Source organism: Trachurus trachurus, assembly GCF_905171665.1.
Source record: "Trachurus trachurus genome assembly, chromosome: 7".
Taxonomy (NCBI): domain Eukaryota; kingdom Metazoa; phylum Chordata; class Actinopteri; order Carangiformes; family Carangidae; genus Trachurus; species Trachurus trachurus.
In genome coordinates, this window is record NC_139901.1 from 2,874,205 (window position 1) to 3,018,383 (window position 144,179).

Below are 144,179 nucleotides of genomic sequence, written 5' to 3' on the forward strand. Positions count from 1 at the left end.
GGCTGTGATTTGTGTTTTTTTTTTCTCTCTCTCTCTTCTTTTTCTTTTTTCTGTATATTTTTGTTTACTATGGTGATGTTTGTGTTGAAGTCTGTTGTATGATGTTGGCATAAAATATTGAATAAAAACTTAAATGACAAGAAAAACTATCCTGATCCAGACAGGATATCCAGATATAGCAGGGTCAATATAACACTGGACTGCTGTGTGTGTGTGCAGGTGAGGGAGCTGCAGACGGAGCTAATAATGGAGCAGAAGATGAGTGAGGAGTACCAGAAAGGAGTCCGTCGCTATGAGAGGAAAGTCAAAGAGCTGACATACCAGGTCTGATCGCCTCTCATTCCCCTGCTGCTGTTCCTGTCCACATCAGCCAGATGTTGTGTTGATTCTCTGAGGTCTTTATGCATTCTCCTTGTGTTCCTGCAGTCAGAGGAGGACAGGAAGACTCTGCTGAGGCTGCAGGAGCTGGTTGATAAGCTCCAGACTAAAGTCAAGAGCTACAAGAGACAGGCTGAGAATGCTGTAAGGGCTTATCATTATGTTATCACATAACAATTAAACAAAACAGACCTTTAAAAGTGGGGTTGTATGATCTACAAATAGCCCCTAAGTACTTTAATTGCAGTAGAAGACTCTCTGCACTCCTCCCGTTAGCAACGCCAGCCCATAGCCCTGCCCAGAGATTTACAACATACAGTGTTGTGAATGGACCCAAAGAAACGGCCTATTTTCACGGCCTAAAAGAGGTTTTACCTGAAAAAAAATACACAGTTCCATTGTTCGCTATAATAAAACTGTGTTTTTCCTGCACTTTGAGGGGCTGGAAAAAATTATATTATAGCGAATAATGGAACTGTATTTTTTTTTCAGGTAAAACCTCTTTTAGGCCACAAAAATAGGCCGTTTCTTTGGGTCTGTTCACAACACTGTATGTTGTAAATCTCTGTGCAGGGTTATGGGCTGGCGTTGCTAACGGGAGGAGTGCAGAGAGTCTTCTACTGCAATTGAAGTACTTAGGGGCTATTTGTAGATCATACAACCCCACTTTAAAAAAAATGCTACTATCCCTTTAGATAGACGCAAGACCTGGTTTTTACGTGTCATTCTTCTGTTTGTCCACCAGGAGGAGCAGGTGAGCTGCAGCACAGTGCGTTTCAGGAAAGTTCAACACGAACTGGATGACGCAGAGGAGAGAGCAGACATCGCCGAGACAACGGTCAACAAGCTGCGCATCCGGACACGTGAGCAGATCACCAAGGTCGCAGTGGTGAGTCTCACTCTCATTCATTTTAATTTGATAGCTCACAGTAAATTATTTGGTCTAAAAGCCTTTCTGTTTGTGTTTTTCTGCAGATTGCTGAATGAAGCTCTCCTGCCTCTCCAGAGACTTCTAATGTTTGATTGCCGTGTGTTTTTGGCTGACGTGTTTGTGCTGTAAAGCCCATAGGATCATGGGAGGTGGACACCTGAATCGCTGTCTACAACAATAGCTGAGTGACATTGTTCGTAGGATGAAACTGTCTCATGCACGCTGGTACGGCAAGCCCTGAGGAACAAACATTTGTCAGTCAGTCACACAGCCCTGTCATGCTTTAGTTTGGTGAAACATGACAGGTGAGTAGACTAAGTAGGAGAAGGCATCAATGACAGTCTCAGAGTGGAAACATACCTGGTCACAGTTCCTGCTTCTTCACCTCCCTGATTCTTCATCTATTGTTCCTCGGTTTGAAAACCCTTCTGGTTGTTGGTGAGAAATGTGCATGTTTTGTTGAGGAAAAAAAAAAGCTACAGACAAGTAATGTATGATTTTAGGATCTACTGCAGTGACATTAACACAGTTACTGACAGTGGCTGTGTTCACTTTTGTTGAATAAAGTTAGGTGAAGTATTAAAATAAGGGGTTAGTTAGGGGAAGTATTTGCTATTGCTACTTAGCTAAAGTAGTTAGCATTAAAGGAGACTATTATGCCCCTTCCACAAATTAAAATAGTTCCCAGGTGTCTTAAAGACATGTCTGTGAAATGATTTGGTTAAAATCCCCCAAGGATCAAACATCACAGCAGCTCTTTATATCTGCTCAAAACAGCCCTGTTCAGAACGGCTGGTTTCAGTGCCTGTCCCTTTAAATGCAAATGAACCACTGCTGACCCCACCACGCCCCCTCTACTGGTACTGGTAGGCTACTCATAGGAGGCAAATTAAAAAAGATAATGATATCATTGAATGACAACTGAGGGAACAGCTCGTAGAACAACATGGATTTCAATCTAGGGAGCCTGAAAATGACAGAACCCACTTCAATATGTGTTAAAGAGCCTTAAAAATGTGATGTTTCCATAAAATGTCCTGTCTAACAGTTGTTTACTCTCCAGTCCAGAGGAAATATTTGAGTGCAGCATTAAACATCATTCCTTCAGCTACTCCCAAAAGAAATACTACTTTAAGTCCTTTGTTGCTTCGGTAACACTTTACAATAAGGGTCCCTGAATTAACGTTAGTTAGTATATTATTAAGCATTAAAGCAGATATCAGTGGAATGTTTTTGTTAATATAAGTCCTAAATAGTCCTATTTTCCGTCAGCAATCACTTACATGAAGTATTTCAGCCTAAACACGAGTCTCTCCGTCACTCTGCTCTGCTGTAACCCGAGGAGAAAATTTTCCTTGTGGGATACAAGTGTTATCCAATGAGGAGAGAGAACGGCATGAAGGGCTGTGTGTGCAGCCAAGGGATGCGCGTGAATGTGGTGACGTAGCACGAGGACCAATTGATGCCTGACAAGGGCGGGGGCTGCTAACTCATGGTGCGTTCAAAGAAACTCGTACTTTGTGTTTTTCCTTCCTGTGAAGTCATACCAGTTCGATCTGGTACGAGTTCACGGGTCGGAAGTTACGAGTGGCCGTTATAGGGAACTTTCACAGACAACAGGATGGTAAAAACACGAGCTATGGGTTACCTGGAACGCTACCAAGTCGTAGTTGTGACTTGAAGCTGTAATTTACGGTTTCAAAAGCCTGCCTTGAACGCAGCATTAGCCGAAACGGCCGTGAAGCTGATATCTGCTTTAATATATAAACTAATGTGTTAATTAATGCTGAGTAATGCATACATAATAACTAATTACATTATTCAACTTTTAAATTTATTAACTAACTTTGAGTAGTAAACGTTAATTAACTGCTTATTAATAGGCTACATTAATTAATGTGTTTCCTAATATATAATAATGATTGTTAATATATCTGTAAACAGTTAATTAATGCTTAATATTGTACTAACTAACGTTAATTAAGGGGCCCTTATTGTAAAGTGTTAACTCTATCACTTCTTTTCTGCTAAATGTGCTTTATTGCCCTCTGTGTGGCACTACTTCCTCATCCTCTCATGTTTAACAGAGAGCACGCTAGTGAAACTATTTGGCCTCTTGAGGTACAATGTTGTTTATGAAGATGGGATGAGCCAGGCCTAGGTAGTTAGCATGTTAAGTTCAGTAAGTATCACCGTGAAGCACCTTTAAACCTTAAAGGAGCATTATCGCAAATACAGCAGTAATAGCAAAAAAAACAAACTTCTTCATTTCTTTTTGTTATGAGACAAGCCGGCCCGGCCGCTCCTGAACAGCATGCTATGTAGGATGTTTACTTCAGATACGCTGCACCACCTGCCCCATCTAGTGGCCGAACAAAGAATTGTAATTTGCAATAATGCTCCTTTAAGTGATGTTTTTTTTTTTTTTTACATTAGCATTTGTGGTGTTAGCATGTCCTGTAAATGGCAGTTTTTAGATTCCAGCTATGTATTGACTGTGTCTGTGCCCACAGAAGATGAAGAAGAAGAAATTAAAGTATAGGCCTACAGAAATGGAAACCAGATTTAGCAGCAGACACAGTCAGAGAGCAACCAGCAAACACAGGGGAGCATTTAGCAGCTTAAGAGCCAAATATGATCCTATGACCTGGTGGAGACCACACAGGACTACAAGACAGGGGACAATGAACTGAGATTCATCTGGTGACACAAACACCAACAACACATGAGAACCTGATTGTCATGTTGTATTTTGTCTGTGTCTGCTGGATGTGCTAGACATGGGAAGCTGGTTACGCCATAATGAATTAGCTATAAACTCATGATATATGGCAGCTGTGTCAACCTTATGTTAACAGTGACAAATAATGATTTCAAACCTTCGTTCTGGCTTTGTATTGAATCTGAATGTCAGTGTGTGGGTTTTGCTTTAGAGACATTTTGATTGAAATGAAATGAAAAAAAAAAAACTTCTTCTTTTGACTTCTTTATCTTCATTGTCCATATCACAAAAAACATGATCTGAAATCTAAACCTCATAACTGAACGTTAAAACCAGGTCTTAACCTCCAATCAACCTTTTGAAGGTCTGTCACAAGCATTAATCTGTGGGACTGAAAACCTGGGCTAACACAACGTAGCTACTGAAAACTGCAGTTTCTCTACTGACCATTAGAGTCTGGCTTTATCAGTGATTCAGTTTCCATAGACTCTCATGATAAAATGTCCAGCTTTATAGCCGAAATAAACATGTTTTCAGCCTGATACAAAAACCAGCAGCTCCCTGTAGCTAAGTCCCTCATTTCTGGCAACTGTGTGGGGCATGAATCCTGAATAATTGAGTCTTCAAATTATGTATATTAAAGGGATACTTCACCCAAAATTGATAATTCACCACTTTTCCACTCAGCATCAAGCCAAGGAAGGGTTTGGAGAACTTTCAGAGTTATCAAAACGCTTTTGGAATTCCAGAGGGGGTCCAGCTACCAACAGATTTTCATATAATGGCGGCGGATAGAGCTCACTTTTGAATCATCCAAAACACACGTGTGAGATTTGCTGCGAAATGTTCTTCCGTGTTTACATCACACATCCAATGGTTTACAACGATGAACGCCAAAAGCGTTTTGATGACTCCGAAAGTTCTCCAAACCCTTCCTTGGCATGACAATGAGTAGAAAATTGGTGAATTATCGATTTTGGGTGAAGTATCCCTTTAAGGGTGTGGCCTCACGCACCAAAGACTTGGCTCCTCACACCCCCCTCCTCTTTGGGGATTTTTGAATTAACTGTGATTTAGGTAGAATCAATCACTGCCAACATAGTGATGGCAGAACAAAAGTTTTTGAAAAAGTGACCCCCACCCTTAAAGGTACATTGTGTAACTTCTCCTGTTATCTATTCTCGAAAATCGATTATTTCTTTCAAAAGTCTGTTTCTCATTAATCAGTAATCCCCCCCATCAACAAAGTGAAGTGTTCCTTTCAGCTCTGAATGAGTCGTTCATATCATTCATATCTCCATGGAGCGGGTAAGCTCGGTGCTGGCTGCCATGTGGTGTCGCCATGTTTTTACGTTCAGTGGCAGCGTGACGGTAGGAAACCACGGAAACTCAGCGGAGACACCGGAGCTGTCGGCTCAGGTCGAGGTGGCGTCTGTGAAAAGTCACCGCGGTAACGCAGTGAGGAGGAATGGAGCGTTACACTGATGCTGCATTCACCTGCAGTCGGGCAGACGGCCGTCGCTAACAAACCAGATGTCATTTTAGTCACAGAAGTCCAGAGAAAGCCGGTAAAACCTGGGTCAGGTCAACAATACCACATCGCCATGACAACATATTGTCACGTGTATTGTTTTGCCTCGTGCTGACGGACCACTTGTTTACATAGAGGCTTGTTTATGCCGTTACCTGCAGCGGCTGTCGTCCGTCTGCCATCTAACTGGTTTCACGTGAATGCAGCATGAAAAATATGACTGAGTTGCTTGCGATCTACAACCGCACCACGAGATGGGAGTAATTCTTACACAATGTACCTTTAACCTAGCTCTCTAGGCCTACACCTCTCAGCATCTCAGCCACTGTAAGCAACACCTGACATGTCTGTGAATAAACAAACCCATCCGATTAGCAGGAATCTTTAATATGATCATAATCCATAAAACTACTGATGGTCTAATTGAAAATAATTATTAAATATGACAAAAATTACATTTTTTTTAGTTCAGTCTCTAGTCTTTCAGATTCTATGGTTTCCCACACAAGCGTATTTATACATTCATACGAAGAGGGTAGATTTGGCATTCAACACTTTATTCACAAACTAAAACCAATCACTGTATCCACAGGTCAGTGGGTGACTGTACAGGTGTGTTAGATCAGTATCACTGGCTGCACATGGCCGCTTTACATCATGTGTCATCAAGTCTTGCCATGAACCCTCCATCGGTCCATTCATCCCTCCATCCTCCAATCAAAGTGCTCAGCAGTTTGTCCTTCAGTGTGTGTGTGTGTGTGTGTGTGTGAAGGGGTGGAGGGAGTGCTGGTGCAGGTGTGTGTGTGTGTGTGTGTGTGTGTGTGTGTGTGTGTGTATGCGTGTGTGAGTCGGTCCAGTCTCAGGTGGTCCGATTCGTCCGATTCTAATGCGCATCTTTAGAGAACACACCTAAACATTTACAAATACATTCAAACACAACCAGAAGGTTTTTTCCTAGATAGTTGTTAGACAGCAAATAGCACCGCAGAGCAAATACATTTGGGGTTAAAAAAAAAAAAAAGACTGGTCGGCTGCATTCACACAGGAAGAAACAATTCACCCTCAAACACTTTTACAGCTAGAAAAGAAAAAACATATTTCTGGTGGAAGTTTTATGGTGGTGTGTGTGTGTGTGCATCGGCTCTGTGGAACAACAACAAGCTCTTGTGGGATTTTACATCAGAAAATGTGAAGTAAAACAAAAATAAATGTGGTTGTGAACCTCAAAAATCAAACAAGAAAACATCCAAACAGACCAGGGATAGAACAACAGCCCAGAGTGAAGAACATCATTATAAAAACCAACACACACACACACAACAGAATTAGCTGTTTGTCGAACGCCTGAGATCACCCACTAACCAGGACTCTGACACTGCAGACCTCCTGAGACCTGCTGTCGTTCCAGACTCTTCCAAACCTGAACCGCAGACACACACGTCAGCAGGGCCGTTGCTAGGAATTCTGGGCCCCCTTAAAGAATACTAAAGTGGGCCCTTCCGCCTAACTTATCCAGTTTTTTTTCTTAGACTACGTATGTATTATCATTTTTTATTTAGCCTACCTTGTTTTGATGCTAATGCAGCATTACACTGTAAAAACTCAAGTATCTTAGCAAGAATATTTCTCTTATTTCTAGTCAAAATGTAATTTCTAGTCAAAACAAATATCATTATACTTAAAATAAGACACATCATATTAAAAGTAGCTTGTTTTTAGACACTTTTTACTCCTTTCAAGCATATTTTCACTTGGAATATGTAGAAAAAATCTGATAGTGGAACAAGTTTTTCTTCCTTATTCCAAGCACAAAAAACATGCTTTCACTGGCAGATTTTTCTACTTATTTCAAGTGAAAATTAGTTTGAAACAAGTGAAAATGATCTAAAAACAAGTTAATTTTTAGGTGATGAGTCTTATTTTAAGTGGAAAGAGATTAGTTTTGACTAGAAATGAGACATTTGGACAAGAAATAAGACAAATATTCTTGGAAGGATGTTGAGTTTTTACAGTGTACTATGAGTATTAGTCAGGGTCTTACGCAGAATAAATCAGTCATACAAAGATTAGACTACTGGGGTTTTTTATGGGCCCCACTAGGCGCTGGGCCCCTAGAAATATCATCACCTTTCTCCCCTATATAACGGCCCTGCACGTCAGACAAGAAAACACTCACACCCTGTGGGGGAGTTTCTGAAGGCGATGACAAACAACGCCTTATGTTGTTTTTGTATGGGGAACGCACACTGTAGCGTATCTGGCTGCGTGCACATGTGACGGGGTCCAGTAGGTGTTGGGGGGCGGGGTGGCATGTTTGTGCGCTCAGTGTTGTTCTGTCGCTCCCTCAGATTATTAAAGTCTGCCATCAAACACACATCAAGCTCCCAAACTGCTGCATGAGTTCCCTCAGCTTCTCTCACATTCTCTTTAGTCTTTGTCTGATCCAGACTGCTGGGCTCTAGGTTGAAGTAAGTGGATTTACACAGTGTTGTGTTATTTTAACCACCATGATGTACGCTTTTTCATGTTTCGCTGTAAAAAACAACAACAAAAAAACTCATTGGAGTAGACTACACGTCCACACACTATTATCCAGTGAATGGAGAAATGGGAAAGATGTGTTTGACAACTCCAGATGTTTTGGGCACAGTCAGTTTTATCCATTACATTAGGGGTTAACTTTGCTTGGTGTATGCCTTTTCAAGTTGTAATCATGATTTGAATCTTGACATGAACTCTCTGTGGTGCAGATGGTTAGAGTTGGATATGACACAAAGAATATATATATGGGCCTCATGGACAGGTTAATATAAATAACTGAAATGAGTGGGTGATATCATAGAAAACAGGTTTCACTAGATAACGCAAGAGGAAAGAATATAGTTGTAACTGCCTTTTTTGTTAAGCTTTTTAAAATGTCACATTTACGCTGTGTATTTGTATACTGTCAGACTCAAGATATCAAAAAAAAAAAAAATCACAAATAAAAGATTTGAGAGAATCAGTAATCTGAGAAAAGTCCAAAAACTGCAACACAGAGTGAGTGATTTGATCAGACATCTAAAACACCAACGGACGACAGGCAGAGATCATCAAAGGTGTCATTCTTCCACCCAGTTTTTACTTCCTGTGTGAATCCAGTTGTTTTACTACAGTTATATTTTACATTTTTATAATTATTTTATTTTGAACTCTGGACATTTGTGACCAGTGGTTGATCATTTTGGGGGGGAAGGAGAGAGGGAGGGAGAAGAATGGACACCAAAATAAAAAAATCAGTTGACAACATAGTTGGAGAAAACCTCACTGAAAAGGGAAGCATGTGATTAGATGGTTAACATGAGAAAAATAAAAATGAAAATAAAAACATGATGACGGAGTAAAACTGGTTTTCCAGGGTGGCAGCTTCGCCTTTAAAAAAATCTCTAGTTTTTAATTCACAAAAGAGCTGTGGCAAGTTCTGGATGAGATGACATCATCCTGTAGTCCTCTCTTCATTGGTTGATGACACTTGAACAAGACATCCATCTTCCAGTCTTGTATCTTTTGTTCTTTTCCTTGTTCGTTCTTTTTTTTTTCTTCTATTTTTTAAAACGTTATGTCGGTCGTTCTATTCAGGGCCACTGCGTTGCATTGTGGGTACTGGAGTCAGTCACCATGTTAGTACAACTGTTGCTCTGTCGTCAGTAAAGCGGACCAACGCTCAAGTTAGTGGAAGAAAAACACCAAAAAAAAGAAAAGAAAAGGTAAAAATGACACCCCGCTGACATCAGCAGTGATGTCACAGTGTTCGACGTGGAGTTTGTTTTCTGTTTCTCTCTCAGTCTGAGTTGAACAATAACAAAAACAGGGTGGACAGGTCCTTTAACGTCTCAATAGACTGTTAGATAGACTAAATATGAACACGTAAAACAAATATGGCCGCTGGGAGGTCACCTGCAGAGGAGGAGGAGGAAGAGGTGAGCTTCTTTCTTTCTTTCTTTCTTTCTTTCTTTCTTTCTTTCTTTCTTTCTACCTCTCTGTCTCCTCTCTTCCCCCTCCTCCTCCTCCTCCTCCCCCTGGCTCCTCCCCCCCCCAGCGCCGCGCTCCTCAGAGGAGAAAGGAGTGGGGGGGGGGGGGGGAAGAGGAGGGAGGAGCAGCTGATGAAGAGGTGTGTTGGGTGTTTGGTCCCAGCGTCTCCCTGAGCAACAGGGTGGGAGGTCCTAGCGATGTCACAGAAATGGCGGAAGCTGATTGGCTGACCGGCGAGATGGGGGGCAAGGTCGCCAAGCGATGATGCAAGCGTGGTTGACGACCACGCCCTGCTCCTCCGGTGCTGCTGTGGGCGGGGTCAGGAACCTGCTCCGACCAATCAGGACGCTTAGCCCTTCCAGCCGTCCCAGATCGGACCTCTGGACACACACATTGTACAGGGACTAGGGTCAACTTCTGCACATCTTACAGTACGTTTGTGTGTGTGTATGTGTGTGCTCCAATAGTTGGTGTTGTTTAATAGACAGACATAGAGGACTAAGGCACATGCAGGACAGATGAGTCAAACACACACAGATCCTGGTAGAGACACACACTGACATTTATAAATCTATGATGAGGTTACTAAAGACACAGTGTAGACGTTTTGTCTGTAATTACTAGGGCTGGGACGATATGCTTTTCTCCCGATTTGATTCTTCTACAATTTTTTGGATGGCGATTTGATTTAAATTGCGATTCTACGATATTGCCGATTCTCTCGATTTTTAGTCTGCATTTTTAACATTTATCTGCACACAAATACTGTAGGAGCCTATAAATGAACATACTCCATTATAAAGTGAACTTAAACCCTTTTCAAAACCTGTACTCTCTGTATGTAAAAAAGGCTAACAAATGCACATTGCACAATATTTTAAAAAAATCAAAAAAAATAAATAATAATAATCAAATAAAAAAAATAAAAAAACGATTTTTGAAAAATAAATCGATATAAAAATCGTCAAAAAAGATATCGCGATATATATGTGAATCGATTTTTTCTCCCACCCCTTGTAATTACTGTGATTGGATTTTACATACAGGACCATAAACTATCTGTCATGAGATAAAACAGTGGTTCGAATTCTTACTTCATCAATTTAGTTATTTTGACGTCTATATTTCACTTCAGAGGGTCAGAAAACCCACTTCCTAACACCTTGTTGCACATCAGTTTTCTTTAAAATTATACAATGCAATCCAGAGGTCTGTCTGTCTTATTATTATTGTTAATTATTTTCCTATTTGATTGATTTATTGTTCTATTTCCATTTCTTTACTGTTTTTTCATCATTTTTGGCTTCTTTCCTCCTGTAAACCCAACCCCACTCAATATTGTGTAACCGAGTGTAATAACGGTATTGATCCAACAGTCTTGTACCTCAGTGTGTTAGTCACCATGACATGATGCACAGATCTAATTTAATTAGCCGTGTTTTAAGCAGCTCAGGTTACAGGTGTAATAAAAAAGGGGGGAGATGTAACATCTGTAACTGTTACTCTGATCTCTAATGAATGTAATTAGATCCTACTGCAATAAGCTGCTTATAAAACAGACTGTGTTTTGTTTTTCTGATCAAATCTATACTGTTAGTGTTACACTTACAGTAATCTTCACTTGGTTTGTAATCACCACTACAGTGATGGGAATAACAGTGTTATAAAATAACAGCATTACTAACGGCACTACTTTTTCAGTAACGAGCAATCAAAAAAAGTGACTGTTTCTCCCGTTAGAACTACATTACACATATAATTACTGACAATAAAATGTGTAGTTACTTGAGTCAAGAAGTCTCATCACAAAATAATACTCCTGTTAAAGGATAATTACCGTTTTTTACATTCTGGACCTTATTTCCAGCATAAAATACGATCATTTACTCACCCAGATAACTTTGGTGTCATTACAAGTTGTTCAGACGAAATTAGCTCCAGCCGAGAGCCATGTACATATATCATAATGCGAGTACACGGGGCAGTGGAATGCAGCCTCTAAATAACACATTATCTGCCGCAAAACTCGTTCATTTCACCAATATTTTGTTATGATACGCTAGTGCTATTGCCCTCTGAGTCCGGGGTTAGCTGTTATCAACATCCGGGGTCTGTAGGTTGACCTACTGACCTCTGACCTGGATGATGTCATCTCCGACCGCTGTGCGGCGTGGCTTGTTGCTACCGCTAATGCTACGGTTTGTTTCTGCGTGTTTCTGACTTGTCAGAACAAAATGAGCAGCTGGATGAAGGTCAGCTTCCACAGGCTTCCTCTCAGCAGCCTGGACTCACTAAAGCTCCGGCTAGTTGAGATAAAAATGGACCTGAATGCTGAAGCAGAATGATTATTATCAGAATGAGCCGGGCAGCGCTCAGAGATGACATCATCCAGGTCAGAGGTCAGTAGGTCAACCGCTAACAGCTAACCCAGGACTCAGAGGGGAATAGCACTAGCGTATCACAACAAAATATTAAGGAAATGAACAAGTTTCACGGCAGATGATGTGTTATTTAGAGGCTGCATTCTGCTGCCCCGTGTTCTCGCATTATATGGATATACGCGGCTCTCGGCTGGATCTAATTTCGTCAGAACGACTTGTAATGACACCAAAGTTATCTGGGTGAGTAAATGATCGTATTTTATGCTAGAAATAAGGTCCAGATTGTAAAAAACGGTAATTATCCTTTAATACACATTTTTTTCAGTCCATCAACTAGTTGGAAAAAAGCCGTTTAACTAACTAACCAAGTAATTCGACCTATTTGAGCATTTTATAAAAATAAAAAAAGTAACATAATAGTTACTTTCCTGGTAATAAGTTACTTTTATAATGTAGTAATTCAGTTACTAACTCAGTTATTTTTGGGAGAAAGTAACCAGTATCTATATCTATAACAGGGACAGTAAACGTTTCCTCAATAAACTTCATTGAGGACACAGGGTTTTATTTTCGGGGTGAACTTTAATGAGCCTGTAGAGAATATGATTCATGTGTTCCTCCATAGTTTGGATTCTGTTTGATGTTAGAGGAGACTCTCTCTCTTCATCAAGCTGTCATTTAATGAAGACATTTACAGACAGACAAAACTATACATGGCTGACGTGACGTATGAAGTGAAAATGATGGATGACTGTGGCGTGGGAGTGGGACTCATCAGACCCGGGTGCAGCGCCGAGGCAGCGAGCAGCGGCATGCAAAGAGCAGGACAGGAGGAAGACTCACAGGGTTCGAGACGACGAAGGTTTCTTGACTCTCGGCCACTTCCTCCTCTCAAACACCCTGATGCAACAAACACACACACACCATGTTACACACACGCACGCACGCACGCTCTCTCTTTCTCTGCTCCTCCACCAGCAGCCCTAAGCTCCGGCAGGAAGACATGCAGCTTTCAAAGCGGGAAAACATCATGTGCATGAGAGCTTGTGTGTGTTTGTGTGTGTGTGTGTGTGTGTGTGTACCTGTAGTCATCAAAGCTGCCGTGTTCCCGCCCTCCTGCTGTGAAGAGACAGTCCGATTGGTTAGCGAGCAAAGGCCACTTGTGATTGGCTGACTGAATCCTGAAGCACACACCTGAAGCAGCACTGCTAAGGCCAGAGTGTGTGTTTCAAAGGGTTGAGTATGGGAGTGTGAGGATGCGGACTATGAGCTCCAATTAATGTGTGTGTGTGTGTTCGTGTGTGTGTGTACAGCTATACATGTGAGGACCAGTTTGAGTTTTAAACCATCAGAGTGAGGACATATTGGGAAAGTGAGGACATTTTGGCCGGTCCTCACTTTCTAAGATCGAGGGTTAAAGGGACATTGTGTAACTTCTCCTGTTATCTATTCACGAAAATCGATTATTTGGTTCAAAAGTATGTTTTTCATTAATCAGTAATCTAAACTGAAGTGTTCCGCTAAGCTCTGAATTTGCCGTTCATATCATGCAGAATCATGTGAATGCAGCATGAAAAATACGATTGCATTGCTTGCGATATACAACCGCAACGCTAGATGGGAGTAATTCCTACACCTTTAAGAATTTATTTATTTATCTATTTTTTGTCAGTGTTCTGTTTATTATAATACAGTGATTATATGCTTTCTTTTTTTTTTTTTAATTGTTTTTCCTTTTACAAAGCATTTTATAAAGTAACACAACATGAACATGGGGTGTTTTCTGTCACAATATTACAGCAAAGTATTTAACCAATCAAGTACATCTTGATATAGAAAAATAACTTTGTTGTAAAAGGCAGTTTCAGGGAAATGTACATTTTCCATTGCTTCCACATGTCATTGAATTTAGATTGCTGGAGCCTCATTGAATCGTAAATAATATCATACCATTCATCTATAGCTGGGACGTCTGGCTTGAGCCATTTCTTTGTAATTGCTTTTCTAGCAGCTAGAATCAGTATTCCAAATAAATATATTTTCACATTTACATTAGCTGAGTGTACAAGCCCCAAAAAGAAGTTTGTGGGTTAAGACTTTATAATAACAAGGTTATTATAATTAGGTTTAAGTTAGGTTAAGAGTAATGGTTAAGGTGCAGCATTTGTTTTGGATGGCTAGGGTTAGGGTAAGGGGCTAGGGCAGTGTTTTTCAACCTTGGGGTCGGGACCCCATGTGGGGTTGCCTGGAATTCAAATGGGGTCGCCTGAAATGTCTAATAATTGATTAAAAAAATTACTGATAAAAATATTTCTTTAACTAATTATTATTCTTTTAAAAATTATGATTAAAAATACCACACACAATCAACTGTATTCTATACTTTCAAACAAAATAGCAATGGCAAAGGCAATTTTCCACCATAGTGGGCAATAAAGATTTATTGTATTCTATTGTAAATATCTGAGCTGGCGTTCTTGATTGACGGTGGGGTCCCGAGAAATTTGTGATGTCAAAATGGGGTCACAAGCCAAAAAAGGTTGGGAACCACTGGGCTAGGGAATACATTATGTCAATGAGTGTCCTCACAAAGATAGCCATACAAACATGTGTGTGTGTGCGTGTGTGTGTGTGCATCATACCCGGCTCCACTGAGCGTGTGCGAGGATTACACTGCTTGTGTCCTCTGCAGCCTCTGAGCTCCATCAGCTGAACATGGAGCTGATTGAGAACGGTCCGATCTAAAGAGCTGACAGCATTTATCAACTGAAGAGAGAGAGGGAGGGGGAGAGTAAATAAAACAGGTGAAAATATTGTTCTCATTTTTTGATCTCTTCTCTGGACTCATGTTTATTGTGTGTGTGTGTATAGAGGTGTGTGTGTGTGTTGTGTACCTGGTATGGGTCTGTGCCGAGATCAAAGTACTCCAGGAAGCCGGTGGCAAACTCACAGAAGAGGAAGTTGTGAGTCTCGTTGATGGTCCTCAGACACCAGTATGTGTTGTTGTTAGCACTGGTGCATGCACAGAACGTACCCACTGCAACACACACACACACACATATATAAAGGATCATGTAACAGTTTATCAATATTATTAGTACAAATGCTTGTCTCATTGGTCAGATCTGTGTGTGTATCGTACATGACCAGTAGGGGGCAGTGTGCCAGTGCTGGTTGTCGTGTGTGAAGCAGGTGAGTCCGGGCATCGAACAGGTGTCGTTGTTCTTGATCCTCTTGATCATCTTCCTCATCTTCTTCCTCCTCTTCTGCTCCTTCAGAAGCCACGCCTTATCCCGAACCCCGCCCTTCCTGAGCTCACACACAAACACACACCAAGGACTTGATGCACAAGATTTTTTTTAAGACTTTTAAATTACATAGTGGAATGCAGAAACGTGTCGTACTGATATTATTAAAGGGATAGTTCACCCAAAATTCAAATTGCACTCAGGGCTGGGAGAAGTTTCAGAGTCCTCCGTGGCTTCTCTGAGTTACAGGGGGTTTCGAAATTGTGCGAAATTGTTCCGAAAAAAATTAAATAAGTCTATATTTCAAGCTTGTTTGTAGCGGAAGCTCCTCTTCCTGGTCCGTCCAATTTGGACGAAGCATTTCGGGGCTTCAATACAAGACGGACATTACATACGAGCAGCATGGAGGTATCTGGATGTTTTTTGGTGTGTCTTTTTGTTATGAAGAAAAGTGGTATCCATTTGCAACCATTATATGGACATGCACTGCTACGCCGAGACCCCCTGTAACTCAGAGAAGCCACGGAGGACTCTGAAACTTCTCCCAGCCCTTAGTCCACATGAGGGTGAGTAGATAATGAGTGAAATTTGAATTTTGGGTGAACTATCTTTTAACTAAGTTCTTGTTTTGTTCTTCTCTTTATTGTTTGTGTCATATTTCTTATGTGATTTTAAATAGATTTTTATATGGATATTTTTTAGTTTTTATAAACCTTCTCTCACCCTAATCTCAGTCTCACCTGAACGGGTGACCTCCTCCTCTGAACCTCAGCTTGTTCTTCAGCTTGGACTTGTACCTGAAAAACATCCAAACATCACTAAGGATCTAAAACCCCCCCAGCTCTCCAGCTCTAACACTGTGATGTGTTCATATCTGTGTCGCTTACAGGTACTTGTTACAGTCGCACTGCAGGGGGCGGGCCTTCTTCAGGTGACCTCTGACCTCTCTCAGGTTCTTTATTTTAGTCTGCAGAGTCTCAATCTAAAAGAGGAGAGAGAAGGAAGGGTCAGTCAGCAGGGAAACAGTCAGAGACCAGGGGTGTGTTCAAAATCACATACTTGCCTACTACTCATACCAACTCTGACGTCATTTTTAGTATGAAAATGCGTAGTATGCGGGTTTGAGTATGCCAGAAGTTCCCGGATGGCATACTAGGTTCGCCAGAATATTGACAATGCATGACGAGCTTACTTCTCACACTCAATTTACCCAAGATGCAACGTAACGTGACATCACCGACAGGACAAAAGAAAAAAAAAAGATGGATGAGCCGACTATGGATACGCATTTAGGGGCTTCAATAAAAGACTGACATTACATACGAGCAGCATGGAGGTATTTGGATGTTTTTTGGTGTGTCTTTTTGTTACAAAGACAGTTGGTATCCATTTGAAACCGTTATATGGACATGCACTGCTACGCCGAGACCCCCCGTAACTCAGAGAAGCCATGGAGGACTCTGAAACTTCTCCCAGCCCTTAGTCCACATGAGGGGGAGTAGATAATGAGTGAAATTTCAATTTTGGGTGAACTATCCCTTTAACATTTGCTGTGCTTTTCTCTTAAACACCACAAATAAAGTGATATATTTACAGAGTTTAGAGCTAAAATGAAATCAGCTTCAGCCTGCTGATTTCGGCTTGGGTCGGAGCTAGGGCTGTCAGAACGAACTTCGCTATTCGAATACAATTCGAATGTTAGTCAAAATGAGAACATTCGAGGTGGAAACTGACGTTCAAACGTTTGCCTTCCGTAACAAGGCAAATTAACGTAGTGCAGCGTGACGTTCGGAGTAGTACACATGTTGATAAAACAAAATGCAGTTGTTATTGTGCACAAGGTAAAGCTGCAGCTTCAAATATACGAGCAGAGTTTTTTTAAATTGCCCGTTCATTCGGCCGCCACAGTGCGCGTATGTGTCCCCACACTTCACGCACACCTCTTTTTTTTTTAATCGATAGATCCGTGGACCACTTGTGTGCTGATCACGGATCAGCTGTGATCTGTTGCACCACTACTCTGGGCCCTAACCCCGCCGCCCCTGCCTGTGAAGCCGGGTTTCCACCGAATCAATGATCCTTTTTTAATTTTTCTTTCTCAATACCGCAACATATGGTTCACGTCAAGATAACTTTTTTAAAGTTTTTTTTTTGGCTCTTTTTTTGCCTTTATTTGATAGTACATAGTGAGATAGACAGGAAAGGGGGAGGCAGAGAGAGGGGGAATGACATGCAGGAAAGGTCTGTCCGACGCGGGATTCGAAGCGGGGACGCCTGCGTTGAGGACTGCAGCCTCTACATGGGGCGGCCGCTTTAACCACTGCGCCACACACCGCCCCACGTCAAGATAACTTATGTATTTTTGCATTCAAACTTCCACAGTCCACAGTTCTCTTTGTTTAACACTTCAAGAAACTATTGGTTAAGTAACCATGGACAGCTCCTGTGCAGGATCGTTCTGCTGTGTCGTTGTCGCCACCGTCATCGCTGCCCCCCCCACCCCTCTATAATGAGGTAAAAAAAAAAACACATTAAAAATTTGAATATTATTCGAATATTTAACATAAGATGGGTTAGAAATTCGAACCTGATTTGGGGGGAAGATTGACAGCCCTAGTAGGAGCGCAATGCATTGTGGGTTATCACGTAGTATGCTACAGTGTAAATGCTCTGCATACTGTCTAATCTTTGAGTGTGTAGTATGGAAGTATATAGTATGTATTTGTATGCGATTTCGAACACACCCCAGGTCAGTCAGTCATTCAGTCAGTCAGTCAGTCAGTGTTACCTCGTGGTCTATGTGCAGCTTGTGGTCCTTCCAGGCCTGCAGAGACTGATACACTCCTGTGTCACACTTGACCGTGGCGTTGGGCAGAATGGAACACCTGCAGGTAAACAACAGTACAGACTTAAGGCCGGTGATGTCACGCTGCTGCTGCACGACCACAGACGCTGACGGAGAATAACTCAGCCTTTTTACTGAACGTGTGAAATCAATAAAACTGGATGTCTCCAAGGTTTATGTGTAATTACACAGCTGGTCTCATCAGCAAAGCTTCACTTACATCTGCTGATGATTCATCAGCTTTTACGCTGCATTTAGTTTACACCGCAGAGTGTAATTAGATAAGAGGAGCTACATAACTGTACAAATGAGGGTGGTGAAGATTCTTCATACATTTTCATCCATCTTAACGTGATAATAATAATTAAACAATGATAAAAAACAAACAAATAGAAACACAAGGAATGTTATAATTAGGTATTCTATATGTATTCAATTCAATTGCATCAATAGAGAAATTATGGAAAACAATGCAGAGAGAAAGCAGCAGAGTCTGTGGGATTTTCTTCTGTATTTCTCTCGCCTGGTCTCTTTGTGTATTAATGTTTGTAAAACCTCTGTGATGCACAATCAAGTAATTGACATCCTTTGTTTCAGGACAACCTGGGCTTTCAGAATATTCATGCTGTAGTGGTGTCATATGAATGTAGAAAAAGCTATATGATCAGAAATAAGGAAAATAAAATAACGGAAATAAATTTCACACATATTTGTTGGAAACACAGACAATTATTATAAACTTCTTTTTAGACACAAATTAACTGTTCTTTGAGGTCTTGGGGATTAGGGGGAAAAGAACAAGGGCTTTGACTATGATACAAAATATATTATTTATATTATTTACAAAAATGCCCCACTCTCCTGGCATGAAAACGTGTGTGTGTCTGCAATGAGGCGTGAACCACATCACAGGCATTTCCATTGGGTGCACAGGCTTTTTGTCTTGTTTCCTGCAGTGAACAAACTTTCTCCTTCCATATGAGATCCATGTCTTGGTCTCAGCTTGTGTAAAGTGCGTTAATGGTAATTTACTTATTATTTATTGCATTTACGGCAAGAGACAAGAGAGCAACCATCTTGATGTAAATTAACTCTCTTTGGCACACGGGTCTCCTATAGGACTTTGGTCCACCCTTGATGGGGCAGGAGTCTCCTATTGGACACAGATGTTTGAGGCAGGACTACTCTGCTTCTGGGTGAGCTACAGACACACCAGTGGACTCTTTGTAAAGGCTGAAGTGTCCCGCTTTAATTAAAAAAGGAATCACGTTGCTATCCATCGGTGTTCTGGAGATAGACGCGGAAGAGTAAAACAATACCTGCCATCGTATACAACAGCAGCGACCTCAGAGAGTTACAGTCCAACAGGACTCTGAGACCGGTGTTCAGGATTTTATCTGTGGAAAACTAAACAGATTGTATTGGTTCGTTTTGGTTAATCAGGAAGGAAACAGACGCTGCTGAATTCCTTTGATTTAAAATCAACCTGCACAGGAGCTGATAAGCACAATGCAGTGCAGACAATAGAATTAGACACAAATAGAACAAACCGGTGTGTGACTTTGAGGGAGTTGGGTGAGGTCGCGACACTAGGAGCACCTCCCATCCCGCTGAACTCGTCCTCATCAACCACCAGGCTCTGGTTACCGGGGTAACTGTTCGTCAAGGACGTGGAGCGGGTGAAACGGTTTCTTGAGTAACTCTTCAGGGCTTTGAACTCTGTCAAACACACACACACACACACCCACACACACACATTAAACCATCACTGAATGTTATTCTAACCACAGACAATAGAGGGCAGCATTACTCCAGCAACCAGCACAGCTCACTAACCCCACTCTGCTTTAAAACATGAAATAAAAATCACATTACTGCTCATCTCTCATACTTCACATAACATTACACAAATAATCAGCCATCTCAACTTCTCATTACATCTTGTACAAACACAAACCTTTCAGATAAGCAACACATGACACTTTATGTTTAAAAACTTGTTCAAAGACGTTTCTTGGTGTAATAACAAACCTATCATGTCATGTTAAAATGACAAGAAAAGTTTCTTGTTAAAGGAGACATATTCTGCCCCTTTTCCACAAATTAAAATAGTTCCCAGGTGTCTTAAAGACATGTCTGTGACATGCTTTGGTCAAAATCCCCCAAGGATCAAACATCACAGCTCTTTTCATCCTCTCTAAACAGCCCTGTTCAGAACGGCTGCTTTCAGTGTCTGTCCCTTTAAATGCAAATGAACCACTGCTTGCCCCGCCCCTTCTGCTGGTACCAGGTAGGGGTGGGGTTATGCAAATTCAAACACTAGTTACATCACTGGAAGACATCTGAGGGAACAGCTCGTAAAACCACATGGATTTCAACCTAGGGAGTCTGAAAATTACGGATATTTTTGTCAATTCTCACATTTTGGGGACCAGAAGTCAAGACAAACACCTAAATATATGTGAAAGAGCCTTCAAAAAGTGATATTTCCATAATATGTCCCCTTTAAGCTAGGTGTGATGTCTCTTTTCCTGCTGTGGCACATCAACATGTCTGCTTTGGATAAAACATTTACATCTGGTGTCCCTTGACAGAAGCAGCGACACTCACTCTTCTTGGGGAAGAAGGGCTTCTTGTTGAACGGCCTCATCATGGAGGGACGCGGGTTCAGAGGCCGGAGGTCGCGGAAGTCGCAGTTACAACCGTCCATGTTGCGGTGGTACAGCTGGGACTTGATGCTGACCGGATGCTGTGGGCTGACCACGCCCCTCTGGAAGTTCTTTGCCCCTCCCCCTTCGCTCTTACACTTGAAGAGTCGCAGCTTGCCTGTGGCGTCCTCCACACACTGCCACTTCTACAAACACATATAATTAGATTTTGTTAAGGGGAGACACTACAGGTGAATAGGGTAAAAATTAAAAACAGATATCACCATGAAACTTCCCAAGTTTATCACTTACATTAAGACAAATATTTTTTGTATTACAAGTTTTGTCAAATGTTATGTTTAAATATGTAAATGAGGCAATATCTGATGAAATATGCGCTAATTTGCATACATTTCCTGACCCGAAATCTGAAAAATGGATAAAGCCCCTTTCAAAATTTTTGTTTTATTTTGTTGACATATTAGAGTCAGTAGTTTTTACAGAGGGGACTTTGGATATCTCTTTTTATCACTTTGTAAATGAGAAAATACTGTCACCAGCCCTAAAAAAAAATCAAATTTCGCCATGTTTTTAGGAATAAAATGTTGTATAAATCAGGCTTTGAATGATATATCAACAATCCCCTCTGGAAAAACCTTCAGAATATAGAAAGGGATCAAACTGGAAGGTTTGGTGTCTGTAAGTGCTGCTGAAGTGGAGATTTCCAGCTCAGAGTCTGAGAAACAACTCATTTTGAGAAAATGGCCTTTAAAGACTTGTACTGTAAAATTAAATAGAGTGTTAATGTAAATCATATTTTTATGATTGGTTGTCGATACGGAGGAAATGACAATTTTTGGAGCCTACATCATTGTTCAGGAGAGAGAGAGAGCTTTACAGTGATACCTGACATGACATGGGTCAGACAACAGACACAGCTCAGTCTGTCACAGTAGCTGTTAACTTTTGGTGAATTTAGGAGAAATCTACTGACAATAGAAGACACAATGAAGTAAAATAACCGATATAAGTAAGCGATATTTTTGTGTTAATATAAGTCTTAAATAGTTATATCTTCCGACAGCAATCACTTACATAGAGTGTTTGGACCGAAACACGGGTCTGTCAGTCACTCTCCTCTGCTCTGAGCCGAGGAGAAAACTTTTATTGTATCCTACAAGTTTTATCCAATGAGGAGAGAGAACGGCATGAAGGGCCGTGTGTGCAGCCAAGGGATGCGCCTGAATGTGGTGACGTAGGGACTAGGACCAATAGATCCATGACAAGGGCGGGGGCTGCTACGTTATGGTGCGTTCAAGGCAACCCGTAACTTGTGTTTTTCCGACCTGTGAAGTCGTACCAGTTCGATCTGGTACGAGTTCACGGGTCGGAAGTTACGAGTGGCCGTTATAGTGACTTTCACAGGTAAAACAGGTCGGAAAAACACGAGTGGGTTGCCTGGAACGCTACAAAGTCGTAAGTCGTGACTTGAAGCTGTAATTTACGGTTTCAAAAGCCTGCCTGGAACACAGCATTACCCAAAACGACCGGATCGCTTACTTCTGCTTTAATTTATAATCATAAAAAGTCAAATAATGTCCAAAAGTAAAGAAGGAAAACAGAAAAAGAGTAAAAAAATAAAGAGATGAATAAACTTTTCTTTTTTTTCGTTCTACTTAAATCAACACAGAAACTGCTGCAGTCATGACTGGTTTTATAAACAGCTGACATTTTGGGGATTAATGGTTTTCTCTCCACAGTGCACTGTACAAACCCTCCTGCTCCCAGTCCCAGCAACACAAACCCGCTGGAAACCAGGATTGTAAACACAGATGTTTGTGTGTCTGTGTGTGTTGGTGTCATGCAGACGGAGACAAAGACGTCTTCTCTGCACCAAATGAACATCAACAGCACACACGCGTCACAGATAAATGTTCAAGTCTGACCCGTTATGTAACCTTAAATAAAAAAAATCTCATTTTCAGCTGCAGCTGTGACTTTCAGCTGCAGCAGCTGAGTCACACTGGAGCTGTTCAAACGGCTCCACAACAAGTGTGAGGGAATCAGAGCGGCTCTGATCTCCGTTTCCTTCGGCGGTGGCGGCGGGCCGGGCGTCCAGTGCAGATCACCGTGACGACGCCTGAACCTTTTCCAAAAACAATGCTCGACAAAAAAAAAAAAAAAAAAGAATCAGGAAGTCAACCACGCTGTTTAAAAAAATAAACAAGCAGACTGGCGCTCAGAGCGTGTAGCTATAGCTCTGCCAGGGCCAGACCATCCAACACGTCTCCCTGATCCAGATCATCATCAGACTGACTAAAGTGTTAAAGGGATAGTTCACCCAAAATTGAAATTTCGTGGCTTCTCTGAGTTACAAGGGGTCTCGGCGTAGCAGTGCATGTCCATATAACGGTTGCAAATGGATACCAACTGTCTTGGTAACAAAAAGACACACCAAAAAACATCCAAATTCTCGTATGTAATGTCCGTCTTGTATTGAAGCCCCGAAATGCGAAATTGGCCCGAAAAAATTAAATAAGTCTATATTTCTAGCTTGTTTTGTAGCGGAAGCTTCTCGAAGCTCCTCTTCCCGGTTCGTCAAATTTGGACGAACTGGGAAGAGGAGCTTCCACTACAAACAAGCTTGGAATATATATTCATATGGTTCTCCTATGAAGACAAGCCGAAGAACCTTATATGGTTCTAGTTAGCACTTTTATTTCTAAGAGTGTAGTTTGTTGAAACTGTTCGAGAGCAAAGAGATGGGGATGGGGTTTTTAGAAACTGCAACCATTTGTTTCCCCTCAACCAGAGTTTTCATTAATAAACCTGCAGTGTTTCTTCTCCTTCTTCTGTTCAAATGCTCATTGAACCTGAGAGGAGGTGTCAGCTGCTGTGTTTTACTGTCACTATGCAGTTGTTCATTAACAGGAGCTGAATTCATTTCTACTGTTGCACTTAGCCGCTCACTGTTATTTAACACTGACAAATGCCTGGATTGTTAATTACACACACACACACACATACACACGCGTGGTTTTCTACAGGCTGTTTATCAGAGGGATCCAGCAGCCGACAGACTCTGTTGCTAAGAGACCAATCAACTGGCTAAAGGGATTTTTCGACAAGTGTAATTAACCTCAAACAAGCATGAACTCACACACACACACACACACACACACACACAAAGACACACACACTGCCTTTCTAAATGTCTGGGAGAAAGTTTCTGTTGTTTGTCTCCATCTTGATTCCCTCCACGTCTGTTCCCTGTGATTTGCCGGCGTCGGGTCCATTGTGTTGTGCTCCCTCTGTGTCATTACTGCTGTTATTGTATCTATCTGGTTTGTGGAGATGTCATCTGGTTTTCATCTCTCTGACAGAAGTCTCTAATGTTCTCCTCTGTTTCCTTTAAGTCTCTGTTTGTTTATCACAGCGGCAGCAGCAATTTTCCTATGTTTGGTCTTTTGTTCTTCAAAAACAAAAGTCTGGGGTGGGGAAGTCTCTGCTGAATGTATAATGTTGGAAGAGTGTGAATGTTGAGCTTTAAGGTGAAACAGCAGCAGGAGTGAGTGTAGCCTACCTGTCCGGTCTGCTGACAGGGCGTCTGGTACTCGGCTCTCTGACACAGGTCTTTTACCCGTTGGTGTTTGGGCAGGAAGTTCTCCTCCTGTGACACTTCCTTTCCCTCGACACGCTGGTGGAGCAGCTTCCTGTCAACGGACCAAACACAGGCGGGTTGGAAACTTTGCTTTCTGATATGCTTTTTTCTTTTCCTAAAAAGGTCTCAGGCTGTCATCTGCTGTAAAACCTTCAGTTTATTTCTCAATAACACACTTCTAACTCCATAATACACAACATGATTTGTTACTGGAAGGAACACACCAGCAACAACGCTGCACTGATGGAGTTCATAGATGAGACCTGTGAAACTGGTGATGTCACAAACAAGAAGATGATTGGTCACATATGATTGAAGGTTAGAAACAAACTTAAGCCCAGTTCCATTTCTACCCCTTAACCCCCTCCCTTAGTGGGAGCGGATCTATTTTACCCAGGTTCTTATTCCCCAGTTACCCAAAAAAGTTTCTATGTTCCCTGGGTTCTATGTTTTCCGCTCACCCGAAAAAGGGTTCTATGTTCCCCACTTACTAAAAAAAGAGGTTCTATGTTCCCCGCTTATCCAAAAAAGGCAGGAAACATAGCAGTAGCATTAATATGATGTTTTAACATCTCGAAACGCACACAAAGGAACATAAACCCCCTAACCCTAATGCTACTGCTAAGTTTCCCGCCTTTTTTGGATATAAGCGGGGAAAATAGAACCTTTTTTTTAGTGAGTGGGGAACACAGAACCCGTTTTCGTGTGAGTGGGGCACATAGAACCCGGGGAACCGAGGGATGGGCCTTGGTTCGACCCCTCAGTGTTGTGTATTCATGGCAGGGCTAGGTGCATCTCCATAGACTGGTTTAGGCTACTGCCAACAGTTCAGGGGTCTCATTTATAAAACTGTGCGTGGGATCGTTACTAAAAGTGTACGTACGCCCAAAAGCCCAGTTTTGCGTGCGCCAGTAAATATTCAGACTTATAAAACCCTGCGTACGCACACTTGCAAGCAAACTTCCCTTTATAAATCAGAGAGTTCCTACAAGTGTGCGCAGCTGAATCCGCTTCACGTTCCGCCCTGTACACGCCCTGTTTTAACCCTAGATGGTCAATGCAAACCACCACATGAATGTGATCTGCATGTCAATGAGCCTGACGTGCTCTTGTTCTGTCGGTGTTGTGAATCAGCTGCAGGTGTGAAAGTGGCGACGTGACGTGTTGCTGCAGCTGTTAACGGCGTCAGCGGCTCAGAGCGCACGCGGTGTTGTTTTGGTGCGCTGTCCTCTCACATGCTGGACCCGGTTCGGCACATAGTTACAACAATGACAACAGTTTTAATCTGAAACGAGTTATTAACCATTCAACATGGTCTCCCTCTCCCTCCTTTCTCCTCCAGCGGTGCTGTGGTGCAGAATTACGCACGGGGCTCACCGCTGTATTATTTAATTAGACTGATCGATAAAACTTTGAATCATTAGCAGAATCAGTTACATTCTGAGGAATGATCAAACATGACACTTCTCTTGATAACAAGAAAACAGAATGTAACTATTGTGGGAACGATTACTGGATTTTTCTTTTCCAGGGTTTGAGATTTAATTGACTCTCGATCATATGTTCACACAGTATCATAGGAACATATAGTTATTTACACCATGTATTTATTCCATGCAGCCGCGGCGTCCTCTCCTCCTCCTGCGCTCTGGGAGTGGACAATATGACGGAGATGGTGGTGATTAAAAATATAGAGAAGGAATTTTGATTTGGAATTTTAAGTTAGATTCTAAGAAGATGTTTCTGAAACACCAGTCTGATGCAAAATAAGGCTGTTGAATTAAATCACCGTGGCAACATGGATCTAACGCATAAGGGTTGAAATTAAATGTGTGACGGCTGATAATAAAAACATAATCGTTCTTCTCAATCATCATTTCCTGAGTCTGACTTCAGTTCACCACCACACCGTCTGTGTCGCCAATTCCCCTTTTCCTCCAAACCATGCGTACGCATGGGTCAGAGTTTGCTTAGAGCTGCGCACATTCTCCCGTCAAGTTAGTTTTTTATAGATCACAACATTGGCGTGAAAAGTCACGTACGCCACTTTCAGGCCCCGTTTTGTGCGTACGCAACGGTTATAAATGAGACCCCTGGTCACTCTCAGTTTGACCTAATGTAGTGGAGTATTGTCATCAATAACTAAATGGTCTTGGTTTTTTTGTAATGACCACTGTGATTGGCTAATGTGTACATCTCGGAGGAGACGTCTTTCCACAGCAGAGCTCCGTGTGAAACAGCAGGAGACACACAGACCGGCGACCCGCGCGTGTGTGCTGAACGTCACCTGCATTTTTTTTTTCCGATGGCTCGCTACAAACTTAAACATCCCATAATATGCTTGCACGCTCTCAGCAGCGGTACTCAAATCGTCACAAGGCAACGAAGCAGGTTGACTCGCGCTGCAGAACGCGCTGGACAGAGGCTCCCAAACGGAAATCATTGATTGATTGTTGATCGATACAGGGGTAGGGGCAGGGGTCTCGACGAGTTTGATGCCAAGGAGTCTGTGCACATGTGGCTCAGTCAGGGTCAACAGACAAAGAGGCCAACAAGGTCCGGCCTACCTTATCCCCCAAGGGAGAGGGGGGGGTCTGTTCTAGGATGAGTTTACCACAAGTGGTGTGTCTACTTGTTCTGTTATTGGTCAGTGTAGCCTAAACATTAACTTTAGATTTTTAATATTTAAAATGTTTCACAATAAAATGTGAATTTAAAACATTATAGTTTCTGCATTTGTGCAGTATTTATCAGTAATACAGTGAAAATTAGAGGAAATGTGAAAATTTACTTTGCAAGTTGATTTCGGTGTGTGCCCCTAAATTTTCTGCTTGCGCTCCTAAAATTTTAAGTTAGGGGCCACTGTGCTCCTAGTAAAAGAAGTTAGTCTGGAGCCCTGTGCTAACTGGCTTCACATTGGTCAGAACTGAAATATCGCAACAGCTATTGGCTGGATTGACATCTCTACAAAGACATTCATCTAGTAGCTTTTGTACTTCTCTATCGCACAAGTACTGACTGATTCCCCTCGAGGCCAGAGTGTAGGCTACTCTCTGTTTGGTGCACATTTCCAAAAGTTAGCAGCACTCTAAGACAGAAATTACTAGGATGAAGATGGTGAAGATACCAGGCTAACATTAGCATGTTAGCACTCTCATTGTGAACATGCCAACTCTTAAGATGTGCCTCCAATCCACATCTCAGACTAATGATAACATGTACATGTTTATTCTGTACAGAACTGCGTCATCACAGTAAACTGTAGTAGCATTTATCTACCTATCAATCATCGGGCTGTGACTGTGTGATGTCACAGCCTTGTTTTTATTTCTTAGTTTAGATCTTTCCAAAGCTGGTCAAACACCTCATTAGAAATTATTAATGTGTGTATTTTACAATGTCCATCAGTAGCACATATTTAGGATTTATAATGCTGTCCGCTTCCAGTAAACCTTGTTCTGTTCCTTTTCCTATGTGAACACACCACAGACGAATTAATGTGAGGTCTGGAGTGGAGACACATCGTTAGTTTTTTCTTCTAGTTCTGCAAACAAATGAAAAAAAATGCTGCCATTAAAAAGCAAACAGACAGAAATTGGTTAATGGATTACAGTACAGAGAGGTGAGGAGGTCCAAGACCAAAGGTTTGATTTATGTCGGCCCCTGATTGACTGAGAAGTTTTATTTTAAAGGGATAGTTCAACAGTTTGGCAAATTGGGCCATTGCCATAATCCCTATAGTCATAGCAGTAGGTTCATTACCTTTATTTGTCGGTGCAAGCTATTTTTAGAACAGCCGAGCTGAGCCATGAGCTGCTCAGAGCTACGGAGGCTCATGGGATTTCTTGGTTTTCCTCATCAAACAACTCTCGTAACGCTCCGTTATTATCTCATAGCGTGGTGAATGTGCAGGTCACAACTTGTCCACCAGAGCGTTTTGGAGTTGTTGGATTGTGTATTTGATGAGGGAAACCAAGAAATCCCATTAGCCTCCGTAGCGTAGCTCTGAGCAGCTCACGGTTCTGCTCCGCCGTTCTAAAAACAGCTTTCACCGACAAATAAAGGAAACGACCTACTACTAAGACTATAGGGATTATGGCAATGGGCCAATTTGCCAAAATGTTGAACTATCCCATTAATGTGCACGACAGTAAAGCACCGGCTTTATTAACAGTCAGTTAGTTAATATGAGTAACACTAGAGAGGTATAGGAGTGTAGCAGCTGGAGTATTTACCCTCTCTCCACCAGAAACGAGTCTCTCCACACCTTTGGTTTCTTGTTTACTTGGAACCTGAAGAAGAAGAAAACAGCAGAGTTCAGACATTATTCTTTATTTCATTTTCATACGAACAAACAACTCTGCTCTCAGCTCCCCCTGCATCAAACCTCTCTTTATTTTATTTATTTATTTATTTGTCCTTTTTCTTTTTTAGAATCCCACTCCAGGAACACAACAGGAAATGAAGCTGTTTAATTTTAGAGTTAAATGAGCTGAATGATGAAGAGGCTTCTCTTCCTACCGCAGATACACAGGTCACTTCGGTTAAAAAAAAAAGAAAATACACACATCTATATTATATTCATTACACACTGCCTCTCTTAATGACTGTCTCCATCTGGTTTCTATTCTGGGATGTTTGTGACTTAAACTTTCAGGGATAATATTTTGATTTTCCTGCCGCAGCTAAAACAGCAGCAGTCGGAGGAACAGTGGAGTCGACCACAGGAGCTTTTCCACTCATCTTTTTCTACAAAGCAGAATAGGCTTTCTGTCATGTCATGGAAACACACACAGAGCTGGAGTACTGAGTGCAACAAAGATTTACACACAATGAAAAGAAAAATTAAGGTAACATCATGTGTATGTTTTCGTCTGAGGTTTGGCTCGTAGTGGAGAGACAAGAGACGCTGTCATTTCCTTTTTTTGTCCGTGCTGAGTCGTATTTTGGTTATTTTAATTATTTATCACACAAGATCAAGGCTGCAATGGACCAATGTTTTCAATTGATGAATCTGCCGTTTATCTTTTTATTTAAATGATTAAAAGTTCAGACTATAAAACAAGGTGACATCTTAAAATTTCCCAAACCTCCAGGTTTCTATCATGTCAGACATGTCATTCTTAAAACTCTGAGAACCTGAGTCAAATGACGATAACATTTTTGCATGAAAATTATATAATCATTATTAATGGTTCATCAACAGTTTAATCTGACAACGTTTGATTCAGAAATGCACCACGTAGCAATAATACACCGTCATTTTTTATTTTTATCAAACAAACAAAACAAAACAAAAAATCACTTATTGGTTCATAAATATTAACAGAAATATTACTGAAGCCTTGATTATGCAGCTTTCACACAGTCATTACTAATGCATTAAATCAGATTTAGGTCCAAAACCCTCCAGAGCTGGTTAAAGGGGGAACCAAGCAAGAAGGGGAATAAATTATTTTCGCTATAATTCTACCCATTTGTGACACAGTGACTATTTGACTATTGTTGTCACAGATTTGAATCCTTTCTGTGATAAAACATCTAAAAGCAACAGTCCTATCAGATGTGGGTCTGTGGTCTTTTGTCATCCTCAATCCACAAAGGTGTTTTCACTGACAATAATAACTGGCTTTGACTGACAAGAGGAAAAATACATAAGCATGTTTTTTCCTTTGCCTTGGTTTCACAGTGCTTTTTTGGATGGACAGCAAAATAAAAAGCCCAATAACTCTGGAAATGTTAGCTGCACCAATATCAAATTCTACCAGATCGAAGAGAATATGCCACACTTTTGATTGGTCAAAAAAAAGTTGAAAAAATGCAGATACTGCACTTTGCCTTTGTAGGGCAGTGTGGCAGTCTGCACATCCACATCCCACCAGGTGGAGAGAGAGGTGGTGGTGCGTTCAGGCTGCTGCAGGTTCAAAGTCTCAGCTCCCTCTAAAAGAATCATGTGCAGAGCTGCTGTTGTCCTGGTGCAGGACTCTTCAGTCCATATCTGATCCACATGTTTTTTTCAGCACTGAATCAGCCCTCTGTCCTCTCTGGTCCTTATTCTGAATAAATGTGGGCTTGGTTTAATCAGTCCTTCAGCTTCTGTCTCTGTTCCCCGTGAAGAAGAATTCCTCTGTACTTCAGCAGAACAGATGCCGTTCAATCCCTCGCCGCACTTGAGAGAACGAGCAGTCGATTCACACATGTTCAAACAGCCGGGACGCAGGGATCCTCCTGAGAGAGGCTTCAGACTTCAGCTCAGAGCTCAGACACTGTAAGTTTATTTGGGGTTTGTAGAAAGAGACGGCTTTGTAGAGTTTGTGTTTGAGTTTAAATGTGAGAGGAGCCTAAAGAAATGGGCTAGATGAAACACCCTCGAGAGGACAAAGACGTCGGAACAGCATGAGACCTTTGTTCACAAAGACTCGACAGCATTACAGAGTTCAACTGTTGGGGGAAATTGATTCCATCCTTAACCTGAGGTTCTTCATCTCTGAACCTGCTGAAAACATCAGCGTCTTTTTCCTCAATATCTGGTCATTTAGTCTATTTTCTGACACTGTCAGCCACACAGATGTTGTATCTGGAGTGAAAGGTGTTTTTTATATAACTTTTTATAATTTGCAGAAACTTAGCTTCCTCAGTGTTAGGAACTTTGTCAGTTGTTAGTCCAAAGGTCAATAGTCTTAAAAAAAACTTCAACTGAAGGTCCAGAATCATGACTAAGCTGGTTGACTAAACTTCATCTAGTTTTAGTTGACAAGTAGACATTTATATGTCTTGGTATCAGATTTATGTTCATCTTTGTCAGTTTGTCATAATGATGATTTTGTTATAACAATTCCATTTTAGTTGCCTCTTTTGTTTGTGGAGCGTGATCAGACGGATCAGGGCGTCAACATCAAAGCTGGTGTTGTACCCGACCGTTGTGGTGAAGAGCCATCAGAGCTGGAAGACCAAGATTTCATTAGCGTAGTCAAGACCACAGAGACCGAGTCAAGACCGAGACCAGAGCAGACCAAGACCAAGACTTTGAGGGGGTTGAGGGAGTCAAGACCAAGAACAAGGGGGAGCGAGACCAAGTCCAAGACCGAGACCAAACCAATATGAGACCATTTTCAAGACCATTACTGTATTCAGTGCCAGTACTCATAAAAATCATGTGGCTTGATATTTACATTTATATATATAAAATCTGAACCATATTTAATTGAACAGAATACAGCACAGAACCTGCTGAAGTTTCCCACTTTTGAAACTAGTGCAACCAAGTTATTCAGATAGTTAGGCTATACTTTTGTAGAACAATTTAATTATATTAAAGTTATTGAAGACATTACACAAACCAAAGTGAGTGAGTCACAGAGAAACATCTGTGGTTAAAAAAGAAAGATGTCACTGCAGCTGTGGTCTTGACTGGTTTGGAGAAAAAATCCCGAGTCCAGCTCGACCCGAGACCGAGACAAGACCAAGACCTTGAAAATGTGGTCGAAAAGACCAGTCTCAAGAACTACAACACCAGCTTTCCATTCACCAGTGGATCTTCATTCTGACTCTAATCTACAGTCATGAGTCTGTGTAGTGACTGAGAGAATGAGCTTGTGGATAAATGACATCCAGATGGAACTAGAGCTGCTGCACCTTCATGTCGAAAGGCACTAATTGAGATGATTGGGGCATCTGAGTTAAATAATACTTGTCAACTGAATGTTTCTCCCTCCTCTGTCAGTGGCTGACTGGTTGCTGCTGAAGACATCACTCTTTAGAAACATCTCACAGAGATATTAAACAACTTTCCCTTTGACTGTGTCCTGGTGTGACATCGTTATCCCGTTTGCTCTGACTTCATGACCTTTACCTTTGCCGACACTTTGATGGTAATGAATATTAATAGAAAACTTGTATCCCCTTAGGCCAAGCAGATGGCTCTTTGTGTTTGTGAGCTGTGGCGCACCCAGGTGTTTAAATGAGGCGGGTGCAGCCAGGTGATTTCCATACGGCTGCTGCTTCCTGTTTGCTTCACTGAGCCTCCTCTCTCCTCTGACCTTTGTCTTCAACAAGCTGCTTATCATGTCAATGTTGACTCTGGCCCCTCCTTTACCTGAGTAATGCAACAAAACTCACCCCAAACCCCTCACAAGGAAATGAACGAGCCAAGTATCATTAAGTCCACCACAGCCTTCTTCTTATGGAGAACAGGGGTCTTCAATGTTTTTCAGGCCAAGGACCCAGGACCCCCAAACTGGTGGAGCAGGGACCCCCTACTCTGTTACAAATTGAAGGGATAGTTCACCCAAAATTCAAATTTCACTCATTATCTGCTCACCCTCATGTGGACTAAGGGCTGGGAGAAGTTTCAGAGTCCTCCGTGGCTTCTCTGAGTTACAGGGGGTCTCGGCGTAGCAGTGCATGTCCATATAACGGTTGCAAATGGATACCAACTGTCTTCGTAACAAAAAGACACATCAAAAAACATCCAAATACCTCCATGCTGCTCGTATGTAATGTCCGTCTTGTAATGAAGCCCTGAAATGCGAAACTGTCCCGAAAAAAATTAAATAAGTCTATTTTTCAAGCTTGTTTATAGCAGAAGTTCCTCTTCCCAGTTCATCCAAATTTGACGAACCGGGAAGAGGAGCTTCGAGAAGCTTCCGCTACAAACAAGCTTGAAATATAGACTTCTTTAATTTTTTTCGGGACAATTTCGCATTTCGAGGCTTCAATACAAGACGGACATTACATACGAGCAGCATGGAGGTATTTGGATGTTTTTTGGTGTGTCTTTTTGTTATGAAGACAGTTGGTATCCATTTGCAACCGTTATATGGACATGCACTGCTACGCCGAGACCCCCTGTAACTCAGAGAAGCCACGGAGGACTCTGAAACTTCTCCCAGCCCTTAGTCCACATGAGGGTGAGTAGATAATGAGAAATTTCTGATGAAATTTCAATTTTGGGTGAACTATCCCTTTAAAATAGAAATTTAATTACCCATAGGCTATATTACCAAATAATAATCGCCTGCGTACAAATATGCGCCTGTGCTCTAAAAGTCGTCGGGGTTACGACCTCATTCAGTAAAAGCCTGTTCAATTACGCCCGGGCCATTACTGGTATTTGAATCTGCGATATTGGTTTTCTCACAAAAACGAGAACAGTTCACTGATGTAGCAACTAGCTTTAAAGTTTTACAAGCTGTTCCCTCAGTTGTCTTCCAGTGATGTAACTAGCTTTCAAATTTGCATAACTCCACCCCTACCTGGTTCCAGTAGAAGCGGTGGGGCAAGCAGCCGTTCTGAACAGGGCTGTTCTGAGAGGATGAAAAGAGCTGTGATGTTTGATCCTTGGGGGATTTTGACCGAAGCATGTCACAGACATGTCTTTAAGACACCTGGGAACTATTTTAATTTGTGGAAAAGGGGCAGAATATGTCTCCTTTAAAGATGATGTTTGAGGAACATTGTTGTAATGATGTTGTCATGACTCTGACTTGCCAACAGGAACAGGAAATGAACAGTAGTCTCCCATGTTACAGTCCATCATTCTGTCAGCCCATCCCATCAATCACTGACACTGTGGAGCCACGGTAACCCGCCCAACTTCCTCCACTTCCTGTCATACTTCCTTTAAAGCCTTTGCTCTAACAAAGTCAACTCTTCTAATTGTGTTACATAGAAGCTGTCTTTTTGGTCTTTTCCCTCTGTAGGACTCCATTTGAACCAAAAGTAATGCTACTGACATCAAGTTTGAGAAGCAACTGAAGAACGATGAAATAAATCAAACAACAGAAAAGACAAAACTGTCCAAATATCTATGTATGTATATATATATATATATATATATATATATATATATATATATATATATATATATATATATATATATATATATATATATATACCTTCCCCATTTATTCATGAAGTTGTCTAATTCTTTCCATGCTAAAGAATACATAAGTGACGTCAATCATCCACAGTTTCCCTCCCAGCAGCAGTTGGAGAGATAAATAAATGCTGACAGATGAAATGAGCCAAGGACAGTTTGTTGTCATTTCAGCAGAACAACAGAAAGCTACTTGAGCCTCTTTCTGAAATCAAAGACGTGTAGTTGAAACTATGGATTATTATGGTAGATGTGCAACGGATAGTTTGGCAAAGTTAGACAAACTGAAGGGAGGGAACTTTTTTCTAAATGTTTGACTAAAACTTAAAAACTTTCAGGCTACATCAGTTTGTATGAATGTGTGTGTGTGTGTGTGTGTGTGTGTACCTGTTGGCAGGTTTGTCAGTGTCCAGTAGAGGCAGAATCGACTTCCCGTCCATATCTGGAGGAGTGTCAAGGCCGGCGATGTCCAGGATGGTCGGAGCCAGATCAATGTTCAGCACGATGTGAGGGTTACTGAGACACACGCACACACACAAACACACACAAAATAAACAAGACTTTATAACAACAGCTCCGACTGGCCTCATGGTTCATTATTTTTGAGTCTCTGAACTGTGTGAGAAGAAACACACACCACAAACACACAGGAGATAATTGTAGTTTATTACAGCAGAAGCCGTTTTAAAGTGAATTAGTGAATTAAAGCTCTGCGTGTGGAGAGTGTGTGTGGCTGTTAGAGCAGGTGTTTGGCAGCAGGTTCACACTCAACTTTACTGTGAAAAGTGGGTGTTAAATATTTCATATTTTGATAAAGCGTGCAGTGTAGCAACACACGGCTCTGTGGGAACTCATGATCGCCTCGTGCAACGGCTCTGACTGTTGTAATCTACTTTACCGGAGACAAACACACACACACACACACACACAAAAACACACACCGAGTCCCTGTTGGTGCTTGATGGAGAGAGGGTTTTAAATGAATTTCATGTTGGTGTGTGAGCTTACATGCTGCCTTGCTCCACGTTAGGGCCTCTGATGTAGAACGGGACCCGGATGTCGAACTCGTACGGCATGGATTTACCTGGACACACACACACACACAAGTTAATTGTCATCACCATAACGCTTCAGATCTGTTGTTATTACAGTTTTGTTCAATTGCTAACAAGTATTGCTTTTTCAAAACTCTTAAAGGTACATTGTGTAAGAATTACTCCCATCTAGTGGTGCGGTTGTAGATCACAAGCAACTTAATCGTATTTTTCATGCTGCATTCACGTGAAATTGGGCAGACGGCAGACGGACAACAGCCGCTGCACGTAACGGCATAAACAAGCCTCTATGTAAACAAGTGGTCCGTCAGCACGAGGCAAAACAATACACGTGACAATATGTTGTCATGGCGATGTCGTATTGTTGACCTGACCCATGTTTTACCGGCTTTCTCTGGACTTCTGTGACTAAAATGATCTGGTTTGTTACCGACGGCCGTTTGCCCGACTGCAGGTGAATGCAGCATCAGTGTAACGCTCCATTCCTCCTCACTGCGTTACCGCGGTGACTTTTCACAGACGCCACCTCGACCTGAGCCGACAGCTCCGGTGTCTCTGCTGAGTTTCCGTGGTTTCCTACCGTCACGCTAGCCTGATGCATCAGCCGCTTACTTCATTACATTTCATATAGCGTCTGAACACGAGCCATAGGGATTCGTTTGCTTCCGGGAGGCGGTTGCTTACATTTGCTTCAACTAATCGCTGCTGCTTGGTGGTCACGTGTGCTATACACCGGTTAAGCTCATAGGTTAATCTTGAGCGCTTGAGTTCAACGTCATCGCCTTCACTTACCCGTCTGTTCGCTGATTGGTCCGTCCGCTCTGGCGGACGGAGCAAACCGAAACGCATTGCTAGTGTCCTGACTACATTGTTGAGGCAAATGAAATTTGCCGGAACCAGTAGGCGGCGCTAGCCTGGCTACCGTCACGCTGCCACTGAACGTAAAAACATGGAGACACCACATGGCAGCCAGCACCGAGCTTACCCGCTCCATGTAGATATGAATGATATGAACGGCTCATTCAGAGCTGAAAGGAACACTTCACTTTGTTGATGGGGGTTAATGAAAAACAGACTTTTGAATGAAATAATCTATTTTCGTGAATAGATAACAGGAGAAGTTACACAATGTCCCTTTAAGAGTTTTGAAAATGTGACTTCATTTTCGACCAAAGCTTGTTAGCAACTGAAAAGAACTGTACAGTATCATCATATGTTCTGTATCTGGTACCTTTGACCAGGCCAAACTGTCCGATGTGGTAGCCGTGATCAGACGTGTAGATGATGTAGGTGTTTTCCAGTTCGCCCGTCTCCACCAGCATGTTGTACAGCTGAGACACACACAGAAGGGGGGTTGAGATAGAGATCTATACTGTACAGAACAGGTGTGTGTGTGTGTGTGTGTGTGTGTGTGTGTGTGTCTGTGTGTGTGTGTGTGTGTGTGTGTGTGTGTGTGTGTGTGTGTGTGCATGCTCCACCTTCTCCACGCTGTCGTCCACAGACAGCAGCGTCTGCAGCCGTTTCCTCTGCAGCATGTTGGTGAACTCCATGTGGATGGGCCTCATGGCGCCGGTGTAGCGCATGATCCAGTGCTTGTCTGGGTTGGGAGCGTAGTTATAACTGGGAGTGCTGGAGGGGCGGGAGGGGGGAGAGATACAAGAGTCATGTCTGCAGGTTGTTTTTGAAACGTCGACTGTGCTCTGATAGAAATAGAACAGACAGATCAGCCTGTTCACATCTTTCAGCCATCTGCTCCATCTGCTGCAGCGTTCTCCTCCACCACTTCTAGGTGGAACCGCTCAGACCGGCTTCCTTCGCTATCTTTCTCCAATAAAACTTTTACGGTGGATGAAAACCATTTAGAGTTTTCAATTAGTTTCATTCATCTCATTGTTTTACTTCCAATCGACACTTTTTCAAAACATAAAATGTTGAGAATTGACGGCAACCAGGGCCTCTCTAAGCTCTAAGCGCAAACACCAAATCACTGGTTAAAACTGAATACAGACATGTTTATGCCCTCTGAGGTTTGAGGCCATTTTCTCGACTTTTACATATTTTCTTTAATTGATCTTTTTAAGATACTTGCAGATGTAACAATACAGTACTCAAGTGTTTTATGTCTAAATATTAGAACCTCTGCTGTAAGCACACTGAGGCCAGTTTGTCCTAGAACACTGTATAAAGAAATAATTTAGGCCAAATTCTGGAAACTTTAGGTCTGCTTTTTGAAAAAAAAATCAAATCCCTTGTGAAAACACACCTTCAGTCATGAGAATGAACTGTTCTGGTGCTTGAAATAGGATATGAATACAGCAATAGATAAGTGTAGAAAACAAGTCTAAAATGAAATTTTGTAAGATTGCTTTTTGAGCACAAATGTTGTCATTCTGCCATTCTATTTTCACCAAATGTCTCAAATGTGAGATAAAAGAAGCTGAATATTGACTTCACATTACATATAAAGCTCATAGCGTGCGTGCAGACCTCAGGATGTTTAAATGACTTGAATGAACCCCGGTACCTTTCTGATCATGTGGCCCCCCACCTAACGGCTGTGGCCCTAAACAACCGCATAGAGTGTTTATGCCAGACGGCAACTTTGAAGTCATTATCACAGTGTGACAGTGGAGGTGAACTGCAGCTAACTTGAGTGAAATTGTGTTGTAATTATTGAATGAATCTGTGATTTATAGGCGGAAAAAAAGAAAAAGAAAAGTGGTGGCCTCCAAAATCTCAGTAAACATTTGGGCCAAATTTGATGTGACATTTTTTTAAACTTTTGTTTCTTTTCTGTCTTGGAGGAGGAGTTTGGATGAGCCACATACAAACTCACACTTATCCTCTTGTAACCTCTGTGCAAATAAATAAACTCAACTAAAATAAGAGCTTTTAATTAGCCCCAAACAGCGTCATGGCAACAGTCAGATGACTGATAGAATAATAATTAGCAGTCATTTTGATAATCAATTATTTTGAGTGTTATTATTTTTTCCCAATTTGTAAACAGAGAGATTAAACCCAATTAACTCCTCGGAGTTCTGTGAATGAAAATATAATCTACATTTTTCACACACACACACACACACACACACACACACACACACACACACACACACACACACACACACACACACACACACACACACACACACACACACACACACACACACACACACACACACACACACACACACACACACACACACACACACACACACACACACACAGAGATTACAAACAGAACTATTTATCATTCCATGAAAAATGTGATCTGATTAATTAGTTAAGAGAATAATTATTGATCTCTGCTCTGGTCTGGTCTATACCTACAGCAGCAGTGTTGCAGTGTGTGTGTGTGTAATTAATGAACAGGAGCATCTGCTGCCATTACTCCATACATGCCCCCCCCCCACACACACACAGACGCTGCCGTTGCAGTGTGGAGTGTGTAGATAATGAATGAGTTCCATCAGCCAACTCATTTACTCCTGTCCTCTCACCTCCTCCCTGCTGCAGCTACATAATTAAATCTCTGTGTTGGGACAGAAATAACCTTAACGTCCGCTCGGCGCTCGGCGCTCGGCTCTGCAGCTTCCTCCTCATGCTCGCACCTCTGTAAACATCTGCATGAGCTGCTCCACTCAGAGCGGAGAGAACATCACGTCGGCTCCATCAGGCCCGGAAGCCTTCACTCGGTGCGACAGCTGAACAGCGGACGGGCGGAGCCGCGCTCGGCTGCCAGAGAGTAAAAGCGTGTAAACAGGCTGCATATGGACCAGAGCAACGAGCTGCTGCACCGTCACCTCACAGCAACCAGGTCCTGGTCTAATCCGCTTCCTGGAGCTCGTCCAGACACACTTGGAGCGGAGGTGTGAGTGCTGCAGCTAACAGATTCACTCACACTCACTTTTTACTCATCTTTGAGAACTTATTATAATTTTTAGGACATATATTCATGATCTTTTATCAGACTTATTTTATTGGTGCCTGTGTGTCCTCAGTAACAGCAGACATTGTGTGTGGTGCTGAGCTGATTTGCACCTTTAAAAAAATAAAAAAAATACAGACATACTCACAATCTCCACAGTCAACTCCATCACAATTACTCCATCGCTGTTAAATGTAGCAGAGTTTAAGGGATAGTTCACCCAAAATTCAAATTTCACTCATTATCTACTCACCCTCATGTCGACTAAGAGCTGTGAGAAGTTTCAGAGTCCTCCGTTCCTTCTCTGAGTTACGGGGGTGTCCGCGCAGCAGTATTTGTCCATATAATGGTTGTCAATGGATACCAACTTTCTTCGTCCAAAAAGACACACCAAAAAACATCCAAATACCTCCATACTGCTCGTCTGTAATGTCCTGTAATGTCTTGTATTGAAGCCCCGACATGAGAAATTGTTCCGCCGGTCAGTGCAAATCACGAGAGATTTGCACTGACACAGGAAGAGCAGACAAACAAGCTTAAAATATAGACTTATTTAAATTTTTTTGGAACAATTTCTCATGTTGGGGCTTCAATACAAGAGGGACATTACAGACGAGCAGTATGGAGGTATTTGGATGTTTTTTTGGTGTGTCTTTTTGGACGAAGAAAGTTGGTATCCATTCACAACCATTATATGGACAAATACTGCTGCGCGGACCCCCCCGTAACTCAGAGAAGGAACGGAGGACTCTGAAAATTCTCACAGCTCTTAGTTGACATGAGGGTGAGTAGATAATGAGTGAAATTAGAATTTTGGGTGAACTATCCCTTTAAGCTACAATTTCCTGCATAGTTCCTCTTTTAAAACCTGGAGGGAATTTCTCCAAATAGGGTAAAAACATCTAACCTGAAATCAATCAATAATCACAATAAATAATCAGGATCTCAATATTGATCAAGATAATCGTCTTCCCGCCCTTCTCAAATCTGGTGACATCATCATTTTCCCTCTCTTGTCTGCACATGAACAGAAAAGTTTTGTCGACTCAGAGTGAAGTTTCTGATGAAGTTTCTCTAACAGCCTCGCTGCGTCTGTGTTTTGTTGCCGAGCGAATAATGCGAATCAACTCGGAGCCGTCAGATGTTGATGATGGCGGTGTGTCAGCCTTTTAGTGTGGACTGACTTTGTCTCATTATTCTCTTCAGAGTCGAGGGATTACTGTCTGTTCGCCGCTTTTTCTGCTACTGAAATAGAAAAAAAAAGAAGAAAAAACCTTCACAAAAAAAGCCTGGTGAGCTTAAACAGGATTTATATGGTCTCCTGACAGTGGGAGTCCGGCTGACGCTTCCTCAGGCATCTGCTGGATGAAAAAGATTCGACTGGGAGGCAGAAGAGCGGCTGTCACCGTGGCGACGTCTCTGTTTTGTCTCCATCCACTCACTGGCTGTCAAACTACGTGTCAAGCCCGAGGATTCAGAGGATGTAACTGCCCATTTTGAAAAACATTAAGTTCAATAAGAAATAACTACTGAACACACACACACACACACACACACACACACACACACACACACACACACACACACACACACACACACACACACACACACACACACACACACACACACACACACACACACACACACACACACACACACACACACACACACACACACACACACACACACAGATATTAGGGGGATTGTGTCATTTTAGTCGTGTTGCTTTAGGATTTATCCTGCAGTGCAGAACAGAGCTGCTCTATTGTTCAGATGGATTACAGTGTGGTTTAGGCTTATTGTGTGAGTGTGTGTGTGTGTGTGTGTGTGTAGGCCTACATGTGCTGCGATGCATTAGGGAAGGCCGTGCTGTACTGCGGAGCCGAGTCTTCAGGCCCATGCGGAGCGGCGTGGCTCAGCACCATCATGACCGGCCGGTGAGGATAAACCCGCTTGGAGGAGCGGAAGTAGCGGATGGACTCGGCTGTGATCAGGTCGGTCAGGTAGTCCTGGAAACGCACAGCACACATTCATTAGTACTTTTCATCCCATTTGCGACACATTATATATATATACAGCTCTGGAAAAAATGAAGAGACCACTCCCAAAATGATCAGTTTCTCTGGTTTTACTATTTATAGGTATGTGTTTGAGTAAAATTAAATTTTTTTGTTTTTGTTTTATTCTATCAACTACCGACAACATTTCTCCCAAAATTGAAAAAAAAAAAATTGTCATTTAGAGCTTTATTGGCTAATGACTAACTAGTCTAAATAACAAAAATATCGTCTTACTCAAAGTCTTTTCAGACCTTGAATAATAATAATAATGCATATATATGCATATATATACGGTATGTATATATATATATATTTATATATATATATATTTATAAATTGAAAATAAAATAAAACAAAAATATTATCATTTAGAGCTTTTATTGGATGAAAATGACTAAACTAGTCTAAATAACAAAAATATCAAGTCTTTTCAGACCTTGAATAATAATAATAATGCAAAGAAAACATGTTCATATTTTTTCCTAAACAACACAGCAAGAATATGTTAACTCAGCATCAACATCTGCTTAACTGCAGGGGTCAAGATTTTCTTCATGTTGCTCTAAATTGTCTAAAATAAGGAACACATTTATGACTAACTTGTTACACTTGTGTTTCTTTCTCTCAGGTCTCATGGGATAAACTGGCTTGTGATGTATTTTTTTAATTAGTTTATTTCTATTTATTTGACATTTATGTTTTGCATGTTCTGTCATCATTTAAAATGATGCATATTAATAGAAACTCTGTCTTTATTTGACCTTTATGAGAGGACGCTGCAGTGAAACAATATGACAGAGGACCAGCATCCGTCATTATGATAAAACCATAAAACCAGAATGTGTGTGTGTGTGTGTGTGTGTGTGTGTGTGTGTGTGTGTGTGTGTGTGTGTGTGTGTGTGTCCACCTGTGGGTACTGCGCTCCGTGTTTTTCTCGGACTCCGTTGCGACTCATTGTGTAGTTGTAGAAGCGGCTGTTCTTCACCAGACCGAGCCACTCCCTCCACCCAGGCGGGATGTACGAGCCGTTATACTCATTCAGGTACTTCCCGAAGAAGGCTGGAGACGGGAGAGACAAACACACACACACACACACACACATAGAAAGAGGTGGGACAGGACAATCAGTATCAGTAAGGCTCTCCGTGTGTGTGTGTGTGTGTGTGGTGTGTGTGTGTGTGTGTGTATCCATGCTGCTCTACCTGTCCTGTATCCAGTGTTGTTGAGGTAGACCCCGAAGGTCCGCGGCTCGTGCTGCCGTTGCCATGACATCGAGGAACAGTTCTCATTGTTGGTGTAGGTGTTGTGGTTGTGGACGTATCTGGAGAACAGAGAGAGTTTAGTCTCCATGCTGGTGTCAGTGGGCGGCGGTGGTTTAAAAAAAAAAAAAATTATCTTTTTAATTACCTGTTGTTAAATTTTGCTTCATTAATTTTTTATTTTGTGCATAAAATTGGGATCACATTTGCCAGAGAGAAATTGAAAAAGTAAATCTGCTGAAAATTGATGAGGCAGAGAATGAGACGTCCTGACTTTCATGCTGCGTTCACAGAACGTCGGGAAGAAGGGAAGCAACTCATCCGAGTCCTGTAGTGACGGCAGATTAACGGCTCAGATCAGCTGCTGCTGTTGTGTTACACGTGTGCAGCAGTTTGTGAGCTGAAGAGATGATATTTGGCTTCTGGACAATTCTGTTCTGTTCTTTTCTGATATCTCTAAATCAGATCAGCAAGTCAGAGACTGAACGGTTGTTGTTATCTTGGACTCCAGTGATGATCTGTTGTTCAGCAGCTGCATCATACTGTCTAAGTCCTGTGAATCACCTGTAAACCTGCTCTGCTGGAGGAGTCCACACAGTGCATCATCGCACATCAAGCAGTTACACTGACTCCTGACAGATGCTTCAGGAGATGAGCCATCTCTGCACCAGGTTTGAGTCAAACTCCAAGAGAGGACTTGAGCTTACATTTCCCTTGATGCAACAGGATTGTTTCTATTATTAGAGCCGCCATTTCAGTACAAAACCTGCCACTGATCCTCATAAGAGTGTTACTCTTTTGATAAAACACAAGAGCCACTTGAAAACTCAAGATGGCCGCCATTTCTGGCAGAGAAATTGTATTTTTTGCACTAAGTTCATCCATTATTTTGTTCATCTGAATAATTTAGGTGTTTAACCGTAGTATAGAAAAGATTCAATTCAGGGTTAGCATTGATTTCAATGAAACAATTTTAATCTAGTATGTTTATAATAATCAAAATATATTGTTCTTTAAAGGGATATTTCAACATTTTGGCAAATTCTCTTATTGCCATAATCCCTGTAGTCATAGCAGTAAATGCATTACTTTTAATTGTCGGTGCAAGCTGTTATTAGATCAGTGGGGCAGAGACGTGAGCTGCTCAGCTAACGCAACGGAGGCGCATGGCATTTCTTCAAACTAAATACACAATCCAACAACTCAAGTTGTGACCTGCACATTCACCATGCTATGAAATAATAACGTATAATTATGTAACATTATGACACATGAAGCAAATACTCCGAACTACTTTCGCTTTTGAAGTCTGGAATGTAGTTCTGGTTACGTATTTACCTCGAAAATAACTCATAGCGTGGTGAATGTTCAGGTCACAACTTGTCCACCAGAGCGTTTTGGAGTTGTTGGATTGTGTATTTGATGAGTTTGATGACGGAAAGCCCGGAAATACCACACAGCTCACGTCTCTGCCCCGCCGATCGAAAAACAGCTTACACCTACAATTAAAGGTAATGAACCTACTGCTAAGACCATAGGGATTATGGCAATAGGAGAATTTGCCAAAATGTTGAAATATCCCTTTAAGCTGAATTGTGGAGCTGCACAAAAAAGCTCAGCATGAGTTGTGATTCTGACGTCTTCATAATCTAAAACACACACTGCAAAAACTGTCCAGTCCAGAATTGGCAGCCATCTTGAAATTGTATTTATTTTGACAGTTATTTCATTATTTTTTTTATCTACTGTACTCTGGTCTTACTTGAAAATGAGATCTCTGTTTCAATCCAACTTCCTGAATGAATAAAGTATCAATAAAAATCCGGGACCTACTTCCCCGTGAGCATGCTGGAACGTGACGGACAGCACATGGGCGTGGTCACAAAGGCATTGGAGAAAGAAGTCCCGCCCTCCTCCATGATACGGCGAGTTTTATTCATGGCCTGCATCGAACCTACAGAGAGAGAGAGACACTGTCAGCACACACACACTGTAAACCGTGCACAACCTGCTCTGTTCTTAAAAGGATAGTTCACCCAAAAATCAAATTGCCCTCATTATCTACTCACCCTCATGTCGACTAAGGGCGAGATTTGGACCGACCAGGAAGAGGAGCTTCCGTTACAAACAAGCTTGAAATATACATAGACTTATTTAATTTTTTTCTGAACAATTTCGCATTTCTGGGCTTCAATACAAGACGGACATTACATACGAGCAGCATGGAGGTATCTGGATGTTTTTTGGTGTGTCTTTTTGTTACCGAAGACAGTTGGTATCCATTTGCAACCGTTATATGGACATGCACTGCTACGCTGAGACCCCCTGTAACTCAGAGAAGCCACGGAGGACTCTGAAACTTCTCCCAGCCCTTAGTCCACATGAGGGTGAGTAGATAATTGAAATTTCAATTTTGAGTGAACTATTCCTTTAACTTATTCCCTCCAATATTGACCAATCAGAGAGCAGCAATTATGACTAGGTACACAAGGGTTTGTATATGTTTTTAATAACTTCTTATACGTTTTGGTGAGTTTTAAACCAACGATAAGCAGCAGCAAATTCAGTGGACCAATCAGCTACAAGACAGAAACGACCAATCACTGAGCTCTATTTTTCATCCAGGTTTATTCTAAAGGATTTTCCTTGACTATTTCAGTTTCATCTGGCTCCTTAGTTTAATTGTAACGGTCCCTAAATTCCCTGTAAGAGTAACAACAACCAATATGTAATATCAGTGATAATAGATGCACTAAAAACACTAATAGTGAGTCAGTAGCTGTGTGTCAGTCACCCAGCTCCAGGTCCTGGTCGTCAGTCAGGATCAGGATGATGTTGGGCCGGATGTTGCGTCGGTCTCTCTGGAGGCGGGGCTTCAGACGCTGGCCGGACTGGAAGTGAGCCTGGCCGAGCGTCACGGAGACCATCAGGAAGAAGAGGAGTCGGCCCGCCATGGCCACGGACCCCTGACCTCCCCTGAACAGATCAACCAATCAACTGCCTCCGCCTGTGGACTCTCAATGTCTGGAGAGAAAAACAGAGAGACAGAGAGAAACACAGTTTAATCAAACTGATGAGGGTACATCCTCTGGGAACATGAATCTGAGATGTTGAGATGTTCTGGATCAGTCCAGACTAGGGATGTCACGATTATAGATTTTTTTGGTCCGATTATTGTCAGAGAAATAATCACGGTGTTACGATCATCACGATTACTATGCATCAATACATTTCACAACACTATGAATGTGTAAAATCAAATATAGTCCAAGTCTATGTTACTTTTAATCATTTTTTTCACAATACAAATGACACGCTAACATTTAAATTCCTACTAATTCAGCGTTACTTTAGTTAAATGGACCAGTATTGGTGCATTTTCCTTTACTTTGGTGCACATCTGCTGATATGGTTCCAACATCATCTTTTTCAGAAACTGATGGTATTTAGGAATCTTTACGATCAATTAATTGTGGCGTTTAATACCACGATTAATTGTGAAAACAAGTAATTGTGGCATCCCTAGTCCAGACTTTTCTGCTGCTAAAGGCGGTAAACATTTTATTAGAGTCACTGCAGAGAGTCCAGGTGAAATGTCACCTAGACTTGATTTCCTGTGTGGGCCCTGAGGAAAAAAATTTAAAACTCTGCAGGATTTTTGGTTCAAATGACTTCAGGAGAATGTAAGGGTATGTCTCTTTTACACACACACACACACACACACACACACACACACACACACACACACACACACACACACACACACACACACACACACACACACACACACACACACACACACACACACACACACACACACACACACACACACACACACACACACACACACACACACACACACACACACACACACACACACACACACACACACACACTTATTAGGCCGAGTCTTTTGTTTCCCTGGTAATAAAACACTAAAATCCTATCAGTCACACTGACACAATACACAGCAGGAATGTGTGTGTGTGTGACTGTGTGCACTGCAGTGTGTGAAGTGCTCATCTGTAATGTGCGCACAAGTACTGTGTGTGTGTGTGTGCGTGCATGCTTGTGTGTGTGTGTGTGAGCCCTCAGCAGGGTGCGACATGCAAATTATCCAGTAATCAAAACAGAGGAGGCTCAGTGCTCACACACAGTGAGGTAGTTTTGGATGTGTGTGTGTGTGTGTGGGTGTGTGTGTGTGTGTGTGTGTGTGTGTGTGTGTGTGTGTGTGTGTGTGTGTGTGTGTGTGTGTGGTAGGAGCTCTCATGTTGAAGTGGTCTGGTGGCTCCAGCTGCTAATAAAGTGAGATTACATACTAACTGCTGAGAGAGAGAGAGGCCAGGGTCTCACTCTGTGTCTATCACACTCCATCTCTCCCTGTGTATGTGAGAGTGAGAGTGTGTGTGTGTGTGTGTGTGTGTGTGTCTGTGTGTGAGGATGACAGTGGAGATGTATCTGTTAGTGGAGCACCACACAAGCTTTAAGCACCCATTACACACACGCACACACACATCAACAGAGAGCCCTTATACATCAGGCCTATAGATACATCATTATAACATACAGTATAGCACTTCAGCATTCCGTCATATTTCACACTCTTCTCCATTGTGAAAGCTGAGTAACGTGCTGTAGGGCTGCAAAAAACGGTTAATTTCATCATCGATTTATCTGTCAATTATTTAAACGATTAATTGATTAGTTGTTTGGTCAATAAAATGTTGAAAAATGTCAATCAGTGTTTCCCAAACCATGAGATGTCGTCCTCAGATGTCTTGTTTTGTCCACAAACCAAGAGAGACTCAGTTTATTCTCATAAAGGAACAAAGAAACCAGAAATATTCACATTTAAGAAGCTGAAATCAGAGAATTTTGACTTTTTTTCTTAAAAAACTACTAATACCGATTATTCGATCAACAAAATTGTTGAAGATTGATTTAATAATCAATTATTGTGCGATTTCATTTCATTTCATTTATTGGTTTATTTGAAATGGGACTCCGCATATGAACATACAAAAACAACAATTTGATGTAAATATGCCAGATTTAGGTAGAGAGATCATTTCCATCCGTAGTCCCATTAATCGATTAATTATTGCAGCTCTAGAGTAAAGCAAATACTAGCAGAATCAACTGACCTGTCCTCCCTCAGCTCATTAAATAAAGGACTGAAAGACACATTGTGGTTCCATTGCCATCGATAGCAGACAGTGTTTATTCATTGCCTCTAACTAATAATAAAATATAAAAATGTAACTCCAGTCAACCACAATATCTGAACATCAGCTGGTGACATGTTCTTATAATGAAGATGAAACATGCTTCATTTCCTGAATCCAAGTGTCAGACCAGAAAAGCACTGAGGGCTTTACACACCCCCTGGATTAAATAAAACCATATTAATGAAAACATGTCCTCACTGCCAGAGTCTGACAGAAGCTGGAAATCCGCTTGGGACCCAACACATTAATCACATTCTCACCTTTTGAAACAATTAGTTTGAGCCTCTGAATCAATTCAATCAACTCTGCTTTGACTCATTCATTCGGACCATCAATTGACACAAATTAGACCACGGACCCCCAATGGACAACATTTTCAAGCAAACACCAGAAATACACAAATATTTGTTCTGAGACTGAATAACGTTACTTTTTTTTGTACATTCAAATTAGGGCCAATGGCGTGAATTTTTGGAAATATTATAGAGAAATTTCTGGAAAAAAGTGGTACAATTTCTCCAAAAATGTTTAAACATTTGTAGGAAGAAGTGGTTTAAAAGAATCTCAAAAACATTTAAAGATTTTCTACAAAAAAAAGTGGTAAAATTCTCAAAAAAACAAACAATAATAATAAAAATTCTTCCCCCCCCCAAAAAAAGTGGTAGAATTTCAAGAAAAAGTTGGGGACCCCCTTGAACCCTCTCAAGGACCCCTGGGGGTCCCCGGACCCCACGTTGAAAACCACTGGTCTACAGAGTGACAGTGTGTTGCAGTGAGCTTCAGGGCCACCATACTGTAGTTTTCTGCTGAACTGTCAGTTCACGCTCACGCTCTCTCACCTCATTCATTTGAATTGTGATTTTAATGTTGTTGAATGGTAATGCAGCATTTGCAAGAGGAGCTCTCATCAAAGCCTTTTATTCTCCCGGCCGTGGCCGTTTGTGTTTTTCATGTTAATAATGAATAAAAACTAAATTCATAATTGCAAATATTAATTATGAATAAATACGCTCGGATAATTATGAGTTGTTTTGATGATGGGACCAACATCTGGATTGTGCAGAGCAGAGCGGTCCAGCTGTTCAGGCTGATGTGCTCTGTCCTGCAGTGACCCTGCCCTGTGTTTGGACCTGACACTGCTCCTCTACAGTAATCCAACTCATAGTCTCATTATGAAACTGACCTAAAAACTGACTGGAATAACCCCCCCCCCCACACACACACACACACACACACACACTCCGCCCAACCTGTGGGATTATGTTTCTGCCTGAGTCTGGGTCAGAGTCACTGCACTGCAAAAACTCAAAATATTTCCAAGAATATTTGTCTTATTTCTTGTCAAAATGTCTCATTTCTAGTCAAAACTAATCTCTTTCCACTTAAAATAAGACTCATCACCTAAAAATTAACTTGTTTTTAGATCATTTTCACTTGTTTCAAACTAATTTTCAATTGAAATAAGTAGAAAAATCTGCCAGTGAAAGCAGGTTTTTTGTGCTTGTAATAAGAAAGAAAAACTTGCTCCACTATCAGATTTTTCTTATTTAAAGTGGAAAATCTGCTTGAAAGAAGTAAAAAGTGTATGAAAACAAGCTACTTTTTAAATGTGATGAGTCTTATTTTAAGTAGAATTAGATTTATTTTGACTAGAAATGACATTTTGACAAGAAATAAGACAAATATTCTTGGTAAGATTTTGAATTTTTGCAGTGTGTCCATGTCCAGCTCAGCAGGTCACAAACCAGAACCTTACTGTGGTTTAAAGTTCTCATCATCAGATAATAAATTCCAAGGGGATAGATATTGTTATGTTTATGTGATATTGTAACCATGAAGCAATGTTTTTATTTTTCAGTCTGTCTCAAGTTGAAGAAAGAAGCAGAAGAAGGTGGAGGAAACAGTAAAGACGAAGATAAGGGGGTCCTGGGTCACTGCTATCAGCTATACAGTCCATACAGAATCCCACCGATGGTTGTGTCTGTATCCTCAACAAACACGTTACCCTGTCACCAGTCATGGTTGTGATTTTCCTGGACAGTAATTGAATGGCCCTTTTCCACTAGCAGGACTTGGCTCAACTCGCCACGGCTCTACATGGTTTTTTTTTTGCTTTTCTACTAGCAATTTGTACCTGGGTAGGGGAGGCACGTGTCTGGTGTGGGAGCCTCATGATTCCCTTTCTGCTATATGCAGACGATGTGGTTCTATTGGGGCGAGAAGCTGGTGGGATGAGGGTCAGGACACTCTTCATGGGTTGGGACGGAGTTTCTGTCCCAAGTGAAGGAGTTCTAACTATCTCTGGGTCTCGTCTGTGAGTGAGGGGGACGAGAGATCCACCTATGGAATTGTGCGTCAGAGATGAGGGTGGACATTGTACTGGGGCCGGTTCCCCAAAGCCTTCGTAATGCTACGTCGTTCTTAAAGGACAATTCCGGGCAAATTCAACTCGGGGCTGTATATTTCTAACATTTTAGGTCTAAAAGAAGCAATCTGAAGATTTTCAGTTTAATTGCTCCTGTTTTGCGGTAGTTGTGTCTGTCCCCGCATCGCCACGGCAGCAATGAATGGGAGAGGATGCAAGTTCCGCTGTTTAGGCTGTTTACATCCCTCAAAGCCGCAATGTTTTTCCACAGACAGCGTCAGATGGCTAAAAATGTACACTTCAAGCAAGTCAAGAGTTGATATTCCTGTGTTTATGACACAAACGGTAGCTCCCACTGCACCTGAATACACCGAGCACGGCAACTTGGGTCTCGCGCAAGACTCCAGGAGACTTTGAATGGTGCTTTATTCAACTAATATGATGACATTTGGTTAGTTTTTCTTGAAAGATTAGTCATAGTCGGGGCGGTGCGTGGCGCAGTGGTTAAGGCGGCCGCCCCATGTAGAGGCTACAGTCCTCAACGCAGGCGTCCCCGGTTCGAGTCCCGCGTCAGGCAGACCTTTCCTGCATGTCATTCCCCCTCTCTCTGCCTCCCCCTTTCCTGTCTATCTATACTGTGTGCTATCAAATAAAGGCAAAAAGCCAAAAAATATACTTACTTATAAAAAAAAAAGATTAGTCATAGTCATCAACAAAATGGCCAACAATTAGGGTCTAATTAGGTAGGCTATATATGTACCATCACAGTGGCCACTCGCCGTGAATATTTAGTTTATATAGTGCATCAACATGCTCTTTGGGGGGTGCACGGCCTAAAAAGTTTGGAAACCGCTGATCATCTCCAGTTGAACAACTGTAGAAGAGAGAGCTGTAGTTGATAACAGAGAAAGCCACAGATTGGTGTTTTATTTGCAAAGAACGCACATGCTGTCAATCTTGAAGTGAAAATCGATTCCTGAGCAATCCATGTCAGCCAATTTCAGCACCTTCTCATGGACAGCGCACCTGACGCCATTCATAGCAAAGTCATTCTTGAGGAAGCTCCTTGGGAAACAGTTTGGGAACCAGGCGTAGAAAAGTAAACAGCTTTGGTAAGATATACCTTTAGAGTCTTCTTAGAGTGCCCAGAAAGAACGTTATCGGGAAACCGGCCCCTGGATTTATTGCAGGAATCCAAGTTCTCGGTTTACCAGTGAACAATGAAGGTCTTTCTTCTGACCTCACATCTGAGTAGAGGCTGGAAGAAAGAGATGTTGGGAACATCTGCAGGGTGTTTTTCTTTCCTCATGGACAGAAACCAGCTGAGGTATAGTCCGGGCGCCTCCTGGACACCATCCATCTGAGGTCTTGCAGGCCCATCCAACTGGTGGGAGGTGGGGGGGGGGGGGGGGGGGGGGGTTATATATCACATTAAGTTTGGGAACATCTCAGGATCTTTCAGGAGGAAGAGGGGGAGAGGGGACGTCTGAACTACTTGGCTCCATCTGCTGCCACCAAGACCACGCCAACGACAACAGAAGTTCTCAAATTTACGGGACGCAGTGTTGTTGAGTTAATGAATCAGTTCATTCCAGTTATGAGAATTTACCGACACCATTACCTGCAAGTGAGAACACACCTTCTCCTGCAGACTTCTGGAGGGCTGCCTCTGAGTAATTAGTTCCACTCTCTTCCCTGCTACAACCTCCCTCTCATTAATCATTCCTGCTGTGGCCTCCACATTATCTACCACAGACAGGGACAAAAGAGAAACAAACCACTGAGTTGAGAAACTCACCAAGGACTAATATTAATTCGTATCCAGTGTTTGGTGAAACATATTGTGTCATAACAGTTATTATTCATCACCGGGAGTCGGTTGTTCCTCTCCACAGACGTCATTACAGCCTCACTCTGTTTCACTTCTTCATTCCTTTTTATTCCTGATCTTATATTCCCCATGTTTTCCCCCCAATGCACTGACAGAGGAGCTTTGAGTCAAACTAAGAGGTTTTGCTTCAGTGGTTGGAACTGATTTCAATCTGTTGAAAATCAAGCTGCTGTTTTGAATCCCGATACGTCCCTTTCGTTTGATATTCATGGTTCGGTCCATTCTAAAAGTAAAGCTGCCTCTGCCTCTGCCGCTCGATTCCAGATATTTGGTTTTATTTGATATTCAGAGAGCGGTGAAATAATATATCCGGCTGCAACAGACAGGAACATGGAGGAACAGAGGAGATAAATAATATATATCACCTGGTAGGAATCCCTCAAAGTCTCAGGAGAAAGACACAGGGGGTGTGAAGAGAACAGATCCACAGTCAGTTCTTATCCACAAAAGGTAGAACCAATGAATCAACAGACATGCTTACGGGTCGATACGATTAAGACTATTTGCATTTTAAGCCTTTTGGTGATTGTATAAAGATAAGATTAAAATTAAACTCTGTGTCCAAAAGTATGTGGACACCCTGGTCCTGTTTGAGGGGTTTGTAGTACATATACATCTTGCCACATTTGCCCTTGCAGTTTCAACTTTTTTACACTCTGCTGAGGAGGAGGTGGTGGTGTATTTGATGAAAAAATACGACAAGATGAAAACTTAAAGGGATAGTTCACCCAATATTCAAATTTCACTCATTATCTACTCACCCTCATGTCGACTAAGAGCTGTGAGAATTTCCAGAGTCCTCCGTGCCTTCTCTGAGTTACGGGGGGGTCCGCGCAGCAGTATTTGTCCATATAATGGTTGTGAATGGATACCAACTTTCTTCGTCCAAAAAGACACACCAAAAAACATCCAAATACCTCCATACTGCTCATCTGTAATGTCCCTCTTGTATTGAAGCCCCGACATGAGAAATTGTTCCGCCGGTCAGTGCAAATCACGAGAGATTTGCACTGACACAGGAAGAGCAGTGAACCGAGACACTGGGAGCTTCCGCTACAAATAAGCTTAAAATATAGACTTATTTTTTTCAGAACAATTTCTCATGTCGGGGCTCCAATACAAGAGGGACATTACACACGAGCAGTATGGAGGAATTTGGATGTTTGTGTGTCTTTTTGGACGAAGAAAGTTGGTATCCATTCACAACCATTATATGGACAAATTCTGCTGCACGGACCCCCAAAATTTGAATTTTGGGTGAACTATCCCTTTAAGACTATATACATTTTAAGCCTTTTGGTGATTGTATAAAGCTAAGATGAAAATTAAACTCTGTGTCCAAAAGTATAACCCTAAACTTCAGATGTGTGGAGTAATGCAGAGATGAGACCCTCCTCACGTTCAGTGTTGTGTATCAACAACAGTTTTCTTTCACTGGCTCCCCTCTAATTACCACATAGTGTGGCATTGTCTTCTTCTCCACTGCTTTAATGGCACCAGCAGGAAATTATCGCCACCAACTGTTCATCTTGATGAGCCGACTTCAAAAATTTGCATAATGGCGGAGGATGGAAACGCAGGTTCATTTGCATTTTTCTGTCGCCAGTGGTTTTGATATTTGGTTAATATTTGCACGACATGTGGATGGGAGCCCAGAGGGAAATGCCCCTGGCCTGCGCACATAGAAAAAAAAGAAGAAATGATCCTGGCAGTTTGGTGTAGGCTGTTAGAGCAGGAGATCAATGAACATGACAGTGGAACGATGCCTGGAATTCCAACCAGTCCACAGACTTTTGGCCACATGGCTATCACACTATATTATGCACTTGGACACGGAGCAGTCACGCTCTCCTGAACTAAGAACAAGAGCCCAAACTCCCCGGGGGAGCATGAATCCTGTCCCCTGTCATCCCGACGTGCCCTCTCTGCCTCGTGCTGCTCAATCACATTTATCTCCTCATGAATATGCATGAGCGGTGGGCGGAGCCTTGGAGGCGCAGGTGCAGCTGGCAAGCCGGGGCCTGAACGGCTCCATATGAAACGTGGAGAATGTCAATAAAGAGATAAAGCGGCAGCGCAGACGGACTGTTCCATATTCATTAAGCATCTTCTTCCACGCGGGCTCACGGGGAGCAGCCGGGGGAACAGAGCATCTCCAGTGATGAGGTCAAAGGTCACGGCGGCGGCGCGAGGGTGAAAGGTCAGGAAGTCGGCTCATCGCTTCCCGAAACGACTCGGTGAGGGGGGGGGGGAGTAGCCGGTTCAGTGTTCAGCGGAAAAAAATTGTAAGGGTTGCCGTGGTAACAGATTAGCCACTTAGTCTTTATTGCAGAGCCAGCTGTGGTCGGGGCATACAGTACATCATGTAGCCACAGACTGAGAGATCAATACATTTGCCAATATTTTGATTTCTTTGATCAATGTGTCAACTGATATTTCCTGAGTGTTGTCAATAAACATGGCAGCATGTCTGTATGGGGATTATGTTAGAGGGGGTTATTATAATACATCTTTCATTACACCACCATGAGATTATTACTTTTATTATATATATCAATCAAATTGTATTTATATAGCACCTTTCAAAGCAAATAGATGCCATTCAAAGTGCTTTACATTTTGATTGAACAATATATATATAGGAGGTAAAACAAGAAAAGCATGGAGACTAATGCACGAAGATTAAAAACAAGAAAATAATAAAATATAGCAATAGAAAACAGATAAATAAAATAACAACTTTTAACAACAATAACATTTTATAAAATAGAATAGAATAAAATGCAGGATAGAAATAGGAGAAAGATAACAATAAGAAAGAGTATAAAACTGTAAAATAGAATCAAATCATGAGACTATAGATATACATATATATAATATACTAAAAGCCAGATTTAAAAAATGGGTTTTTAGCCTACATTTAAAAGTGTCAATGTTTGTAACTCCTCTCAGATCCTCCGGCAGGCTGTTCCACAGCTTTGGGGCATAGTGGCTAAAAGCAGCATCACCAAATGTTTTGGTTCTGCTCTGAGGGACAGTTAAAAGAGAGGAGCCAGAGGATCTGAGGGGCCTTCCTGGTTCATACAATAAAAGCATCTCTGAGATATAATCTGGTGTAAATCCATAGAGTGCTTTAAAAACTAATAAGAGAACTTTAAAGTCAATACGGAAACTAACAGGCAGCCAGTGTAAAGACTTTAAAATTGGCGTGATGTGTGCTCTCCTTCTGGTCTGAGTATATTTGAGTTTATTTGAGTGTATATATAGTATATACATATATATACACACACAAACATATACATATACTGTATATTAGGGCTGTCAGAAAAGCTGTCGCTGTTCGAACAGAATTCAAATTATTTAAAAAATGAGAAGGTGGAAACTGACATTCCAACGTGTGCCTTCCGCAGCGACGCAGATTATCGTTGTGTGTCACAGCGTTCGGGGTAGTAAACATGTTGATAAAACAACCTATTTTGTTGTTGTTGTGCAAGACGTAGAGCTGCAGCTTCAAAAATACGAGCAGAGTTTTTACCTGTTCATTCAGCCAGGGCGGTGCGCCTACGTGTGCCCACACTACACGCACACTTATTTTTTATCGATCGGCCTGCGTGCCGGCCAAGCGATCGGGACGGATAACGGACCAACTGCGATCTGTTGCACCACCACTATGATTTCCCTGTTTGAAGTTTTATATTGAGTTGGTAAAACAGATTTGGTTGGAATGCCCTTTAGTGGACGCGGGACATAATAATAAGCAGGTATAGGTGTATATAATGAGCTAAAAAAAAACAACAACAAAAAGATTAAAAATTTGAATATAATTTGAATATATCGTGTGTGTAGGCCTATATTTTTTTGTTACATTGTTGGAAAACATAAATTACTTTTTGTAACACTTGCGAACCATACAGTAAGCTGAAAATGTTTATTTAAAGGTGCGTTCACACCGGACCTTTTATTTTTGTCGCTGTCGCTCGATCGCTCCGAAAAAAACGCTCCGTCGCTCAGCTGCATTCGCTCGTCAATTTGGCACAGAGCCACAGACTCGCATTTTCTCTTTGATGACGTCATGCCCACTGCCATGTGTCTCTGTTTACACCGGCACCACCGGGATTACAGCAGCCAATCAGCGCTGAGCGATTAAACGCTCAATCGCTCGTTTGCATTGACTTAACATGTAAACTCGTCGCTCGTTTGAAAAACAAAAGGTCCGGTATGAACGCAGCTTTACATGTCTGTCCGTCACATGTGGGTTTGTGTCACACTACTTTTTGTTGTGCAAACTCACCAAAAAAAAAGAGAGAGAGAAAAAAAAAGTACACCTTAAACTGAAAATAAGTAGGGCTTCATTTAAAACCTTCATTTACTCACTGCATGGCAGCATTAGGATTCCTGCTCACACACCAAAAACCCAAACTCAAAGCCTGACAACTGGTTGTTACATGGAGGTTTTCACATCACTAAGGTGTGCGGGCTGTGGACCAACACCACTGTAGTCTAAACATGTGCTGGCTCTGTCTTTGCAACCACACACACACACACACACACACACACACACACACACACACACACACACACACACACACACACACACACACACACACACACACACACACACACACACACTTATCTAAAAACATCTGACGTGGAAGAAAAACAAGAATATCCTCCAGAATGAGGACAGGGTCTATCCAGATCAGGTTTCAGAATTATTTGGAGAAGGAGAAAAGTGAAACCTTGCATCTGCTTCTGTTTGTTTGTGTGTTCCCTTTAGCTCAGTGCTGATTCAGGACAGACAAGATGTACAGGAGCTTTTTATTCCTCTTGTCAACAAATCCCAGGAGCAGACCCAGAACAACAAGGTGTTAGTGTGTCTGACTGCTCTGCTCTGTCTGAGGCTCTCGGGTCAAAAATCTTTAAAAAATGTGATTTCTTATTTTGAAAGTCTCAGTAATTTTCCTCAAACTGCCGCTCACTGTTGTTTTTTTACCAAACAAAGAGGAGAGAAATATACAGACTACTTGTTATTTTCAACAGCATATCGATCCACACTTGGTGCTTGGTGGTATCGGAGGCAAAACTGTGTGTGTTCATGTTAATGAAGGAACTCAGAGCAACAACAATGGAGCTCCACAGCTCAGAGAGATATGAGGCTGTCAATCACAACACAGTGATTGGTGAGTGGGATGTATGCACTGGTTTGGCTCTGGAGACAGGACACAGGCTCCAGGTTTACAGGTTGTGATGTCAGTTTAACGTCTGGGTTGTATTGTTTTATGATATTTGTCTGTTGGAAAATTCCACAGCCAAAGTTAATGGTGCAAAACCTGAGACATTATCCATTTGGTCTCATGCTATTGCCTACAGTATATTCCCAGGCCATTCTAACTTATGTTTTATTTAAATTATTGTTTGGAGGTGTATATTTGTTCAGAATTATGGTTTTTTTCTTTTTGTTTGCAGTTGTTTGTGTGACCTTGTTGTTTTTGCTCCTAAATATGAAACAGTAGCCTATTTCTGTTGTACCATACAAAACAGCAAACAGGTCTTTATTTTTTTTTTCTATTTATTTATATATTTTTCTTTAAAGGGATAGTAGCATTTTTTTTAAAGTGGGGTTGTATGATTTACAAATAGCCCCTAAGTACTTTAATTGCAGTAGAAGACTCTCTGCACTCCTCCCGTTAGCAACGCCAGCCCATAGCCCTGCCCAGAGATTTACAACATACAGTGTTGTGAACAGACCCAAAGAAACGGTCTATTTTCACGGCCTAAAAGAGGTTTTACCTGAAAGAAAATACACAGTTCCATTGTTCGCTATAATATAATTGCTGTTCGGCGGGCGCTACCCTTGGGCGGAGGGATACGTGAGTTGGTTATAGGTCCAAATAAAAACTGCGTTTTTCCTGCACTTTGAGGGGCTGGAAAAAATTATATTATAGCGAACAATGGAACTGTGTATTTTTTTTTTTTTAGGTAAAACCTCTTTTAGGCCAGAGAAATAGGCTGTTTCTTTGGGTCTGTTCACAACACTGTATGTTGTAAATCTCTGGGCAGGGCTATGGGCTGGCGTTGCTAACGGGAGGAGTGCAGAGAGTCTTTTACTACAATTAAAGTACTTAGGGGCTATTTGTAGATCATACAACCCCACTTAGAAAAAAAATGCTACTATCCCTTTAATGTATATATTTATTTTTTTGTCGTTGTTTGTTCATATGTCTGTTAAGGAGTTGTATTATATTATCATATTATATGTCATTTTTTTCTTTCTTTAAAAAAAATGAAATAAAATGATCAGCTGATTCATTGTCAATAATTCATTGAAGTGATCAACTGTGATTGAATTGATTTCTTGTCCCTGTCAGGACTCCATGCTCCATGATGTGAGTCTCAGTTTGCGAGACTGTGGAGTGATGAAGATCTAATCTCTGTCTCAGCTTCATGCTCATCAACTCTTCTTCATCCTCCCGTCTTCCAGATCTTTGTTGTGAGACCTGCTTCACATTACGCAAGATCATTTGGCCATCTGCAGCCACTTAAGATATTAGAAAACTTCAAATTGCACAGAACAAAGCAGCTAGAGAGTTGCTCTCAATTGTTCACTGCACGCAAATATCTTGAAAGTGCAGCGGAATTTATCTTGGCTCATCTTATGGCTCCCAGTTGAAAACAGACTAAAAATTATGTCTTTTAACTTTCATTAGAAATGTGATTAACAATAAAAAATCACAATATTTCTTAGATCAGATGGCGTTCACCAGAAACAAATATGCAACCAGCCAATCGAGATATGATACATTACTTTACACCTAAACCCAGAACAAACCTTTTAAAACATACTGTAATATACAGAACCACTATAGGATGGAGCACATAACCCAATCACATTAAAAATATTAACTCAAAACACATTTTTAAAAAGGTAGTAATAGACTATTTAAATAAATTGTAAATTCAATGAATAAGAAATATACCCTGGAATAATATATTGTAGGACATTCTTGTGGGGTGAACAGTTCTGGTTATGTAATGTGATGTCTGGTGTATTCTTTGTACTTAAAGGTGTATAGAAATGGCCGTTTGTCCTGTTTGTCGCGCCGAGTTGTCACGAGCTGCAACACGAGTTTACCCGAGTAAGGAAAACGAATTTGATTGGTCGTTATCGAGCGGGCGGGATATTCAAAGCTTGGGGCGAGACCGAGCTCCGTGTGTGTGTGAGTGTCTCAGACGTTTGAATGACGGATGACGGATCCAATATCAGTGGCTGGTGAATCGTGTACAGGCTGACGTATAATCCGTGCGTCTGCATTATCCAATGCGGGAAAAAAAATACACACTTTCATCCCGGATTTACTCAAAAATAGAATTTTGCACAAAGTTTGGCCTACAACGTCTGATAGATGAGTTATTACACTAATTCTATGACCCAGAGTGGGCTTAAATTCAATTTTCTTTTCTGTACACCTTTAATCATGTAGTTTTTGACTAGACTATGCTGTTTGTGTATATGAAGACGTGTCACAGTGATCTGTAACAGTGACAATGTGGGGTATGTATGTTTTAATTGCACTGAGGACCCCAGGAAGAATAGCTGTCATGACACCAGCTAATGGGGATCCTAGAAATAAACCAGTACCAGTATCTTTATATTTCCAATGAAGAAACCTGGTTTCACTGCAGTCAAAGCGATGAGTCCACACTGTTTCCAGCTACAATGTCAATGTTTGAATCATGTTTTCATTTTGGATGAGAAGAACAAGACTGTCTTTGTTGGTTAATGTGACTTAGATGAAGGTGTGATAGTGTTTTAGCACAGATTTATCCAGAAATACAGGTGAGGTGAGGTGATATCTTCTTGGCCTCTTTATTTATGAGCATTTTTTAAAGCTGCACCTTTTCAATACGAGTCAACAGGCTCAGAGCAGAGAGAGCCACAGACAGAGAACAAGTCAGAAAGTGCGAACATGGTGTCAATGTGAGTCTGAACACAGGAAGAAGCACACACACACACACACACACACACTTTAGATTCTCACTCACTTTGAATCAGAGGAATCACAGCGTCTCCCTGAGCCGAGGACACCCACAGAGGACGGAGTGTCTTCTCCTTCAGGTGAAGTCCAGGTGAGAGGACGGACGCAGAGCGAAGCTGCACTCACAGATTTCCTACAACTCTGCACGATTCCCCCGGCAGACGCTGCCACTTCTCTCTTTCTCTTTCTCTCTTCCTCTTCTCTCTCTCTCACTTCCCCGCCGACGCCGTCTCACACGCTCGTACCTTCGCTCTCTCTCTCTTCCTCCCTCTTCCTCTTTCTTTTTCTCTCCATTCTTCTTTGTCTTTTCACTCGTTCAGCCCCCGCATCGTTCTTCCCTCTCTGCTTCTCTTCTCTTCTCTTCTCTTTCCTACCTCGTCCTCCACTGCCTTGCTCGTGGGCTCCTCCGTACCGACAACCTGCCCTCAGCTCAGGTCTCTGCTGTCCACCGCCGCGGCTGCAGACATGGTAATAATCCCCGTGGCAACAGCTCTCTCCCCTCGACGACCGCACGCTCTCCCTGTTGTAACAACAGCTGAGCTGCTGCTGCTTTCTCTCTCTCTCTTTATCACTTTCTCTCTCTCCCCGTCTCTCCCTCTACACCCCTCCCTCCCCACTCTTCTCTGCTTCACTCTCCCTCTTTCACTCTATCACCTTTTCCCCATCTCTCTCTCTCTCTCTCTCTCTCTCTCTCTCTCTCTCTATTGCTCCAGCTTGTTTTATCACCCCCTCTCTCTGTGACTCTCTCCCCTGTCTTTCCATCTCTTTATCATTTTCTTATCTCGGTCCTTTCTCTCCATCCTCTCCTCTCCCCTCAGTTCACATGTGCACCGACACACCTCCGTAAATTCCCCCCTTCACTTGTCTGTATTTGGACAGAAGCTGTTTAACTTCCTGTCTGCACTCGTTAAACAGAACAGAAGAATGAGTGATACGGGGTCGAGGGTCAGCTGAGGTGGAAATGTGTTGTAAATGACGGAAACTGATTTATAAATCAGTGTTCGGGGGTTATAGAGCTGATGTGCATTATGTTTGATAATATGACCAGAGCCCAGACTCCATGTCCCACACAGCATGAGGATGAAGTGATGATATTAGTGGATTGTATAGTTGTTATTTTAAACAGTGTATTATACAGCAGAAGCCCTGAGTCATTACATTTAAATGTCCATATATCCAGAGTGGTGCTGTCATGTATTGTTATTGTTAAATAAATACATCCTATATGTTGATATCAGTTGATAAATACATAAAATGATGAACATAAAAATTTTGCATGTGTGTACATAAATATCTGTATAGTATATTTTGTGACATCATATACATGTATAATTGTGTATATTTTTGTGTGTGTATAAACAATTGTATATTTTTATGTATAATTTTCTTCTTCATTTCTCATTCATTAGAAATGGTGCTTTTTAACATTTTACAGTCACAGCACTTTTAAAGAAAAAGTAAATATAGTAAGTATACATAATATACTTGTACTTAATAATATACTATTATTATATGATTTGTTATTTTATGTCATCTAAGTTTAACTTTATTCTTTAGGCAAACAAAATGATTGGCTGATAGTTTTCTTAGTGATCCTATAAAAATATAGCAGATACGACACACATACCCTTTCTGCTTTGTTGTGACATCACAAAGTTACAGAGGTATTTTAAGGCACAGTTTCTGAATAGAAGCTTTTTTGCATTCTTTCTGTGAACTGATACTTTGATACCTCCACTGTGTTAACCTTCACAGTATATAACAGAACCTAGACCTGTTTTATAATTGAAGAACATATGGACAGCTACTTATATACTATATGGGACCTTTAAGCACATTAGGCACCGTAAAGTGCAGCATGACCATGACTTGGTGAGGATGGCTCATCTTTCTTTCCCTCCAGTCCAGATGCACTGTTCCATACGATTTCTACTGTATGTCTCAAAGCTGAATACGCTGTTTCAGAAACCCTGAAGTTCTCACAAGCTGTCTGTGATACCAAACATTGACAGGTTGCAGGTCGAGAGTCGACGTGCATCCGATGCAACTCCTCATCAATAAAGCAGCAACAAAGTGACGAGAGCCATCACTCTGCTGCATCTTCAACATGCTGCGGATGAATCATTTAAACCTGGACACCATGTGCCTTGTCCAGGTCAGCGGCTCAGTATCATCCACATCATATCACCGCCTCATTTAAAACAACCTCAGTCATTCTGCTGTGTAACGGCCACAGCTGGGAGTCCAAATGAGTTCATTGATTTAAGATTGGAGACAAAAGCCAAACTCATCAGTCAGTGTCAGCTTTCATTATTCACCGAGACTGTTGGCGGCAAATTTTCTCATCCAAGAGGATTTTATATTAAACAGTATCAGCTAATTAAAGCTAACCCTAACAGCTACAGAGTTCAAGATGAAGGTGTTGGACTGAAGAATGCTGATCATTTATTTTCTCTTGAAGTCCAACAATTGCTCACTTCCCGTTTCCTCAGAACAGTTAAGTTTTAACCATGAATTATATAGACATGCTTTATCCCTGAGCCTTATTCATCCAGTTTCACGCCTGAACTTGACCAGACTTAAAACGCATCAGTGTCAGTCAGATGCATCAGATCAGAAAACATCCATACAGGCTGCTTTTCAATCTCTGTCAGTGGAAGAAAATCTCATCATGTGACTTCAGCTACAACCCACGGAAAATGATGCACACGTATAGAGTGTATACAGCCACCACTCTTGTGTGCACATATATATATATCTATTGTGATTGAATTAAAGGATAATTGCAGTATTTTTCAATCGGGAGTGATTCCTATAAATGGCAATTGTGTTTGTGTTAATCCTTTGAGAGAGATGCAGAGATTCGGGGAAACCAGGACGAGCCTCCTACAGCTTTCACATGAATGAATCATTTCAAACACAGAGTGTAGATGCCTGGAACGGCTATTATTCTGACTGGTATATTTTGTTTTCCACGAACCTGTCTGATGTTGAAGTACAGTCTCCACTTGTACTGACTCGTGACAGCGTTGTGAAAATGTTTTCTGGTTCTGTTCAGACTCTGACAGCCTCACTCACCACCTCCCTTGTGAAACAGCTGCATGTGCGTGTTGATACATGTGCAGCTCCATTGTTCATTAAAGATCAATATTATGTTAATGTAGATGGCTATGTCTTTTTTCATCATGAAGCAGGCCTAGGTCCAAGGTATCAACGTCTCAGTCCACACAGAAATGCAACCAGTCTTTATTCAGAAACTGCAGCCTTTGACCAAGCTGTCAGGATTTCTGTAACTTTGTGATGTCACAACTAAGCATTAATAATAATAATAATAATAATAATAATAATAATAATAATAATAATAATAATAATAATAATAATAATAATAATAATAATAATAATTCATTGGATTTTAATAGCATTTTCAGGGACCCAAAGCCGCTTATAAAAATACAAGAGAAGTGACAGACGAGGGGGACAGACAGAAGACAACACAAGCAGACAGGTACAACAGTAGTTAGAGGTGAAAAGTATGATTAAAGTGATACACCAACATTTTTTTTCCATGTCTTGCCTCACTCCCGAGTCCACGACAAGCAGACAGACACCATCCTTTCGACTGTGCGTGCACTAACAAGGGAGATAGAGCCGTATCGCCTGTAATTAGCTTAGCTCAAACGCTGGAAGTGTATAGGTAGTGTTAGCCTGCCTCCTCCCCGAGCTGAAATCAACAGTCAGAAGCTAATTTCATTTTAGCTCTAAACTGTGTCGTTAATTTGTCTAAATACCAGCTGTTTAAAATTTTGTTGGGACGAATTCGGCGCTACTCAAGCTAGCCGTTGTGACCAACGCACTTCCGGTTACTTTCACAAAATAAAACACCCGTTTCCCTTTAAATAGGCTACAGAAAACCATGACGATAGAATTAGTGCTTTTACTTTGAAATAGGAAGCTAAACTACCCTCGATGTAGCTAGCTTGAACAAAATAAATCGTCTTTGCTTGAACCCTCCGTTTTGACCGATCTCGTCCCGTTACCGGCATTTGACCGCTCAAGATGCCTTACCGGAGAGTTTTGTCAGTTCTGAGACCAAGATCGGTCCGTTTAGAGTTGCTGAAGAGTGTCTCTGATGACTTTAGGTGGAGGCAGGCTAATACTTCCTATACACTTCCAGCGTTTGAGCTAAGCTAATTACGGGCGATACGGGCTCTCCCTCGTTACTGCACGCACAGTCGAAAGGATGGTGTCTATCTGCTTGTCATGGACTCGGGAGTGAGGCAAGACACGAAAAAAAAATGTTGGCGTATCCCTTTAAAGAGCAGAGGGGGCTGATGGGAAGGGAGGATGGGGTAGATGAGGAGGGATTGGGAGGAGAGTATGGAGGGAAAAGGGGTGAGGTCAGGTGGTTACGGATAGGGGAGGTCGTAAACCAGAAATGTAAGCCACACCCACCCAGTTCCACCATCCAATCATGTAGGATTTGTTTTCTCCGATTGTTTATCTGACATCTGCTACTCTTATACTGGATCATTCAGAAAACAAGTCAGCCAATCAAAAGACAGACTCAGAGTCCTTTTCGGGAAAAGAGTCTTTCTAAACTGGACATAAAGACAGAGTCCGGTTCCAAAGTAAAAACTGTTCCAAGCAAACAGAGCCACAGATCAAACAGTAAACAGGAAAACAGTTGAAAGGCAGGTAGTGTTTGAAGAGAGTTTTCTGCTGCTTTAATGAGCTGCTCTGAAAAAGCACACGTTTCTGCCAGATTTCAGCTAATGACTGAAACCAGACATGAAAAAAAATGCTGGGAACGAACTGGGAATACCGGGAATATGCATTTAATAGACACTCTGCCCATCTGCTGACACACACACACACACATACACACACACACACACACACTGCACTTCTAACATGAATAGAACATGAAGACAGAAGCATCATCTAAATACAAGACCTCATTTACACACATTTACACACCACGTCCTCTCCTTCCCTCCCTCTATCCCTCCCTCCCTCCATCATCCACCCCTCTCTTCCATATTTACCCTCCACCACTGACTCCACCCACTGCCTCATTTACACATCTACCCATCTCTTTAACACTCCCATCCTCCCTCCTGCAATATCCATCTGCATCACCCTTCACCTCATTTACACGTCACTTTACTTGTTTCATGTCCCACCCATCCATGCATCAAACAGTCCACACATCCACATCTTCAGGCTCCACATGGATGTGAGCAGATTTACTATTAACTGCAGCCGTTAAAAGAGAAAGGTGGATAGGAACAAAAGAATGTGACTCTATCTTCCACCTGTTGTCTTTAACTGAAAAAAAGAAAAAAGAAACCTTCAAAAGAAATAGTCAAGAAAATGGGAAATCAATGAGTGGAAAGAGTCCAAAAATGAAATGAAATCCTGTGGATAGGATCCAGTAAATGAAATAAAGATGGACGTAGCCGGCCTGAGATCACCTTGGCACTGCCTGACTCCGCCCTAATACTGGCTAATTTAAATAACGGACAAAGACGAGGCCCGAGACATTAGTGCTATACTGTAAAACAAAGCAACGCTGTAGCAGCGCACATTCTGACTGAGGAAGAGCAAGAAGTCACAAGAGTATTGCATTCAAAAGTTAGTTTTTAAATTGAGACATGAATAATACAAAAAAAACAAGCTCCTCATTTCCTCAAAAACCCTGATCGGAGCACCCCTAGTTTTCTTGAAAGCATGCTGTACACATTTCTGATGTTAAAGCGATAGTTCAACATTTTGCAAACTGGCCCATTGCCATAATCCCTATAGTCATAGCAGTAGGTTCGTTACCTTTAATTGTCGGTGTAAGCTGTTTTTAGAACAGCGGAGCAGAGTCGTGAGCTGCTCAGAGCTACGCTACGGAGGCTCATGGGATTTCTTGGTTTCCCTCATCAAACTCATCAAATACACAATCCAACAACTCCAAAACGCTCTGGTGGACAAGTTGTGACCTGCACATTCACCACACTATGAGATTATAATGGAACGTTATGAGACAGAGTTGTTTTAGAGGTAAATTCATGCAAAACCGCTGGTGTGTGTTGCCTTCAGGGGCAGTTTTTCAGTTTGTCTCTGTATTTGCCTCTAAAACAACTCTGTCTCGTAACGTTCTGTTATTATCTCATAGCGTGGTGAATGTGCAGGTCACAACTTGTCCACCAGAGCGTTTTGGAGTTGTTGGATTGTGTTTTTGATGAGTTTGATGAGGGAAACCAAGAAATCCCATGAGCCTCCGCATAGCTCTGAGCAGCTCGCCGCTCAGCTCCGCGGTTCTAAAAATAGCTTGCACCGACAAATAAAGGTAACGAACCTACTCCTAAAACTATAGGGCCAATTTGCCAAAATGTTGAACTATCCCTTTAAGTTCGATATTTTAGGGTGGTAGTCCATGGGGCTGGACTCACTGTTGGAGCCAGACTCTAGTGGTCATTAGAGGAGCTGCAGAAATATAATAACCAATGAAATAGTGTTTGTCACCACAAGCTTATTTTTTCTATACTGTAGGCAACATAAATGTAGTCAGGAGGAGACAGGGTGGAGGCATCTGGCTATTAGATGTGTTAAGACAGTTGGACCCTTCTCCACCTCGCCCCTGAGGAAATATCTATTGCTTTATTTCCATTTAATTGGTTCTGAATATTCATCGTCCCCAGAGGACGAACCCCACAGCTGCAGCAGCAATCACAAGTAAAACCCACTTGTGCAGAGTCAAAGTCGAACAGCAGACGACCATGAAATGCGGTGAGGTCATTTCAGCTCCTCAGAGAGAGACTTAAACGGAGAGCGGAGGCCGTGTGAGGCTAATGTTAGCTAATGCTAGCTCCACACAGATTCCCTGAGTTAAAATGTAACTAAAACGTGTTGAAGCGGTGTCATTGTTACGCTGGAGGACAACAACTCATCTCTGACAGACTCACAGAACCGTCGTGAATCAGTTAGATCTGATTAAATCTGCACGTTGTTGAATTATTAGTTGATGGCGGGAGTTTCGTTAAAAAGGAGGTGGAGGAGCGTCAAAGAGAGGAGCGGCTGAGCGGAAGATGGAAGAGAGAGAAGTGTGCGAGTTATCTGACTAATGAACTCCTCTTATCTCTCTCCGCTGAGAGGGCGACAGGCAGAGGCTCAGATGGAGACGCTGACAGGGAGATTGATAGACAGGCTTTTGTCCTCGGGTGAGAAGCTGCTCCCACGTCTCACAAACTGAAACTGATGAAATAAAATGCTAATGAAACAACTCTCGCAGCCGAGGGACTAAACGCAGCACTTCTGCTGTTTACTGTGAGTCACAGCGACTACACAACCACTGATTGCTGCTCCGACAGAGGAGGAGGAGGAGGAGGAGGAACGGGCCTTCAGCAATGTCTGCTGTGATGGAGATCAGAGACCTTGACCGAGGTGGACCACATCAACTACAACCTCATCAGGCAGAACAATTGTGTGTGTGTGTTTGTTTGTGTGTGAGCTGACAGTAGGTAATTACTATCTCCATTGCAAAGCTGTCATCATGTTAAACACTCATCTCTAACACACACACACAATTGAGACGTATCGGGAAAGATGAGTTTTAAAGCTGAAGCTGGACGCAGCCTAAGAGGCTTTTGGTTAATTACAGTCTGATTATTTGATTATAGTAGTGGGGATGTCACAGTTTTATTTGTGTGATTATTGTCAGAGAAATAATCACAGTACCATGATTATCCTGATTATTATGCATTAATTAATTTCACAACACTATGAATGTGTAAAATCAAATACAGTCAAATTATAATGACATTACTAATAGTATACACAAAATATAACGGAACGGAACGTTACGAGACGGAGTTGTTTTAGAGGTAAATGCAGAGACTGCTTGCTGAAAAACTGTCCCTGACAGTAACGTACAGCAGCGGTTTTGCATGAATTTACCTCTAAAACAACTCTGTCTGGTAACGTTCTGTTATTATTTCATAGCGTGGTAAATGTGCAGGTCACAACTTGTCCACAAGAGCGTTTTGGAGTTGTTGGATTGTGTATTTGATGAGTTTGATGAGGGAAACCATGAAATCCCATTAGCCTCCGTAGCGTAGCTCTGAGCAGCTCACGGCTCTGCTCCGCCGTTCTAAAAATAGCTTGCACCGACAAATAAAGGTGACGAACCTACTGCTATGACTATAGGGGTTATGGCAATGGGCCAATTTGCCACAATGTTGAACTATCCCTTTAAGTATCTATTAATATAGGATCAGTTATTAATCCTCCAGGGGAAATGTTTAAAATATTTAAGTCATTAATTGTCATCTTTACCAAAAGTTTTTTTTTTTTTCTTACAAATGACACGCTAACGTTTTAAATTCTTACCAATTCTTTGTTATGTTGGGTAAATTGACATTCATGTAATTTAATGAACGAAAACAAAGTTAAAAAAGTGGTCTGCCTGTATGGTTTCAACTATCTTTTTGGGGAAAGTGGCGGTATAGGAATCTTTGCGATTAATTAATTGTGGTGTTTAATACCGTGATTAATTGTGAAAACAAGCGATCGTGACATCCCTATAGTAGTTATCAAAGTTGTTTTTTTTTTTTTTTTTTTGAGTTGGTTATAGTTTTGTTGCGTCAGTGGAGACCTGGGGAGTGAACATCGCTCTTAGCTCTCATCCTCATCTCACCATCACCCTCTCTGTCAGATCTGCACTGTTTCCTGATGCTTTGTCTTTTTTTAACAAGTGCAGCCAATATAGAAATGCGTTTGTTGTGGGGTTGAAGAGCAGAGAGAAATCAGCTCCGCTGCTCTGTATTCTCCACAGTTACTGCTGCACTGATTTGGCTGATTGAGTCCTTGCTGTGTGTGTGTGTGTGTGTGTGTGTGTGTGCACGAGCAGGAGCTCCTTTCAGGCGAACAACAAAAGAGCTTTCAGATTCAAATCCAGTCCTACAACACAGATGATGGAGAGAGTTCAGAAAAGGGGACACAGGAGAGAGAGAAAGTCCGACTGGCTAAAAGAACATCTCCCTCTCAACTCTTTTCAAGTGACATCGTCATGGCAACCATGAATGATGCCGATTATCATTGACTAATGGAGATGAAAGAGCAGCCACCGATACACAGACAGTATCTATGTATGTATCTATCTATCTATCTATCTATCTATCTATCTATCTATCTATCTATCTATCTATCTATCTATCCATCCATCTATCTATCCATCCATCCATCCATCCATCTCTCCATCCATCTATCCATCTCTCCATCCATCCATCCATCTATCCATCCATCCATCCATCTTTCTTCAGTTAAAGGACCTGACTCACCAAAATCAGTTGGGAGCTTGAATAGAGAACGATTCACTCAAATCCAGAGGTTGTGAGACATGTGAGTTGTTTAAGGTGGTGAGAGGCCTGAGCCCAGCTGTGTAAATGGTTTTCCACAGTACACATGCTGTTGTGCGACATGTTCCTTCATCACCATGAACATACACTGTAGTTTAGTTTGATCCCGCACACACAATCTGTCCAGCTGCCCTCAATGCTCACCAGATTAATCCACAGCTGAAAGTAGTCCCTACCAAAAGCTCTACTTCCTCGTTCCTGATCATTTTTATTATGAGAAAGTCAAACCCAACTTTTCCGACCCTCAGATTCAACCGGCTTTCCAAACACGTCAAAAGGAATCCACTCCCCTCAGACCTGCACATTCTCATTCTGTTTATTTCAGACCATTGTAACAGAGTTGTTTCTACAAATTGTTGATGCTGATTGGTCTGAAAGCTTCTCCTCCCACCGCAGTGTGAGAGACGCACCGAGGCTGGGTCTGTCACATCAGACCGGGCCTGTCGGCTCGTCTGCTGCTAGAGGAGGAAGAGGAAACTGACACTGAACAACAGTGGTGTTTGGGGGATGTGTGAGAGAGTGTGTCTCGCTGTCTGGACTCTGTACATCACCCACCACAAGACTGAATAACAACTGAGCCACAACTCATTATTTCCTCCAGTGAACATTCATTCACATTGAGACTCTGAGTATTACAACTAGTCCTTTAATCTGAACAACCATCTGAGAGAAGAAGCCCCCACCCACCCATACACCACGGTACAGTAGATAGTAGTAACCTTTGTTATCATGGCTACAATAATAGACCACACACATAATATGACGAGACTGGCATGCCTGCCTTCATTGCCATGGTTACTGTAATGATGGTCAGGGCTGGGCTAGGTTTAGGAGAAGATAAGGATTTGGGTTAGAATAACTAGGCCTACTTCTTCAACAGAAGTCCGCCTACGGAAGAGGATAAGGGTCACTGTGGAAAAGTGAATTCTGACTTTTTTTCTCAGAATTCTCACTTCAATCTCAGAATTCTGGCTTTAAACTCAGAATTCTGACTTAATTCTCAGAATTAAGACATGGCCATGGAGCATCGTAACCACATCGCATCACTGACCTCTGGGCTCATTTCTTAAATGTGTCTCAACTCAAAAAAAGATATCATGTTTTAATGAACGCAATACGGAAGCTTGTATTTAGTATTGAAACTGTGTATTTAATAGTTCACACTCTAACACCCCTCACACTACCCAGGGGCTGATAAACATCCGTCTCTTTTCACAGGTCGTCAGCTTTAAGTTCAGCTGTGAACATACCCAGGATGCATCTGAGATCTGATAACTCAGACCACACCAGGAAGTGGTCTGGGGCCACATGGTGCCATGTTCTTTTAGCACTTTGAATGAAGCCGTTTATAGTTTATAATGAACCAAAAATATTTAACTATTTCAAATTGATAAAACCTTGTTTCACTGTAAGAGCTGTGCATGAAGCCCTCAGTGTCCCACTAGGCTCTCTCAATCCAATTCAATTCAATTATTCTCTCTCTCTCTCTCTCACTGTCACTCTGACAGCATACAAAGGAAGTGAAAATCTAATCTCAAGTCATTGAAGAGGCATTTTAAAGCCAGGTGTGAACTGTTGCACAGTATCATGTAGACTAGAGTTTGCAATTGCAGACCCACGTTAATGCAGATGTGATGCGGTCCTCAGCTGTGGAACATGGCAGTGAATGGATCTGAATGGAACATCCAGAATGAAGGTTAATTTCTACCTTTTAAAGAGTTTAAAGGGATAGTAGCATTTTTTTTAAAGTGGGGTTGTATGATCTACAAATAGCCCTTAAGTACTTTAATTGCAGTAGAAGACTCTCTACACTCCTCCCGTTAGCAATGCCAGCCCATAGCCCTGCCCAGAGATTTACAAAATACATTGTTGTGAATGGACCCAAAGAAACGGCCTAAAATAGGTTTTACGTGAAAAAAAATACACAGTTCCATTGTTCGCTATAATATAATTTTTACCTAACCTAACCAACTCACGTATCCCTCCACCCAGGGTTAGCGCCCGCCGATCAGCAGTTGGTTAGCTCCAAATAAAAACTGCGTTTTTCCTGCACATTCAGGGGCTGGAAAAAATTTGGGTCCATTCACAACAATGTATTTTGTAAATCTCTGGGCAGGGCTTTGTAGATCATACAACCCCACTTTAAAAAAAATGCTACTATCCCTTTAAAGCATTTCAGAACTTTTTTGCCAGGAGGGTTTTAAAGACTGAATGGATCAAACGGATCATCACTGATTCTCATGTGTAAAATCAGTGAGGACTGACCACAGTCAGCCTCTCACTGAGGTGTAGTCAAGCTCCTCAGGTTTGGATGAAAGAAGAAGGAGATGGATAGATGCTCAGCTCAGAGCTGACGTGGCTCCTGGCCCTCCGCTGTGCAAAACCTTTCAACTGATAAAAACCCTACATATAAAAAAGAGTTCCCCGCCGAATTTGTGTTGCTTTGCATCGTCGCACAGCGTGAAGCGAAGTGCAAGACCAGCAGTTATCCTCCTCAGGCTGCGGCGCAGGTGATCGGCTCCACGTCGAGGGTCACGTGATCCCCGGGCTGAGCCAGCAGCTGAGTTCTCACATCAACACATCCAAGCCGCTCCAAAGGTTTTAAATGTATAAGCTACATCAAACGGCAGAAACATGAACAGCACGCTCAGATTTCAACTTCTGATCGTGTAAAGCGGAGGAGGAGGAGGAGGAGGAGGAGGAGGAGGAGGAGGAGGAGGAGGAGGAGGAATGGGAACGTTTCCAGCTTGTGCAGTGACTGAGCCACTGAGGCGCCTCAGAAACAAGATCCACTGAGAGAGAGAGAGAGCAATGGCACGCCACAGCCTACTGGGCCTCTGGCATCATTTGGCCAAGTGTGTATGTGTGAATGTGTGTGTGTCTGTGTGTGTGTGTGTGTGCGCCTCCCGCAGTCAGCCTTGTTGCCAGCAGCAGGCTGAACTAATCAGTTAGCGGACTAGCTGCAGCGCTGCTTGACCTTCTGACCTCTGGCTGCTCTGTCAGACACATTCAAACATGAAAACAACATAACCTGCAGAGCGCGCACACACACACACACACACACACACACACCACACATACACCGATTCACACACGGCTACTGCTGCTGCACAACACACAAAACAACACAAACCATCAGCTGTGTAAAAGCTTTTTCACACATCAAATGTACCCAAATGTAACCATGGATACAGATGAGAAACACACACCTCAGTGGTTTGTGTGTAAATGTGTGTGTGTGTGTGTGTGTGTGTTTTGATGATGGATGTGGTGACTAACCAGTTGTAGCGGTCCGACAAACCAAAGAATTCATCACACACACACACACACGCACACAGAGCAATTACTAATTGGTTTTGTGTGAGAGTGTGTGCGTGTGTGTGCGTGTGTTACCTTGTGCAGATGCTCTGGAGTGTAATCAGTGTTTGACAGTGTTGAGCTCAGCAGAGACCTGAAACAAACACAACAGAGACACAACATCAGTAAACAGCACAAACAGAGTGAGGTTGCCGTGACAGCGCCCCCTGCAGTTATGACGGGAGTGGAAATGTTCTACTTTGACCGTTTCCAAGGTCAACGATTAACAGTCGCAACACGTCCCAGCAGCAGCAGCTCCACTGCTGTGTGTGTGTGTGTGTGTGTGTGTGTGTGTGTGTGTGTGTGTGTGTGTGTGTGTGTGTGTGTGTGTGTGTGTGTGTGTGTGTGTGTGTGGTGGGTGCGTTCAGGCACAGTACTTAATGTAGTTCGCCATGATGTCGTTCAGAGAACAGAGAAGCTAAAATGTGAGCAGTTACTTTGAAAGTTGTGTGAGACAGAACTTAAAAGACATGACTGAAAAAGTTTCATGTCATCCAGCTCAACTTAAAGGGATATTTCAACATTTTGGCAAATTAGCCTATTGCCATAATCCCCTATAGTCTTAGGAGTTACCTTTAATTGTCGGTGCAAGCTGTTTTGAGATCAGCGGGGCAGAGACGCAAGCTGCACAGTATTTCCACGTTTCCCTCATCAAACTAAATACACAATCCAACAACTCCAAACTTCACCACGCTATGATGGAAATGGAACGTTACGGGACAGCGTTGTTTCCGAGGCAAATGCGTTGCCGGAACTACATTTCAGAATCTGCTGCTGGGTGGAGTGATTTCAAAAGCAAGCAGTTCTGAGTATTTGCTTTATGTGTTATAATGTTATGTAATACGTTATTATTTCATAGCTGTGCAGGTCACAACTTGTCCACCAGAGTGTTTTGGAGTTGTTGGATTATTTAGTTTGATGAGGGAAACGTGGAAATACCATGTAGCTCGCGTCGCTGCCCTGCTGATCTAAAAACAGCTTGCACCGACAATTAAGGAACCTACTCCTAAAACTATAGGGATTATGGCAATAGACAAATTTGCCAAATTGTTGAAATATCCCTTTAACCTGCCGATAAAAACCATGTGATACAACTGAAAGCAGAAAAATAGAATTAAATGATGGCTGAGATCGTTTTGTCAGATATAGTCACCTCATATTCATTGACAAAAGCAGGTTGTGCCCAAAAAGACAACAACATTAACATTAAACAACGTTAAGACTTTTATGGTGCGTTAAACTTGGAAGTTGGATTTTATGAGTACCAAGTTTCTCACATCAACAGAAACCAGCCACCGAGTCTGGTTCTTTTGTCCCACCGACAGTTTAGCTCTTCTTTGCTCTTTTGTTGCTTTTCTGCACATAAAGTGTTGTTATCTGCTGGCCTAGCTAACAATGCTAACAACAACAACAACAGCTGATACAAAGGTTGCTTTTCTGGCTCGGTACCAGCTCCTAACTGGAACATGGTCAACATGGACACAACAGGAATCATTCCCTCCAAACAAACGTAAAAATCAACAGCAGCTCTCCAGCCTGTAAAACATGCTGCAAAAAAGTAGCAGCTCACCACATGGCTGTGTAAAGGTACTGTAAATGCACAGTAACTGGGTTAAATTCGGTTTATGTCAAATGTAACATTGAATTAGTAGGAAATGTTAGTGTCATTTGCAATTAATTGTGTTGTGTAGGGGTGTGCCAAAATATCAATCCACATAAGAATCGCAATTCTCATTTAATACGATTCAGAATCGATATAAAATGTCCCAAAATCGATTTTAAAAAATAAAAAAATGAAACAAATCTGCTGGCTGTCGGTCTCCATTTCCTTAGAATTTAAAAGGCAGCATGTTTAACTGCACTATTTTTTTTAATAAAGAGGCACTTTTAATTTTGTTACTTAAGCAATATGTGATATTGCTTTTATGCAACAGTTTCAACAATTCCATCTAAGCATGGATAAATGTTTAAAACTAAATAAATAAAGACGCTTTAGTCATTCTGTCTTGCAAAGCAGACTGGAGTAGATCATGAGGATCCTTTGCACACCGATAGACTGAAGCAGAAATCATTAGGAATCAAATCGATTTGAATCGAAAATCGATTTTGAATCGAATCGTAGCCCCAAAAATCAGATGCGAAAAACCAAACATGTCTGGATAGGTCTGCAGTTTGTGTGCAAACATGATTGACACAGTGACAGTTGTATTCCTTGTTCATAGCCTTAAAGATAAAATGCTGGATAAACTGACTTTTTGGTCTTTCAGTTACTTATTCTACACGTAACTACAGTAGCAGCTAAATCAGCTCCTGATGGAGAGGAAAAAGAAATCACTGAATACAGTGTTTTATCCCAAAGTGTTGATACAGGTCATACGTTGTCACTGTGTGAGACCTTCAGGGACCCTCCCTCCCAACACTCTCTGTGGATTTCTTTTCCAGACAAAGCAGGCCTCACTTTGTCTCCACACAGTTTATTTTAGATCCAGTCCTTTCATGCGGTTTCATGTCGTTAACGTTTAATGGTGTGATCGTGTTCCAGCTCACAGGTCTGATTCAGCGAATCTCCGTCGACAGAAAAACACTTGTCGTGTTCGTGTTTCCTCTTGTTTAGAACGTGTGAACTGTGACCGGCCCGCAGCCCGAGGCATGTAAATGTTTTCCTGTTGCACCAACTAAAATAGACTCACGTTACAGGCTCATTAGAGCTCAGCTGTGAGACCAACCTGTCCACGCTCAGTGGTTCCAGACCTCCAGTAGCTTTATGTTTCACGGGGAAATAATCCAGTTTGTTTTCTGCACACCTCCTGAAGCCTTCAAGACTTCTTGTTTAAAATACAGTGCCTTGCAAAAGTATTCCTACCCCTTGAACTTTCCCACATTTTGTCACGTTACAACAACAAACTTAAATGTATTTTATTTGGATTTTATGTGATAGACCAACACAAAGTAGGCCTAGAGCATTATTGTGAAGTGGAAGGAAAATACATACATGGTGATACATGGTGTTTCTTACAAATAAAAATCTGAAAAGTGTGGTGTGCATATTCGCTGCAATTACAGCTGCAAGTCTTTCAAGGTGTGTCTCTACCAGCTTTGCACATCTATAGACTGACATTTACGCCCATTTTTCTTTGCAGAACGGGTCCATGCCTATGTTCCCACAGCCTTATGTTCCCACAGCCCTATGTTCCCACAGTTCTAAGATTTTTCTCAAAATTAGGCCCTATGTTCCCACTGGACTCTCTCTACCTATCTGGACTCTATCTATCTGGCCTGTCTAGCCTCTACCGGGTCTTTTTACTAAACTTAACCAACTCTTTTCTTCATTGCCTAAACCCAACCAATGGTGGGACCAAAGGGCTGTGGGAACATAGGGCCTAATTTTCAGTGACAACAAAAGTTAGAAATGTGGGAACATAAGGCTGTGGGAACATAGGAATGACCCCTGCAGAACAGCTCCAGTTGAGTCAGATTACATGGAGAGCATCTTGCTACAGATTCTCAGTAGGATTCAAGTCTGGACTTTGACTGGGCTGTTCTAACACATGGATATGCTTTGATGTAAACCAGTCCATTGTAGCTCTGGTTGTGTGTTCAGGGTGGTTGTCCTGCTGGAAGGTGAACCGCCGTCCCAGTCTCAAGTCTTTTTCTGCCTCCTTATGTTTTTATATGCTTTTACACTTCTATCTCATTCTTTCTGCCACACATAGCCTAGTGTGTTGCATGTAGGACAAAAAGTTCAATTTTGGTCTTTGATTTGTAAAAGATCTTGAACACCATGAATCATTATTCCTATGGTTTAACTTTAGATCTTCACCTCATCACTCCATGCTCTTGAAATACTCCTAGTCGTCCCAGTCGTGGAAGATTTTACACACTGGACCTTTAAAATGCCAGTTGAATGAGCCCTTTCTGATCACTAATTGCGGTTTTCCACCAACAATAACAATTCATCTTCATTTTTTTCATCAGGAAGCATCGACAGCAATAAAAACGTTGTTAGGCAAATGATGCAATCACATGGTAATAATTCATGTAAAGCCTCTATTATACAGGTCAGAAAACTCTTTCTGCTTTAAATGGGCTTTTGTCAGCAGTTTGAAAAGGCAAACTCTGCTTTTAAAGACACACACACACAGACAAACACACCGAGAAAAAACACACCCCCTGATGGTCGGTAAGTTGGCACGGCGATAGTGACACCACGGTAACAACTGCTACTGCTCATCCACCACCTGAGACTGTATCTGTGTGTTTGTGTGTTGTAATTACTCCAGTGAGGCAGTATGCCAGAGATGCAAGCCTTTGGGGAAACACACACACACACACACACACAAATGCATGCACGCACACACACACACGGCACGCACACACACAGCTCCACAGGTAGAGTAATGGAACAGTAAATCAATATGGTGACAGGAAGTTGGCGCAGCTGACAGGAAATGGAGAATCTCTTCAGGCAACTCTTCTTCTCTACTCTGCACCACTTCAGTGTGTGTGTGTGTGTGGGGGGGGGGGGGGGGGCTATTCTAACTATTTGCAGCAAAAACCTTTTTCCTTATTGGATCATTGATTGGTTCATTAAACCTGAATCAACCTGTGAAGATTGTCATCATCTCCTGTGTGAAGGTCAGTGGACTTCCTTCCTCTACCTGGGTCACTGCATCTGTGTTTTGTAACTGTTGTGTTCAGTATTATTAAAGGTCCCATATTATGAAAAACAGTTTTTTTCTTGTCTCTACATACATAAACTGGTCCTCCCTGAGCCTACCAACTCCTAGAATGAGGAAAGCAAACGGGTCCTGCATCGACTCTGCAGCCCACCGACTGGTAAAACGGTGCTCATACAGGCTGTTCAGACTCAGCTCCTGTGGTGATGTCACAACGGGAGTGAGGCCGGACCCTCAGCGTGATCATACGCCTACCACGTCTATTTCTATGGCTGCAGAAACTCCTGAGCTAAATTGATGAAATACCAACCAATTTTAAGTCATAAAGTGGCAATAATCTTTGCCGTGTACAGTAACCATGCTACTTAAAGGTGCAGGCACAGAAACAGCTTGTTCTCAGTAGAGCTCATTTGAGCGACTTTTAGACAGCCGACATTCAGGACCACGGATCAGTTTGGGGCAATACATTTAAAATACAGTTTAGTTGGACGTCTGACAGCTGAGTTAAATTGAGTAAAAAGAGTATAATATGGGATCTTTAACGGGGGACATATCAGGCTCATAGACTGATGTCACTGAAGACTGAGGTTTGTTTTCTGGGTGTTACATAGAAGCGTTAAATCATCACAGAGTCCGAGGACACAGTCTTTCCCAGGACTGATCTCCAGTCTGTCTCTGCGCTGTTGTAATCTCCCTCTCTGGTGTAGAGTTTCTGAAACAGCAGCGGCAGAGAGCCAGAGGGAAGATTTAGTTTGTCCTCCACAGAGCAGGAGACATTTGTCTTTTATTTTATTTATTTATCTTTTTGTTACAAATAGCTGGGGGGCTGAATGAAGCAGCAGTCATGACTTACACACCTCCTCCTCCTCCTCCTCCTCCTCCTCCTCCTCCTCACCTCCCTCTGCTCTCCCACCTCCTCTTTCCTCTCACCTGTCCTCCACCTACACCTGGTAGCCCGCTGACCTACACACAGGAGAGCACTGAGTGAGTGTGTATGTGTGTGTGTGTGTGTGTGTCACTGTGAGTCCCTGAGGCGATATACTCTCCACCATACTAGCAGCTGTTTCCCTCAGAGCAGGAGGAGAAGCAGCTGCTGCCTCTCTCAGCCGCTCTGTGGATTCACCGCCTCGGTCCGCCTCCGTCGGGTCACGACTCTGCTCCTAAACCTGAAGGCTGGAATAATGTTTCTGCGACAACGCTCTGCCATGCCTTTGTTATCTATGCTAAAGAAGAGGAAGCGTGGAACACCCTCCTGTCCTTGCTGCTCTCTTGCTTCTCCTTCCTCTTTCACCTGCGTGACACTTGAGCACGAACATAGGCATAGTCAGTTAGTTTTTATTCAATCATTCATTTCTATACCAACTCCAAAAGAAACTTCTCATTAGCTTAAAAAAGCTGATTAGCTAGCATCCCTAATCAGCTTTACTAACCTCAGCTCAGGCTCAAACAGACGCCATCCTCCTGTACTGGGTCGGGTCTATTTCTATTTTCTGTGCAAGCTATTTTTAGAACGGCGGAGCAGAGCCGTGAGCTGCTCAGAGCTACGCTACGGAGGCTCATGGGATTCCTTGGTTTCCCTAATCAAGCTCATCAAATACACAATCCAACAACTCCAAAACGCTCTGGTGGACAAGTTGTGACCTGCACATTCACCACGCTATGAGATAATAACACAACGTTACCAGACAGAGTTGCTTTAGAGGTAAATGCAGAGACTGCTTGCCGAAAACCTGCCCCCGACGGAAACGCACAACAGCGGTTTTGCATGAATTTACCTCTGAAACAACTCTGTCTGGTAACGTTGTGTTATTATCTCATAGCGTGGTGAATGTGCAGGTGACAACTTGTCCACCAGAGCGTTGTGGAGTTGTTGGATTGTGTATTTGATGAGTTTGAAGAGGAAAACCAAGAAATCCCATCAGCCTCCGTAGCGTAGCTCTGAGCAGCTTGCGGCTCTGCTCCGCCATTCTAAAAATAGCTTGCACAGACAATTAAAGGTAACAAACCTACTGCTATGACTTTAGTGATTATGGCAATGGGCCAATTTGCCAAAATGTTTAACTATCCCTTTAAGGTTACTTTTATGTAGATGCCCTTTGAAGCACTAGTCAGTGAGTGTGGTCCTGCTCACACAGTGTGAGAATGAAAATCAATGGCAGTCCATTGATATTAATGATAATGTGAAATTACACTCATAATCTAAGGGAGTGATTTAGCACATACCTGACAGGGGTAGTGAGATGTCTGACACTGAGATAAACTGATGTGTTCATTGAGAGGGAACGCTGGCTGACATTTTGATTTTCATGTTCAAACCTGCGAGATGAAATCAGGAAGACACCTGAACACATTGATAATTCCGCTCAGCTAAAGTTTATATATAGTTCTGCCTTATTGAATTTCTGTCCATGATACCTTTACTATTAAGGGGAGAACTTTAAAATCAATACCCCATGAATGCTAAATTAGACATTTCATATTTTCCATCCCGGTGCTGTCTGATAGTATTTTCTCTTTGTTTTTACGCTGAGCTTCTCTTCCAGCTGAATTCTTCTTCCTCCTGTGGCGTCTCCTCTCAGTGTGAACATGAGCAGAAAAAAAACACCACAGGCAAAAGATGCATCACTAAGCTACAATCTGCTGAAACACACCTGATGCTGTCATGCTGACTTTGACGTTTAGCCTAAACTCATCTCCGTTGTAGACTTCTTTCCACCTGTTTCAATTTGTGCTTAAAGGGATAGTAGCATTTTTTTTAAAGTGGGGTTGTATGATCTACAAATAGCCCCTAAGTACTTTAATTGCAGTAGAAGACTCTCTGCACTCCTCCCGTTAGCAACGCCAGCCCATAGCCCTGCCCAGAGATTTACAACCCATTGTTTGCTATAATATAATTTTTTCCAGCCCCTTCAAAGTGCAGGAAAAACACAGTTTTTATTTGGAGCTAACCAACTGCTGATCGGCGGGCGCTACCCTTGGGCGGAGGGATACGGAGTTGGTTATAGGTCCAAATAAAAACTGCGTTTTTCCTGCACTTTGAAGGGCTGGAAAAAATGATATTATAGCGAACAATGGAACTGTGTATTTGTTTTCAGGTAAAACCTCTTTTAGGCCGTGAAAATAGGCCGTTTCTTTGGGTCTGTTCACAACACTGTATGTTGTAAATCTCTGGGCAGGGCTATGGGCTGGCGTTGCTAACGGGAGGAGTGCAGAGAGTCTTCTACTGCAATTAAAGTACTTAGGGGCTATTTGTAGATCATACAACCCCACTTTAAAAAATGCTACTCTCCCTTTAAGAAACCTGAGTGGAATTATAGAAAATTATAAATTTAAAGAATTAAAGCTGGAAATATTGCATTAAATGTTTTACTCTTGGTAGAAAACTAGGTGAAAAGTTGAGCTATCAATAAAACATAGACAAAGAAAAAGAGAAATGGAGTCGGATTTTAAGAAGCCGTTCGTGAAGCATAACAGAAACGAATACAGGAAACACAGAGCAGTCCTATTTCCATCATGTTTTTTTCCGACTCTTTTCATTTTGAAATGACAATGAGCTCCATCCAGGTTTCCACTCTTGAAAACACTCATCAAATGGCCATGTGTGTGATTGTTCACACTGCAGTTGCACACAGAACTATGAACAAGGACAGCAAACAGCTGCTAACAAACACAGCAAGGTCAATTACACTTGTAACTCACTATCATGCCGTTGTATTCACCGTACACACAGCCAGTCCACACAACTTGGTTTGCTTTTTTAAACGCATTTCTTTTGCAGTTTTCAAGCACCATTTATATTTTGGAAAACTTCAGGGTTACGTTGTTGTTGTGTGGACGACAGGGCAGCGGTCAATGGTCAACTCCACCGAAAGGAGATTTCATCATATCTCTCTTATCACTGTCGACTTTTTGAACTGATCAACTACTTTCCTCCTCCTCCTCCTCCTCCTCTCTCACTCTCTCCATCCCCAGCCTGTTTACATCTTTCATTACAGTATTACATACACCCCCCCCCCCCCTCCTTCTGTGTCTCTGTCCATCCTCACCAGCTTCAGCTCCAATTACTTTATTACAAGCTGTAAACAAACCAGACTCAACACAAAGAGCTTCACCAAGCGACACAGGTCGATCAAACAATAGAGGACAAAAATACATCACACACACGCACTCTCCTCTTCCTTCACCTCCTCCCCTATTTCCATCTCTCTCTCTCTCTCTCTCTCTCTCCATCTTCCACTCTTTTCATCCCTCTCTCCATCCCTCCGGGCAGTTCATCCATCCTGCCTACTCAGAGACAGAAATAGACTGATGGAGAGCAGGAGAGCTCTGCTGGGACATGACCACTGGACACACACACCCCCACTTGTACTGTACATGTACACACATATTCATGAACACACACACACACACACACACACACACACACACACACACACACACACACACACACACACACACACACACACACACACACACACACACACACACACACACACACACACACACACACACACACACACACACACACACACACACACACACACACACACACACACACACACACACACACACACACACACACACACACACACACACACAGGGTACTATATGGCCCTATAGACACTGTTGGTGTATAAGCAGCAGTGGGTTTATACCTGACAGCAGGTCAGGATTGATTTGCTGATGCTTATTCACAACTTGAAGCTTCTAACTGATGAGTGTGGGATTTATTAGAGAGGCTGCTGCTTTAGATTTAACCAGGTAATCAGCTGAGTGTGTCAGAGTCCCGGGCCTACAGTACACCTAGTCCAATAACAGTCAGAATTTATTATTGATTAATTAAATAAGCTTGTGATTTATTAATCACAGCAAATTCAGATTGTGTCCAAGCACCCAGAGATGTTTTAATGTTTTATTTGTATCATCATTTAATATGTTATAAATATTTGAAAAGCTGGTTATAAAAACAAAAAAGTTCAGCCAATTTATTTTACGTTGATTAGCTCATTAAACCTGTAATTATCACCTCTGCTATAACGAAGGAGTTATTGCTTGTAGTGTAGTGCGTAGTTCATCACAGCCACCGCTGCCTTGTGCTCATTCAGTCAGAGCAGACCAGGAGCTGAGGTGGACCGGTGGACCGGTGGACCACAGACAGTCCACCTGGACCCTGTCAGGTCTGTGTGTCGGTCTCTACAACTGTAAGATGGACTGTGATGACGTGTTTGAGACGTTCATGTGATGTTTCCCGTCTCCACCATCAGGTCAAACATAGACTTTGATCAGTGCTTTTAATTCTGACCCCACACAGACAGAACTCATGACATTTCCCATCAGGCTCAGCTGTGTTTTGCATTAAGGGCATTAAGTTAGTTACATGCTACACTATAAGTACTGACATTAGCTTTTAGCTCAAAGCTCCTATAGCTGCTGGTCTGTCTGTGGCCTCCGAGTCTTGTTGCAGATCGGTGCCTATGTAGTGATTATGGATTTATGTTTGAAAAGTGGACTGAATAATTGAATGAAGTGGATTTAAAATATTACAGTACAATGGAAACTATTCTGTATGAATGGACATACAGAACTTATAACACTGAGCTGTTTGAAACCTGAGCTGACGCAACCAATCAAATCACAGACCAGCGCTGACGACCGCAAAGAACAAAATTTAAATTTGCAAATTATTTCCTTGGAGCTCTGGACTGATGTCATGGGGTTTAAACTTGGAGAGGTCAAAATGTCACTTTGCAGAAACTGTTGTTGTAGATACGATGTGTGTGTGTGTGTGTGTGTGTGTGTGCGTTCGTACAGTACAGCTGCACTGGTTCAGTCCCCGTGGTCACTGCCGTCAGGAGAATGTACTGTCAACATGGCAGGTTAACAAAATGATAGATGATTTTCTGTGCATTTGAGTGTGTGTGTGTGTGTGTGTGTGTGTCTGTGCGTGCGTGCGTGCGTGTGTGTGTGTGTGTCATCGCATTTATGATAACAATGATAAATCAAATCCCTGATGAACCTCTGACCCATTTTCTGAAAGAACATTAAAGCCTCAACTCCAAACAAAACTTAATTTGATTGGAGACGGTGAAGCAGAGACACCAGGAAACACTCCCTGACCATTATTCTTCCTATTGTCAGATTACTGTTCCAAAGTTGTAATAAATACTAATACTTTTAAACTAGAGGACAGTAGGAGTGTACAGCCAGTGCACTATTTGTATTCGGTTTCAGGCTTTTAACATTATGGTGTTCAGGTCACCAGTGACCCGTTTTCAGGTTTTAAATGCATACAAGTACCACATAAATTTGTTTATAGCATCAAGGCTTTTTGACCTTGTCAGGAACCTCTATTTAAACAAAATAAAACAAAACATTTTTTTCTCACAAAACTCTAAAATGCTCTGGTTAGAATTATGACATTTGTGGTGGTCGGTTCAATTTTGACCCGGTTTTAACGATCAGAACAATAATGAGAGTTCAAACTGAAATCATAAGTGCAAAACCAATCTTTTCATGGATAAGGAATCCTAACAATGTAACCAAGAGATGAGAAACAAATGGGATGATAAATAATTGTTTTAGTGTGTTCTACAACTGACCCTAACACCATAGATTGCAGCAGAAAGCTGACAAGAGGAAGGTTCAATTGAAGCCAAGGAGTATACTGACAAAAAAAGGCCCAGGGGTCCACACCAAAGTTATGAATACCAATATTTTCATGGATAAGGAAGCCTAACAATGTAACCAAGAGAAGAAAAACTAATTGGATGAAAAAAAAAAGTTTTTAGTGTATTTTACAGCTGATTTAAAAGACGGGTCAAAACTGACCCGAACACCAGAGGCAGTAGAAAGCTAACTAAAGCTAAAAAAACTTCAGATTCATATTCGGGAAGAAACCGGAAGTGGGCGCACTGACTTCAGCCGAGCAAGTGCTACGCCGAGCTAGCCGGCTAACTTCCACTTCAGCTCTCGGCTAACTAGAACGGGAATAAAATAATATAATCGCGCGGCTCTTCTAGACTTTCCAAACGTAATGGGACTGAATGGATCAAATTCTGGTAGTGAAAGGAGTCGTTTCAACGTTAAGGTGCGTTAGCGCCACCTACTGTGTTGGAGTGTGAACCAGAACCACCTGGTTATGTGCTGTTGCTGATCCAAACATTTCTTTTTCTGTAGAAAAAAGCTCCCGAATAACGAGGAGAAACTTCGGACAGAAAAACTATTCGGGATCAAAGCATTATTCGTACTATTTGTACTTCTGAATACGTATTCGGGTTCAGGTACAGAGGACAGTGTATCCAGGTTTATAGATACCATAAACACATGTCTGACTTCAGACCAGTGGACCTCAACTCTCCTAAACTGAGTAATAATTCACTCAATATGAAAATGTTGCATCTGATTCCATCAATCCATCGATCAGTTAATCAATAAGACAATCAATCAAACTTTCAGTTGCCTCACTGTGTGTGTGTGTATCATGAAAACAGAAGACGTCAGGGTGTGTCGACACAACGCCTCCTGAGTTTACAGTCTCATCTCTTCCACCTCTCGCTCCGTCTCCGCTCAGTGATCAGAAACACATGTGGGAAAACACACGCGCACACACACACACACACACACACATACAAGACACGTAGGAATGTGGAGGAGTGCAGGTCATCTGGAGCTGAACCAGAATCATCTGTGTTTTCTGCCTGTTCAGCCTCTTTATCTTCACTGTTTCACCTTCACTCGTCTCCATTAAAAACACAGATCCAGCTTCTCTGTGACTAGACGGTGGTGAAATGATCACAGAACTAATGATTTTGGTTGGATTTTTATATTTTTTTTACTCTGGAATGTTTATGTTTGCTGAAAATGATGACATATTGACTGATGTCATAACTTGGGCCATAGATGAAGATGAAAATATTGGAAAAAAGTGAGAAAAAGCCTACCGTATTTTCCGGACTATACTATGTCGCACCGGAGTATTAGTCGTATCTGTCAAAAAATACGTCATGAAGAGGAAAAAAACATATTTAAGTCGCACCGGACTATAAGTGGCATTTATTTTTGAAACATTTAATTAAAGCAGAAGTAAGCGATCTGGTGGTTTTGGCTAACTTCCTGTCAGCCGATGGAGTTAGCAGTCCCCGCCCTCGTCCCTACGTCACCACATTCACGCACATCCCTTGGCTGCACACACAGAGAAGACCGCCCCTTTATGCCGTTCTCTCTCCTCATTGGATAAAGGTTGTAGGATACAAGGAAAGTTTTCTCCTCGGCTTACAGCAGAGCAGAGTGACTGACAGACCCGTGTTTCAGACCAAACACTCTATATAAGTGATTGCTGTCAGAAGATACAACTATTTAAGACTTATATTAACACAAACATTCCGCTTACTTCTGCTTTAATAGCCGGGTCTCATATAATGGCCGGGGCTTTCTTTACATGAACAAATAAAGGCCGGGTTAAAAGAAAGAAAGAAAAACAACTCAGCTTGGAGCGGTGCGGGTCTGTGACCGCAGCGGGGACCGCTCCGTGACTCTACTGTGGGGTGGGGCGGCTCACGGCAGCATCCGCTGCTCGTTGAAGTCGGAGTCTCCAAACCAGAAACGTTTGTAACAACACCGGAAAAAGACGCTAGATTTGTCGCTAGTTGCTTTTGACAAAACAAAAGTCGCCAAGAGGGGTTGGAAAGTCGCCAGATTTAGCGAGAAAGTCGCCACACTGTACGCCATCATAGATGACATAACGTATATTTTTGATATATAAGTCGCTTCTAAATATAGGTCGCATGGCCAGCCAAACTACTAAAAGAAGCGCAACTAATAGTCCAGAAAATAGGCTACTTGATAACTTCTTTCATGAAATTGATACAAAATCGTGTAGAAATGTGTTTTAAGAGTGATTTTTTTCACCACATGTGTTCCGTGTATCTCAAATGCATTCATTGACGGCCTACCCACTACCCACTAGGACTGTCAATAAATATTTGAAATTCGAATGTATATTCGAATTATAGTGATAAAAATGAAATTCGGATATTAAAATATATTAATAATTTATTTTTTAAATCATCTTCACGCGCACAACCACAACAACAGCAACTACAACTTCCTCCTACAAATGCACGGTCGTCGGTGTGACGTGCAGAACGCAGCAGGACGCAGCAGGACGACTCCTCAGTCCATGAGTTTCATGTCTCAGACCTGATCATGTCAATCCAACTGCAGAAATATCCGGGGGACGGGAGCGCCGCGGTAACCGTAGTAACTCACACAGACACACACACACACACACCTGTCTGTGTGGTCAGGTCTGGAGAGAAGCAGCTTCTCTGTTTTCCCAAACTACCGAGTGACAGCGTTAATCGCGCATTAAAAGAAATAGTGCCGTTCACTGAGAGCTGTGATGATCCTCTGCACTTCATCGCGACTCCACGTTATAAGGATCATTACTTGCATGTGGGAAGAAAACATGCTGGCTCTTATCCCGTTTCCCGAGCGAGCTGTTTGCTCGCGTCATCACAAAACGTTTGACATGAATTGATAAAGGCAGAGTAAAACGCGGTCTTTTTCACGTATTAATACGCATATAATGTCGTTGCTGATTTGCATTGTGTAGCCGTTTGTTTTGTGTAATGTAAGCTGTTCAAAACGTGTTTGACATGCGCTGATAATAAATACAGGCTACCGCTATAAAAGTCCATCTCTTTGTATTGATTTTTGGAGAAAATATGAAAAAATAGAAATTCGATTTTTATTCGAATATCCGTTTTTTTTATGAGGCAATATTCGAACCTCATTACTGCCATTCGTTGACAGCCCTACTACACTGAGGATTTGAAGAAAGAAATCATTTTTTACATTTTTCTGTCAAAAAATAAAGGGTGCAGTGAAATGGCCACAATTTTTTTTGCGACGCTTGCGCTGACCGCATCACTGTCGTGCTCAAATGACATTAAAGCACACCCTCTCGGGTAAAATTGCTTAAAGGGACAATGAGGAGTTTCTCCAGCAGCAGAACGAAAAATTCCGCAACAATAAAAAAGTCTCATATTAATGTGGATGAATCTACGTTACCCACACTTGTTAATGGGCACATTTTCGATAAATATATCGTTTTGTCTCTATGGTTATTTTGTTATTATTAGTGGTGGTGGAAATGCTGGTCGAGCCGACCAGCGTTTCTTTACTTTCGGTTTTGTGGCGAGTCATGAGAATAACGCCGCCGAATCGCCGTTTATGGTGGGAACTACGACGGTATGTGATCGTCTTCCAACCTCTGACTTTAATTCTTGATGAATGAAAACATGAGTCTGTCTTGCGCCGGTCAAAGAATTTCACGGTGCGCGGAGGCTCATAAATGTAGTGTGAAAACACTTCGCTTTTCCAAAACTCCTGGTTGTCCCTTTAAGTAGCACCCAGTCTAGATACTTAAAGCTCAGGTGTCTACTGTACTCTGACTCACAGCACTCTACAGGGAAGTACCACCATTGTGTGACGCTCTTCAGCACACCACCTGGATTTGGATGTGATGATTTCTCATTTGTGTGTTTGTGTGAGTGTGTGTGACAGAGAGAGAGAGAGAGAGAGAGAGAGAGAGAGAGAGAGAGAGAGAGAGAGAGAGAGAGAGAGAGAGAGAGAGAGAGAATGTGTTTTCATTGTTTGGGTCCAACCTGCATCATTAATCAGGAATGTGAGAATGTGAGGCTCCTGTTACTGGGTCACAACGAGGGAATGGACTGTGTGTGTCCCTGTGAGTGTGTGTGAGTGTGTGTCAATCTCTAATAAACACACTCACAAAACTACACACTCATTGTCACCTCTCTCACTTGGCCTTGTCTCCTCCCATCTGTGTCCTCGTGATAAGAGACTGTTTTTGGTTTCACTGACTTTTTTGCAAGTCTGGCCTTCTTGATTCTCACTCACACACACACTCTCTCTCTCGCACACGCACACAAACACACACACACGTACTATAATTATCCTGAATTCCTACCACACCTCTCCTCTGACCAAAGACACTCATCATAACTTTGTGGCCGTGTCATCTTCGGATAACAAGATTTTGGGGGGATTGTTCTCACTCTAAGAACTAACACAGGATATCAAGTCGTGTGGAGCTGTTACACCGATGCCTCATTATCCTAAGGTATATGTAGGTATGTGTTCATAGATCATGGTTTAACTGTGGTCCCATTAGGACAAGTCAGAAGGATCAGATTTAATATCTTCAGATGGTCTAATGACCAGTTATAGCAGGTTACATCAACACAAAGCTTCCTCTTAACCCTGTGTAATGAGATAATTCAGTACAGAATAATTCCATTTTTAAACACAGTGTTTTCCATTTGCTCCACAGCTGTTTGCATCGTTCTGCCAGGTCTCTCCTTGTTAACCAACCAGCAGACTGAGTCGGAATCAAAGATGAGGAAAAACAGATTCACGTGTACAGTTGTTGAGTGTCCTTCAAACAGAGACTATGTGATTGGGAGCTCCACACACTAGTACACTCACAGTACAGCTGGTTTTTAAAGTTCCATAAAGTATAAAAGTAGATGTTTGTATTAAAGGGATAGTTCAACATTTTGGCAAACTGGCCCATTGCCATAATCCCTATAGTCATAGCAGTAGGTTTGTTACCTTTATTTGTTGGTGCAAGCTATTTTTAGAACGGCGGAGCAGAGCCGCGAGCTGCTCAGAGCTACGCTCTCCCATGAGCTACTCCGTAGGCTCATGGGATTTCTTGGTTTCCCTCATCAAACTCATCAAATACACAATCCAACAACTCCACAACGCTCTGGTGGACAAGTTGTGACCTGCACATTCACCACGCTATGAGATAATAACACAACGTTACCAGACAGAGTTGTTTTAGAGGGAAATACAGAGACTGCTTGATGACAAACTGTCCCTGAAGGCAACACGCATCAGCGGTTTTGCATGAATTTCCCTCTAAAACAACTCTGTCTGGTAACGTTGTGTTATTATCTCATAGCGTGGTGAATGTGCAGGTCACAACTTCTCCACCAGAGTGGTTTGGAGTTGTTAGATTGTGTATTTGATGAGAGAAACCAAGAAATCCCATTAGCCTCTGTAGCGTAGCTCTGAGCAGCTCACGGCTCTGCTTCGCCGATCTAAAAATAGCTCGCACAAATAAAGGTAACAAACCTGCTGCTATGACTACAGGGATTATGGCAATGGACCAATTTGCCAAAATGTTGAACTATCAAAAGGCAGATGTTTGTATTAATTTAAAGCACCATACAGTATAAAGATAGGCATTTGTATTTGCAAGCTGTTCTGAGATCAGCGGGGCAGACATGAGCTCTGCACGGCATGCGGTATTTCCAGTCTTCTCCTCATCAAACTAATCAAATACACAATCCAACAACTCCAAAACACTCTCATGGACAAGGTTTGACCTTCACATTCACCACGCTATGAGATAATAATGGAACGTTATGAGACAGAGTTGTTTTCGAGGTAAATACAAAACCAGAACTGCATTCCAGACACAGCCTCCACTGCGTTAGCTGAGCAGCTCGCGTCCCTACCCCGCCTAACCCGAAGCCATCTAGAAACAGCTTGCACCGACAATTAAAGGTAATGAACCTACTCCTAACACTATAGGGATCATGACAATCGGCAAATTTGCCAAAATGTTGAAGATAGATAGATAGGTAGATAGATAGATAGATAGATAGATAGATAGAACGATAGATAGATAGAACGATAGAACGATAGATAGAACGATAGATAGAACGATAGAACGATAGATAGAACGATAGAACGATAGAACGATAGATAGATAGATAGATAGATAGATAGATAGATAGATAGATAGATAGATAGATAGATAGATAGATAGATAGATAGATAGATAGATAGATAGATAGATAGATAGATAGATAGATAGATAGATAGATAGATAGATAGATAGATAGATAGATAGATAGATAGATAGTCTGCCCCAAAGGGTAGCAGAAATGTGTCTTTGACAGGGCTCATCACTTTACATACACTCAATAAAAACACAGTAAAGCAATAAAAACATTTACAAAAAATAAAAAGCACCATAGCAGCAAGTCATTTTGGGTTGTTTAGGTTGGAGTTCTTCTACTGTTGAAGAACTATCCCTTTAAGCTCATACGTGGTGAGAAATCTGAGATGCAAATCAGGTTCCTGACCATGAATCACAGCGTCCTCAGGCCTGTCACCTCTTCATCGTCCACACGAGGTGGAAATTACTCCCAAATATAAATAAGTAAATCCTCTCGCTGTCAGGATGACGGACAGGTGTCGGGGCAGGGGGGCAGACGGGAGGAGGCCGGCGCTGACAGGATTTAAAATGAAGACAAATTCATCTTCTTCTCCTCCGTCTCCTTTCTCCATCCTCAATTTCAAGACCGAGCCGAGTTCGGACGCTTTAATGACAGAATGTGATGAAACGACAACAGAAGCTTCAGGAGGCAAACAGCGTTTTTCAGCTCTGGACCTCTTCAGATGATCTCTGTGACCCCGGCTTTAAAAAACACCACCATGCTGCAATAAAAACACCTCACACACCCACACACTGAGTACAGTACAACACACACACACTAACACAGTAACACACAGGGTGGTCAGGGATTCTTCTCACGTCCACCTCAAATCCCTCGAGTGAGAAGGAGCGAGGAGACGATGAAGAGGAGGAGGAGGAGGAGGAGGAGGAGGAGGAGGAGGAGGAGGAGGAGGAGGTGACTGAAGGCACATTTACCATCTGTAATCAAAAGAACTCCATGTTGGGCTGTCGCCTCCCCCCTCCTCTCCTTCTCTCCCTCCTCTCTTTCTCTCTCTCTCTTCAATTTCCTTCCTTCTGTTACAAAGCATGACCGGCATACTGATGGCGGGATTACACACACACACACACATTCAAACACACACACACACACACACACACAATCTAGTGAGAGAAGTAATGACTTTCTGCCTTCTCTCTCAATTCGCTCCGAGCTGCCAATTCCCACTGGGTTGTTCTATGTGTGTGTGTGTGTGTGTGTGTGTGTGTGTGTGTGTGTGTGTGTGTGTGTGTGTGTGTGTGTGTGTGTGTGTGTGTGTGTGTGTGTGTGTGAGAAAGAAACAGAAAGAGCAAGAGACACGAGGGAGGTGATACAACATCTCCAATTAGCTGGGCTGGTGGTCTGTCTGGGGGGTTCAGTGTGTGTGTGTGTGTGTGTGTGTGTTGTGTGTGTGTGTGTGTGCTGGCTGGATAATAAGACCACACTGTAGAGGTCTCCAGGCAGGTCAACGACCTGAACTTGAACCTGATCTCTAGACTTTCTGGTCCAGCTCCAGACTGCTGGTCTGAACTGTCCTCTGACAGACACACAGTGTGAAGCTGCAGCTGACGTCTTCAAACGCACAGGCCTGTCCTGTCCTGTCCTGTCCTGTCCTGTCCTGTCCTGTCCTGTCCTGTGTCCTGCCTGTCCGTTTGAATCACTTTTTATTGAATTACTTCATGTTCCATTTAAATTTTGCTAAGTGAGTCAGTTGCAGACAAAAATAATGTATGTGACGGGTCAGAACAAACAGAAACCCTAGGCCGCTGGAGTTTGATAAACTCTACACATCCAACAAGAAGGAAAAGAAAGTACGGAAGCGTATTGCATTCACTTGAGTGATTTATTTTTTTATTTTGCGAGGTAATTATTTCTGTTTTTCTGACAATTTTTTATCTGTTTTTCATGGTAATTTTTTCTGACTTAAAACAGAAGTAAGCGATCCGGTGGTTTTGGCTAACTTCTTGTCAGCCGATGGAGTTAGCAGTCTCCACCCTCGTCCCTACGTCACCACATTCACGTGCATCCCTTGGCTGCACACACAGAGAGGACCGCCCCTTTATGCTGTTCTCTCTCCTCATTGGATAAGCTTGTAGGATACAAGGAACAAGAAGTTTTCTCCTCGGCTTACAGCAGAGCAGAGTGACTGAAAGACCCGTGTTTCAGACCAAACACTCTATATAAGTGATTGCTGTCGGAAGATACAACTATTTAAGACTTATATTAACACTTTAACGAGATTTCAAAATCTCGCGAGAATCTCCCACTTGCAAGTACCGTTTAACCGTTGCAGTCAAGCCTCCACTTCATCACGGATCTATTACATCTTAGATCCATGAGATACATTGTTAAGGATTTTTATTCAAACTCCACTTTGGTTCAGGTTCCACCATTGCTTTATTTTCCAGACTGACGGCTCAAACACAAGCATCAACAAACTTTTCCCGGGGCAAGCTACACATCCGGGAGTGTATAATAATCATCCTTCAAAATAAAAGTACTACTCATAACATGAGTAAAGGCGCTTTCTTTTACATTGCTTAACATACATCACATTCACTGTGTTCCAAGTAAATTACAGAACACCACGTCAGAGAGTGTCACTCAGAAAATATCAGAGCAGTCTGATGTAGCACCTTTATTTTGAAATCAGTCCTTACGTTACTTGCAGGAGGGGAGCTTCTGACCGGATTTTGAAATCTCGAAGCTAAGTCAGAAGAAAATTACCCCGAAATACAGAAAAAATTAGTCAGAAAAACAGGAAAAATTATTCAAAAAAACAAACCAAAAAAAAATTCCTCAGAAAAACTGGATTTTTTAAATTATTAAAGTGAATGCAATACGCTTTCGTAAGTAAGTGAAACAAGTCCCCCCCCCCAAAAAAAAAACAAAAAAAAAAAAACACAAATGAGTCTTCAACTGGCTTACACCATCAACCTCAGCCTTCAACTGATAACCAATAGAATCAATCAGTTTATAAATGTGCTGCTTTGGCTCCAATATGGTCGTCTCTAGTCTGTAGTTGTCACTCTGTGGTCTGCAGCAGCGTCCCTCCCAAAGCACCTCCTGATTGGTTTGTACATCCTGAGCTAGTAGCCTATCAGAGTTGAAGGCTGTTGTGTGCACAGAGGTCACAGAAGGGAGCTGTGTGTCAAAGATAAGATGGCAGAGGTCGCTGAAGTTGTAATATTCAACACAATCCTATACACTGAAGTTCCAACAACACCACACTGTGAGGAACAAGTCCAGAGAGACAGAGAGAGAGAGAAGCTCTGGTATGTAGGGGACCTGAACAACATTTACACAACTGCTGAATGAGCAGAGAGCTGCGACTGATGGAGCACAACTCCTGTTGAAATGTAATAGACAGAGCAGCAGTGAGACGGGAGATGAGAAACTGAGTGAACATGTTACATTTTGAAAGTGTAGTGTAATACATCTTATGTGGTGGTAATAATAAAATTATATATAATACTGTAAATTCTGACATAAAGGCAGAGTCTCTAGCTGCTGGTTTGTGCAAATAAAAGCCGCTCTCATTTAGATGCCGGGTCTGTTTCTGTTTTCTGCAAGTTCTTGTGAATGTACAAAACGATCGCCTGTTTTAGCAGTTTCTAAGCTACTTGATTCATGCTCCAGTTCTCAACAGGCAGAAAATTTAAACAGTTTGATCCGCGGGTGTTGAAGCTCGGACCCGCTCACGAGCGTTAATTCTGGGCCCGGACTTGGCCAAAAAAAAAAAAAGGAAAAGGAAGCCTGTGGTTCAACCCGCTATTTGTATTATGTTTTCGACACGAACCCAGTTGCATCTGGTCCTGTTGTTCGGCCCGATCCGTTGAGAATCCATCTGACCCAAGGAAAGATCCTAGCCTGGGAATACCCATGCTGCATTGCGCGCAAATTTATTCGCTCTGCAAGTCAGCCGGGAAACCATAAACCCAATTTTTCCCTGAACGAGGGAGCCAATCACAGAACAGGGGAGGGGGCAGCAAGACAATGACGACACACCAAAGCGACTTTGTTGATAGCTTGTCGATCCAACAGGGCGGCAGACACTTTACCTTTCGATGCAGCGTTAGAAAGTGTTTTAAGTTTAGACCGCAAGTTTATTTTGAAAAAAGAGCAACGTTTAGCGTTTTTTTTTCTGATCGGATTTCTGTCGCTCTACATACGTCATCGGGTATGATTGATACGATTGGCTAAGCTACGGACAGACGCATTTGATAGACATTCATAGCGCCCAACAAACAGCTCTGGGCTTTCGTAAACCACGCCTCCCTACGAAAAAACGAACGGGTGGTTCCCAGACCGAATCTCAATCTACACTGAGATGAGGTCAGGTGTTAGCCAGGCCAACTCGTTCCTTCTCTAACTGTTTTAAACAGTAAGGACAGAACAATTTGAGAGGATTTTCCATCTGTGCTGAGCATAAGATTTGTTTAAAATTAAATAAAAGTCTTTCCCATATTCACCTGTCTTAAGCCGGGTCAGTTCAGCAGGTGAAGCAAATAAAGGCCCAGGCTTCTATTGGAGAATGTATGGTAAAACTATTAAAGCTGTGAACATTTTTAGGCTGCAGTCAGGCACATTACCTGTGCAACTGATAATTAGTATCAGTTCATTAGGAACATGTGTCTTAAAGTGATAAAGTCACTTAAAGTAACAGTCCTGTTTTAGACAGCTGCTGATTCAACTGTGAGTGTGCAGCTGTGGTGTCTGTAAGAAGTTCAGGACTTTTCACATATCCTGGGCTGAACGTGGTCACTGACCGTGGTCCAGGACCAGATTCCTCCTCCAATTCCCACAGCAGCCAAAACCCCCCAAGCCCCAGTCTGAGCCTGAGCTTTAGAAATGATTAGAGCTTATTGCTAACCTCCTACCCAGAGGTACAAGGCTCAGAGCCTCCTCCCAGGAAAAGTTTCATTTCAGAATCAGACCTCAGGCTCAGAGTTCGTCTGCCACACCGATATCCAATAATAACATCTCATTTGATACATCACATCCTCTCTGGATGTTAATCACATTCACGGCTGCATTTCTTTCTCATAGGGTGTATTCAGACCTGTGGCTCGTTTGCTGTGTTTCGATCCAGCGGCTAAACTGATACGATCGTTGCAGTTTTTCTTTTGGGTTGTTTGTGTTCACACGGTAACAGTCCCAAATGGTCCAAAGATGTAACCAAATCGAAACAACTGTTCTCTCATTGGTCAGAATGGTAAATGTTCTTGCACTTACAGAGCACTTTTCTAGTCACTCCAACCACAGTTGGAGCCCGGACCCGATCCAAGAAATGTGTGTATATTTTGGGCCCAAACCCAATCCAGACATGGCCAAAAAAAAAAAAGGGAATCATAGGAATAGGAATCATCATAGGTATATATTTTCAGCCCGAACCTGTGCTTGAATGGAACCGAGCCCAGACTGGCCTTTCTTTGCGATCTCTGCCCGCTTGTTTTATTCCGCATCCAAGTGCGATCACTAGGGCTGGGTATCAATCAAAGATTTTCGATACCGGTACCAATACCGATACCTTCACTTCGATACCGGTTCCTGAACAATACTTTTTTCGATACCAATTTTATAATATCAGTTCTAACAAAATGAATATCACATTACGGTACAAATCTTGAGTTGTATTTTTCTTTTCCAACCAGCAGCTTTTCTAAGGCTCAACAGGTAGATAACCCTGGCATGTGTTACAACTGTTACAAATTGCAGTCACTTTATTTAGATGAATTCTGCAACCTGAAAATATTACTTAAAACGACGTTCATGCATAATTTTTGTAGTTGACACATTAAAGTTTTAAATAGGCTATATTAATTTGGATAGTGTAAAGGGTTTCTGGTTTGTTGAGAAAGTTTGTTGTTACAACTGTCCCTGGTCTCCCCTAAACATGGCTGACAGGTAGACCTATTTAAAAAAAAAGAAGAAAAAAAAGTGTGACTACATGGTCGCCGCCGGCCATGCTGTGATTCTCCAGCACACAGAGGTGGCTGATCTGCCCCTGTGTAAAGCTACACTTGCGCTTCGGCATTTTATGAGCAGTTGCAACGCTGCTCCGACGTCTGCTCCCTCTCTATGTGCGCGTCGCGGAGCCGCAAATACAGAGGCAGTCTCTCGGGAATTACGTCAAACTAGGGCTGTTCGATTTTGCCCAAAAGTAAAATCTCGATTTTCTTCTCTCAAAAATCGATTTCCGATTACGATTACGATTTTTTTGTTAAATGACAAATTATTTTGTGTGCTGTTTGTGTCTTTTTAAATTGACCTAGAGTCTAATAAAAAAAAAAATCCATCTATCTATCTATCTATCTATCTATCTATCTATCTATCTATCTATCTATCTATCTATTTTTTTATTAAAAACTTTGTTTCACAATACAAAACAGTTTTTCAAAATAATATGCAATATATAAAGCACATCTGTCTGTCTGTCTGTCTGTCTGTCTGTCTGTCTGTCTGTCTGTCTATCTATCTATCTATCTATCTATAAACGTGACGTCAACTGACTGCCTTCCACTGATTGGCCAGAGCGTTGTCACCGGAAGAGTCGCAAGCGCGACGTCCGACCATAGGTCCGTCACGAGAATCAATACCGCTCATTTTACAGTAAAAACACACCGACAAACTGTTGTTATTCTGTCACCTGAGTTAAATGTCTGCTGTGTGGAAAACCACGCGGTCCGTAATCGAGATGACACGGCTGTAGCCGCTGTTGTATGACGACCCCGCCCCCGCTGAAGAACTCAGCTGTAACTTAGAAAATCCTTGTCATATCACAGTACCGCTGTGATATGACGGCCGAGTCGAACCGAGCCGAACCGAGCCGAGCAGACCTGTAACTGTGTAGTGGAAAAGGGCTGTTGGTCTTTTCGGCAATGAAACCCTCGCTGGTCATAGCAGAATGCCGACATGCTTGTTTACAGTGTGTGGGGAGAGCAGTGGGAGAGCGTGATGGGAGGAAGGAGGCGGCAGACGGCACAGTCATTACGGTAATTCAGCGCAGCGCAGATTCATGAAAGGGGGCTTACCGTAATTACCCTAGTTAGAGTAAAAAATCGATTTTTAGAATTTCACGTTTTTAACATCGTCCTCGGCAAATAATCGCGATTACGATTTTAAATCGATTAATCGAACAGCCCTACGTCAAACACAACGAAACAAAATATCAGAGTACTCTGTGCAAAGCGCCAGTGAATTTAAGTACATGAAAAACAATAAAAACAGGACATTTTTATTAATTTATATTCAAAAAAATTGTTGTTGATTGTTGTTGATTTCTGTTGTGTGCTATGCTAAGTAATGTATTGCATTGCACTTATTGTATTGCCTGGATTAATGCTTGTCATGTTGTAGTATTGTGTGTTGGATGTTTGTACGTACAGAGTGACGATCAATTTCCCTTCACAGGGATTAAAAAAGTAAACCAACCAACCAACCAACCTGCGATGCATGCCGCAACAACGTAATGTTACAGCAGAGCACTGGCAGCATTATCAGATCTTGATCACGTGATTAACCTCTGGGTACTAGAACTTGGCACCGAAAGACGAAGCATGTTTTGATACTCGGTACTACCGGAGCATTTCAGTCGGTGCCACAAAAGAACCGAAGCAGCCCTAGCGATCGCTGTGTTCACATATGACCAAACAAATCTTTGGGCTGAAACGCTCCCCGTTTTGGAACAACTGCTCCAAACGAAGCAGGTCTGACTACACCCTTAGACACAACGTTTCTATCTGCTGACACGGGACGTTCGCTGCTCATGGTGTAAATACTCTGAAAACTCATTAGAGCTGTCGCTTTATGCACGACGGTGACATCCGCCTGCAGCAGGACCATCTGTCTACACGCTCACCTTTTACCAAATGGTTTCACTTCTATGATTGATGCTACCAGGAAACCCAGAGCTGCTGCACAGGAAGAGACTTTATGTGGTTTTTCTTTTTTTTTTTTAATTAGATCGGCAACAAGAGCATGTTCTACTGCAGCCGGACCGGAGGCAACGGAGGTGGGGGGGCGGGGGGGGGCCTGGAACTGGTGAATGACGGAGGTCCAGCAGCCCATCCAGGAGCGCGTGGACCCGTGATGCTGCTGGAGGCTGGGACATCAGTGTGGTGTGTGAGGACACCAACAGAGACAGAGGGGACACATCTGACTGAAGCTCCAGTTTCCACATTCTGCTGCCCCTCGGTATCGACAGATGCTGCACTGACGCCTCCACACACACACACACACACACACACACACACACACACACACACACACACACACACACACACACACACACACACACGCCACCAGGTCAGATAGAGTGATGAGGGGAGGTGGGGGTATTTTGGGTGGGGGGCAACGAGGAGGGTAAATGATGGGGTCAGAATTTTAAGTGCTGATGAGACAGTGTGTGTGTGTGTGAGTGTACTTGTACAGCTATACATGTGAGGACCAGTTTGAGTTTTAAACCATCAGAGTGAGGACATTTTGGGAAAGTGAGGACATTTTGGCCGGTCCTCACTTTCTCAGACCGAGGGTTAACGGTGCGTTCACACCAAACGCGATGGACGCGATGAACGCCACAACTTTCCATTAAAAGTCAATGTAAATGGGGCAGTGCGTGGCGCAGTGGTTAAAGCGGCCGCCCCATGTCGAGGCTACAGTCCTCGTTCGAATCCCGCATTGGGCAGACCTTTCCTGCATGTCATTCCCCCTCTCTCTGCTTCCCCCTTTCCTGTCTATCTCACTGTGCTATCAAATAAAGGCGAAAAAGCCAAAAAATATATTTAAAAAAAAAAAAGTCAATGTAAATGGCGCGATGACACGCGATGGCGCGTTTCGGGCGATACGAGCGACGCGATGAAGCGATGACGCGTCCATCGCATCATCGCGTCCATCGCTTGAAGTTGAAAAATTTGAACTTTTCAAGCGACATCGCGTGACGCTGTGCCGCGACATCCAATCAGTGTTGATATTCAACCACGTCACCGACACAGCTGCAGACACACATTTCAAAACATGGTGGAGAAGATTACTGTGGCTGTAGTCTCTCTCATCAGACCCTCCTTCAGAGAACCTGTGGCTGTGTAAAAAAAAAAAAAAAAACCCAGGGGCTGTGTGTGTTTTCCTCAGATCAATAATATACATCCATGGCCGTTTCCCGGAGCTTTATGACACGACGTCGTACTCGTAATAAAAAAAGATAATGCCTGCAGAGGGTCAGAGGACCTACAGCTTCCTCCTTGTGAATATTTCATATGTATTTATATTTATTATTATTTCTCAGCCATGGTTGAGGAGAGAAAGAAAATAGCGGGAGGTGGGTTGCATCATAGCGCGATGAAGCGATGGTGAAAAATGTGACAAATATGTCAAGCGACGCGATGCTCGCGTTACGGGCGATGGCATCGCGTCCATCGCGTTTGGTGTGAACGTACCGTAAGACTTTACAATAACTAGGTTATTATAATTAGGTTTACGTTAGGTTAAGAGTGATGGTTAAGGTTCAGCATTTGTTTTGGATGGTTAAGGTTAGGGTAAGGGCCTAGGGAAACATTATGTCAATGAGTGTCCTCACAAAGATAGCTATACAAACGTGTGTGTGTGTGTGTGTGTGTGTGTGTGTGTGTGTGTGTGTGTGTGTGTGTTTTCCACCAGTAAAAATCCTCCAATTCTCATTTCATGCTTCACTGAAAAGCTTCTCAGGCTGCCTTGTTTCTTTCTCTCATCCTCACCACCTCCTCCTCCTCCTCCTCTCCAGTTTCCTCTTTCCTAACCTCTCCTCGTCTCCTCTCCTTATTTCTCTTCTTCCCTTGTTTCCTCCTCTTTGCTGTCATGTTTCCTTTCTTCTCACCTGGTGTCCTTGTTTTATTCCTTTGTTTCCTCTCCTCTCCTAATTTTGTTTCCTCTCCTCATTTACTTTTTTTGTTTCCCGTTATCTTCTCATCTCATCTCTCCTTGCCCCTCCACCACCTCTCCTCTCCTCTCCTCTCCTCTCCTCGACGGTTAAGCTTTAAATCTATCACCTGCTCAGCTCTTCTGTTATTTATCCTCTCAGTGTAGTGTGTGTGTGTGTGTGTGTGTGTGTGTGTGTGTGTGTGTGTGTGTGTGTGTGTGTGTGTGTGTGTGTGTGTGTGTGTGTGTGTGTGAGGAATCCAGCTGTCAATCAAGGCGGAGGTGAAGTGCTGTCCTCTACAGGTTGTCGGTGTCAGGTGAGGCCCCCGCTCTGCAAGGTGACGCACCGAGAGCATGAGGAGTATTTGGGGATGCTGCCCCGTCTCTGTGACCGTAGCAACCGTCGTCTCGACCACCAACAGGTTTCCCCACAGGACACAGAAATCCTCCGTGACCTTCGTCTCAAACGCACTTCACTTCCTGTCTTCACCCTGTTCTGTCATTCTGAATCACTCTGCTCCATTTCTACCCAGCATGTCACAGCTAATGGAGCCCCGCGGACACACACTCTCCCCCACACACACACACACACACACACACACACACACACACACAGACAGTGACCTAATCACTACCTCTCCTGGAGACCGTGCTGGAGAGTTTAATTCTCTCCCTCGCTCTTTGTGTGTGTTTCTATCTGATGGGGCATCATGAGATCATGTCTGACTGCTGCTGTTTTATTCAGCACTTCTTCTTCCGCACTACACAACACACTCTGCGGTATCGGCCACAGTCAAATAAAAGAGCCGTAGACTCGGGGAACAGATTTTTAAATTATTGAAACCTACACGAAGCAGACAAACTTCACACATAACGACCGTCTCCACCAAAAACACTCAGATTTCTGAGACGTGGCAGCAGCAGCACGGGACTTCACAGATTCACAGACAGTCCTGTTTGTGAAGGAGCAGACAGAGACTTTAAAAAAAAAGAGGGTTCTGCACTTCTTTGTAGTACAGTCTGTGAAAGATTAAAGAGCTCGAGGAAATAAGGGTTTGTCAGGACAAGGTGGACATAAGGCTTTTTTTTCTGTTTTCAGTCTGGTTGGTTGAGTGTGTTCCTACCATACAGACACACTGGTTTTTAGGGCTGGGACGATATGCTTTTCTCCCGATTCGATTCTTCTACGATTTTTTGGATGGCGATTCGATTTAAATTGCGATTCTACGATATTGCCGATTCTCTCGATTTTTAGTCTGCATTTTTAACATTTATCTGCACACAAATACTGTAGGAGCCTATAAATTAACACACTCCATTATAAAGTGAACTTAAACCCTTTTCAAAACCTGTACTCTCTGTATGTAAAAAAGGCAAACAAATGCACATTGCACAATATTTAAAAAAAATTACATAAAAAAAAAAAAAATTTCAAAAAAAAAATCGATTTTTGAAAAAAAAAAATCGATTTAAAAATCGTCAAAAAAGATATCGCGATATTTATGTGAATCGATTTTTTCTCCCACCCCTACTGGTTTTATTCCAAAACATTTCATTTTATCAGTGTCAATCCGACACAGACCCCTAAATGCCTCATGTACAGAGTATCAGGACCCATCCACACAGATACAGGTTGAGAAGTATCCGCAATTTTTGCATTTCTCTGTGTTTCATCCACATGGAAACAGCCCCTAAACCAGTGGTTCCCAACCTTTTTTGGCTCGTGACCCCATTTTGACATCACAAATTTCTGGCGACCGGTCAATCAAGATGCGCCAGCTCAGATATTTTTATACGATGCATTTTATTTGAACTCGATTTATATTCGAGAAAATGAAAGTATAGAACACAGTTGTTTGAGATTGTGTTTCGTGTTTTTAAAGCAGAAGTAAGCGATCCGGTGGTTTTGGCTAACTTCCTGTCAGCCGATGGAGTTAGCAGTCCCCGCCCTCGTCCCTACGTCACCACATTCACGCGCATCCCTTTGCTGCAAACACAGAGAGCACCGCCCCTTTATGCCGTTCTCTCTCCTCATTGGATAAAGCTTGTAGGATACAAGGAAAGTTTTCTCCTCGGCTTACAGCAGAGCAGAGTGACTGACAGACCCGTGTTTCAGACCAAACACTCTATATAAGTGATTGCTGTCGGAAGATAGAACTATTTAAGACTTATATTAAAGCAGAAGTGAGTGATCCGGTCGTTTTCGCTAATGCTGCGTTCCAGGCAGGCTTTTGAAATCGTAAATTACAGCTTCAAGTCACAACTTACGACTTTGTAGCGTTTCAGGCAACCCACTCGTGTTTTTCCGACCTGTTTTACCGGTGAAAGTCACTATAACGGCCACTCGTAACTTCCGACCGGTGAACTCGTACCAGATCGAACTGGTACCACTTCACGGTCGGAAAAATACGAGTTTCCTTGAACGCACCATAACAGTCCTCGTCGCTACGTCACCACATTCACGGCGTTCCTTGGCTGCACACACAGCCCTGCATGCCGTTCTCTCTCCTCATTGGATAAAAACTGTAGGATACGATAAATGTTTTCTCTTCGGCTCAGAGCAGAGCAGAGTGACTGACAGACCCGTGTTTCAGACCAAACACTCTATGTAAGTGATTGCTGTCGGAAGATATAACTATTTAAGACTTATATTAACACAAATATATCACTCACTCACTTCTGCTTTAACACAAACATTCCGCTTACTTCTGCTTTAATCATAATCTTAAAAAGAATAATAATTAGTTACATTTTTTTTTATCAATTACATATTTCAGGCGACCCCACGTGGGGTCCCAACCCCAAGGCTGAAAAACGCAGCGCTAAACTGGATTTTTTGAAAACGGGTCCCAGGGTGGGTACATCTCAAAAACCTCCTCAGGGTTTTCATGTAGGCAACCAAAACGTATCTATTGTGAAACAATGATGTCACACCCCCCGTCTCTCTTACCTGTAACCTGATCCACACCGCCAGGGGGGTAACGATCAGAGGATGCAGGGGAATGCCGTCCGCTCACTTTTTTCAGCATGTTCAAAAAAAATAAAAATAAAAACCTATAAAACACTGAAGCAATGGACAGAATATACCTACGACTTGCCTGAGACGCCAATTTATGGTCGACATCGCTCGGTTAAAATACGGGATCGTCCTGTAGCCTATTTGAAAATTAAATTGTGTTTGTCCCATATTTCCTAGTGGTTTTGAATGCATCATCATACCACCCACAGTCTGTGAAGACCACTGGTAAAACCTGCTGCCATCGGTGGTTTGATCCCAAATGAGGGGGGAAATTCAAACACTACAACACTCATCACTATTGTGCCAGTGACGGTGACGATCAGACTCGTTGTAAACTCTGTTATGCGTGTTCTGAGGCGGACAGTGGCCTATGGCATGTGCTAGAGTCGTTTTCAGTGGATTTGCGTGTACACAGTCATTTCTCGAAAGCGATGCCGTGTTAACGCAAAACTAAGAAAAAGGATGTCAAGGGAAAGTTCCATTTCCATGTGGACGAGGCCTCAGAAGAGCCAAAAATTTGCACTCTTACACAGTGTCTGCCAAGCATTTCAAGGATGCCTGTTTACTACAGAGTGTTGGTAAATGCTACAAATTAGCCACCTAATGTATCCATGTCCAACACCAAATTACAATGTAGTATGGTAACAGCTGTTAATTTATGGAACAAATTGGAGAATGACTTAAAAACATGCAATACCATAATCTTATTTAAAAAAGTACTTAAAAACAGGATGATTAATTTATATAAGTTAGAGTAATGAGTGGTGACACGTGCTATAATGCTGCTGCTATTTTTGTTCTGTTTTGTGTAAGTTTGATTGTCTTTTTCTTTTCTTTCCCTCTTTTTTTTGGAGGAGGAAGGAAGTAGGGGAGGAAGAAGGGAAAGGAGAAGAAGGAAGGGAAATCTAATCAAGCAGCTTCTCTCTTTTCACTCTTTTGTGATTGCTTATTTCTTTTAATAATAAATAACAAATTGTACATTTTACATTTTTTTAATTAACCAGAATTGTAACAGGGTAGGCGTAATAAGCTATGCTTCAGCCTTTTCGGTCCAAATTTTCTTTTTCTGTTTACTTATTGTTTACTCTGATTTATGTTATTTTTCTTTATTTAGTTTTTTCTTTCTGGTTTGTTACTTTTCTTTTAATGACATGTATTGACCAAAATAAACAAAACGAAAAATGTCTGCACCGCGATCTGTGCATGCAGTAGTTTTGCTCAACAGACTCCGCTGCTGTTCTGGTACGCACTGGACCACCGCTGTAGAACCGCAAAGATCGACTAGAAGAGGAGCGATCTGCTCCAGAGTGCGTGTCGCTTAGATCGCGGCACAGACGGAGTAGGTGGACATCGGGGGTTACTCCCTGAACACCTCACATGCAGGGTTATTGGTGGGCGCTAAAACATTTACAGAATGACCCACATGCAGAGAATCATCAGACGCTACAATTCACAGACGATTCAAAAATGCACCACTACGCAGAAGCATTTTCCTGCAACAGCCGTCTACTTACTGTCCTCCTGTCTGAGACCCACTATAAAATGTAACGGAATAAAAAACTCTGATTTAGGTTCAAGTTGTTTAATTAGCAGGAACTTCCTCTGATATATCACAGCAGTGATGTTGTTCTGGATGTTCCACAGTAACTCCACTTATCACAGGCTCCACTGCTGCTGCTGCTGCAGACTATCACTGTTTAAAACTACGCTATAAAGAATTTAGATTCATTAAAACTAAAACCTCTCTCTCTCTCTCTCATTCCCCCTCCCTCTCTCCCTCTCTCCCTCCCTCCCTCGCTCCATCTTTCTCTCTGCGTCTCTCTGAAGGTCAGCCGCTCCAAAGCAGTGGTCTATAACGATTACCAATTTCATCAATTCTGCTACAGCGAGGGAGGACGGGGGAGGGATGGAGGGAAAGGCTTTATCATGGAGCGGCACGAGGAGGGTGAGCACCAATCAGAGTTGTTCAGGCATAAATAAAAAATAAAAAAAACAGCTAACTGACCTTCCGTCTGACTGAAACAAAGTGAAAAGGACAATTAAAGTGCAGGAGATTTATGAGGTGATTTACGAGGCACTGATGTAAAGTCGCGCGGAGAAAACAAGGCGAGCTGCGAGGCCTCAGAAACACCTACGGCAGCCTGACGCGCAGTCAGCGCCCCCGCAGGCCGCTGTGGTCCTGAAGTGGAGCTAGAAGACAGACGGTGAGGTGAGTAAATCCTCTGGGCCCAGTTGTTCAAAAGGTGTAATCTGGATAAAAATGATCCGGATTTTGAAATCCCTTTTTTTTCTATCCAGGATCACGTAATCCGTCTTACTTTTATCCCAGTTGTTCAACGCAAAGTTGGATTGGATCAGTCTGATCCAAATCCAAATTTTCAAGATTACCAAATCCAGATAATGAGTGCTCTAGATAGGACTGTGCATCACAATGAAGGCTGATTGGTCGGTAAACAACAGCATAGAACAGCAGGGGTCACTCACAATTTGAAAAGTGTATGTATTGTTTTTTGTGCTCTTTGTTGTTTCTTCAATGTCTTTTAAACAGCCAGACTCCATCTGGTTGGGCTGGTAAAATAAATTTAAAAAAGCAAATAAAGTACATTAGTGAAATTGTGAATATTCCCCCATGTGTTTCAAATTCAAACTTCAAATTTCAAAATTGAAACTTCAAATTTCAAAATTCAAAATTCAAAATTGAAACTTCAAATTTTAAAATTCAAACTTTAATTTCATTAAATTCAGTTTGGGGAAAAGTAGTTGGGGAAAGGTTTTTCAGTTGTAGAATATTCAAAAGTTAACATTATTTACTAATCACTGTTGTGGTTTAAAATTAGGTGCAAAATATAAATCAATAAAAATACTACATTATGAATATTGTTTATTTGACCAGTTTGAAATTAATTTAAATTACATTTTGTTCCTGAAATCCTCCCTGAATCCACCCAACTGCTGGGATCAGAATAATCCTGTTTTTTTGGATCAAAGTTATCCCGATCCTACTGAAAAGTTTTGAACACAAACTGAGGGTTTGATCCAGATCAAAACCAAGACTGGATCACGTGATCTAATCTGATCTCAGAATCTGTTTTTGGTTTTGAACAACCCATTTTCAAGATTTGATCCAATCCATTATCCAAAATCCGATCAGATTACCTTTGAACAACTGGGCCCTGGAGAGCAAGAACGCTATCAGGATATTTCATGGAGACGTGTTCGTACATTTTCTCAAATGTTTCCGTCAATTCTCAAGCTGGAGGAATATATCATCCATTTCATTGGTGAAGTCATATTCTCTCAAGTGCATGATCAGTGTTGAGGTCGCCTTCCTGAGGCTCCTATCCAATGTTTAACCAGCATTAAGTCAGTGGGTTTTTTTTAAGATTCTGGTGGTTTTCAATTATAATATTTCAACCAGACGGAAACTGTGGTTATTGAACATCTGGATCTGAAGTTATCAGAGAAACAAGCTGAGGAAATGTTAAACAGCTCAGCTCCCAGGACCTGGAGACATCCTGTCCTGCTGAGGAGAAGCATCGATAAATCACTGGTCTTTAAAGTGAAACTGTCCTATTCAGTGTTTTCACTGGTTAGAATTAGGGGTGCTACGATCAATCGGGATGGGCCGTTAATTTATCCGATCAAAAGAACCGATCATATGCGCAAGACAATCAAAAATCCACAGCCGGGGTTTTCCCTGTCTATCTAAGGCAAAGGCGGGCAGCCTGGCTGAGTTTGGCCGCCGCCTTGGTTAAAGCGTGTGCATGCATGGGAGGCCGGTAAGATGTAGCGTCTTTTGCACGCTCGCAACCGAATAGCAGCGCGCATTCGGAGTGATGCGCTTGTTTTCTCGTGCACATCCGACCTGCTTCTCCCTCCGGTGTTGTGATCCCGGTTCCCCTCCCGGCTGTGTTTCTGCCACTGTTTCCTACAGGGCTCTGCCCAGTTTGAAAGTAAAAGGAAGTCTATATTTGGAAAGACATCGCCTCTGGGATGTAGAATGTGTATTATAGAAGAGAAACACACATTTCAGGACCGCTGGCTTGTATCATCAGAACAGACATGTCCTGTGATTTTCAGCCTCCTAATAGAAGGGGACCGGGTATTCGCAAGACTGATTTCAGAGATCAGAGATCAGTGATCGGAGCACCCCCGGTTATAATCACCTGCTGAGATATTTGTTATAAACTCATTATAAATATTTTAAATCATAAAAACTTAATGGAGCTGCAAGTGCGTCACAAGAGACCATTAATTAAGTATTGTGGTACTGAGTTGCCCTGACCTACGAATCATATTCTCCACACATAAAGGAACCTGATTGGTTGGTAAAGACATCAGCAAAAAATGTAATTCAAAAATGTACCATTCCTTCTAAAACCCTGACCTGAATCACAATCACAGTTTCTGTCAAACTAATCACAGTTCCACACATTCTGCAAAACGTTCTGCCCTCATAGCACTGAAACCTCTACATTGCAACATGAGGATTAGAACCTGTGTCCTGATGCTGCCTAATGATCCAGTTTATAGTCATGAACATCTTAGTGATCAGAAGTCAGAGGTTTTGATTTTGAAGGAAACAAAACAGCAAAACTATGAACTGAGATCCAAGATTGAGGAGGAGGTGATAGTGATAGGTCAGGTATGATCCTGGTGACCTGACCTTTGACCCCTTAGAAACCGTCTGGACTCAGTAGATTCATAGTACATTCAGTCCTTTCTCATTACAGACACACACACGCAGAGCTGGAATGAACACACACACTCTGCTGGTGTCTGACTGTAGGGGGAAGTTTTTACTGTCAGACAAGTCAGGAGTAGAAATAATAGAACACATGAAAAAGTAATGCTGAGTGGGTTCTAAGCAGCTCCAACAACACTGAGACTGAGACTGAGACTGACACACACACACACCACACCGTTTTAGCAACTGTGTAAAAATTCCTTTTCTATAGAAGACCCGGCTCCCTGCTGTTCTATACATGTGTACATGTAACCTCACTGACCGCTCTCTCTCTCTCTCTCTCTCTCTCTCTCACACACACACACACACACACACCTCAGACCTCTTACTTTCTAAATGAATTAGAAAGAAAAGAACAAAGAGAAGAAAGAAAAGAGTGAATATGAGAAAAAGTGAAAGTGACAAAAACGAAGTGAAGCAGACACAAAGTGTGTGTGTGTGTGTGTGTGTGTGTGCGTGCGTGTGTGTGTGCCCGCCCTGCAGGTTCCAGCTTGTGACAAGTTCAAAGGTCAACCAGGCTGTGTTGCCATGGTTTTGACCTCGGGCTCAGCTGACTCTGTGTGATGATGTCATTGTGTATGTGTGTGTGTGTGTGTGTGTGTGTGTATAGACGTGCAGCAGCTCCAGGACCTGATGAGATCACTGAACCCAGACTATTGAATCTAATATTTCTGTCCTGGTCCACTGTTACAGCTGCTTCATTCAGACACAACTACTGTAGGGTTGTCACAAGGACCGATACTTCGGTACCAATTCGATGCCGACAAGAAAGAAATAAACTGATACTTGCTTTTTTCTGGTACCATCAGAACCGAATATACAACTTTTCCCTCGGTGAGCCATGTCGATTCTTGCCTGTCAGGTTTTACAGTTATTACAGGCAGTATAAACACAGTAGCTAGATGAGGTGGGTACTGATAAAGTCAGCGGCGTATAACTGGAGCAGAGTGGGTGAGTTGTTTTCATCTCTTTTCAATAGAAACCAGGCTAAGCTAACAGATGTTTGATGCCTCATATTATGTGCTGGGACCCTGTTTGTACTGTTGATGATGTTTGGGGCTGTTCTGAGCATTATTTGTGGCTGTAAGTGGCTTTTCGATCGGTGGATAGTGGATCCGTATACTGCGCTGTTTGTTAGCCATTGCTAAAGTTGCTAGCAGACTTCATCTCTCGAGGGGGGGTCTAACTCGGTGTTACGGTGCGTTGGACCATGGGTTAAACTTACGCCAGAATATCCCTTTAAAGGTACATTGTGTAAATTCTCCTGTTATCTATTCACGAAAATCGATTATTTCATTCAAAAGTACGTTTTTCATTAATCAGTAATCCCCCCCATCAACAAAGTGAAGTGTTCCTTTCAGCTCTGAATGAGCCGTTCATATCATTCATATCTACATGGAGCGGGTAAGCTCGGTGCTGGCTGCCATGTGGTGTCGCCATGTTTTTACGTTCAGTGGCAGTGTGACAGTAGGAAACCACGGAAACTCAGCGGAGACACCGGAGCTGTCGAGGTCGAGGTGGCGTCTGTGAAAAGTCACCGCGGTAACGCTGTGAGGACTGCACGTGAATGCTGCATTCAGGTGCAGTCGGAGAAAACGGCCGTCGGTAACAAACCAGATGTCATTTTAGTCACAGAAGTCCAGAGAAAGCCGGTAAAACGTGGGTCAGGTAAACAATACGACATCACCATGACAACATATTGTCAGGCCTGTATTGTTTTGCCTCGTGCTGACGGACCACTTGTTTACATAGAGTTGTTTATCCTGTTACATGCAGCGTCTGTTGTCTGTCTGACGTCTGCCCGATTTCACGTGAATGCAACATCAGTTCAGATATGCAACCACACCGCTAGATGGGGGGAATTCCTACATATTATAACTTTAAGCATAAATGTGGAAACAAAACAATATTAAAAAAATCCCTAATCAACCAAAGGTTCAACTTTTACTTTTTGTTTAAGCTGTTACCTGCAGCGGCTGTTGTCTGTCTGCCATCTAACCGATTTCACGTGAATGCAGCATGAAAAATACGACTGAGTTGCACCACTAGATGGGAGTAATTCTTACACAATGTACCTTTAACAATGTGTCTCATGGATCTAAGATGTAATACATCTGTGATGAAGTGGAGGCTTGACTGCAGTGGTTAAACTCATTAAGTCAGAAAAAGATTACCATGAAAAACAGAAAAATATTAGTCAGAAAAACAGAAATAATTACCCCGAAAAACAAACCAAAAAATAAATTTCTCAAGTGAATGCAATACGCTTCCGTAAAAAAACATGAAACTGATATGATTTTGAAAAAGAACGTGACATGAAAATGTGCTCATACCGCCCAGCCCTGTGGAGACAAACTGCAGCTTATTTCCTGGTATTTGCTTGGTGATACACCCTACACACACATCACACACTGTAAATAAAACACTATTACAGCATTTATTTAACATAATCTGTCATTTCCTTGTTTGAGTTTCATGTAATTTCTGATTTTCCGAATTTCCGATGTAGAAAAAGAGCTTCCCCTTATTGAGAGACCAACCGCTGCCACTGCACTCCACTGTATCTCTACACTCTGCTGTTTTATTATTGTTTTAAATCTCATTTAAAGGACTTTCAAATAAATGATAAATAATTAAAAGTGGCTCTAATCAGACAAACAAGCCGTGTATTTAGTGGCGTGCTGTTACACCACTGCTTTCACTTCAGGCTTGAACCATGTCGTGGCATTTACATAAATGTGACTGCGCTCATTCAGACATTAAAAGTGACATGTGTAATTAGCATCACATTTATATAATGAGGTGCAGGACTTTGCCAAATTCTAATAAACACGTTGTGCAATAGTCCAACCAACAGCTCGTACGGTCTCCGAGGATTCGTGCACGGCGTTGCGTTCGCTGACTTTGGCAAAAGGTGGCACATTTCAAATGTCCACAGCTCATCGGAGACGGATCTCTGCGGCTGCATCGCTGTGCGTGACACCAGCCGGAGCTCACGTGGAGCGTCACGTGCACGTGATGAAATATGAAGAGACAGAGTGACAAGCCTGGAAATACAGTCAGACAAACGCAGAGGGAACACAGGGTCGACGGGTCAAAGGACGGAGGGGTCGAGCGGCAGCTTCGGGCAACAGTGTCATCATCACACACACACACATACACTGTACAGTTACCACACACACACACACACACAGCGTTACGTGACAACGAGCTGTAGCTGCTCCAGTTTCTGCCCAACGCACAACAAAGTGAAGACAGAAGAAGCTGAAATATCTGCAGGTTCAGAGTTAAGGAGAAACCACCGACACACACACACACACACACTCGCTCCCTTAATCCTCCTGTTGTCCTTCTGGGTCAAATGGACCCAATCTGTTTCCTTCCTCCATCCTTCTGTTCTTCCTTTCTCTCTTACTTCTTTCCACCATCCCTTTCCCTCCCTCCCTCCCTTCCTTCCTTCCTTCCTTCCTTCCTTCCTTCCTTCCTTCCTTCCTTCCTTCCTTCCTTCCTTCCTTCCTTCCTTCCTTCCTTCCTTCCTTCCTTCCTTCCTTCCTTCTTGACCAAATTGACTCAATCTGTTCCCCTCTTCAATCTTTCTTTCCTTCTTCCCTTTCTTCTTTCCACAATCCCTTTCCCTTCTTTCCTTGACCCAATCTGTTCCTTCCCTCCATTCTTCTTTTCATCCTTTCTCCCTTCCTTCTTTCGATCATCATTTCCCCCTTCCTTCCTTCCTTTCTTCCCTTTTGACTCAATCTGTTCCCCTCTTCTATCTTTACTTCCCTTTTCCCTTCCTTCCTTCTTTCCACAATCCCTTTTCCCTTCATTCCTTCCTTTTTGACTCAATCTGTTCCCCTCTTCCATCTTTACTTCCCTTTTCCCTTCCTTCTTTCCACAATCCCTTTTCACTTCCTTCCTTCCGTCCTTCCTTCCCTTCATCCTTAATTCTTCTTCCTTCCTTGACCCAATCTGTTCCTTCCCTCCATCCTTCTCCTTCCGTCCTTCCTTCCTTGACCCAGGAGGACAACAGGAGGGTTCATCCCTACCTACCTCTCGCGCTCGTCCCTGTTGTGTACTGCCGCAACAACTGGCCTCACACACACACACACACACACACACACACACACACACACACACCAAGTGGAAAAGCATCAATACACAAAGCATCAATAAGCACAGTTACACAGTACAGCTGCTGAACAACCCCACCCATCCCCGAGTGTGTGATGGACACACACACACACACACACACACAGGGCCACAGCACTGGAGCTGATGGACTTGTCTCTAAAGGACCAGTGGGTTTGTTTCTTCACCCTCCACTGAACCCAGATCAGGACTCACTCTTCACTACATGCAAATCTGACAATTTCACACTTCTCTCCATTTGAAAATATTTTGGAGAGTTTACTGCAGATTGAGTTTCTCTCCATTTATTGTTTCAGCTCTAAAAACACACAGAGAACACCGGTGAGCCGTGAGCTATAACATCTGGACAGCTGACCCGTTGTCTGTTTGGCCCCAGAGAAGAACTGCACAGTCTGATGGAGATTCAGTTTCTGTTGCTTAGTTTAATTAATAAACACTTTGACTCCATGTGTGTGTGTGTGTTGACTGACTCCTCTAGAGCAGTGCTTCTCAAACTCTTTTACATAAACGGACACAAATTGGACAACATTTTGAAACAAACACCAGCAATACACAAATATTTGTTCTTAGACTGAATAACGTTACTTTTTTTAGTCAATGTGCGTTCAAATTAGGGCCAATGGTGTGAATTTTTGGGAAAATGAAATATTACATAGAGAAATTTCTGGAAAAAAATGTAATATTTCTCGAAAAAAGTGGAAACATTTCTGAGAGTGTGGAAATCTAACCCACCACGGAAGTTTGAAGCCTGGCTGAGGGAGCTGGTAGGAATCCTTTACATTGAAAAACTGAGATACAAGATATCTGGTAACTTACAAAAATGTTGTGGTGTGTGGAGACCTATCCTGGACTACTTGAAACTGTAGGTAACCCCCCTAAAGAGTACCTATTTTAACCTAGTAGAGTTAAGCCTCTACTTTGGTTTTTACACATTATGGTTTGTGTCAAGTGTTTATTATTATTATTATTATTATTATTATTATTATATATGTGTGTGTTTATTGTCTATTGCTTCAATTGTTAAAACATTTGACAATAAAAATATTTGGAAAAAAAAAAAGTGAAAACATTTCGAGAAAAAGTTGGGGACCCCCTTGAACCGTCTCAAGGACCCCTGTGGGATCCCCGGACCCCACTTTGAGAACCCCTGCTCAAGAGGACACTGTCGGTACTGTCTGTTCAGGCTTCCTTCAAGTTCTTTACTAACTTTGAAACTTTTGTATTTTCTTCAGATTTGATTTTTCTTACACAATATTTTCAATTACCCACCTGACGGAAGCAGGGAGAATGTATGAGTTACGTGTGTGTGTGTGTGTGTGTTTTGTTAATATTTGAAGAGTTGAGGTCAGTGCTAGCCATCATCACCCACATTTACCTTTACTGTGTGTGTGTGTGTGTGTGTGTTAGATGGTGGGAACCCTGTGGCCATAATGTAATAGTTTCTGTCAATACAGAATTCCCGCCAACACCAACCACTGCAGCAACTAAACCACACACACACACACACACACACAGTGAGAGAGAGAGAGAGAGAGAGCCACAACATTTTCCACAGAAGCAGAGTAGAATCTGTAGAAGATTTCAACTGTGAAGTGGCTCTGCAATCAGCCTCATGGACCCGTTTCTCCAGCATAGCTCTGTCACACAGGTGTGTACAGATGTGTACAGGTGTGTACAGGTGTGCAGGGCAAATGCACCCTGACATCAACATGACGTGGACCTGAACATGAACATGTGGTGTGTGAGTTGATCTGTACACTAACATGCCACTAATTCTTTTCCGCCCCGAAAAAATCCCAGAACAAAATAAAATCCTGTCCTAACTGAATCCAGATGGATAGAACAAGCCAAACATCTCTTGACATTTGCAAAAGGGAGCAGTCGAGAACCCAGATCCCCATCCATCAGCAGTTAAAGACATGCAGCGTGTTTCAAAATCTATTCATTCATATTACAGCTGCATACTGTACATAGAGACAGAGAATTTCTGACGCGTCATGAAAACAGGAACCTGGAGACCCACAGGTTGCACTCACTCACCCATAAAGGACGAGCAAACCGACTGAAGACTTTTGATGACTAAATACAAAAATATGTGCATGACATGTACAGAAAAAAAAACATACAAAAGGTCAGTTATCAGTCTCTCTGGGCTGTAGTTATGCGTCTACAAAAGTTTAAAGGGATAGTAGCATTTCTTAATAATAGAAAACTGTGTTTTTCCTGCACCTTGAGGGGCTGGAAAACATTATATTATAGTGAACAATGGAACTGTGTATTTTTTTTCAGGTAAAACCTCTTTTAGGCCACGAAAACAGGCCGTTTCTTTGGGTCCATTCACAACAATGTATGTTGTAAATCTCTGGGCAGGGCTATGGGCTGGCGTTGCTAACGGGAGGAGTGCAGAGAGTCTTCTACTGCAATTAAAGTACTTAGGGGCTATTTGTAGATCATACAACCCCACTTTAAAAAAAATGCTACTATCCCTTTAAGCTGCAGAACAGAAACAGGTCAGTATTAGCGCCCTGTGTGTAACCCCCGATTTCCATCCCTGCTCCGTTCTGCACGCCAGAGCCATTCGCTGCTATTGAAGTCAACCAGGGCGTTTCCACAGTGCACGCTGCGGTCCGCTCGACAGCTCCGGACGTCCGGCAGAAACAGCAGCAGGTCTGTTTCTGCCGGATCAGTCAGAGGGTCCTACAGGTAACAGGTAACAGGATGTCATAGATGAAGCAAAGCTAATCATGGTGGATGGAAAACCAAAATATTTTATGATACAACCACGCCAGTGCTACAAGAAGACAACATCCAATGGACGAGGGTTTGATACGTCAGTTTGAGCTAAACCGCAACAGAGACGGAGTCGGTGGAAGCTGGGGAAGGATTTCCAGTTTTTCTTTACTGTGCATCACAGTGCAATGATCAGAGCGTTACTCAATAAGGAAAATAATCATGTTTCCAGCAAATCCAACTTGTAGTGACCAAGACTGACTCCTTCACATTCCATCCTCATTCTGACCCACAGCTCCATCCAGCAGCTGTCAACAGCAGAGTGCAGCACTGACAGCCCACCGTGTCCACACCTACAGACACACACACACACACCTACAGACACCTGCCTCACTCATATGAAAACTATCATGACACCAACAACCTGTTCTCCTCCTCCTGTTTCCTCTAGCAGTCTGTTTTCCCTCTGTGCTTCACCTAAGTTTTCGTCTCACTTCTTTTTATTGCCTTTATATTCCCTCTGAAGCCCTTTGTTACTTAGGAGCAGTGGAACATTCAAAAAAAAAAAATCATTAATATAATAAAAAAAAGAGTTTTGGGTGGAACAGCTTTCCTTCCGCCCCCTCTCCCTCCCTCCCTCCCTTCATTCATCCTCCCTTTCTTTTCTCTTTCCTCCCTCTCCCTCTCTCTCTCTCCTGACTGACCTCAGTGTTGCGCAGCTAAAACACACTCCCACGTGTTCTGCAAGCAGGAAGCAATAAACACACACACACACACACACACACACACACACACACATACAGTTAAAGAAGTTAAAACACACACACACACTGCTGCAGACAAGTGTGACAAGTGTAAGTACAACATGGCCTCAAAACTAATGTAAGGAGCGCAACACTAAAAAAAAAAAAAAAAAGTGGAGCAACACGCACGCACGCGCGCGCACACATGCAGTAGATTTGAAAAGTGTGTGTCCGCGCGCGCGCGTGTGTGTGTGTGACAAAGCTGCTCTGACTAACAGCTCTGACCACAGAAAGTGACACACAGTGAAGTAGAGCAGAACTGAACACAGCAACACACACACACACACACACACACACACACACACACACACTAACAGCGCTGGGCAGCTCCGTACCTGCCGCTCGTGCCGGTTCTCCTCTCTCCGGACCGGACCGGACCGGACCGGACCTCCTCTCTGTCAGCAGGTGTTCTCCTCTGGGACCGCGGGCCAGCAGCAGCAGCAGGAGGAGGAGGAGGATGAAGGCTCGGATCAAACTCTCACCTCCCGCTGCCTCTTGGAGCAAAATCCACCCAAACTTGTGTGTCTCCTCTCCTCCTCACGCGGACATGTCTTCCTGCGCGTCTGCGGCGCAACACGGCGACTTGAGTTTTCCTCTCTTTCTCTCCTCCTCCTCCTCCTCTTCCTCCACTCCTCCTCCTCCTCTGCTCTGCTCCAGCGGCCGTGACTTTCTAACAACCACTCCCTCCCTCCCTCCTTCTCTCTCTCTCTGTCTCTCTGTGCCGCTGTGTCTGCGCGTTAACGGCGTCCCAGAGTTCCTCGGTGTCGCCGCCGCCGAGCCGCTGCTGGCAGAGCCATCTGTTGCAACACGTCTGCCTGCCGAGTGCCTACCTCTCCACTTTCACTCTCCCTCCTCCCTCCCTCCCTCTCTCTCTCTCTCTCTCTCCCTCTCTCTCTCTCTCCTACAGAGGGGAGAGGGGGCGTGTCAGCCACAGTGCTGGCCAATGGGGGGGGACTCATGAATCCCTCTCACTGACTGGAAGGGGAGGAGCCAGAGGCAGAGAGGACAGAATGAAATAAATACAAGAGGGAGAGGACGACAACACACACACACACACACACACACACACACACACACACACACACACACACACACACACACACACACACACACAAGGGAGGTGGATAGAGAAGGAAAAAATGAAAAGGGTGGAGGGAGGGGGGGCATTATGTGGCCATTAATATATGGACAGATAGTGTAGTGATCCCTCAGCTGAGAGACAGAGCTGGAGGCTGCTGTGTTTTTCATCTGAAAGTCTTTTGCTCTTGTAAACTTTAAAATACAGTTTTAAAACACTTTGCTTTTCAAGTTTGTTGTAACAAAGTTCATTTTCACCACCAGACCTGCAGCCTCGGGGAGCTCTGGTGGTGAGCCCGCCACAGCTCAGCCTCAGTGCAGCACAAGTGCCACAGAGGTGAAAGTCAGAATTCTAAGATAAAAGTTTCAATTCTGAATTCTGAGGGAAAAAAACTCTGAATTCTGACTTTTTTTCTCAGAATTCTGAGTTTAAAAAGGAAGCAACCCTGGTTTATTTTGTTGTACTTCTTGTCTTGCACTGAGGTCAGAAACACTTGTGAAAGCAGAAAGCACACTTCTGCGTAGGAAGGCCTGCTTTGTTGCGAATGAGAGGCAGATCTGTGGGGAAGCACACTTGTGTGTTCACACCAGCTGCAACCTCTGCTGCACGGCTGCTCCAGCCAGCTCTGCGTCTCAGGTTTCCTCAATGTTGAATCTCTTTTGATTGTAAATCGTGCTTCTGGCTCCACACGCAACTGACAAAACTGTTTAACAACGAGCTGTCAATGGATTCTAACCCTAATCGCAATTAATCATGAGTATCCATAGTGAATCAGAACTAATTGCATATTAATCACACATTTTAAGCTACATTAAAGGGGAACTATGCAAGTCCGGTTTCTTCTCCTCCTCCCGGCCATGCGCGTTTGTTTACAACGATGCCGGCGAGAAATCAATCAATAGAGCGGTGGATAACGTTATATCATTTATGATGTTATGACGTGTGTATTTGTGTAGTCTTATCTGTCATAAACAAGAGATTACAGGTTACGGAGTGCGTTTGTGTCATGGTGCACAGATCGAGAGCTGGGACACCGGGGCGGCCAGGTACTGCACTGATCTTGCAAAGTTGGATTTCAGCCAAGAGACGCTAGGTGGAAGGCAGAGAGCCTCCATTCTCCCTGGAACTAGTTACAAGTCATTGATTTAACCATCACAAGCTGGTAAATTAAGGTAAAAATGTAATATATCAGGCAAAAATCTGGCATAGTTCCTCTTTAAAGGGATAGTAGCATTTGTTTTTCTCAAAGTGCAGGAAAAACACAGTTTTTATTTGGACCTAACCAACTGCTGATCGGCAGGCGCTAACCCTGGGCGGAGGGATACGTGAGTTGGTTAGGTCCAAATAAAAACTGTATTTTTCCTGCACTTTGAGGGGCTGGAAAAAATTATATTATAGCAAACAATGGAACTGTGTATTTTTTTTCAGGTAAAACCTCTTTTAGGCCGTGAAAATAGGCCGTTTCTTTGGGTCTGTTCACAACACTGTATGTTGTAAATCTCTGGGCAGGGCTATGGGCTGGTGTTGCTAACGGGAGGAGTGCAGAGAGTCTTCTACTGCAATTAAAGTACTTAGGGGCTATTTGTAGATCATACAACCCCACTTCTAAAAAAAATGCTACTATCCCTTTAATATCAAAAAACAATGCAAAACATTGTCCTCACTGCATTTAGCATACAATAACTCGAATAGCAGTAATAACACAATTTATAAATTTGAGTGGCTTAGCAGCTGATTCAGGCCAAAGGTCAGTGTAACTGATGGTTCCAGGGTGCCATTCCGAAGGGCCGCCACTCCGAACGTTTACTTTAATTTGTCGGAATGCCGACCCTTAATTATTTATGGGAAAAGGGTGCCATTACGAACCTGAAAGAAAGGGTGCCATTCCGAACCTGAAAAAATCTTGAATGGTTTACGGCACGGAGTAAAGAAGTTTATTTGCGGTGGTAGCGTAGTGGTCAGAGCATCTGCTTTTGACGCGGTGGATCAGGGTTCGACTCCCGGGGGAGATACATATTAACTGCGATTTTATTGGCCTCTACCTAACCTTTTTACTAAACTTAACCAACTCCTTTCTACATTGCCTAAACCTAACCAAAGCACAGAGCAAGGACATTTATTTTCAGCAGGAGTGCCGCGGCTGCATCAGACCATGGATGTAATGCATCAGACTCGCACCTGGGTGAAACTTTGGAGGGGGAGGGGCCGGTCGGGCGCTGTCCCCGCGGCGCGTCGTGTCAAGCCGGGCAGGAAGTCAAACCACGAGAGAATCCGGTCAAATTTCAAAATAAAACACATTCGGAACGGCGGCCCCTCGGGAAGTTCGAAATGACGGACCTTCGGGAATTTTCGGACTGGTAGACCGTCGGAATGGCGGTCGCCCCCCGTAACTGATCATGCATTAATTACTCATCAATAAATAAATATAAATACTGGCATTAAAAGGAATTTGCTTCAACACATTATATATTAGAGAGATGTTTTATCATGTCTGTCATGTTCAGTATCAACCTACATAAACTAGTGGAATCAGGCTGTAAACATATACTGTAAAGTGAGACATTTTAACATAGGACTGACTCACTGTTGGAGCCAGACTCTAGTGGTCATTAGAGGAACTGCAGTTTTAAGTATTGCATTGAATTCAAAGGCAAAACTCCATGCGGCTGAACTTTTCCTGGCTTCAACTGGACCAGGATTTGTCTGTAACCTAAACCAGGACTTGATTACTGAAGCTGGAGTTGCAAGTGGAGATTGTTCTACAACATCAGATATTTGGGTGGAACATTTTACTGGGACATTGAGTGTCAATGTTTGTGTGTGTGTGTGTGCGTAGGGCTCTTGGGAGTCCTGAGCCTTTATGTAAGTACAAACTGCTGTAGCAGCCCTGTGAGCTTGGTGCTTGGGGATGATTCATGATTTTCATTGATTCCTTCCCTTTAATCCATAAACAAGACTGGGAAAACCGATCACATCTGTCTCGCATCTCACATCTTCCACACTGACCTCCTGTTTGTTTGTAAAGCCCTGAAGTATTTAGGGGCCAGAACATGTATCTGAACTGTTGCTTGGTTATGAAGCCTCTTACACAGTCTGGACCAGATCTGCTTTCTGCCCCCATAGTCAAAACTAATATAAAGCTGGAGACTTTTTAATGGATCTGAACAAAGTCACAGAAAATCCTGAGATCAGCTCCGGCTCTCCCTTCATTTAAATCAGGATGATTTATTCAAATCCTGCACCGCAATTTTCTAATCTCCTGTTTTATGTTTTATTCTAATTTAGCTTCTATTTTATTTTGCGCCTTTAAATCCTGTTTCAATTTGTCTTTTTTATTGCCTTATGATAGTTTCTCCCCTCTGTCTTATCTCTCAACTGCCTTTCCTAACCTATGATTTAAATTACATAAGGGCCACATGGAAGAAACTGCAGCACCTCCTTGGCTTCCACTGTGAATATTTATGATATATTATGCTTGTGGATAGTTATTGGCTGTCAGTAGCAGATGACGGTGATGAAGCACAGCGCAGCCACTTTAGTAATTAGCTTTAGTGGAGAGCGGGGTGAGTTTCCACTCACCAGCTCATGCACTTGTGCCGGTTTCATGTCCTCCTGACATCAGCCTGACATCTGCAGACAGCTGGCGAGCCGGAGTGCTACCTGGCTCCATGGCAGGGACAGAGTGCACAAATGAATGTCAGCAGGCTCAGTCAGACCTCACCAAGTAAAACACCAACACAGTGAGCTTCAGTGTCAGAGTCCGTTTTCAGTCTGACCTCTACAGCATCAGGTCAACAAACAGCTTAACACTTATATGACTGAAAATAACCTTTTTTGTAGATGATGTGAACAGTAAAAGTTTAAAAAAAATAAAAGTTGAACCTTTGGTTGATTAGAGAATTTTTCAATATTGTTTTGTTTCCACATTTATGCTTAAAGGGATAGTTCAACATTTTGGCAAATTGGCACATTGCCATAACCCCTATAGTCATAGCAGTAGGTTCGTTACCTTTATTTGTCGGTGTAAGCTATTTTTAGAATGGAGGAGCGGAGCGGCAGGCTGCTCAGGGCTATGCTATGGAGGCTAAGGGAATTTCTTGGTTTTCCTCATCAAACTCATCAAATACACAACCCAACAACTCCAAAAGGCTGTCGTGGACAAGTTGTGACCTGCACAATCACCACGCTATGAGATAATAATGGAACGTTACGAGACGGAGCTGTTTTAGAGGTGAATTCATGCAAAACCGCTGATGCGCGTTGCGTTCAGGGACAGTTTTTCAGCAAGCAGACTCTGTATTTACCTCGAAAACGGCTCCGTTTCGTAACGTTCCATTATTATCTCATAGCGTGGTGATTGTGCAGCTCACAACTTGTCAACGAAAGCGTTTTGGAGTTTTGGGATTTGGGGATTTTGTATTTGATGAGGGAAACCAAGAAATTCCTTTAGCCTCCATAGCATAGCTCTGAGCAGCTCGCCGCTCTGCTCCTTCGTTCTAAAAATAGCTTACACCGACAAATAAAGGTAATGAACCTACTGCTATGACTATAGAGATTATGGCAATGGGGCAATTTGCCAAAATGTTGAACTATCCCTTTAAAGTTATAATATGTAGGAATACCCCCCATCTAGCATATTCTTGATGTTGCATTCACGTGAAATCGGGCAGATGTCAGACGGACAACAGACGCTGCATGTAACAGGATAAACAAGCGTCTATGTAAACAAGTGGTCCGCCAGCACGAGGCAAAACAATACAGTATGTTGTCATGGTGATGTCGTATTGTTTACCTGACCCACGTTTTACCGCCTTTCTCTCGTCGAGAAAAGGTGCAGCCACACTATAACCGACCAAATCGCGGAGCATCGCGTCGCTCCCATTGAGAATACATTGGGTCGCGTCGTCAGGTATCCCAGCATGCTTTTGCACAGCGACGCCGACTCCCGACGGCGCCACCCAATGTATTCTCAATGGGAGCGACACGACGCTCCACGAATGGGTCGGAGATAGTGTGGCTGCACCTTAAAATGACATCCGGTTGATTTGCCGACGGCCGTCTGCCTGACTGCGCCTGAATGCAACATCAGTGCCTCCATCCTTCCTCACACTACACAGTGGTGACAGTTTTTGCTAATAAAAAGCCAAATAAGTTACACACTGGGGCTTTAAGGATCAATTATAAATTTGAATAGCTTGTCTGCATGATTATCATACAATTGACAGACATTGTTGAAAATGGCAGTGGTATCGGTTAACAAGCTGTGTTTATAAATGGCAGTAGCACAGCCACCCTCCTCACTGCACCTGCACACGTTTAATAAAAACATGAACATATGAACCTGTGTATTATTTGAATAGCTTAGCATTGAATGCACAATAACAAGGTAGGTTTATACATGGCACTAGGCCCAGTTTAAAGTGGAACTATGAGAGATTGTTACCTTTAAAGGGACAATGAGGAGTTTTGGAAAAGCGAAGTGTTTTCACACTACATTTATGAGCCTCTGCGCGCACCGTGAAATTCTTTGACCGGCGCAAGACAGACTCTGACTTTCATTCATCAAGAATTAAAGTCAGAGTTTCAAAGACGATCACATACCGTCGTAGTTCCGACCATAAACGGCGATTCGGCGGCGTTATTCTCATGACTCGCCACGAAACCGAAAGTAAAGAAACGCTGGTCGGCTCGACCAGCATTTCCACCACCACTAATAATAACAAAATAACGATAGAGACAAAACAATATATTTATCGAAAATGGGCCCATTAACAAGTGTGGGTAGCGTAGATTCATCCACATTAACGTGAAACTTTTTTATAACCAAATAGAAACCCCTCGTTGTCCCTTTAACTCTGCTACATTTTTACCTTAATTGAACAGCTTCAGAGTGATTGTGATGGTTAAATCAATGAGTTGTAACTAGTTCCAGGGAGAATGGAGGCTCTCTGCCTTCCACCTAGCGTCTCTTGGCTGAAAACCAACCTTGTAAGATCAGAGCCTCCGACCCGGCTCTGGTCTCTGCGGCACCGCCACACAAACGTAACCCGTAATATCTTGTTTATGACATAAAAGACTACACCAATATACACATCATAACGTATATATGATACGTTACGTTATCCGCCGGTGTCATTGGAAACAAATGCACATGGCCGGGAGGAGGGTTAGCAAAAAAGCAGAAAAGCGACCAGACTTGCATAGTTCCCCTATAATATAAACCATAATTTTATACAGTATCCCTGCTCCATCTCTCCATCAGTTTATGGGTCCTTGGCCTGAAAAGAGCCCTGCTTTAGAGTGATTGTTATATTTAAATATGACTATCCATATATCCAGTGTAAGTGTGTATAACTGCATAACAACATTGTGATGGCTGCTGTGCATTGAGGGGAAAAAATACATTAACTAGTGGAGTGGGTGTCATGTTTTATTTAGTAGTCTGCTTCCCTTGTCTGTGTCTCATGCTTGTCACTTCCTCCCTTTGTGTGTTTTCCTGTGATTGACTAATTAGTCTCACCTGTCTCTCACCCGCCCATGACCCCTCCCCCTCCTCTGCCAGTGTGTTGGGGTCCATTTCTGTCACATCTGTCTGTGTTCTTCCCAGTCTTCTTGTCTGTCTGTCTGGCCTTTTGACTCTGGTCTCATCACCAGAGGGAGTAGATCAGTGCAGCAAGTTCAACATCTGCTGGACAGACGTGAATCCAGAAGTTGGTTGTTACGGCAGCAGGGTAAAGGTATTGCACTGTCACATGCGGAGGGGATGTTAAAGTCCCCTCCCGCGACCCTTTTTGGTTATTTTAAAGCATTCTCTGTGGTCTTTAAATTGTGATTATGAAGTTTTTAGCCAAAATCACAAAACCTGTGCCATTTCCCAGGGCTCTCTTTCTGCACAGCTCCAGCAGCTCATTATTAGCAATGCACCTCTGGAGGGTGGGAGGAGACTGCGCTACACCGAGCTACACCGAGCTGTCCAGCCTTTCACCTCTGAGCCAGATGCAGAGCGGGGCGGGAGCTTGTAGCACTAGTGCCCTCCCCTGGAGCTGTGACACGTCAGCTCCAGTCTCCCTGAAACTGCCAGTTTGCGTCTGCCATTGGTTCACAGCAATTTGAAGGCAGAAAACCTCAGAAATGCAATTTTGCACTTCCTTTACTGCTGATATGTGCTCTAACACAAGAAAAATGCCACAGGAACATGTGAAAAGCACGAAAAACACGATTTTCATGGGAGGGGGTCTTTAAGTTGTCCACAAACTTTTGGCCACGGTGTGTAAATTGAGATTTTGGAGAGAGAGAGAGAGACAGGGAAAGCAGGATGAATCAGAGGGGGAGGGGAGGGAGGGGTGGGTGGAGAGAGAAAACAGAGAGGGAGGGAGAGGTGAGGAGGAGGTGCAGTGCAGATTGTAATGGAGCTGTTGGCAGAGCTCCTGTTTGTTCATGGGTATTCATGTAGCTGGTGGCTTCAGTTAAATGGAGCGAACAGAGGGAGGAGGGGGGGCGGGCAGCAGAGTGGAGGGGGGGGGGCTGAGTTTCAGCTGAACAAGAAATCTGCTCATGAGCCTCTCCAATGAACGCCAGCTGAACGCGGCTGGTTAAATGCTGAATTGGAATACATTGCATTAAATTAAATTTCGAAATGTCAGGAGAGAGACTCCACGGGTTCATCAGGTAAAAGTTGCAGGTTGCAGACGGCTCAACCAGCTGGGTGCACATGAAACAAGGACTTATCATCACACATTTATAGTTCCTCTCCGGGAATGTTTTAAACTCTCAGGCCTTGTGCCCCGCCCACCACCTGCTCCAGGTGGACAGGTGAAAGAGCAGAGAGCATCGTGGTCAGAGGAGGGAACATCCGCCACAGGTCTGAGCCTGAGTCAGGGCGTATTCACACCACATACTTGCTTTGGTGCGGACCAAATTCTTTTTTATTTGGTGTGGTTCGTATTCACAGTAATTTTTTGGACCAACTTTGTAAACAAAAGCATTTGTGTCCCAAAGTCACTAAATCATTGGATAATATTATTTGCAGGATCTTGCATAAAAAGTACACAATGAAGGTCATGCATGCATTTCTTGCTGCACTTTTAAAGGGATAGTTCACCCAAAATTGAAATTTCACTCATTATCTACTCACCCTCATGTGGACTAAGGGCTGGGAGAAGTTTCAGAGTCCTCCGTGGCTTCTCTGAGTTACAGGGGGTCTCGGCGTAGCAGTGCATGTCCATATAACGGTTGCAAATGGATACCACTTTTCTTCGTAACAAAGAGACACACCAAAAAACATCCAAATACCTCCATGCTGCTCGAATGTAATGTCCGCCTTGTATTGAAGCCCTGAAATGCGAAATTGTTCCGAAAAAAAATTTAATGAGTCTATATTTCAAGCTTGTTTGTAGCGGAAATTGGACGAACCGTCCAAATTGGACGAACCAGGAAGAGGAGCTTCGGCTATTAATTTGAATTCCATTTGAATTTTGGGTGAACTATCCCTTTAATTTGGTATTTCCAGTCACACCTGTCATGTCACTTGCACAACCTTCTGATTGTATATCGTCAAGAATGAAGACGCGCAAAGCAGCTACGGAGGAGAGCCTTCATCAATGCCTACTAAATGATTACAACAGCAGGCTTCATCAGCAGAGGTTGGCCGGGGTTGACACAGTGTTAGCAGTTGTGCTAATGCTATCTCTCTTTACACTTTTCCCAAATTTGTGGCATGCCGTTCTGATTTATTACCAAATCAGTCGCCTGCTGAGCTGAATCACACAGACAGACAGACAGACAGACAGACAGACAGACACAACCTCCACATGCACAAGCTGCCACATGTTCACAGCTGTCTAGCATGTTAGAGATTAGCTGGCCAGCTACAGTGGTTCACTAACCAGCCCTGCAAGTACAGGGCTGCATCACCAACTTTGTTGTTTCATTGTGCAACACCTGGACCAACTTGTGGTCTGACCAGGGTTTAAGATAGGGGTCTGTGGAATGTACTGGGGTCCTCACAAGTATACAAGTTCAAACCTGTGTGTGTGTGTGTGTGTGTGTGTGTGTGTGTGTGTGTGTGTGTGTGTGTGTGTGTGTGTGTGCATAGCTCAGTCCAACAGGACAGTAGAGGAATGGCACCATCTGGAAATATGCCCAAGTGACTGAGTGCACACACACACACACACACACACACACACACACACACACACACACGGTCCTCCTGGGTCTTTGAGCAGTAAAGCATCCTGGGAAAAGTGGTTGTCCAGCTGCTGCAGCCTTGAGGCATTTACAGAAAAAAACCTGCACATTAAATCACAGACAGACTTACAGTTATTTACTCAGCAATGTGTTTCTCCTGCACAGCTCAACTCTTCTCTGACTGAACCACACTGACTCCACTGTAACGTCCTGCCACAGTCTGGAACAGCAGATACATAAACACTGAACTCCACGGCCTGCTATCGATCCATTCAACAGTTTGGGCTGGTCCGTGTTATTTGGACAAATACCGAGCAGACATTCTTCCCCCGTAGCTCTTCCAAAATAAACAGTGCCTTTTTTATTAGGTACACCTGTATGGTCTGATGCAATCCAACAGCTTTGCCTTGATAATTCTCTTTATAAACAACATAAAATTCAATTTTTTTTAGGAGTGTGTAACTTAAACCATGTTTTTATTACAGTTCATTACAATTAAAGGTGGTGTTGGATTATGTTATTGTTTCATATTTTCTGTGTTTCTTTGATTATAGATCAGCCTGAGAGAGTTGTAAAACTACACTGAGATGGTTTTTGGTTCTGAAACCCACAAATATAACTCCTTATACTTAATGAGATAATCCTTAATAAATCTCTATGAGAGTTTAACAAAACTTGAAACATTTCATCATTAAAGTCAACTTTATGGAAGAACAACTGCATTCAACTGAGTGCAAACTGTGATATCCACGTTCTTTCAATGTTTTTAAGATGAAAATGAGTTTTGAGATAATAAAATTCATCTCATATTTGACAAGACAATTACACAACAGTTCCAGAGCAGCAGTGCATTATGGTCCTCTGCGGAGAGTTTGTGCATTATGGATGGTTGAAACCTTGGCGTTGCCAGTGAGTGTTTTCAGTCTGTTTATACAGAGTTTCTGACTTGGAGCTGCTGTGAGGGATAAATTCACGGCGAGTGGAAACCCGTTCGCAGCGTCTCAAACGTCTTTACAGCAGAAATGAACCAGGGAGAAAATCTGTCAAACAGCCAAGAATCACAGCTGTGACAGATGACAATCTCAGAGAGACCGTAAGCTGAGAATCTGATGCTTCAACCGCAGTCCAACAAGAGAGAGAGAGCCTGGGACAAAGAGATAAGATTCACTTAATGTAACTTTACATGCTCCAGTTTCATGTTGAACCTCTATACGAGAGGGTCTCTCTTCTTGTGGGATTGGTGTCTCAGGGAAACTTGCCCAACAGTACGAGTGTTAAAGGGTTTCCTGTATTTTTCCTCCTAAACAGATGTCACATGTGAATAATGGCTTCCTCATATACCCTGCATTCCTTCAGAGCTCTGGTGCTTTGTGAAAGAAATTAATGTTCTGCATCTGCAGTATGTGACATACAAAACGACTATATGTGACAATATGTAAAGAATTGTTGTAAAGGACGCACATCGAAAGAACAGCAGTCAATCAGTCATTAAATTGGCCCACCACTTATGTCCAAGTCTGTAGTATATTTCAAAAACCAAGGAAGGGATTGGCATCAAATTTTGTACGGACATTCATGGTCCCAAGAGGACAAATCCTGCCAACTTTAATGAGCCTCTGGCTTTTCTTTTATCACCCTGGTTGAGACAATTTCTCATCAGAATGAACTGTAGTTATGTTTTTTTTTTTTTTTTATCAATCACCATTATCAGGTTTACATTTGAATTTATCACATACAGTCGACACATTTGGAGTCATGAGGAGTCATTTCTACAACTTGAATTCACTAAAAACAAAGACATGTGGTTTGACTTTCATAGGAATCCACTTACCATGCCACCAACTATCATAAAGGGGTCACCATTGGAGGCAGTTGGTCAGAATAAGTATCTGGGAACTATTCTGGACAACAAACGTTGAGGCCAATACAGACAGAATCTGTAAAAAGGTCAACCAAAGATTATTCCATTTGAGGAAGTTGAGGACTTTTCATATTGAGGACTCACACCTGAAAATGTTTTACTCATCATTTGTTGAGTCTATACATTCGTTATGATCTGTTTGTTTGACAATCTCAATCTAGTTAATAAAAACAGGCTTGGAAGTGTTGTTAACCAGTGCCGAAAGATCATCGGTGTAAATCTAAATGATCTTAGCCCTCAGCATCCTCTATATACACAGTTAAAGGGATAGTTCACCCAAAATTGAAATTTCACTCATTATCTACTTACCCTCATGTCGACTAAGGGCTGGGAGAAGTTTCAGAGTCCTCTGTGGCTTCTCTGAGTTACAGGGGGTCTTGGCATAGCACTGCATACCAACTGTCTTGGTAACAAAAAGACACACCAAAAAACATCCAAATACCTCCATGCTGCTCGTATGTAATGTCCGTCTTGTATTGAAGCCCCGAAATGCGAAATTGTCCCGAAAAAAATTAAATAAGTCTATATTTCAAGCTTGTTTGTAGCGGAAGCTTCTCGAAGCTCCTCTTCCTGGTTCATCAAATATGGACGAATCAGGGTCTGTCCTCTTCCCAGTTCGTCCAAATTTGACGAACCGGGAAGAGGAGCTTTGAGAAGCTTCCGCTACAAACAAGCTTGAAATATAGACTTATTTAATTTTTTTCGGGACAATTTCGCATTTCTGGGCTTCAATACAAGACGGACATTACATAGGTGCAAGATGGAGGTATTTTGATGTTTTTTGGTGTGTCTTTTTGTTACGAAGACAGTTGGTATCCATTTGCAACCGTTATATGGACATGCACTGCTACACCGAGACCCCCTGTAACTCAGAGAAGCCACGGAGGACTCTGAAACTTCTCCCAGACCTGTTTTATTGTATTGTATTATATTGAATTTTTCTGTGTAATTTATATAACCTTGTTTTCACTTTTAGCACTCCCCTCCCCCTTCCCCTTCAGGCTGCACTTGAAAATAAGAATTTTGTTCTTAATATGCTCGCCTGGTTAAATAAAGGTTAAATAAATAAAAAGTCGACATGAGGGTGAGTAGATAATGAGTGAAATTTCAATTTTGGGTGAACTATCCCTTTAAAGGTTTTACCATCCGTAAGGATGGCAAGATATGAGATCAACCATTTTTACTTTGTCAGTAGTGCGCTCTTCTCCAGATACAACATTCAGTGAACAACTGACACTGACAGCATCCCATATATCTTTATTTTCTGTTACTTTGTATCCACTGCTGATGCTACTAAATATAACTAAACATAAAATAAAAATTTTGTTCACTTCCTGCAGCAGTACCTCCACTTCATCACTACTAAAGTCCTTTTTACGTTTGGAGTCTGGTGATTTTCATTTTGGGCATTTTAACTTTCTTCCTCACTTCACCTTCTCTGCTCAGTTTCTGTGGTTTCTGTGTGCAGGCGGTCTCGTGCCCTTTTACGGGCATACCTGCTAATCCTATGTTAATTAGGATCACCTGGCACGCGCTCTCAACTTACGAGGAGATGGCATTCATCAATTTAAGAACACAGCTGCAAACATTTCTGCGGTCTAAGAACACGTTCGTGAATCTAACGCAGAGTTTTCTTAAGAAATGTCTTAAAGAATTTAAGAAAACACTTTAGAAGATATTGGTGAAAGAGGCCCATTGTTTTGGGCATGCTGATGTTAGCAATGCAATGACTCAGCCTCACGGTCATTAGAATGGCTGTGGTCTTGTTTTGGTCTGGTTTTTAAATGTAGTTAGATCAAGTAAGGTTGTGATGGTGGTAACTTAAGTTTTCATGACATTTTAATCATCTGTCAACGCTCTGATTAAGATTTGGTTGGGTGTGGAGTAAAAATATTTCTAGGCACAGTTTTTGGAAGCAAACCACTGAACCTTTGTGATCTTGATTAAAAAACCTGACATTGACTTTTGGGAGAAGAGCTGCTATAAAGTTTTAATCCCCAACAAAACTGACACAGTCATAGTGAATGTGCTCAACAACAGAACTTCCCATGGTCCTACTGGTGATTATTTTTCAAACCCAAGCCATGAATCATTTCGTGTATTGAATGTGATGAAAACTAAGTGCATTGATTTTAAATGTTCCCCAACCTCTCCTAAAAGTACAGTGATTGATAGCCAGAATGTAGAGACAGGAGAGTCCAACAAGTACCTGGGAGCCACACTAGGCAATAAACTGACATTTGAGATAAATGCCAACATGGTGTACAAGGAAAGCCAGCAGCATCTCGGTTTGACCCTGATGTCAAAGGTTTATTGTTTTTTTGGCCTCACATTCTCTTATCTGCTGATGTCAATCTGTCAATGGGAAAGAGAAAAACATACTAAATAAGGCTGTAAATGAAGAATAACTGGTTTTCCACTGACAAATCTGCAAGATCTTTACAACAAACAGGCACTTTTTGTGCTATTTTGCCCAAAGCAGGTTCAACATACCCAGGGTATCTACCAGGTATCCGGCTTCACTTAAAGGTACATTGTGTAAGAATTACTCCCATCTAGTGGTGCGGTTGTATGTCGCAAGCAACTCAGTCGTATTTTTCATGCTGCATTCACGTGAAATCGGGCTTAAGGCAGACAGACAACAGCCGCTGCAGGTAACGGCGTAAACAAGCCTCTATGTAAACAAGTGTCCCCTCAGCACGAGGCAAAACAATACACATGACAATATGTTGTCATGGCAATGTCGTATTGTTTACCTGACCCACGTTTTAGCGGCTTTCTCTGGACTTCTGTGACTAAAATGACATCTGGTTTGTTACCAACGGCCGTTTTTCCGACTGCACCTGAATGCAGCATTCACGTGCAGTCCTCACAGTCCTCACTGCGTTACCGCGGCAACTTTTCACAGACGCCACCTCGACCTGAGCCGACAGCTCCGGTGTCTCCGCTGAGTTTCCGTGGTTTCCTACCGTCACGCTGCCACTGAACGTAAAAACATGGAGACACCACATGGCAGCAGCACCGAGCTTACCCGCTCCATGGAGATATGAATGATATGAACGGCTCATTCAGAGCTGAAAGGAACACTTCACTTTGTTGATGGGGGTAATTATTGATGAATGAAAAACATACTTTTGAACGAAATAATCGATTTTCGTAAATAGATAACAGAAGAAGTTACACAATGTACCTTTAAAGAGGAAATAAGCAGGATTTCTCCCGTGGCCAAGCTACATTTTTACCTTCAAGCAGAAGTAAGCGATCCGGTGGTTTTGGCTAACTTCTTGTCAGCCGATGGAGTTAGCAGTCCCCGCCCTCGTCCCTACGTCACCACATTCACGCGCATCCCTTGGCTGCACACACAGAGAGGACTGCCCCTTTATGCCGTTCTCTCTCCTCATTGGATAAAGGTTGTAGGATACAAGGAAAGTTTTCTCCTCGGCTTACAGCAGAGCAGAGTGACTGACAGACCCGTGTTTCAGACCAAACACTCTATATAAGTGATTGCTGTTGGAAGATATAACTATTTAAGACTTATATTAACACAAATATTCCGCTTTAATTAAAAAGCTCCGGACTAATTGTGATAGTTGTGACTACATGACTTGTGACTTGTTACAAGTGAGAATGGAGGCTCTCTGCCTTCCACCTGGCGTCTCACAGCTGAAACACATGGGGTCCAACTAATACCTGAAACATAATCACAATCACTAGCCTACTATGTGTAATGGAACCTAGTTTACCTCTACAGCAAATAATCCCTTAGTAACGACCTAGCAACAGAAAGGATTTTCTAGTCCCAGATGATGAACTCTGAGCTGACGTTAATGTTTTATCACGGCCTTGGACTTTCCCGAACTAAATCAATACCGCGTCACCAACACAGCTGATGGGGAAAGTCAAACATTTTGATTACTCCAGATTATTTAAAAGCCCAAAAGTAACAAAGAGAGAGAGAGAAACATAGAGGTATCTTCCGTTTTATCCAACGAAATATTCAGCTCCAGGCCATATTTTATTTTCACCACGGTTACAACAAGTGTCACTCTGACTGTACACATAGGGAAGGGAACAGCCTCTCAGCTAATACGGGGCAGTTTACAGCATATTCACTTAAAAAATGGTTATTTAATTGTTCTAAAATGTGAGTTTGGCATCTGAAAGGAGCACTAGGAGGTTGATTTGTTTGTGATTTATTTTCACGAGTAACATAACGTTTCTAAAAGAATACAACTAAGAATCCATGGATGATTACCATGGAGATGGATACAACAACATGACATGGCGGAGTAATATGTTTAGTGATGAGTCAGGCGTGCTGTCATGCTGATTTGGGCACGTTTTAAATGTTGTGTTGACCAATCAGATTGCTTGGTCGGAACTACTTGTTGTACTGAATAAACTATGGGCTAATGGCACATACCCCACTAATGCGTAGGCCACCTCCTCCACCAATAAAGTATCAGTTATGACCAAAACAATATATATGACCAAAACAATATTTGATTCATAATATTAAAAGATAAATAATATGAAACATAAATTGGTCTTTCCAGTAGGATTTGTTTGATTTACAAGCTTGTTTCTCAGCATATATTAAAGCAGAAGTCAGCGATCCAGTGGTTTTGGCTAACTTCCTGTCAGCCGATGGAGTTAGCAGTCCCCGCCCTCGTCCCTACGCCACCACATTCACGCGCATCCCTTGGCTGCACACACAGAGAGGACCGCCCCTTTATGCCGCTCTCTCTCCTCATTGGATAAAGGTTGTAGGATACAAGGAAAGTTTTCTCCTCGGCTTACAGCAGAGCAGAGTGACTGACAGACCCGTGTTTCAGACCAAACACTACTGTGATTGCTGTCGGAAGATATAACTATTTAAGACTTATATTAACATAAATATTCTGCTTACTTCTGCTTTAATTACCATGACAACATTAAGCACTGACAAATAAACCTAAACACTGATATAGAATTCTGTAACACACTCATCACACAAGCAGCTACATGCTCTCCCTGTGTGATCATCTGGGAAGCAGACAGTAAGTTTATATCAATGAAATGCACCGATGACACTGTGACAGGTCTCCACTGTACGTCTTGACCACTTGTCAGCTGTTCAGCTGTAGGCCTAGTAGAGAACTCCGCTGTTTTCAGCTCCGCCGCTACGTACACATAGCCTCCCTTTTTTTTTTTTTTAGGAGCTCTGGTATATTGCGGCTTTATGCAGGAGGACACGCGGTGCTACTGCTGATCAAATGTATTTATCTGAGCTTGGTCACCGTGAGAGGCACCGGGTCGCTTTGAGCTGCGTTCATATGAAGTTATACCTGACTCTGTGCAGCACCTGACGCTCTTCTTTTTCTAACCAGAATAGTTCCACAGTCGACGTACAGTAGTGCTACAGTCTATGTGCTCCATTCAGCCGAGCCTGAGGCCAGCTGAGCTCCGCTCCCTGACACATAAGTCGACCATAAGCGAATGAAGGGGTTTATTTCTCCATAACAGCCGACCAACTATACATTATTACACGGTTTACGAGTAAAATAATTAATTTGAAACATAATCAAAATCAAAATCATTCATCAAAATACAACGTTCATTGATTTTTAATTGCATCATTTCTGCATGTCCTGTCACATCGCTGTTTTGCTGAGCCTCCTCCCGTTCGTGCATTTGAAGCCTTTGATAATCAACCAGTGGATCGATGGATTACCATACTGTACACGTGTTACGATGTGTGTATTGTGTGTAGTCTTTTCTGTCATAAACAAGAGATTAACTTTACTGTTTACGGGGTGGGTTTGTGTCACGGAGTCGCGGTGCCACCGAGACGAGAGGAGAGCTGTGACACCGGGTCAGAGGCTCTGATCGCAGGTTTGGTTTCCAGCAGCGAAGTGGAAGGAGCCTCTACTCTCTCTGTAACAAGTTACTAGTCATTTATCTAACATCACTATTAGTCCGACCGAAGCTGTTTAATGACGGTAAAAATGAAACATAAGGTAAATATCCTGCATAGTTTCTCTTTTCTGTGCTGCGCTGATCAGAGCGGCGTCCCTAGCAACGGTCATTATACTTGACGACGGTCTGTTAATCAGAAATAACGGACCGCAGAACGCAGTGCTGGACCAATCAGAGAGCAGCATTCAAGAGAGCCGTGTAATAAAAAGTGATAATGGACACCCAGGGGTTAATTTGAGCCGGATCCTGTCGGAACAAGATCCGGCACCTCTTAATTTTGGCCTCCCTGTGTTCCGGTACTTATTTGGGCAGATCCGGTAGCCTACCTCCCGTTCCGGAACCTGTGCCCGTCTCGTCATCCCTGAGCTGTCATGTACTTTGCGTTCCGGCACCTTATGATTTACAAATTGACCTTTCGCAAAACCACGCCCCCGAACGGTCATTGTCCAATCAGACATCATAGCAACCGTTACTATGTAAACAAGGTCCGTCAAGCTTCGGACTTCCGACAAGCAAAGTGTATTGACGGACAGTAGTTACCTGAAGAGTTTGGCTGGGGGAGTCGTGTTCTTTCCCTTCACAAAGCTGAAAACACAACAGGAGAGGTGCCTACAATGGGTCAAACCGTGTGGAAGCCCCCTGCAGCCGGACCCTTCTCCCACTCCCAGCTAAATGTCATGAAAATAAACAAGCATACATAGCCTAACGTTACATCTGCTCCAAGGTAAGCTAGCAGGACTAGGGCTGTATCCCAAATCTCTCACTACTACAGTGTTACCTCTAGGATTTTTTTTTGGGGGGGGGGGCGATTGGACCTTACAACTTTCACTTTCACCACGCACTGCTGCAGCATGTGCGCTTCTCTCTCTCTCTCGCTCTGTGTGTGTTAAGGCCAATAACAAACAGCGCTATGAGGAGATGAATGAACAGAACACATGCAGCCGTGTATTTGCGACAATTTAAAAAAACAGAAGGAGCTGTACGTATGAGGAAACACTGTAGGCCTACTATAGTGTACTTCCATAGATTGAATCCTCTCGGTGGGGAGAAAAAAAAGAAAAGAAGAAGCTCTGGTCTCGGTCCGCGACACAAACACCACGTCCTGTTACCCGTATTCTCTTGCAGATGCGCCACATGATGCAATTTATGAATCGATAAAAGCCCTATTTTGATCATCATTATGTTTACATTGTGACCACGCAATTTTGTAGTGGTGTCAGAATGTTTAGTGATTATTAATATTCATAAATATAGCGCTCATATACCTCTGAGACTCTGATGCCTCAAGACGCTCAATATAAAAACACTGTTTACACTCGGGCAGCATTGAGAAGCTTGTCGGGCTAGCAACGGTAACTAAGGGGGGCGGAGCTTTTGCGAAAGGTCAATTAAGCACTGTGGACACCCATAAAGATGTTCCGGTCAAATTGCGTGATTACGTTCTAAATATTACTGCACTGGCTCAAACGCTTGTTGGTAATCACAGCAAAGGACACTCGAACCATAACAACTTTTTTTCAGCACATCATGGTACTGGAGTCTGTAAACGCATAGGCTGTGTTCGAAACCGCATACTTCTCCTACTACTCGTACTACTCATACTAACGATTTGAGTATGCAGTATGTTCACACTGCGCAGTATGCGATTTGCAGTAGGCGAGAAGTTCCCGGATGCATACTAGATTCGGCCGAAATGTTGAGTATACATCATGAGGTCACTACTCATACTCAAACTACCCAAGATGCAACGCAACGTGACGTCAAGGACCGCCTCTTCCTTGCCGCGAAAAAAAAAAAAAAAAAAAACGGAGAAGGAGGAGCCGAGCGGACGAGAGGAAAAAGGAGGGGCAGCAATACAAATGTGAGCAAGCTAGCCACAGTGGGGACAGGTTCACTTCCTGTTTATAAAGTAAGAGCACTGACGTCATTGTAACGGCTTTCTTTATGGTCAATTGCAACGGGTGCTTTATTTTGACACAGAAACCGGAAGTACAGTGCTCACTACGGCTGGTTTTACTAACGCCAGAGAAGTCCGACTTCGTCCGACTAAAATTGTAAATAGGTGTTATTTTGTCATTTTTTCAACACCATGGGGATACGAAGTAGTACTTTCTCGCCTGAAAATGTTTCAAATGTTGCTGAAGTTATATATTTACAGAGTTTAGAGCTTAAGTGAAATCAGCTTCAGGGCGGCTGATTTCGGCTCGGGCAGGAGCGAAATGCATTGTGGGTTATCATAGTACGCAGCAGTGTGAACGCTCTGCATACTGTATGATCGATTAGTATGTAGTATGGAGTATGGAAGTATGCAGTATGGAAGTATGTAGTATGGAGTATGTGGTTTCGAACACAGCCATAGTCTGGCCTGACGGAAGTGCGTTGCTGCGATTAGCCTCTGATTGGACGGAACGAAGTCCCGCCTCCGTGTTGCAGCTTTCACAGTCCACCCGTTAAAGGGAAACATCAACAAACAACAACAGGAACCGAACCATGGATCTATTATACATCCGTGTCTTGAACTGAACAGAAGAATACATATCCGTCAGCGGTTGCCAACCGCCGTTAAACCGAAAAAAAGAATAAATATCCATCAACAGTTGCCGACCGTCGTTACACCGACTTCGTGTCGGACGGTTCACGCATCGTCCATTAATTTCTGATAATGGACACCTCGTCGGGCATTATCCCTTACTTATAGGCTACTGCAAAAACATTAATCATTTAGCCCTATGTGCAAGTGACATGTATCTCATCTTTTCTTTGAATGTTTACAGTTTTTCTTTTTTTCTTTTTCTCATGTCGGCCCCCCCCCTCAAACTCTCTGGCGCCCCCCAGGGGAGGCGTGCCCCACAGTTTGAAAATCCCTGTTTTAGATTATACATGTGTTGATTTAGAAATGAAAATAAAAATGCAAACGTCGACAGTGCCAGTGGCCACTCAGCGACACAGATTTCCTGCAGGACAGCAACAAATGGGATTATGGAGCCATAGAGCCACCACCCATCTGGAACAAAACAAATCACAGAACAGGTCCCAGTCCGATACTTTGAGCTTTGCAGTTTAGTTATAAAACACAATTTGGACATAAATCCTGTTTACTGTGTGGTGTTGATTTTCTCCTCGGGCTCCCAGTGGGTCCCGCAGCTGTCAATACCATCGACAAGGAGACAAATGGCCCTGCGCTCCGGACTCTAACAGCACTGCGGAGTCTGTTAAAATCACCGCTGTCAGCTTCAGTCCACAGAAGTCCTGAATCAGGTTTATCAGCAGAGCTGTGTTTATACTGGTGCAGCAGTTAAAGCGCTGCCACTGGAGACTGCAGGGACGTCCTGACGGAGTGGATGAACATGAGCACTGACTGTAAATGAAGTCCAGTGGATCTGCAGTGACAGTTTTACGTAATGACCGTTAATGATTGGTGGTCAGCCAACAGCCAACAGATAGAGACGATGGTTTGAAAAAAGAAGCTATGAGTAAAACCTGTGTCATGTTTATGTCTTTTAAAAAAAATAAATGGACACATGCTGTTGCTTAAAGGGATAGTTCAACATTTTGGCAAATTGGCCCATTGCCATAATCGCTATAGTCATAGCAGTAGGTTCATTACCTTTAATTGTCGGTGTAAGCTATTTTCAGTACGGCGGAGCGCAGCAGCAGGCTGCTCAGAGCTACACTATGGAGGCTAATGGAATTTCTTGGTTTCCCTCATTAAACTCATCAAATTCAACATCCCAAAACTCCACAGCGCTTTTGTAGACAAGTTGTGAGCTGCACAACCACCACGCTATGAGATAATGACGGGACGATACGAAACGGAGCCGTTTTCGAGGTAAATACAGGGTAAATACGGAGACTGCTTGCTGAAAAACTGTCCCTGAACGCAACGCGCATCAGCGGTTTTGTATGAATTTACCTCGAAAACGGCTCCGTTTCGTATCGTCCCGTCATTATCTCATAGCGTGGTGGTTGTGCAGGTCACAACTTGTCTACAAAAGCGCTGTGGAGTTTTGGGATGTTGAATTTGATGAGTTTAATGAGGGAAACCAAGAAATTCCATTAGCCTCCATAGTGTAGCTCTGAGCAGCCTGCTGCTGCGCTCCGCCGTACTGAAAATAGCTTACACCTACAATTAAAGGTAATGAACCTACTGCTATGACTATAGCGATTATGGCAATGGGCCAATTTGCCAAAATGTTGAACTATCCCTTTAATATTCAGTTAAATAAATCAATCCAGACAGTCCAATTCATTTGTGTTGAGCAAATCCAGAATGGTGTATTACATTTTTTTCTTTTTATTATTACATGATTTATACATTAATTTTGTCCTGTAGTTGGACGACCAAAAAAAAAGTAAAAGTATTTAACTGGTACTGGTTCTGAATCTGTTTCTCTCTGCCTCTAAGTAGAGGCTGCGTTATACGTAAAGAAGAAAACATCTTCATATTATTTGTGATTTCAACTCTTTTTTTATTTATTTATTTATTTATTTAAGGAGGACAATGCACATTAACAAACATAATAAAATGTAAAAGTGCCAGTGTTAGCCAACGGCTAGTTTCTGACTGTAGTTCTCCTGGCAAGGTGTTAAAAGCCATTAAAATAAACACAAGGACATAACAGAATTCATAGAACAGGAAAAACACACATGTATCCAACAGAAACCAACAGACAAAAAAACTACAAAGAGAGACAATTAACATGACGCTACTATGACAAAAGAAAAAAACAACAAAAAAAGACTATTTATGGATGGATAAAATGGATGAAGATGCAACAATGAGACCAATCTGTATTGGCCTGAAATCCTAACTCCCCATGTTTGTACACAGCACCAGCTCCTATAATGTCACAGGGTGTTGAAGGTCAATGAGTGTTGCACTTATAGCAGGTAGGTTCTGAGTCCTGGGCCTGTGGAGATTGCATGCTCCCCTGTATCAACATGGGTTCTCTCTGGGTACTCCAACTTCCTCCCACAGTCCAAACAAATGCAGACTTGGTTGACCGGAGACTCTAAATTGCCAATAGGTGTGAATTTGAGCATTAGAATCCTGCATTGGTTTGAAGGATTAAGAAATCAAACCAGGTAGTATTTCCATTTGCATGTTCAGGCCAATTAATAAAAAACGTTAAATATCAACCTATAACAACATCCGAAGCTCTCTGATTGGATGTTTTTTGCAGCAGTGCACTGGTCATCCTCTCTCCTAAGGCTGTAATGGATGCAGTGGTGTACCTTTGACCTTTTGAGTCTCATGACAGTCTCTGGCTACGAGCCACTGTAGTACAACTGGCCACTAGCTACTGTAGAGATTAAATTTAGAAGCCAGGCATTAGCATGTAGATAGTAAATCTATAATATTAAGTCTAAAAGTGGTTTCATGTGTTCCCCTGTAGATGTGGATCAGTAGCACAGAGGACAGGATACACATCCAGCGCATTTCATGGTCACAAATCCATAAAAGTGAAGGTCCACTTTGTGGAGGAGGATTCATACAGAATGTTTTACGGTGTCAGCTCAGGATGAAAAGTGTTGGTGAGCAGCTTCACTGCAGAACGGCTGCTGCTATACCGCAACACAATGACGGGAAAACACTATAGATACACATCTACACACTGCGAGTGTGTATTTGTGTGTGTGTGTGTGTGTGAGTGTGAGTAGGAGAGAGATGGTGATGAATGAGTGTGCTACCCGCCCCGCAGGGTAATTCATTTCTCAACCTGAACAACACTTACTGTCAGACTGAACAGGATTAATAGAGGACCACAGCCTGCACACACACACCTACACACACAGATACACAAAAAGCACGTACAGAGGCAACTGCGTCCACACCATGTCATTTGAGACCAAAAATTCCTGTGGGTTTGCAGGAAATGATGTCAGCGGACATCACACAGTAAGCCCTGACATCACCCCTGGAGGACCAATGAGATCATGAACTGACCCTCAGGCACCGACAGACCTCATCATGCCGGAAAATGGAAACGCAGGCTTTAATTTGTTGACGAAATTCAGTCACGAAAAAGAGACCCCTCTACAGTTCTGGTCTCTCTCTGATGGCCTTACTCAATAGAAATTGCACCCGAGGCTCATGGGTGTTGTAGTATTTGAATTTTTGATCAGGGCGAGTGATATGTTGAGGGACATAAACAGAGCAGCTCCAGTCTTTTATCCTACATCTGTGTCTGCCATCATGCAGACCATCATGGCTTGCTTTTATTTATCCAGAGCAGATTGCATCAGACTGAATCTGCAGCATGTTAACAACTGATTGAAAAATGTCCAGGCAGCTCAAAATGCTGTCGAAAAAATGAGTTCATCTGAGGTAACTTGGTCACCATCAGTGACTGGACAACATGGCAGCTCACAAAAGTAAAGCCAACATGTCTTGATCCACCCCTTGTGTCTGGTTTCGATTGAGGCCAACTGATCCTGGTCATCACAACAAATTTAAATTTCATTTAGCGTCATCGCTCGACAGCTCGCTGCAGCTCGGAATGAAGAACATTGACAGAATTGCGAGCTTATGATTTGTAGCTATTTAGTTTTTCAGGGCTTCCTATTCAGAATCCAAGCACTTTCTTCACTTTTTATTTATTTTGCTCGGAGACTTCCTCTCTTAAAGGGATAGTTCAATATTTTGGCAAATTGGTCCATTGCCATAATCCCTATAGTTATAGCAGTAGGTTTGTTACCTTTATTTGTCGATGAAAGCTATTTTTAGAACGGCCGAGCCGAGCGGCGAGCTGCTCAGAGCTACGCTACAGAGTTGTTTTAGGGGTAAATTCATGCAAAACCGCTGATGCCTTCAGGGACAGTTTTTCAGCAAGCAGTTATCTGCCTCAAAAAACAACTCAGGTCTCGTAACGTTCTGTTATTATCTCATAGCGTGGTGAATGTGCAGGTCACAACTTGTCCACCAGAGCGCTTTGTTTTTTGGATTGGGTATTTGATGAGTTTGATGAGGGAAACCAAGAAATCCCATTGGCCTCTGTAAAGGCCGTTCTAAAAATAGCTCACACCGACAAATAAAGGTAACGAACCGACTGTTATGACTATAGAGATTATGGGCCGGTGCATATTCTCATTTGCCCAGGTCATAGTATTTCAAAGGAGGTTAAATCGAAAGCAACTGGACTTAGTTATTTGTCTAGGAAGACGTTTCACCTTCATCCAAGAGGCTTCATCAGTTCATGTAGCATCTGACCAGGCTGGGACTGGTCCAACTATCTGGTGTGGAGACTCACTATTTAACCTCTTGTGTGGGCGTTCACAAGGGTGATGATGTCACTGGTTCCCTTTTGTGCTCCAAGTGCCAACGACAGTCGTTTAAAGGACTGTCTTTGATGTAAAGTTGGTTTCGACTTCGTTAGTGCCCTATGTTGTTTTAACGACAGTCGTTGGAGTCACTTGCCACTTGTGAACAGTGGTTGTTCTTTGAGGCTAGATTGTTGAATCTCCTGGGAAGGGATGAAAGGGCAGCATTGTAAATTGGAGATAGGTGGTGTCTCAGACCTCCTTCCCTGTTGAGGGATGGTTTCTCTACTTTTACATAGATGGCTTCTTTAACTCCTCTTTCAAACCAACGAAGCACTAACGAAGTCGAAACCAACTTTCCATCAAAGGCAGTCATTTAAACGACTGTCGTTGGCACTTGGAGCACCAAAGGGAACCAGTGACGTCATCACCCTTGTGAACGCCCACACAAGAGGTTAAATAGTGAGTCTCCACACCAGATAGTTGGACCAGTCCCAGCCTGGTCAGTTGCGTACATGAACTGATGAAGCCTCTTGGATGAGAGGTGAAACGTCTTAGACAAATAACTAAGTCCAGTTGCTTTCGATTTAACCTCCTTTGAAAAAATATAGAGATTATGGCAATGGGCCAATTTGCCAAAATGTTGAACTATCCCTTTAAGTCTAAGTCTAAAGATTAGGTCTAAAGCCCTACACCTAACCAAACCAAACCATTATTTCTGTTAACCATAGTGACAAAGATTTGGCTATCATTGGCCCAGTGCTTGTGTTTGATATCGTCATCATGACAACAAAGGTCCATATGCCGGCCGCCATAATGGAACCATTTCATGAGACTTTCCAATGATAGGGGTTTCACACTGGCAGGAACCTAGCCCAATTTTGGTCAGACTGAATAAATGACAGTTTCGGACCCTGAAAAGGTTTTCAAGGGAATGAAAAAATAGTTGGTTCTTCCCTGGGAACCGTGACATCATCAGTGGGCGACTGGGCGTGACATATTCTAGGCTGTAAAGGTGACATGAACTGACAACCTGGAGAAAAATAATCTGCAGTGGTCCGCTGAGGAAACAAAATGTTTGGTGGTGATTTGGGTGTCTACAGAATTTCAAGAAAAGCTACTGTAGAAAGCAGTAAGAAAGAGCGTGTGGTATGAATTTCTCTTTGGGGTAAATAAAGTAAAGAAATTCTTATCTTTGAACTTGGGGAAGAGATGGTCAAGGCTGGGCTCACTCCAACGCTAGACCAAATAATTAATAAACGTAAAAAACTAAAGGAGGATAACTAAGACAGCAAAAAAGCTCAAATATTACCACTGTTGTGTTTACCTCCGCCTGAGTAATGCAGAGTAATGTTTGCCCACTTTGGTTCTGCTTAAACTGGTATGAACGCGGGCTGGTTCAACAGAAAGCACCAAGGTTCTGAGACTCCAGAACAGAGCCAGAGCCAGAGCCAGCTCTCTGTCTGAAAGCATCCTGAGAGGAATCGACCTGGACCATGGTGTAGCTGTTTTGTAGCTTTTAGCTCATAAAATGGTTTAATGAGCTTTGGCTGTGTCTCAGCTCAGAGGCCACGTTGTTCGGAGGCAGCATTTGAAGACTGATTGCTTTATATAGGATTAGTGCTACTGGTACTCTGGTTGTCTGCTACCCGTGTCATTCCTGGAGAAGCATGTGGCCTACGTGAATTTGTTGCCTTTGCGGGTACTGGTGCCATTGCCGGTAACTAGGGGTGTAACGGTATATGTATTCATCCCGTGCCGTCACGGTACGGGGGTCACGGTTCGGTGCACACAGTCACACGGCGAATACGTCTGAATGAATATTAAAAATAAATAAAAAAGTCGAGTCCTCACTCATATCTAGGTGGCGGTAATGAGACGGGGTCGGCGACGGCTCGCGACCTGTGAAGTAGCTCACGACTGGTCGACCAGACAAAGTCCGTCGGCGCTATTTCACAGGTGCCGCTGCGTCGCTAGAAACTCATCAAACACGTTAGTGCATGTTCAACCCGATATGTCAATCACTGGTGCAAGGAAAAAGACAAGTTGTGTGCAACAACTTATCCCGCTGCTTTTAAGCCTCTTGACATGAACACAGACAGGTGAGGAGAAAAGGAGACCGCACACTAAATATCAGACACATTGTCTGATGAAGGGCTATAACGTCACATGTGTGAGTGTGCGGTCTCCTTTTTTCCTTACCTGTGTCTTTCTCGGTGGTCCAGCACCTAGTCTTCAGTTTTTTTGGGATGTGCGTGTAGACTGCCTCTGTTTTATGAACACAGACAGGAGCAGAAACATCACCAAAGTAACTGGCATCTAGTCTAAATTAACTGTGTAAACCAACATTGATGTTAGTTTCTTGTTTTTTTTTTTTTTTTATAATAGTTGCCAGTTGTCAAGTGCAAGTTTTTTTTCCTCTAGAATTAATGAATGGCATGATAACACTCCTAATGCACTTGTTTTATTTTATACTCTACTCTCAACTCTATTGTTTTTTTCATGCTGCATTCACGTGAAATTGGGCGACAGCCGCTGCACGTAACGGCATAAACAAGCCTCTATGTAAACAAGTGGTCCGTCAGCACGAGGCAAAACAATACACATGACAATATGTTGTCATGGCGATGTCGTATTGTTTACCTGACCCGAGTTTGACCGTCTGTCTCTGGACTTCTGTGACTAAAATAACATCTGGTTTGTTACCGACGGCCGTCTGCCCGACTGCAGGTGAATGCAGCATCAGTGTAACGCTCCATTCCTCCTCACTGCGTTACCGCGGTGACTTTTCACAGACGCCACCTCGACCTGAGCCGACAGCTCCGGTGTCTCCGCTGAGTTTCCGTGGTTTCCTACCGTCATGCTGCCACTGAACGTAAAAACATGGAGACACCACATGGCAGCAGCACCGAGCTTACCCGCTCCATGGAGATATGAATGATATGAAAGGCTCATTCAGAGCTGAAAGGAACACTTCACTTTGTTGATGGGGGGATTACTGATTAATGAAAAACAGACTTTTGAACCAAATAATCGATTTTCGTGAATAGATAACAGGAGAATTGAGAAGGGGGAGATTGCCTTGCATAACAGGAGAAGTTAGACAATGTCCCTTTAAATAGCTCAACGGTTG

The 144,179-nt window shown here is 42.6% G+C and overlaps 2 protein-coding genes across 6 annotated transcripts in view; one reads left to right on the forward strand and one right to left on the reverse strand.

Moving 5' to 3' along the window:
* LOC310988313 (myosin-1-like) overlaps positions 1-1,365 on the forward strand; it is a gene marked incomplete at both ends in the record, with an annotated part of 31,496 nt that extends 30,131 nt beyond the window's left edge. Inside the window, 4 exons of the mRNA XM_083974859.1 lie at positions 220-324; positions 427-522; positions 1,124-1,267; positions 1,354-1,365. Coding sequence (XP_083830985.1) covers positions 220-324; positions 427-522; positions 1,124-1,267; positions 1,354-1,365 — 357 coding nt within the window. The remainder of the gene's footprint in view (positions 1-219; positions 325-426; positions 523-1,123; positions 1,268-1,353) is intronic.
* Positions 1,366-9,610: 8,245 nt separating this feature from the next.
* LOC310988837 (extracellular sulfatase Sulf-2-like) lies at positions 9,611-116,441 on the reverse strand (the record flags this gene model as incomplete). 5 transcript variants are annotated; one of them, XM_083975607.1, is made up of 24 exons in its annotated part: positions 115,979-116,441; positions 72,856-72,913; positions 45,333-45,562; positions 44,372-44,492; positions 42,482-42,600; positions 42,187-42,338; positions 41,059-41,228; positions 36,767-36,917; positions 36,520-36,619; positions 35,242-35,317; positions 34,621-34,749; positions 28,592-28,648; positions 24,279-24,408; positions 20,658-20,901; positions 19,598-19,766; positions 17,991-18,087; positions 16,090-16,184; positions 15,943-15,999; positions 15,097-15,263; positions 14,849-14,991; positions 14,597-14,720; positions 13,037-13,073; positions 12,798-12,854; positions 9,611-9,953 (listed from the first exon to the last, which is right to left on the reverse strand). In XM_083975607.1, exons 3-24 carry the CDS (start codon positions 45,490-45,492, stop codon positions 9,923-9,925), a joined length of 2,586 nt encoding a protein of 861 aa, XP_083831733.1. In that variant the 5' UTR covers positions 45,493-45,562; positions 72,856-72,913; positions 115,979-116,441. The 5 variants fall into 5 exon arrangements, with proteins under 5 accessions (XP_083831733.1, XP_083831734.1, XP_083831735.1 ...); XM_083975608.1 differs by lacking the exon at positions 72,856-72,913; XM_083975609.1 differs by lacking the exons at positions 72,856-72,913; positions 115,979-116,441 and adding an exon at positions 60,066-60,361.
* Positions 116,442-144,179: the final 27,738 nt, after the last annotated feature.